We start from the raw sequence: 138,880 nt of genomic DNA, 5'->3' as shown, positions 1-138,880 counted from the left end.
CTGTCCTGATAGTGCCTGTTGCCTCCAGAGAAAGGGAAGTGCCTAGAAGATGTAAAAGGAAACTTAGTTTGATAGCATCCTGTCTGGCAAGAACTCACTTATCAATAGCTGGGATGTGAAATCCTCATTTCTGTGTTTGTTCTATCACTGTAGTCCCCATTTCCCTGTTGTTTGTCTGTATAATCTCTGTCTGGTTCTGTGATTGATTCTGTCTGCTGTATAATTAATTTTGCTGGGTGTGAACTAATTAAGGTGGTGGGATATAATTGGTTAAATAATCATGTTACAATATGTTAGGATTGGTTAGTTAAATTTCAGGAAAATGATTGGTTAAGGTATAGCTAAGCAGAACTCAAGTTTTACTGTATAGTCTGCAGTCAATCAGAAAGTGGGTGGGTGGATGGGGGAAATGGGAACAGGGAATGGGGAAATTGGAGTCATGTTTGGCTAAGGGCAGGAATGGGAACAGGGATACAAGTGTAAGGCTCTGTGGTGTCAGAGCTGGGAAGGGGGACGCTAAGGAAGGAAACTGGAATCATGCTTGCTGGAAGTTCACCCCAATACACATCGAATTGTTTGCACCTTTGGACTTCGGATATTGTTGCTCTCTGTTCATGCGAGAAGGACCAGGGAAGTAAGTAGGTGAAGGAATAAGCCCCCAACAGGGCTTTCCCCTGTCTAAGGGCCAGGCGCAGGCTCTACACCCTAGAGAACCCTTTCTCTTGCTCCTAGACAGGACGGTCCAAGGATTAGGGCAGTAGCCTGGGACTCAGGAGACCTGGGTTCTGTTCCTGGCGCAGCCACTGACCTGGGGCACTTGCTTGCCCTCCTGGCTTTGGCCAGTTAGCTTGTAAGCTCTTGAGGGCAGGGACTGTCTCATGGTACATGCATGTTCCTGTTCTCAGCCAGCTCCTTTAGGCACTGCAGTGAGACACACAAATAACGCTATGTACTAGCCTGAGCCATGTCAATGGACATCCATTAATTGTGTTACCATAGCACCTAGGAGCCCCAGTCCTGGGCCAAGCACCCATTGTGCTAGGTGCTGTACATTTGCATTGCTAGAAGGTGTATTAGTAGCACGTAGGGGCCTGGCCCATGACTGGCGCCCTTATCACTCTAGGCCCTGTACAAACCCAGAACAAAGAGCTGACAATCTAAGAGCTGAAAATACTAGAACCCAGAACTGGACACAGGATCCCAGCCGCGGTCGCACCAGTGCCCAGAACAGCAGTGACATAACCTCTCTGCTCCTCCAGGTTCCCGTTGTGCATCCCACGATCCCATCGGCGCTTTTGGCCAGTGTTGCACTGGGAGCTCACGTTCAGCTGATCTCCCCCAAAAAAATCTTTTATAAAGTCACTGCTCCCCAAAACAGCCCCCCAGCCTGGCATCATGGCCTGCCTTCTCTGTTCCCAGATGTGTAGTTACATGTAGTTGTATTCAAACACCCATTGTTTGCTTGCACCCAGGTTACCAAGCGATACCAGCTGGCTGTGTATCAGTGACCTGGCCTCTGCATTATTTCCCACTCCCCCAGTTTTTGAATCATCAGTAAACTTTATCAGTGATGAGTTTCTGTCTTCTCCCGGGTCAATGGCAAAAATGTTAAATAGCGAAGGGCCAAGAACCGATCCCTGCGGGACCCCACTGGTAACACGCCCACTCCATGGTGATTCCCCGCTTACTGGTACATGTTCAGACTTACGGTTGTCCAGTTTTTAATCCATTTTGTGTGTTTTGGGTTAATTTTGTATCAGGAGAACCCAGCCCTGTCTGCCGAGGGGCACTCCCAGGGCTGTGGGAGGAATAGGCTGGGCCTGAGGCCATGGCATGGCATTTGTTGAAGGCTCGACAGCTGCCGCAGTGAATGAGGATGCTCAAGCGAGAGCAGAGGGCCCCTCCGAAAGGCACCGGTGAGCAGTGGCGCTCTCTCCCAGCGGCTGCCAAGGGACTGATCACCCACGAGGGGTTTCACAGAACAGGAGGCGAGCACCCGGCTCAGCAGCAGTTCCACGGAAAAGGAGCCAGGTACAAGGAGAACCCTGCCAGGACGTGTAGTGGCTGCCATTAACTGCATCAACCTGGTGTAATAAATAAAATGGGGGGTAGCTTCCTTTTATGGACACCCAGCCAGCCAGTTAGTTATAAAGGCCCTCTTGGTAGCTGTTCTCTACTTGCTTTACCTGTAAAGGGTTAAGAAGTCCCTCAGGTAAAGGGGAAAAAAGGTGGGCACCTGACCAAAAGAGCCAATGGGAAGCCTAGAACTTTTTAAAATGGGGAATGAAACTTTCCCTTTGTCTGGTTTCAGAGTAGCAGCCAGGTTAGTCTGCATCTGCAAAAAGAAAAGGAGGACTTGTGGCACCTTAGAGACTAATGCTCAAAGAAATTTGTTAGTCTCTAAGGTGCCACAAGTCCTCCTTTTCTTTTTCCCTTTGTCTGTTGCTCTCCTGGAAAGAGGGGAACAGAGGGCAGCAGGAATGCAGTGTAAAGCTTAAGCCAGGTATGATCATAAATCATCAGATCATACCTAGAACTACTTATCTGAACTTCAAATGTGTATGTAGATCAGAATGTTTAGCTAGACGTGATCAGGTTTATTTCTGTTTATTTTTTCAGGCTTGTGGATCTTCTCTGTGCAAACCCCTGATACTTTTGTTTGCTTGTAACCTTTAAGCTGAACCCCCAAGAAAGCTGTTTTGGGCGCTTCATTTTTATAATTGTTTCTTTTAAGATCTACCAAAAAGCCTGAGTTCCAGATAGATTTTTTCCCTTTTTGTTTTTAATAAAATGTACCTTTTTTAAGAACAGGATTGGATTTCTGGTGTCCTAAGAGGTTTGTGCATATTGTTTGATTAGCTGATAGCCACAGCTAATTTCCTTTGTTTTCTTTCTCAGCTCTTCCCTGGAGGGGGGTGTGAAAGGGCTTGAGGGTACCTCACAGGGAGGAATTTGCAAGTGCTCCTTCCTGGGTTCAAAGGGTTTTTTTTTGCATTTGGGTGGTGGCAGCGTTTACCAAGCCAAGGTCAGAGAGAAGCTGTAACCTTGGGAGTTTAATGCCAGCCTGGAGGGGCAAGTATTAATTTTTAAAATCCTTGCGGGCCCCCACCTTCTGCACTCAGAGTGACAGAGTGGGGATTCAGCCTTGACACGTGGTAAAGGTCAAACACTACTTTGTGGGCTCCCTGCCCTGCCGGGGCCTCGGTGGGAATGGAGCGACTCGTCTCCCCCAGTCCTGAGAGAAATGAAATGCATCAATATCATGGCTACTGCTGCTGTGTGGGCATGTTGGGGGTGGGGAATGGGATGAGGGGGTGGGGGGAAGGATTGGGGGAGGGGGGAGAGTGGGGAAAGGTTAAGGGAGTGAGTGGAGGGGTAGGGTAGGGAGAGAGGGAAGATGGAGGCGGGGGTGGGGAGGGGAAGGGAGAGAAGGCAAGATTGGGGGAGGGGGGACTGGGAAGGGGTGGGGTGAGAAATGGGACTAGGGAGAGAGGGGAGGGGTGGAGAGGAGGTGACTGGTGGAAACTTTACCAAAGCTTCGAAGTCCTGCAGGCTAATGAGGTGAGCGGGGAAGACAATCGAATCCAATGTCCTGAGAATAGCAGGTGGCTAGTGACCTCCTCATTCACACGTGTACATGTTACTCCGTGGGTGACTCTCAGCCCTTGAGACTGGTCCCATTGACAACCACAGGGCTGCCTGCAGGAATAAATTCGACACCCCGGGACTCTGCACCGGAGCTAGGCCTGGGTGTAAATGGGAGGTGAGCGTCAGGACTGGCTCGGCGTGTTACAGATCTCAGGGACGCCGATGGAGACAAGAGGTAATGACGGCCAAGTCTGGAGGGGTTAGGGGTTTTCGTCAAAAAACTGAAAATTGTGGCTCTGAAGCCAAAGCACAGGGTGGGGAGTGGGTTTCGTTGACAAACATGGACATTTTTTCACTGACATTTCCATTTAGGTGAACTCCTGGGCTCTTGGCAGTCTGGCCGCTGCTGTCGCTGCCAGGGGTGGAGCACTTGAACCATCTGGGCAAAGTGACTTGGCTGGGGTGACCGAGTGAGTCTGTGGCGAAGCTGGGAGTTGAACTTGGCTTTCCTGAGACACAGCACAGGTTGTAAGCACTAGGCCGAGCTTCCTCTTGCAATTGGTGCTCAGTCCCTCCCTCCCCGGAGTCACTGGGAGTTCTGCTTGAGCAAAGACCAGGCCAAAATAGCATCAACACCTTGGATTTGACCCTCGGAAATTCCTGACGCTGCTGCCCAAGTGCTGCATGGCCCTCCCTCATGCAGGCAGTCCCAGGGGCTCCGGGTCAGTCCTGCTGATGTCACGGCAGTGGACACCCGCTGGCCATGGCCGTTCTCCGTCTCCCTCTGAGCCCTGGTGCCAGAGGACGTTCAGGAGCCAAAGGTGACTCTGCAGAGATGTGGAATTCTTCTTCTCTTCTCTTCTCTTCTCTTAGTATTAACCATTTGCCTGACAGGAAGATTTAAAGAAAAGGAAGAAAAAAATCAATAACCCCACTCTGCTGAAAAGTCCTCCGGGCTTTCTCAGCAGGGCTTTGCGAGCCTGCGCTAAGTCATTTCACCAGACGGGGCTCGGGTCAGAGCTGGGCTTATTCTGGTAGCGAATCCCCAGAGCAGAGTTGGCTTCAGGAAAATTCTCCCAGCACCTTTTCCTCGCCACAGCCTGGCAGCAGTGTGCAGGCGGGAGAGCAGGGTCGGTGGCGATGGCTGTCCGAGGTGCCGAGCCGTGTGCAATAAGCCGATGGGTAATGTGATTAGAGCGGCTGCAGAGAGCCCGACATTGTGTTCTGGCCTCCCGTTGCTCTCTTGATTCCAGGCTCTTTCTGTTCCCAACTCTCTGGGCTTGACAGGGTCCCCGCGGTGCCAGCATTCCCTGCCTGGCCTCTCTTTTGTCTCGGGATAAAGGGCCTGTCCTCTCGGAGAATTCAGCAGCCAGATGTCACATGTGGAGCCCCAGAGGGGTCTGTCTAATAAATTCTGCTCTCCCCTTTTATAGGGAAATATTGATTCTCTTCTGCCAATAAGGCTGTGCTAGCCCAGCAAATGCCCGTGGTGCCAGGTCCTTGTGGGTGGGGGAGGTGGGCATGGGGGTGCTGTGCCAAGGGGCCAACATCTGGTTAACATGCTCAGAATTAGCAGCCTTGGTTAGGAGAAACAGTCCATGGGAGCCAGGTGGCATCTCATTGCATCAGCTGGGCATGTGGTGGGCTCCAGCCGGGGCGCTGGTTCCGGTCACAGGGATGGCGCAGATGTGCCAGGAGAGGAGTGCGGTGCGCTCCGTGTGTAAGAATCCCCTCCCCTCCCACCTGCTTCTTCCGTTGCCCTTGGGAGCGATTCTCCTGCCACAGCCTGGCCTCCGACCCTTGCCAGGCCCTGCCCCGCTCCAGGTAAGAGGCACAGAGACCTGTGTATGAAAGACCAATCTCCTGCAGCTTCCCACCCCTGCTCCGTTCCCACGCTCGGGGGCAAGGGCTGTGGCCGGCTGTGCGGGTTTGCAGCCTGCCCAGAGGGCTGGCCCTGGCCTCTGTCTGCAGGGATCCATCCCAGTGTGCCCACCAGGGAGCATTGCTGTGGCTTTCGGGGATACACCCCCCCCACAGCCCCAGGGAGCAGTTTTAGTCTTACTGTTTGTTTTTTAATCTTTTCAAAGATTTTGTTGGGGTAACTTAGAACCGGCAGTCCTGACCTGCAGTCCCCCTAGATCCTAGCCCTGGGCTCACCCCACTCTGCTGATGCCCCTCAATCCTGACTTATAGCCCCCTGCTATCCCAGCCCGGGCTCACCCCTGTCTGTCGCTGCTCCTCAATCCCGACCCACGGGGCCCTTGGACAGGGCTGAGTTGCTCAGTGGTTTTGTTCAGATGCCAGCTAGGCTGGTCTCTCAGGACCGGGCTGGAGAGCAGGGGCCCTGCTGGCTTCCTGAGGGGAAAGACAGGGGCCCTGCGCCGGGTCCCATTTACACTCTTTTACAGCTACTGGGCGCACACAGTCTCCTCCCTCACCCTATGCAGGTTCGTGTTCCCAGCCGCCTGCTTCTGGCCATGGTCACGCCTGGGATCTTGCTGCCCAGAGAATGGGGGCTGCAGGGGTAGGTCAGAGTTCAGGCTGTCGTAATGCAGCCATGCGGACTCGGCAGCCTGCATCGCTCTGCCCACGCCAGGTGCTCTGCGTCCTCCCCCCCGGCCCCCTGAGCTGTAGCAGTGTAGGCCTTGGACACAGCGGCGAGCTGCTCCCGTTCCATCCCGCAGAGAACGGTGGTCATCCAGGTGACACACACGTGCACCCACTTCACCCCAAGCTGCTCTGTGGATGAATCTGAGTCGTTTGACTCAGCAGGGGCATGAAATCCTCCCTGGGGGGCAAGTGGAAGAGGGAAGGGGGCGTCGCGGGTAGTTGGGGCCGTGCTCCCCAGAAGCAGAACGGCTGAGCGTTGGGGAAGGGCCTGTCTCATACAGAACAGACACCTGCCCCTTCCCCACCTCAGACGCTGGTGCCCTCCCCCCAGCCCAAACTGCCTACCCCTGGGTCTCGCCCGCTGAGCAGGGCAATCCCACCCTGGGTCCCCAGAGCCGGTACCGCCACGTGGTGCCAGGGGCCCTGTGGGTATTACAGAGCCCTAGGAAAGAGGGGGCCTGTCCTCAGGGGGCTGAAATCTCTCAGCCTTTGGAACCTGCAGGAACTCCCCCTGGACGGGGTGACCCTGGGGTGCTGCAGCCTTGGGCCTGGCTTGGCCTGCTGCTCTCACACACCTGAAGGGCACGCCGGCTCCTTGACCCCCTGCTGCTCTAGCTTTACCCCGCAGCGGCCCGGGCCCGGGCCAGCCCAGAGTGACGAGGGACGGCCCCCCGCGTGCTGCCCAGCAGCCCAGGAAGGGCTCCTAGCATGCCCCCCAGTGCCTGTCGGAGAGCCGCTCTCTCGCGGGGACCCAGGAGTTGGAGGCAGGTATGTAGCACACCCGCCCGCCGCACCTCTCTGCAGTGCCAGCTCCCCACAGATCCCCCCGTCACTCGGGGGGGCTGAGTGCCGGCAGGCCTCCCCAGGTGGTGCGATTACCCTGAGTTTGCCGGCTGTGCAGGAGAATGGTTAGTGCTGGGGAGACCAGCTGGGCTGGGGCGTGGAGGGGGAGCGGGGCAAGTTGCCCAGTCTCTCTGGTTAGAGTCCGTGCCCGAGGCAGAGCTACTCCCTGGGAGATGGGACAGCCCCATCCCCTGCCCCTGGCTGTGGGACCCGGGAAGGGGATGGAGGTGAGCTGCAGCCTCTGCCCCAGGGCTCACCGCCTCAAGCAAACACAGGCCAGAGCCAACGGGCAAATGCTGCCCTGGCTCATGCACTGAGTACTCTGGCCAGCTCCTGAGACCTGACATGGGCTCCTCTCCTGCGTGGTTACGGGAGGGTCACTCAGAGCACGGGGCTGGATGGTGCATCGCCCTGCACTCATGTGGTGACATTTCCCCGGCTGGAGCATGCCGCCGTTTGGACACAGGTGCATTTCACACCCGCTTCAGCCCAGCGGCAACGAAGAGCCAGGTAACGAGGACTCGGGCCCTGCAATTTGCTGCCATCATGGCCCACAGCACCGACTCCAGCCTCCAGGTTCTGGGTGTCTCCCCAGGCCGCTGTCCCCCGGGTACCTGGGGCATCGCGGTGGGTCACTAGCTGCACCGCTCGGACGCTCAGCCTGCTGCACCCTGTGTTCCCAGAATCCCGGGGCTTGGCACTGCTGGATCCCAGCTCGGGCCGGGCGGTGCTTTCCCCTGGCGCCAGAAGGGTGGCAGCATCCAAACAAGACTCCACGGGGTATCGGGTAATGCAGTGGCGGCCCTGCTAATAGCTGCCTGGCACAGTCATTAATGTTAACCCGCCCGGGAACTGCAGGCTCATCAATGCAATGTCTGACCCCCCCCCCCACTCAATTCCCTGGGGGCTGCTGGTCACAGGGAGCCAGCAGTCACTGGGTCCCATCTGGGCCAATGTCTGTCTGTCTGGCCAGTCATTTATTTGCTAGGAACAGAAAAATCCCAGCAACTCAAATGCTGCCCTTGGTTGGATCAGCTCCTGAGAGCTCCAGCCGGGGAGGGCCAGGAGGAATTTCCCACATCAGACTCCCGTCAGCCAGGTAAGGCCACCATATTGCTGGTTTGTTCTTTATCTTCACCAGTGCAGTGCAGAGGAACCCCAGCATGGCCCAGGACCCCGCGGCGCTAGGCACTGTACAAACAGCACAGAGATGGTCCCTGCCCCAAAGAAACACTGGCTGGAGACAGACAGACTAACGGGGGAGCACAAGTTCACACAGACAGTTAGTGTCACTTTCTGGTTCTGGTCGATTTCACAGCTCATCCCCTGGGCCCATCCTACCAGTGATTCCTGCACTGAGCCCAGTAGCTGGTGGTGAACCAGAGCCCAGCTCTGAGCTAGAGATGGCCACTTTCCATGTGAGACCTCGCGTACTGGAGACTCCCTGGTGTCCCTTGCTAAGTTCTTCCCGGAGTCACCATCAAGGGCACGCCTTGTGGCCAGTTTGCATCTCCTCGCTTCAGCTGCCCCCCCGCTGGGCTTTGGGGCGCCCTGAGGTGCGTGTTATATTCAAGAGCCCTCCTGCACCAGCACGAAGTGGCTCCGTTTGACTCCTCCCCACCCCTCAGCATTTCCGGTGAAAGTTTAAACTTTTTTTTTAAAACTGATTTAAACAGAAATTAACAAAGTCATTCATGAAACTATTTCCATTCTGGCTGAGGGGAGGGGTTGATTATTTTTAAGGCCCACGTCTATTACAATCAAATTGAAATTGGGGCCTGACACTAGTGAAAAATAGCTCCCTGGCTCCCTGTTTTGTTGAAGTAACTTGGAGTAGAACATAGCCCTGGTATTTTTTTGTTCAGATTTTTTAACAAACTATGGGGACTTTTCCTGCTCTCTTCCCCCAGAGCTCCTCCAGGCAAGCGTATTTCATTGAGAGTAAAGGAGCTGTTAGATTTCTCCCCAAATGTCCCTGATCTAGCCATCTGTCTGTCTGTCTGTCCCATCCCATCCCCATCTGCCTGCTGGTCTGTGGAGGCTGCTGAGACAGAAGCAATCTCTGTCCCTGGCTGATGTGTCTAGCCTCACTTCTACAGCTGTGCGTGTCAGTTTTCCCCAGGCGAGTGTAACCATAGTGGCTGGGTTCGCTTGGGTAAATATCCTTGGAGGCTGGGCCAGTAAAAGCTATTACCTCACCCTCCTGGTCTCGCTAATATCCTGGGGCCAACACAGCTCCAACAGGCCTGCAAACAGCTTGGTGGGTTTGTATGTTTGGCTCCTGCGCTGTTTGCAGCCAAGTGTAGAACATGGGCCGGAGGCAGGTGGCGGGGCAGCGTTTCCTGCCAGAGAAGGCCTGGGAGTGTTTTGATCACCATCCCCTTCCCATGCCACGAGCAATTTGAACCCAACGCTGATGAGTTTCCGCTCCAAACCCAGTCTGTCATCCCCAGGGTGCACACTAGAGGGCAGTGCAGCACTGCTCCAGCCCGCCAGGCGTTTCGGGGTGCCATGCGGGAGATGGCTCTCTGGGTTCTCCTCTGACTTTAGCCACTGGAGCAATGACGGGGGGGGGGTGCACAGACACGTGCCTAGGGCTTCGGCTTCTCCCAGCTGGCAGGCCTCGCCAGGCCGGTCGTTATTGTTCTGGTAGCGCCCTCAGGCCCCAGCGTGCCGGGTGCTGCACAGAGTGGGAGATGGTTTCTGGCCGGAAGCGCTCGCTGCCAGCAGCTGCGCTCATGCAGTTGGCAAGGACGGCGGCTGCCTCCCTGCTGAGCCATGCGGAGCCTGGTGCCCGGCAGGCGCTGGCCCTGGCCCAAGCCAGGCTCTCTGCTCTGAGAGCCTGGCAGAAACGGCTCCCTCTCTCCTGGTCCTGGCTGACAGCCCCAGCTTGGGGGTAGGGGGTGGAAATCCCCTCCCTGCCCTAGGGCTGGTCCCTCCGGGGCAGCCTGGAGTGGGGGTGGGGGCAGAGGGCCTTGAACATAACTGCAGGGAAAGGCAGCCAGCATCTCTGGCTCCTAGTGCTGGGCCAGCATTAACCCATTGGGCCCCACAACCCACTTTGTTTTAGATCAGTCTCCTTGGGGGAAACTGAGTCACACAGCAATCTAGGCCCAAATGTCCAGCGAGTTTGCATGCCCAGGCTGTGGGCTGGTTTTCAGGGGGTGCTGAGCCCCCAACCTGCTGCCAAAGAGCACTGAACACCACCTGCCTCCCTCAGGAATCAGCCCTGCACGCTAGGGGATGAGCACCCAGCCAGCCCTGGCTCCAGCCGCAGCCTACGTCACCTGTCTGCTATAGGGCAGGGTTGAGGGGCACTGACGGACCTCGGTGGATGCAGAGGAGGGAGCCCAGGGCTGGGCTGGCTGGGGGGTCTGCCGGCAGGATTATGGGGGATCAGCAGAGATGGGGTGGGCGAAGCCAGCCAGCCCCATCAGTCCCCCGCCCTTATGAGCCACAAATGTTCACCAAGAAAAACCAAGCAAAGTTCCTTAGTGTAAAAGCGAATGGCTGGCTGGGGGACCGGTGGGGGGGCTACTGCCCCATAAGGGATGTGACAGCTTTGGCACTGAGGTTCCTGGAGGCTACGTGCCCCTGGCACAGCAGCTGGGGTGGGGAGAGCAGGCCGGCAGGTTTAGTGCTAACAGGTGAGCGGAGTGGTGGGATTAACACTCCTCAGACCCAGTGTGCAGATGCCCATCTGAGCCACTGCCCCGAGAGGGAAGCTGCCTGGGGTGCTCCTGTTGGGGTGCTGGGTTCCAGTCAGTGTGCAGGGGCCCCACTGGGTTGCTGGGAAGACCCTGCCAGGGTTTTTGGGTCCTGTCAGGGCACTGGGGATTTGGGGGTCCCACCAGGGTGCTGGGAAGACTCTGTCAGGGTTTTAGGGTGCTGTGATGGTGCTAGGAACACCCCCTTGGGGCACTGGGATCCAGTGGGGTTAGGGGGACTCGCTGGGGTGCTAGGACATTGATTGGAGCCTTTTCATGGAAGAAGGGAAAGTCTGTAGCTCAGACGTGTCTCCGTGGGGTGTCCCGAGCCCGCAGCGGGACTCAGTCGGTGACCGGGACTCCCTGCCCCCCCTGCAGAGCGGGTGCTAAGGGCTGTCCCAGGGCTCCATTGGGGCACCCTGCCCTGGCAATTGCAGTGGGTACACCAGCTCTCTCTGCCTGTTGCTGTGACATGGGGGGTGGAGTTACTTGGGTGAGGGCAGGGAGTGGGGTGAAGAGATGACCCCCTCCCACACCTCCTGCAATCCCCCCTTGGCCGTGAGCCTACGTGAGCCTGGCTGCTTCATCATCCATGCAGGGTTTGGACTCTCCGCCCGTGGGGATCCCAGCAAGGAGTTCAGGGAAGTAGGGGAGTCAGCCAGGCCCTCGCTGTTCTAGGACAGACGCTGTCACGTCCTGCTTCCTCCCTGTCCCCCAGAAACCCCTCTCCCTCAGGTTCTCCTGCTCCAGGCAGCGCTCGCGTCGCATTCTGCCCAGTGGCCAGTCTCGGCCCCAGCTGCCTCGGCCCCAGCGTGTGACTAGATCCATCTGTGCGCTCAACTGCCTGCACATCCAATCTGGCCGCAGTCTGGCCCCCGGGCCTTGGGCTAGGCCTGTTTCACTTTTTACTGCTCTAGCCTGGTAGAATTTATAGCTGCTTCTTGGCAAAGTCCTGAGCTGCACCATCCCCAATGTGGTTTGAATTATTAATATTGCCCATTGTCTGATACCGCAGCATGAGTGTTATTGATAATGTGCCAGGCACTCGCTATCCCGCAGGCAGGACAGGCTACTGCAGCCGTGCCCCCTGCCACCCGTGGTGTGGGAATGCCAAACGTTGGCATGGACATTTACAAGGAAATAGCCGATGTCCAGGAGCAAATTTCATTTATCAAAGACATCACCTGTGCCAACAATGCAGAGCCCCAGTCCGGGTCGAGCTCACCCCCCCCATCAGCCTGTTCTCCCAAGAAAGAAGCAGCAAAATGCATTTGCTTTATGAACAACAATCCTACATGGTAAAAAAACAACCACCATGATTGGCTTGAAAATAATTTTATTTATTTTTGTAATGAAGTTTGGGTCCTGGTTTGTTTCCTTCTGGTTCTGGAGCCTGTTGGTTGCACCCAAAGTCACAATTTCAGGTTTTTCTCCAGTCACAAGGGCTAGAAACGTCTTGATTTTTTTCAATGAAAGCCAAGATCCTCAGTGACTCAGGACTCCAGGAGCTGGGGTTTTATGAAGACCATCATCAAATTACAAGCACTGGCTGCACTGTGTTTGTGTCCAAATTGCTCCTGCCTTGTGCTCGTCTCAAACAGTTTCAAACCAAAAGGAGGGGGCCTCACATTGGTGCAACCATGCGCCCCACTTTCAGTGGGCCTGCTTCACTGCTAGGCTACGCCTTGGATCAGCACTTACTCCAGTGCAAAGCAAGGGTCTGATTTCCCCCCATGCTGGGCATGCATGTAAATGCATGTATGCGGCAGAGAGACCCCACCAAACCTTACTGCGGCAGAGAGGGCCCAGATACCTCGATGATGGGCACAGGATTGTTGGCTGGAGACACAGATATTTCAATACAGGAGGCCTCTGTGCAAGTTTTGCACCATTAATTCATGGAACCAGAATCAGCAGAAGTTATGGTGAGCTCAGCAAACTGCCCAAGGGGCTACCAGCTGTGAAGGGGGAGCAGAGCCCCCCCAGCTCATCCCAGCTGGCACTGTGGTGGGGATCATCCTGCCCTTCCCCTTCCCCCATTTCAGAGCCAGTGTCTCTCGACACTGCCACCATCCTGCGTCAGTTATGGGGAGATGCTGATGCTGGTGTGTCTGGGAGTGACAGACGTGCCGATGGGGCTCCGCGCTCCCCATCAGGTTCCACAGAGTAAGGGAGGCCGGGGGCTGGTCACAGGCTGGCCATGGAGGGATGTTTGCCCAGATCTGAGGGGACCTGCTTGCTCGCTGACTGCTGCTGAGCAGGGGTCGGTCTCTCTGGCCCGCCTGCGAGGATCTGAGTCCCAAGGCCCAGCTCTCCCCTGGCATGAGTGGGCACAGGGCAGCCACCTGCCCGTCTGCCACCTCTCCCTTTGCTCCTCGGGAGCCGCTGGAGGAGCCTAGGACAAACCACAGAAGCTGTGATCCAGGCAGACTCCGAGAGGTGTCGGCTCCGGGCCCTGGGGGTTCTGCGGCAGCCAATGCCATTGCTGGCACCGTGAGGGGGTTGTGCCTTCCATGCAGGCCAGGGCATGAGGGATGCCTCCACTCTTGCAGGGTAGATGCCAAGGTCGGGGCTTGGTGAGCAGGAGAGGGGGTGAGCGGCAGTTGCTCTTTGCCGGCACTCTGGGCCCCCTCCAGCTCCCAGAGGAGCCTGGCCTGCAGGGCTCAGGCCCTGGGCCTGACCCTGGCGTGGGGAGAGACCCCTGGCTCCTGCCCCTCAGGCCGGGTGCACGGAGAGCAGGGGACGGTGCATGGCAACGTCAGTTTCCACGCGGCGAGTGGGGCCCCTGCCACTCCGTCACCATGGCCAGGGCTTGCCCCCTCCCCAAACAGGGGCTGTCCCTCGCACCCTGAGAGAGACGGGTTGCAGGGAGAGGGGCTCCTGGGAGCAGGACAGGCTGGGAGACCCCCCTAGATCCAGCGGGGGCAGCCTCAGGAGGGGGGTTGTGGCTGTGTGGCGTTGGGAACCAGACTGGGTGGTGCCCGCCCCCCAGTTTTTCGAGATTCTCTCTTGTTCTTGGCAGATGGCGGTATTTCCAGCTCCCTCGGGCGTGAGGCAGGTTGGTCAGCAGGGTGCATGGAACTAGCTGAGTGGGAATGGGTGATCCACAGGGACAGCTTTCCCCGCAACACCTCTCCCTATATAAGGAGGAGGGGGAGCTCTACCAATCCTTTAGCTCCCAGGGTAGGGAGCTGCTGTGTTGATCCCAGGGAAGGTAAGGGGCTGATTTCAGGGTGGGGGCTTGGTGTCTGGAACCTGATGTCTGGCTCCTAACAGGTGTGTCCATGCACTTTGTAGGGAGCCTGGCTGGACGGAGAAGATCAGGGACCCAGGGCCATCACCAGCTCCAGGTAGGTGCATCTGATGGGGGAACAGGGCTGAAGAGGTGGCGGTCCCTAGAGAGGGGGACAGTGTCCTTTTCTGTGACGCCCCCTGCTGGCTGCACCCCCTGTCTGAGAGCTGGGCTGCTGGCAGGGGGCGTTTACCGCATCACGGTGCATGCGGTAATGGCCTTTCTGGATGGGGCGCTGCGCCTTGCAGCCCATCCAGAAGGGCCCCACAGAAAAGGGCAGCCCTGGCGCAGTACAGGAGGTACGCGTTGGGGAAGGGGGGGGAGCCGGGGAGGGATGCCGGCTGCATCTGTCAAGGCCCCCCTGGCCCCGCTCTGCACGCTGTGCCTTGCGCCCGGCTGGCTGGGCAGTAGCGATCCCACCACAGCCCTTGCTTGTCTCTCAATTGGCATTCGTCACGGCTTCACTGTAGCCAACTTGGCTGCGGTTGATTGTTCACTTGTTAACTTGCTTAGTCGGTGACTTTTTATACCGTGGTGTTGGAAGGAATTCCCGGCCTGCCTCCCTGCGCCGGGCGGGGGTGGGGGTCCCTGTGGCTGCTGAGTGATGGGTGGCGGGCTTAACCCTTCGTTGGCCTGTAGCCAAACCCAGGGGCTGGTGCTGCAGTGACTGTCGCGCTCAGGGCCATCTGCTCCCTGCCTCGGGGAGGGAGCATCTCTCCCCAGCCCAAGGAGCGGCTGCCGTGTGTGGGGTTCCCATTCCTTCCTCCCAAAGAGGTAATGCGCTGTGGGTCAGGGCACCCAGCCCTTCTCCTGGGCCCTGCCTCCCCTGTGCAGCAAAGCAACCTAGACCCTCCATGCCCACGGTGTCCCCAACATGGAGCCAACCGGCAGCTGCCCTCCCTGCTGGGCATCCTCAGGCTCCCGTGGCTGCCTGTCTCCTCCCCTGGCCCCGGTTCAGAAGCCCTGGGTCTCCAGGACTCTCAGCCACCCCACACCCAGCTGCCCCCTGCCCTTGGCGATGGCCTGCTGGGTGCCACCTAGTGGCGGAAACTGGGATAGATTTGTGTGGCTCAGCCTGGGGGTGCAGGAGAGAGGCCCTGGTGGGTGGGTGGACGGAGGGCTTCCCCAGGCAGCCTTGCAGCCTTATAGCCTGGGGCCATGCGCACCCATGATGCTGAGTGGGTGCCATCTAGGCTCAGGCTTCCTGTGCAGAACCTAAGTGGCCCGATGCATGCCCAGTGCAGCGCCTGGTAGCCCCCAAAGATGAAGCTGCTGGCTGTGCCAATGCCCAGATCCGTCCCTCTCACAGTCCTGCCTAGCTTCTCTGTCCGGCATAGAGCCAGGCAAACGGGGCAGCTGGAGCTCTGCTGTCGGGGCAGTGGGGAGAGCCATTAACAGCCCCAGTGACCTCCTGCCAGCATCCCAGCAGGGCCTAAGGGATGTTGGGCTCACCTGCCCCCATGTGTGGTACTGTCCTGGGTGCAGAAGATCTGGCTCTGCTCTAGCAGCGGGTTCAATTCCTTTGGGCTGGGGGGGCTGGTCACCGGCCTCCCATGGCCCATCTGTGGCAGTGGGGACGGTGGGGGTCATCGTGGCTCTGCCCCAGTGTGCTGGGGTCACACACTAGTAAGGTGTGTGACCCCCCATAAAGCTCCCGTAATGGTTTCCCCCACCCATCTGACTGATCTGGGAGCTTCCTGGGCTGCATTTTTGCCCTGGTGGGGAGGAAGTGGGGGCATTATGGGGGTCCTACTGAGTACTCCCCATTGCATCCCTGCCCTGTGCACCACTGAGCCACCTGCAGAGCATGCACCCCTGCCAGCAAGGGGGATTGTGGGGGAAGAGCTTCTGCAGAGAGTCCTCCCCCTAGCTAGGTTTCAGAGTAGCAGCCGTGTTAGTCTGTATTCGCAAAAAGAAAAGGAGGACTTGTGGCACCTTGGCTAGGCAGCCAAGGGCATTGTGCCCCGCTGGCAGGTCTCCCCTTTTCCCAGCTTGTTGCCTTTGGGAGTGATGCTGGCTCTGTCCGGCTAGGAGCACCCTGGCTTGCGCTGGCTTTCTGGGGGGCTCCGTCGGGGCGAAGGACATGCTGCCGCCCATAGGCCCAGGCGCGGGCTGAGCCCTGGATCACTGCTTGCCACCGTGAGTCTCCCTGGTCTGTGGCGCTGAGGGGTGGGTAAAGGGCCCCGCGCAGGCTCCTGGGGGGGGGTCTCTGCACCAGCTGCCTGTGGGACCTGGCCCTTGTCCACCCGCCTCCATTACTCTCCCTGGAGCACGCTGCTGATTCCCCAGCTCCGGGGGCGGCTGGAGCCCTGGCAATGCCCTGCCCTGCAGGGGGCTGGTGCAGGGCTGCCCTCACCCCAGGGGCACGTGCGAGTCCCGGGGCGCCTGGCTCAGCCAGCGCCCCCTGGAGGACAGCGGCTGCCCCGGCCCAGCCTGCGGGGAGGGAAGTGTTAACTGCACCAGGGTGGCGAGAACAAAAGGGAGCCGCGCTGGCCAATGGTCGCGCAGAGCTGCGTTTTGACACTCTCTGGTTGGCTGCCGCGGGGCCAATGGCAGGTGGACGCTGGCCGCCCGTCCTGCCCCACGTGGGGGAAGGAGCCGCGAGTCGGGTCTCCATTGGCTGGCTGGGGGCCCGTCCATCGCTCAGACCTGTACACGTCACCCCGCGTCAATGAGCCGCGTGCGCGCGCGGCCGGCGTGGGGGATGGAGGGACCCTGTGGGCGGGGCCTCGCGCTCCTCCCTCTCGGAGGCGGGGGCCGGCCCACGGCCCGATGCCCCGGGGATGGGCGCCGCGGGGCAGGGATCGGGGGGTCGGTCCCGCTCTGGGCGGGCTCCCCGCAGCGCTGCGGGCGCGGGCTCCCCCTCCTCCCCCTCTGCACAGGTGGGGAAACTGAGGCAGAGAAGGGCCGCGGTTTGGCCCAGGACAGGGAGCTGCCCCCTCTCGTGGCCCTGTGCTGGGGGTGGGTGCGAGGTCGGGATGAGGCGGGCTCATCCCTTGGGCGTGTCCAGCTTCCCCAGCCTGGCAGGGGCGTTCCGGGCTCAGCGCCTCCTGCTGGTGGGAACGAGGAGATACGGGCAGGCCGGGGCGGCTGCTCTCGGGTCTAGTTTAACCCCTTGGCTGCTGGAGGAGGGCATGTCTCCAGGGCCAGGCTGCACTCACCCTTCCTCCTCCCAGTGCAGCAGCTGGAGGGAGCAACTCCCTGGGTCTCGGAGGGAGCCCCCCATGCATCCGCCCAGGCTTGGTGCTGTATGGGGGCGGGGGTGGCTGCAGCCTCGCTTGTGGGGTTCTGGGGGATACGCCTGGTTCTCTGCCCAGGCCCGACCGTGCCCTGGCTCCATCTCCCAGCTGCTCAGAGGCCTGCAGCTGGAAGTGCTTTAGAAACTCTTCCCTGTGCTGGTGTTTGGGTCCTCGGGCCACCGCACCTGGGGGTCTGCAGGCCCCAGCTTGCCCCTCCCCCAGCCCCTCTGTGCAGCATGGCAAAGCTGTCACTGCCAGGCTCTGTGGGGATGGCGTGCTGATTGCGGGTCTGACCCTGTGGCATCCCGGGTGCCTCTCCCTGAAGGCATGAGCCTTCTCCTGGAGCTGTGCCCGTGCTCTGCCCCAGCTGCCCGCGAGGCCGGCTTTCCTCTCCCCCTCGGTGCCAAGCCCTGTGCTGCCACGCGTCCTTGAGACAGGCTGGCTCCAAATCAGCAGGTTTGCCCGAGCCTGGTCCTCAAGCTGTACCCCCACTGCTGGGGGGCCATGCTTTCCCTGCCCCTGGTCCTTGCCCGCTGGGGCCCCCTCCCCTAGCTCAACCCATGGTGCCCCTGCCCTGGCGGCTGCACTAAAAGCAGCGGTGGGGTAGCCTGTGAGCAGGGGCTCCGAACTAGGGGGGAAGGGGTGTCATGGAGCATGGGGGAGTCCAGGCCCTTCACCCCCCTTCCTGGGATTCACCGTGACTCTCAGCCAGCCTGTAAAACAGAAGGTTTATTGGACAATAGGAACAGTCTAAAACAGAGCTTGTGGGTACAACCAGGACCCCTCAGTCAAGGCCTTCTGGGGGGCAGGGAGCTTAGACCCCAGCCCTGGGGTTCCCTGCGTTCCAGCACCAAACTGAAACCAAAACCCCTCCAGCAGGCTCCCTCCTGCAGCCTTTGTCCAGTTTCCCGGGCAGAGGTGTTACCTCCCCCCTTCGCCTCCTGGCTCAGGTTACAGGCTCTCAGGTATCCCATCCCCAGTGAAACTCCCCTGCCACATTCCCAGGTTAACACTCCCCCTCCCTGCTGCATCACAAGGGGGATCCATGGGTTCCTGGTTCCAGAGTTCCGGGGGAGCTCAGCCTGGTGAATTTCTCGCCCCTCTGAGGCCTGGTGAGCTCTTCATCTGAGCGCAGACTCGAGGCTCTGGGAGGCTCTTTAATCTAAAATCCCCTGTAGCTCTCACTGCCTTCACTTTTGATCCTATAAGCAAAACCAGCCTGGATCTGCTCTCCAGGCCCCACCAAGCTGCTGGCAGCTTCCCCCGCCCCTCCCCCCTGCTTGGGGCGGGGGGGGGCTTTGGAGGGGTCACTTCCCGCTCCTGCTGGCCCCTGACCCACTTCTCTGATGGCCCCGTGATCAGCCCCCAAAGGCAGCACTGCTCCCGTCCCCACTCTGCGAGGTGGCCTTCCTCAGCACAGGCTGCAGCGAACTCCCTGCCTTGTGCCATTGGGTCATTATGGCTTTGACTTGAGGAAGGTGATGCTGTGGGGCTGCTGGTCGGGAGTGAGGGGCACCGGCAGAGCTGTGGGGATGGGGAAGCCCAGCGCTGGCCATGCCAGGGTGCCCAGCCGGGCCCATGAGGGAGGGGTGGGGGAGCCCTGCCATCCCCGTGACACAGGGCTATTTTGTTGGCAGGTTCCGGGGCGATTCGGCATCCTTGCTCTGTGCTGGGGCATCTCCCCCACTGGGCGGCTCTGCTGAGCTGCAGGGTGGGACGTGCCATGCCAAGGGCTCATCTCTTCCCGCAGTCCTCGGGCAGTGAGCTGCTGCCTGAAATACAAAGGAGGAATCCCATGCCACGGGTGCCTGCTGGCCACCTGCCGCTGGCCCATCGGAGCCGTGGGGAAGGGCAGCAACAGGGACTGCCCAGGGATCAGGCTGGGAGGGGAAGGGCGTGGCACTCTGGTTCTCCCTGCATGGCTGGGGCAGCATCTGGCATCAAAGGGCAGAGCCTGACACTGGGCCCCAGTCTCTGCTCAGGCAGCTCACAGTCCAGCCCGATGGGGAGTCTCAGAGGGGGGGTTAGTTGAGAAGCCGCAGACTAACCTGGGTGCAGGGAACCTCGCCTGGCCCAGCCAGGGGTCCCTCCTGTCCCTCTGTTAGCCACTGGGGCCGGCTCCCTGACGTGGGATCCCTGTGGGGCCAGTGCATTGGGCTGTGCTCCGCTCGGCTGGCCGAATGGGTGGGGAGTCCTTGGGCCAGGCAGTGCAGGGGAACAATGGCTGTGTATGGGGATGAACTGACACCCCTCAGAGTAGGCCCCCCATGTGCGTGAACAAGGAGAGGTTCAGGACCTACTTGTTCCTTTCCAGGCCCTGGCTGCCCATGATGGGGAGCAAGACTCTAGGCCTTTCTCTCTCAGGTTGCAGCAGCAGCCTTCTCCAGCCCTCCCCAGAACAGAGGGGACCTGGCCCGTCTCTGCCTGAGGGGCTCTGGGGATAGGTGGGAGGTGGACCAGGGTGTCACAAGGAAAGGGGGTTTGGGCCTCAGACCTCATCCCAGCTCCAACTTTTGGCTGGGGCTTTGTTTGCAGCACCCCCTGCGCCTGTGTGGGCACCCCAGGTATCGTGCACCAGAGCTTGCCCAGCGTGGAGCCCCATTAGCGGGTGAGTGAATAGCAAAGGCTCCCTTTGTCCAGCCTGGCGCAGCCTAGCTCCCGCAACAGCCCTGGCCTGCCAGCAGCTGCCTGGCCACCAGCCAGCTCTGCTGTGGCTGATTCAGTGTTACAGGGCACCACTGAGAAATCCGCTGGGGCTGGGGAGCTGCAGTGGGACCTCATCAAGCCAGGCTCCCTGGGGTCGTGTGGGGAGAGCTCCCCGTGGTGCAGCCCCTTGATCTTACCTGCCCTCGGGAGCCTCCAAGCAGCCCCTGTGTGCAGATACCAGAGCCAGCGGCTGGCCTGTGCCCCATTTGGGTGAGCTGTGCAGGGAAAGGGGTAAGCTAGGCTGGGACCCAGAGATATCTGCCCTCTGCTGATAACAGGCAGGGTTATCTGTGTCTGTCTCAGCTGTAGCCTGTACCCCTACTGGGGGGCAGAGAGAGAGACCCCCCAGGTCCCCATCCACTTCACTGGGCAGTGCAGAGAACAGGAGCTGGGCCATAGCGCTGGGTCACCCCAGCCCAGCCTGTGGGCTTGGGATAGGGTGGGGAGCAACAGCTCTTATGGGCCCTAGGAGAAAGTGGGAATTTTCTTTAATATTTTCAATTTCCCCTGTGCTGTATTGGTACCCAGTGAGCCATTTGCTCCGGGGGCAGACATGGCTTCAGACCCGAGATCAATGGAGCATCTGTGAAGACAGTGGCAAAGCCAGTCATCAGGATGCGATCACCTACCAGCTGATGCCGCGAGGGAGCTGGATTACCCTGCCTCTGCTTAAGGGAGCTGAGCGAGGATCCCCGCTTGAGCGCAAAGGCCGGGAGGGGACGAGAGCTGGCTGTTGGAAGGAGTCGGGGTCTCACCTGGAGTCTGGCTGGGCAGAGATGGAGCCAGAATATGGGTTCACTGCAGCTTAGCCGGGCTCTGGGTTGACCAGGAGGCTCTGCTTTCACTGTTCTCTGTGCCACCCTGGGGGTTTCCTGGGCGGTGCTGGGTGACTAATAAACCAACTGTTTTGCCAACAGTATGTGTCACTGTCGTTATGGGTGAGGGGTGTTAATCCTGCACAGGGGACAGGCCCTGAGGTGCAGTCTAAGGAGGTGGGAAACCACAGGGCTTCCCCTGAGAAGGAGTGAGACCCAGAGGGGCTTGGGCCCACTGACAGGCTTCTCCTAGGGGCTGTTCCAAAGCTGGGTCCATGATGGTCCCTAAACAGACCCATCCTGCCTGGCCCTAGCGTCAATGGGGGAGCGAAAGCGCAGGCTGGAGTGATGCAAGCTTCCCCGATGTCCCTCAGTCCTGACCCGCAGGCCCCTGCTAGCCCAGCCCTGCCCCCGGGCCCTTTGATAGGCGGGTTGGCTAGTCCCTGTTGAGCTGCTGTTCTGTAGCTCCTGCCATCCAGCACTGCGGCTCCTTGACACCCCCCCCCCCCCCCGGCTCCAGCCTTGGGGTGCTGCTGGCCCCAGCGTGGGAGGAGCAGCCCCTCAAACTGCTCGCTGGGTCCTTCCTGTAGACCATCTCTACTGCCTGGCACTGGGCCCGGGAGGTGCCTGCAGGGACTGTCCAGCCAGAAAGTCACCCCTTGCCCTGACTTCCCTGGCCATGGCCAGTAGCCCTTCCCCTTCAGCGCCTCGTGCCCTGGGGTGGCAGTTCAGGGCCCTCTGCTCGCTGGCTTGGCTCATGGGGCCTCTGGCAGGGTCTCCTGAGCAACTGGCTCAGGTTTGGTGCCAGGGAGCTGCTACCCCGGCTGCTTGGGATCACACACAGTGCTGCCCCTGGCTTCAAGACCCTTCTCCCAGGAATGTCTCATAGCCTGAGCTGGCTGCATGGGGCCTGCTCCCAGGTGCACAGGAAGTCTGGACTGGTGTCCAGCCAAAAGTGCCTGCTAGGCTCCCCTCTGAGCTGGCAGCAGGGGTGGGAGCCTGGGGCTACCCGTGGGTCTGACTGGATGGTGCCCCCTTCCTGGGAGCTTCCCCAGCCTGGCCTAGAGAAATGGCTGGGGAATATGGAGGCACTACCCAGGCCAGGAGGGGCCCCATGAGCACGCAGGGCTCTGCAGAGCATTGCTCCCCTTGGTTCTAGATGGGGCATCACCTCTCGTGTGCCGGGGGCAGCTGAGGGTGGAAGACAGGAATCCCAGCTCCCTGCCCTAAGCCCCAAAGCTGTAACAGGTGCTGCAAGGCTCCAGTGCCCCAGGGAAAGACGGTGGCCAGTCCCGCCCCGTGGAGTGAACCCCTGGGTGCTGCCTGCTGGGGCCTCTGGTGCAGCTTGGCACTTTCAGGAATGGCTGCTCGGCGTGGTCTCTGCTGAACTTGCTGGGGTTTAACCCCTGTTCCTTGCAACCCCCTCCCCTCTGCCCTGGAGCCAGCTGGGCTGCAGCAAGGCCTTTTCTGGAGTGACAGGGCTGCCCCCACTCTGGCCTCGGAGCTCCTTGGGACAGGGACCCTCCCCTCTGCCTCCAGCACCCTGCACTGGGTCACTGTCCAGGTGGAACATGATGCCCTCTGGGGGCCAGGCTGCCCAAGGGAGTTAGGGGCCTAAAGGTGCAAGCAGGCACCCTGGGTGATTTTCAAATGTGCCTGGTATTCTCTGTATCTTGGGGCCCTAATTCCCTTGGACAATCTGGACCCCGGTGCCTGCTGGCTCTGTAGGCACCAGGGTGCGTGCTGGGACTTTCAGGCTTTCTGTCTTCCAGATAAAACAGTGCTCTGCCCTCTCCCCCCATGCTCATGCCTCTTCATGTCCCATTGCCCCTGTTCCCCCACTAGGCTTGGCATCTCCCCTCCCGCCATGATCCCTGCCTGACCAGGTGGAAGCTGCAGGTGGCCGTTGTGGCCCATCGGGGCCAGCCTGGAGCTGGGCTGGGCAGGGCAGGAGGTTGGGCCCCTCGCCTTTGCCCCCTGTGGGATTAGCCCGTGATGGATCCTCCTGCCCTGGGGCTGCAGGGGCCGTGATGGAGGTTGTGGGGGGCCTGGGCGACAGCTGGCACTTGACAAGGGGGTCTGGGTGCATGGGGCTGCCAGCCCCAGAATGGGATTAACTCTAGCCCCACCATCCAGAGGGCACTGGGGGCAGAGAGGAGATGTGGGCGGCTTGACCAGTCTGTGCTCGTCATGGGCTGGTGGTGGGAGTCAGCTCATGCCTGACAGGTGAGAGGTGGCAGCTGCCTGGGGGGCGGGAGGCTGCCCATGTGGCGCTTGGAAGCTTGGGGGGGGCACGTGTCTGGGAAAGCCCCTCCTGCAGCATCTCTCCCCTCCCCACTCACCCTTCTCCGCTTCACCCTTGACTGACCCAAGAGCCCGTTTCCGCAGGCAAGGCTGGGCGGCACCTGGCTGGGTGACGCGGCACGCTGTGGTGCCCATTAGGCCCCCTGGGAGAATCTCTGTCCATCGGCATCCCTGCGGACCCCCCCCTCTGGCTGTGGGGCACCAGCCGGGGGTGCCTGCTGCTCTCTGCGCAGCTCGGTCGGAGGCGAGGCCAGTGCTTGGTGGATGAATAATTAACGTGCCCTCGTCCCCAATTGGTTTGTGGTATTAAAAACTAATTGCGATTGGCCCCGCTTGTCATCTCTACCTGCGCCAATGTCCCGTTTATTGATCAAAGTCACCCGGTGCCACCATTTATCTTGCTGCGGCAGCTCCCGTAATGCCTCGTTTGTCTTGGTCACAGGCCAGCGCTTCGTTTTTAACCCTGTGTGTTCTGGGTGCTGCCCCCCACGCAGTGCGGGCCCTGCTCCGGGGGGGAGGGCACAGGGGAGACAGGAGTGGGGCAGAAAGGGGGAGGGGAGTTGCACCTGGCCATGGCCTTGGCGGGTGGGGAGAGGAATTTGCTCCTGTATTAGCTGGGATGGGCGAAGTAGGGATGGAGACCTCAAGCCCTGACCCCAGGGGCCTGTGGGCCCTGGCTGGGATGGAGGTGCATGGGACACGGAGAGGTGACATGGTCCCTGGCACTTGCTGGCACCTGTGCCTGCTCCAGGCTGGTGAGAGTCAGTGGTTGGCTGGCCTTGGAGGACTCTGCCCAGGAGGCATGGCTGCATGGCCCCTTGGGCCCGCCTGAGATGGGGGCGGCTCGCCCCGTGGGGCCCGTCCCCTGGTATCAATCCAACCATCAGCGTTTCCTGGTGCCCACCCCCAGCTTGGGACGGGGTAGAGCCAGGCCTGTGGCCGTGCAGCTCCCCGCTCCACGCCAGGCTCGCTGCGGGCTGGGCCGGCTCCTGTTTAATTTCATCTCTCTTCGGCTGGGCAGAATTAAGCTGAGCCGGCTGTCAGGACAAAGGGGCTGGTGTGGCCTGGGGGGCCCGGGCAGCAGTGCTGGGCTGAATGCCGAATCCCCGGCCTACATGCTGGCCTCCCCTGGGGCGGGATCACTTTCCACACAGCGCGGAAACACGAGCAGCTGGGCCGGTGGGGAAGGGGGGCAGGCATCTGGGGTGCTGTGGCTGGCAGTGAGAGGAGGAGACAGAACATTGGACCCCTGCCCTCCAGCAACATGCCCCCACTTCTGGGGGCATTCACACCCCTGCCCGTCGATGCTCATGGGGAGCCACAGTTGCCCCCATCCTGGTGTCTCACTGCTGGGGTTAGATCTGCCCTGTCTGGGTCCCAGTGCTGTGCTCTGGCCACACCAGCCCCAAAGCCCCATGCAGCGTCCCTGCAGAGGCCTGGCAATGGGGTAGCATCCCTGGCATGGGAGGGGGCCGGGAGAGGACAGCCAGAGAGGAGCTGGGTGCTGCTTGCTGCCCTGGCGAATGGTATTCTATGGTCGTGCTGGGGCCTGGGGGGTTGAGCGTGGCACTGGCAGTCGGGCTCCTGGGGGCTGTAACTGGTCTGCCACTGACCCACAGTGTGACCGTGGGAAGTCAGGTCCCAGCTACGTGCCTCAGTTTCCCTGTCTGGAGAATGCGGGTTGGAACTGAGAACACCCTAACATTTCACCAGTCCCCCCCCCGTTGCCTGTCATCAGTGCACCCATTAATTTCACTGCACCAGCCCGTGTATCAATTTATCCCACCCCCGTGTCTGTCTGTCGAGCTGGGGGAGCAGATGTGTTTGCCATGGCTGCAGGAGGACTAGGGCCAGCAAGACCCCGCTTGCCCTGGGCATCCGGACCGCCCTGTGCCAGCAGCAGGTCCAGCCCCCTTCCTGAGCATGGTGCTGGAGCCGGGCCCGGCGGGCAGGGGGCTGGCGGTAATTGCATTGGCTGCTAATTACACCTCTCGGTCTCTGCGCTCGGGAAGAGGGCAATAAAATTTTGAATTAAGATATAAAACTAAGTCATTAGCCAGCAGCTGCGGGGGGCCGTGCTGGGATTTACAGCCCCCATGCTGCAAGTGGCTCGGCTGGGAGGGGGCCTGGCCCGCAATCAGGCCATGGGGTGACCCTGACCCCACACAGCTGGAGAAGGGGGTGGGCTGCACCAGGCCAGCCAAGGCCTGAACCCAGACAGTGCTCAGCCTTCCTGCTCTGCCAAGGATCTCAAAGCACGCCCCTGTGTGAGTCCCAGTCTCTCCTCTGGGGAGGCCACTGAGACGCCTCAGGCAGAAGGGGAAACTGAGGCACGGAGCCACCCTCCCCATCTCCCAAGGGACTTGTCTGCAGCTGCAGAGGGCGTCAGTGGCAGAACTGGGAACTAGAAGCTAGGTGTCCTGTCGGCCTGCTCTGTGTAGTGCTAAGGCAAAGCGAGGTCACATGGAGATGGGTCCTGGCATCCAGCTTTCCCCAGTGCAACACTTGGCCCTTGGCTGTCACCGTAACCCCGCCCATGTTACTGATGCCCCTTGGCATGCCCCCCCCAGTGCATGGCACCCCCAAATCCTCCCCCCCTCAGTGCACGGCACCCCCAAATCCTCCCCCCCCAGTGCACGGCACCCCCAAATCCTCCCCTCTGATCCTCACCCCAACATCCCCCAAATGCAGGGCACCTCTGATCCTCCCTCTAATGCCCCCCCCCACCCGCGCAGGGCACTCCCGATCCGTTCCCCTCACAGCCCACCCCCAGGGCTGGCACCCCCCGTACATAAGGTTAGAGCCCTGCCCCGGTGCCCCGTGCTTGTCTGCCCCTGTGGGGCTGGTTCCTCACCCCATCCCACAAGGCATGAACACCTGGCGCCCAGCAAGGTTTCATATATTTATTCATAAGCCAAGTTATCGATAGAAAAGTTCCATACTAAAAGGCCTTTACATCGTCTGCTGTTCAGAAAACTGGGGTGTTTCCCCCTTTTTTTGTTGTAGTTTTTTAGTGTTTACATTGAAAAAACCCCTCCCCTCGGCGCAGAACGGCCCTTTACACATTTACAGCATAGCGTGGCCACGGGGAGGGGGGCACGGCCACTCGAAGGGGAGGGTCCGGGGGGAGTCTTGCACGCTCAGCAGGAATTTGGGTTACTCTGAGACCACCGGGGGGAGGGGAGGCTCCTTTCTCTTCTATCTGGAGCTTTAGGGGGGGCTGGGACGAGCCAGCGTCCCCCTGCCCCAGTGAGGGCGCGGGTCCCCGACTGGAGTGGGCAGAAACCACAGACAGCAAAGTATTGGGAGAGTGGGGGCTGCGGGGGCACCTCAGAACACATTACATCAGCCCCTGCTGCGGCCCTGGGAGTTGGGACGACTGCCAGGCCCTGGGGCAGCACGGGGCCTTGGGGATGTCTGGTCCTTGGTTGGGGGTGCCCAACCCGCTCAGTGGGGCCATGCTACCCCGAGCTGGCATGGGCCACACGGAGCCCAGTAGTGTGCCCAGTGGGTGCCACCTCCCTGCAGGGCAGGGCTGTCATGGGGGGAGTCGGAGACATGCTGGCAGCCCCTGGGTGGGAGAGCTGGGATGTCTGCACATCACCCCCACAGAGCAGGTGCAGGGGCCGGCCACGGCAGGGGCCTGCTCCTGAGTTTCCCAGCCGGTTCCCCGCGTAGCCCCCGTGGGGGTGGGTGAGCAGGGGGGTGGTGCTTTGGTTTGACTGCAGGAAGCCACCCACTGCCCCTCTGGCTAACTCGGCATGCCAGGGCAATGGGATCTAAGCAGGGTGCCATACCCGCTCCCGGCTGACTCAGCCTCACCTGCCTGGGCACCTTCTCACTGGGGTCTGCTTTCGGAAAAGCCCCAATTGCCCTGCGTGAGCAGCCCGGCTGGGGGGTGGCTGTGGGGTTGCTGAGCCCCACGGCCAGAGCTGCAAGCCCGAGGGCACTCAAAGGGGAAAGAGACATCTCGGCCCCAGCTGGGCCCCAGACCAGGGCATCGGGGCAGCCAAGGCCCATGGGCCGCGCTGGCTCCAGCCAGGCCCCTATGTCTTATCCTGAGAGGGTCTGGGTTAGTTTGGTTTAATGGATTAATGGGATTCAGAAAAGAGGTTTGGGGCTGCCCGGCCTCAACTGAGAGGGGGTGCGGTGCTGTCGGGCACCCCTGCGCTTTGTCCTTTCAGCACCCGCGCACCCCGCCGCGTGCCCACCCCTCCGTGTGCCCACCCCTCCGCGTGCCCACGTCCACATGCGAATGCCCCCCCCTCCCACCGTCTGCACACATCCACCCACCCTTTAACCGGGGTCCCGGCGCGGCTGGGAGCCACAGGGAGACGCCTAGCCCGGCTCTGTCTCCTGCTTGGGTGGGGCGCGGGTGCATGCAGGAGCGGCAGGTCTGTGCGTGTGGCGGCTGCATGCGTGTGCGTGGCGGGCGCGTTTGGTTCCCGAGGGAAGCTAGCTCGGGCTGTGCGCTCCCTGCCGAGCATGGCCTGGCCTCACTGCCCAAGTTTATAATAATATATATACTCTCTCTGTTCCCCCATCACAGGGCACGTGCCCCCCGACAGAGCGCCGGGGCACTAGCATCAGAATAAGAATAAGAATAATACACCGAAGGACCGAGGGAGCGTGCCCCAGGGGGTCTATATTACATAGTCCGGCCAGGCGGGCACCGTCCCATCCGCGCGCGCCGGGGCCCTCCCTGCTCCCTCCCTATGTACAGAAAACCCCAGCTGTCCTCGGCCTCAGCCAGGCTGGGGGCAAACAGTGCATTGCAACCCCCCCCTGCCCCCCGTTTGTCTGTCGGTTTCTCTGTTTCCATAAAACTTCCCGGAAGAAATACAATATTTACACGAGAAATAAATAGAATAATACACCTGATTTCTGCTTTACCTGCTGGCAAACAGTCCGAGGTACTAGGGACAGTATGGCTTGAATTCAAATCTCTCCGTGCCTGCCAACGGGAAGGAGAGCTCTGTGTGCAGGTCTCTGGTGAGCCAGGCTGGCTCTGCCCTGCGGCCGGGATCCGGGTCGCTGCTCCGCGGGAGCTGCCGGGGTCGTGCCGCTGGGGGGCGGGGGTTTGCATAATTACCGGGCCTGGCTCCAACGGGCAGAGGTGGTGCTGCTGGGAGAGCTTCCGCGATGTCAGCGCAGCCCTTCCGTTGGCCAGCCCACCCAGAGAGGGAGGCAAAAGGCCCCAGGATGCCCGGCCACTCCTGGCCCCAGTTCCCGGCTCCTTTCCCCTGCGTGTTTGCCGGTGAGTGGCCGGGGGGTGGTTGGTTCGCCCCTGACGGGGTCAGCACAGAATGGGGACGCCGTCGGCAGTCACCAGCCGGCCCGTGGTGGGATCGTAAGTCCCCGCTAGATAATAGAGGTCCTGGCGGTCCTGGTACTTCTTGCTCCTGGTCAGCTGCTCATAGTGCTCCCGCCCCACCACCTGGCACTTGTGCGAGATGGTCTGCACGTCGTTCTCGTCCTCGTGGCACGACTGGTACAGTGCGTTCTGCGGGCAAAGGGCAGGATGAGGGTCCCCTGCAGGCCCCAGGGGCTTCAGCCACTGGACGGGCTGCTGGCCCGGCCCAATGCAGACACTGGGCCCTGTCCGCCATGCTGGGAGCTCCGTGGCATCCTGTTCTGAGTACAGCCCTCGGGTTCTCGGGAAAGGGGCCGCTCTGCGCCCATCCGCCCAGTGCCCCATCCTGTGCCGGTCCGCCCAGCAACCCCCATTTTGTGTCCGTCTGCCCAGTGCCCCCTCCCATGCCTGGCAGCCCAGCACACCATCCTGTGCCCATCTGCCTTGCAACCCCCATCCCATGTCTGTCCACCCAGCTACCCCAATCCCATGCCCAGCCACCCCGTCCTGTGGCCTGTCTGCCCCATGTCCCATCCCCTGCCCATCTGCCCAGTATCCAAATCCTGTGCCCGTCTAGCTAGTAATCTCTGTCTCGTCTCTGTCTGCCCAACAACTCCCATCCCATGCCTGTCCATCCAGCGCCCCATCCCATGCCTGTCTGCCTAGCGCCCCAATCCTGTGCCCATCTGCCTAGCAACCCCTGTCCCATGCCCAGCTGCCCCATCCCATGCCTGGCTGCCCAGCGCCCCCATCCACCCAGCTGCCCCTGTCCCGCACCCATCTGCTCAGCACCGCTGCCCATGTCCAGGATCCATGCCCGGCCACCCGCCCCATCCAGGGTCCATGCCCAGCCGCCCACCCCCTCACCTTGCCGTCGCTCTGCCGCTTGCCCAGCTTGGTCTCCTCAGGGTGGTAGAACCACTTCACCTTCACCACCATGTTGCTGCCCCACGACTCCCACATGCTCTCGATGCGCCCGATGTAGGGCAGGTTGGGCCGGCCGGCCGAGAGGAACACGGCACAGTCGCCGATGCGCAGCGTCTCCTTGCCCCGCACGATGGCCTTGTAGAACAGCTTCCGGGCCTTGCCTTTCATGCCCCTTCTCTGCGGTGGGTGGAGATGCAGTCAGGCCCCAGCTCGCGACCCTCCCGCCCCACACTGGCATCCCGGGCACGGCTGCCCTGGTGAGATGGCGGGGGGGCTGGTAGCGATGCAGTGGCTCCAGGCCCCCTCAGCGAGTCCATGGGCTCCCAGCAGGACAGGGCAGGCCCAGGGCTAGAGGTGGGGATGGGGTGCCCCTGGCAGGGGTGGGGCAGTTCTGCCAAGCCCGTGCCCCCTCAGGCAGTGACTGTGCCTCCCTGGTAGGGGTCTGCTTGTGGAGGTGCTGGCCTGTTCCAGCAGCTCCCCGACCCAAGGCATCCCCGTTAAGGGCGCGCCCTGCCCCTCGTCCCACCTACAGGCAGTGCCCACGCTAACAAGCCAGGGACAATCGCATGGGAGGCCTCTACCTGCCCTGTCCTTGAGGCTTCCCTGGGGGTGGGGTCAGACATACCAGGGGCGGGGCCAGATGTTTCCAGGGGCGGGACCAGATGTACTGGGAGGCGGAGGCAGATACAGCCAGGGGCGTGGCCAGATGTACCCAGGGGTGGGGCCAGATGTACCTGGAGGTGGGGCTGGACCTACCTGCGTGGGGTTCCCCGACCACTTCCAGAGCTGCCGTGCCGGCAGGAAAGCGGAGATCTTTGGCCGATTTTCCACCGACGGCAGCCGCTGCCTCCGGGAGAACTCTTTGGCTTTGGAGAAGCTCAGGGCCTCCTTGCGCTTCAGCTTGGCCTTGGCGCTGGCGGCGGCGGCCTTGGCGATGAAGCACCTCTGCGGGGTGCTGCTCTTGGAGTGCAGGGCCTGGGGCTGTGCCAGCAGGGTGGGCACGGGGTGGGTGAGGCAGGTCTGCAGCAGCAGGGTGGAGTCCTCGTCGTCGGAGCTGTAGGAGGAGTCCTCGTTGTCGGAGGAGCACAGGCTGGAGGTGGAAATGGAGCCGGAGGAGGAGGAGGTGGAAGAGCCGGAGGAGGAGGAAGAGACCGAGAGGCGCGTGATGAAGCGCGAGGGCACGTTGGCGCCCAGCCCGCCGGCCTCCTCGTCCTCGTCGGAGTAGGAGCTGTGGCAGTCGCTGTCACAGTTCAGGGCGTAGTCGGCCTGGCCCGAGTACTTGCGCAGAGCCAGCCCCATGGGCAGCTGCTGTATGGGGGCCCGCCCCTTTTTGTCCTTGCCCACCAAAGCTGGGTGGGCGTAGCCATGGCTGGGCAGGGGCCGCTCCAGCTTGGGCCCAAAGTCCTTCTCGCTCATCAGCAGGGCCTTGCAGTTCTTGTTCTTGGGGGACGTCACACCCTCATGGTCCAGCTTGACCAGGTACTCGCTGCCCGACTTCCTCCTGCCCCCCTTGCCCACCTCCGCCTCCAGCCTCTCCACCTTCTTGGCCCGCAAGAGCTTCTGGGCACCGGGCAGAACCAGGCCGGCGCCAGCACCAAAGGAGGCATACGAGCTGGCGATTCTGCTGAAGGAGTCGGCACCGAAGCCGTTGCCGAAGATGGGGGTGGCCACGCTGTGCACGGGGAAAAGCGCCTCTTTGGCCCGCAGTTTCTTGCTGCTGCCATTGAGCTGGAAGAGGTTCTGCAGCACGGCTGGGTTCTTGCTGGCCGCCTTCCGCTTGGTCTGGGCCACCGCCGACCAGCTCAGCAGGGGGCTGCCACGCCGGCCCAGGAAGTGATCAGCCGGCGGCAGCGCCTTGGCACCCATGGCCAGCACATCGGCTTTACCTGCCGGGGAGGGAAACAGCCAGGTCAGGGCGATGGCTGGCCCTGGGTGCCAAGGCGCTGCTGTGGCTGGGAACAGCTCCGGGCTCTGCCAGGCTCCTGATCCACAGCCAGAGCCTCCCAACTGTGCCACCCCCGGCACCGAGCCCCGCACACGCGGGTCCCCAGGCATGGCTGTGCCAATTCAGCTCTCAAGTCGGGGACGAATGCGCTGGCTAGAGAGGAGCAGGATGCCAGCAGGGTGCATGTGGCCCCCAAGGTGCAGCTCTGCCAGCCCAGTCTGACTTGCAGCCCCCGGCTACCCAGCCCTGGGCTCCACCACCCCAGCTCTGCTGGTGCCCCTCACTCCCGACCCGCAGCTCCCTGCTAGGCCAGTCCCAAGCCCCTATGGAGTTTCCCTCCAGGGAAGAGCGTAGCTCTGCTGGCTGGCTTTAGCAGAGCAGGCGAGGGACCCTTGGCCCATTGGGAGGCTAATTCCCAGCCCCCAGCTCTACCTACCGGCTTTCTCTTTGCCAGCGGCCTTCTTGCTGGAGTTCTTGGCTGGCTCGGCGCTCTCACGCCCGTCCGCACACAGGCTGGGGACCGCCTCGCTGGGCGGGGGGGCATCGCTGGAAGACCGCTTCGTCCGCCGGCATGTGCTGGATACCAGCAGGGCGGGGGAGGGCTCTGTGCCTGTAACCACAACGAGCGTCAGGGCTGGGGAGGAGACTCGTGCCCACAGCCAGATGGGCCAGCCCAGGCCCCAGGGGCAGGGAGACCTGGCTGAGTCCCTGCCCGGCCCCCTGGCAGTGTGAGGCCAGTACTCTGGCCCCTGGCCCTGCATACCCAACTTGTGCCTCTCTGCGGGGCTTCCCCCCAGCCCCAGGCAGGGCACGGCCCCCCGCCCCCCTTCGGGGCCCAGCTGGGCGGCTCACACTGGATCTGGTAGTCCGGTGGCAGCAGGCGGATGTTGGACACCGAGATGTGGCCCGTGTCCCCGTCGTCAAACTCCACCACCACCGAGTCCAGGTCCTCCTCCTCCTCATCGCTGGAGGGACCTGGGGGGACATGCTGTCAGTGCGGGCAGAGGGGAGGGAGAGCCCCAGCACTGGGCGAGTGGGGGGGGCACCCCACTGCCAGAGCAGCCTGGTGCCCCGCTGAGGACAAGGCCCTGAGCAGATGAGGCTGCACCAGAGGCAGCAGACGGGGGAGGGACGCGCTGATGGCATGGGCATCTCTGGGCCACAGTCGCATCTGCATGCCGCACGAGCGTCCTCCTCCAGCCAGGCCCATCCCCAGCTCCCCCCGCCCGGCACTCGCTCTGCGCTCCCTCTGTCTAGCCCCGGCATGTCCGCAGGGCCGTGTCCCTGGCAGAGCTGAGCTCCCAGCTGTGTGCCAGGGAGATGCTAGCCGTGCTGACCTCCCCTCTCGCTGCCCCTGTCCGGAGACCCCTGCCTGGCACCTGAGCACCCACCAGCCGTAGCTCTGCATTTCTTAGCCCCAGCCCAGGAGTGCTCACCCTGCCCCACGGCCCAAATGGCTCCTACCCCAGGCCTGGGCCCTGGCCTGCACCCTGCGGGCGCCTCACCTCGCACAACGTTCCCCGGGTAGAGGCAGCGGGATTTCTGGCTCCAGTACGCGCACACCCTGGCGCCTGGTGGGAGGTGGTGGCTGGACTGGGGTCTGACGTCCAGCACCTGGAAGGAGACAAGAGCGCGAGTCACTGGGGGCTCCTCGGCAGGGCTGGGGCCTCCTTCCCCTGCAAAGGGTGTTGGGGGGGGGGGTGTCTGTCGCACCACCTGGGGAGAGCTCTGCCTGGGAAGTGCACACGGGGCAAAGAACCAGTGGGGTTCTGGGGCAGCTAGTCCTGGTGTGCTCCAGCCGCTGCCCGGGGTGCTCTGCTGCTGTCCCGGCCTGGCTCCCGTCCCCCGCTGGCCCCAGCGCATGGTGTGCGCCTGCCCTTGTTTGCCCCCCCGCTGTACCGGCCGCTCGTCAGCCCTCCCTTCCTGCCCGCGCTTTGAAGGCTGCCCTGCACAGATGGCCGGGACCTTCCGATTGTCTGAGGCAGGTTGTTTCCCTCCCCGGGACTCCGGGCCAAGCTCTGTGTTTACCCAGGGTGAGCAGAGCACTCACGGCTTCCTGCAGGAGCTGCTCCAGGGAGTAGATCCGCTGGCGGTTTCCTCTCTCCCCCTCGATGACAACGCTGTAGCTGCAGGGGGGATTGAGCGAACAAAGGGGTCAGGCCAGCGCGGCGGGAGGAAGGGGCTCGCCTCTGCTTTCGGAGCTCACCCAGAATGGGGAAGGTGGGACATCCGGCCCGAGAGGCCTGGAGCCCAGTGAGTGGCTATGCTGGACAAGAGTCTGGGGTCACAGGGCCAGCCTGGTAATCCAAGGGCCTGCCACAGCAGCCGCGCAAGAGACAGGACCAGGGTGTGGGGGGCTGGGCCGGGACAGGACTCATTTCGTATCCCAAGAGCGTTCCCAGAGAACCATCGCTTTCAGTGGCCTCTCCGAGGGAGAACGGCAGGGAAAATCCAAAAGGGACTAGAGGGCAACCCACCCTGGCGGGCCAGGGGCATCACAGCAGCCCCACCCGTGCAGGGGTTGTCTGTCCATCTGTCCATCTCCTTCCTTGCAGGTCTCCCCCCCGCGTCTTTCCCCCATGCCAGCGTGGCCCTTACATGTCCGGAGGCTGCAGGGTCTTGACACTGCCGGCATACAGCAGACTGTCCTCCTTGGGGATGAGCACGTGCAGGCCATCCCGCAGGTCCTCCTTGCGGATAGTACAGGAGTGTGCTGGGGGAGAAGATGGGGCATGAGTCCCCCAGGCAGCCAGTGCCTGCCCCCCTGCCCACACCGTGCCCGCAAGGCAAGCCACACCACCGTCACTCTCACGCTTCACGGCCCCTCCCGTGGCTTAGGGATCCGGAGCATGCTCATTAGCTTCTGGGGGCTGCCCACGGGATGCTGGCTCTTGTTACAGAGTGCTGAAACAAGCCGTGGGGTGCACTGTGCCCCCCGGGATCCTGGCCCGCCACTCTGTGGCCCCACCTCGCTCCAGGGATCCCAGAGTGCTGCAAGATGTAACTGGATTGAGCCCCACTGCCTCACTCTTGAGAGCCCCATGGTTGAAACTGAGGCACAGAGCAGGGCAATCACACACAAACCCAGGTGAGGACCCAGGAGCACTGAGTCGGGTGCCTTAGCATTGACTCCTCTGCCCTGGACCCCCCTGAGCTGTGTCCATTCATCCCACACCCCAGGCTGCATTTGCTGGAGAATGGCGCCATCTTCCCCCATCCCCCAGTGGCCTGGCAGCCCTGGGCTCTGCCCGGGTGGCTGAGCTCACCGTGGGCTGCGCCTTGCTCAGCCCCCAGCCGAGGGCTCTCCTCCTCTTCTGAGAAGCTGCTGTTGTCGTCGAACTCGAAGTCGTCTTCCACGGTGAAGCTCTCCAGCAGCTTGCTGACCGCCCGCCCCTTGCACTGTGAGAACAGAGTGCCGGGGGCCATGAGCAACCCCCCCCTTGTGGTCTGGGGGCCGCCAGGGAGCCCCTCACCCAGCCCCCAGCCAGGCCACTGAGTGCATCGGTGGGTCAGCCAGGCCTTGAACCTGGGTCTCTCCCGACAGCACCAGCAGGGAGCTCAGCTCTGCCTGCAGCCAGGCCAGCCTGAAGAAGCAAACGTCTCGGAGGCCTGGGGGAAGCCTGGGAGCGTCTGGAGGGAGGGATGGCCCCAAGGGGCTTCTCCCTACTGCTCCTCCCAAACCCCAGTCCCCCCTTAAGGTCCAAAGACAGCCTTGGACAGGACTCCAGCCCCCGCTGCCCTGAAGCCAGCTCGGTCTCTCCAGATGGCTCTATGCCCACAGGCCCCTGACCAGCCCCTTATCTCTGGACGGCTGGGTGGCTGGTGACTAGTCAGGGGGCTGCAGGTAGCTGGCCTCAGCGTCTCTTCCTAACCGTGGCAGGTTGGGCAGGATGTGGTTCAGGGCTTGGCTCCTATGCCACAGACTAGGGGCCATGGGGGCTGCTGCCAGGGGTGGGGGAGGGGTTGCTGCAGTGGGGGCAGGGCTGGCAGAGGTGGTGGAGGGATGGCTGTAGCAGGGGTGGGGGCAGGGCTCATGGAGGTGGGGGAGGGGTTGCTGCAGCGGGGGTGTGGGCAGGACTGTTGGAGGTGGGGAAGGGGTTGCTGCAGCGGGGGTGGGGGCAGGGCTGGCAGAGGTGGTGGAGGGATGGCTGTAGCAGGGGTGGGGGCAGGGCTCATGCAGGTGGGGGAGGGGTTGCTGCAGCGGGGGTGGGGGCAGGGCTCATGGAGGTGGGGGAGGGGTTGCTGCAGCGGGGGTGGGGACAGGGCTGGCGGAAGTGGGGGAGGGGTTGCTGCAGCGGGGGTGGGGAGCAGGGCTGGCAGAGGTGGAGGAGGGGTTGCTGCAGTGGGGGGCACCTTGCCTTGCTTCCTTACCTGTTTGGTGGCCACCTTGCTCTTCACCTTGCCCAGCTTCTTGCCTTTGCTGAGGATGGTCTTGGCATTCCTGGGAGAGAGGGCCAGGGCCAGCGCCCCGTTCTTCCGCTGCCGGGGAGGGGCGGAGGGGGGTGGGGGTTAGCGCACAGCCAGCTCCTGCCCGCGTCCGGCCCTGGCAGCGCATGGCTGTGGCCCAGAGACCCCCAACCACAGCCCACTGCCCTGCACCAAGCAACACGCCCCCCACCTGTGAGCCCCCAGCACTCATCCACAAGAGCCCTCCTGCCCCCTGCATTCACCCACAGGAGCCCCCAGCCCCCCAGCACTCACCCGCAGGGCCGACTGCAGCACCTTGGTCTTGCGGGTGGCTTTCTTCAAGCGCTCGCTGGAAATCTTGGCCCCATCCTCCCTGGGTGTGAACTGTCTGGAGTTGGTGCCCGGGAAGGGGCTGTTGCTGGCTGCCAGGCTGCCTGCGCCGGATTTCACCAGCTGCCGCAGGCTCTCCTTGGGCTTCCCCTTCAGTTTCTTCTTAGCAGCCCCCTCGCAGCCCCCTGTCTTCCTCCTGGCGGGCACTTTCTCCAGCTTCCCCACGCCAGGCTTCCCCGGGCGCCGCTTGATCTTGACTTCGCCCTCTGGGCTGGAGATTCGACAAGGCCCTGCAGGGAGAGAGGGGAGGGACAGGCTGCTTAGGCCAGGGGTCCTGATGACTGCCAGCCTGTGCCTGTCCCGAGCCCACCATGGAGCAGGGGCCCAGTGCTGGCATGTGGGCCAGCATCCTTGGGCACCCGCAGGGGAAGCAGCGACTCCTTTTGCACGGTACCCCCCGACCTGGTGCTCTCCCTGCACTGACTCTGAACCATGGCCAGCCGGCCACACGTTTCCATCAGGGCAGCTGCCGAGCAAAGCATCTGGCTTCGCTCGCTGCCTCCTGAGGTAGGCAGACGGGGCAGGTGCTGGGTACAGCACGGACGGTGCCAGCATGAGCCCCTCCAACGTGCTGCCCCTGCTCTGGGCAAAGGCAGCTCAGCCTCCATGGCCTGCCCCCCGCTCAGGAGGGTCTGTGCCAGGGGCCCCCTGCCCTGTGCTCCCTGCACCTGGCACCTGCCAATCCCCGGTACCCCCGGCCTGCCTTTCCCGTTACCTAGCAACCCCTGCCTTTCCTTTTTCTTCTTCGCTTTCTGATTGGCCTCCATCTTCACCACCGAGGATGGGGAGGGCCCGACCACGGCGGGGGGCACCGAGGGAGGCAGGGTCTCGTCGGGCGACAGGGCGGCACCGTCCTCGCTCTCGTAGTCTGCGTCTGCAGGGGGAGGCCAGGCCAGGAGGGGTGAAGAAGAGACTGCAATGGCGAGCATGAGGCTGAGCACCAGCCGGAGGGGGCATGGGGGGCCGTCCCCACCCAGCCCCGTCTCCCCACACTGCCCTGCCCGGCCCTGGGATCAGGGAGGGACCCACTGGGCAGCTGCAGGGGACTCAGCAAGTCCCACATGGCAGGACATGGGGTGCGACCTGGTGCCCGGGGAATTTCAGCTGAATTCGCTCAGCTCCTGCCGGCAGCACCTGGCCTGCAGCCACAGGCCAGCCCGAGAGTGGCTGGGGGAGTCTCTGGAAGCCATCCTGAGGCTTGCCTGGGGATACCCCCAGAAGGGTTGGGTGGCCCCAACGCAGTGGCCAGTCGGGAAGTAGGATCCCTCTTGTCAGGAGCAGAGCAGAGCCATGCTGGGCAGGGCTGGGCACCCGGGAGAGGTTTGCTGCAGCCAGACACAACCAGGGCCAGCACAAAGAGCCTTGGATTTCCTCATCTTATCTGCCCTTCCCACTTCTCTGCCCCTTCACCTGGGGAGGACGCTCCCCGGGGATGGCACCTCCTGCTCCTTCGCAGCGAGTGCTTCCTGCTCCAGCTTCCTCCTTCCTGCATCCTGCCCAGGCGGGCCCCTCTCTTTGTTCTGCCGGACCAAATGGCTTTTGGGGAGAGGAAGCCGATGGTTTTTCCCAGTCTTGTGTGTCAGGGCCTGGCTGCCCAATAACCCTGCCTGGCAGCTGCGGGCTCGCCCTCAGGAACCAGCCCCGGGCCAGGCAGACAGAGCTATTTTTAAATTCCTCATCCCACAGAGATTCCTCCATCCGTTGGCCTCCCCTCCCCTCCCCTCCCTTCCCCCAATAGCTGCAGATATAGCGCTCACCTCTGTGCATGGCCCCCAGCACTGGGGAGCCCCTTGCCCCTCTCTCAGAGCCAGCACCCCAGGGAGCCCACGGTGAGCATGGCAGAGCAGCAGCAGCCAGGAACATCTCGTTGCCACAGCAGCCCTGCCCGGCCAGCTGCCCTGTGCCCAGGGAGGGATGCCCCTTCCCTCACCCATGGAGCTGAGACTTGTGCCCAGGACCTGCCCGAAGCAGCGAGGGCCTCCCTGCAGCAGTATGAAGGGGGGGCAGCCCTAGGGCTGGGTGCCAAGGGGACCCAACTGTGCCGTGGCCCCGCACCCTTGGCCTGTGCCCTGCCCCACTCCCGTACCTGCGCCGGCTGCCCCCGCGCTGGGCGTGGCTTTGAAGTGAGCAGTCTCCCGGCTGCCCAGGTCCTGCTGCGGGTACTTGGTGGAGGCCGCGGCTTTGGCGCTCTTGGCCCTGGAGAGTTTCTTCTGGATCCTGCTGCCGGGGCTGGGCTCTTTCCTGCGGAAGGGGCTGATGCCCGCTGGGAGCCCTTTGCTCTTCACTTTCTGCTTCAGCTGGGAGACCTTGTGAGCCGCCTTGGCAGCGAGTTTGCTCTGGGAGCTGCTTTTCTTGCACCGCACCTTGTCCTGCGTGGGCCGGAGACAGCACAGCCCTGAGCAGCCACCAGCCACCCCTGCGGGCCCACCCGACACACTCTGCCCTGCCGTCCGGCCCCTCACCAATGACTTCCCCCGTCCCCCGAGCCAGAAGAGGAGCTGGTCTTCCCAGCGGTGCTCATCCCTGCTCCTCCCGGCTGGGGCTGGCTGGAAATGGGGCCCCCCAGGCAGGGCCCCATGTGTGGAGCAACCAAGGCCCCCCAGAGACCCTGAGCACCGTGCCCAGCGCCCTCCCCCAGCATCCAGCTGGAGGCTCCTCTCTGGGGCAGGTGGTGTGGCTGGGCCAGGCTCTGGGCTGGCACCAGTTTGGCCCCCCATGTCCCTCAGCCAGCCCAGTGGGGCTGTTCCCGGCAAGAGCCTGCCAGCAGCAGACACTCACCTGGGCGCCCTTGAGGCCGCTGTAGGTCGCCTCAGCGATCCTGCTCCGCTTCCTCTTGGGCTCACTGTCACTCCGCAGCTCCGAGCACAGGAGGGACAGGCTGGTCTTCACGGCCCTGTGAGTGGGGGAGAGCAGCCCTCAGTGCACCGGGCATGCAGAGCCGCTGAGACACGGGCCTTGTCCCGGGGTGCCGGCAATCCAGTCCCGCCACCAGCCTGCCCACCCCGCCGTCTGCCCTAGCCTGCCAGGAACCCACCCCGCCGTCAGTCCCACCCTGCCAGGAGCCCCGCCCCACAGCCAGCCCCACCTCAGGAACCCTGTCCTGCCGCCCACCCGGCTGCCCCAGGAATCCCAGCCAGCCTCCACCCCAATGTCAGCCCCACTGCCAGGCCCTGTGGCCCTGTGCAGAGCCTGACCTCCCAAGCTCCCTCAGCCAAGCACTCTCCCAGGAATGCTCCTAGCCCAGCAACACCAGCTCCCCACAGCCACTGAGCCTGGGGCCCTGAGCAGCACCATGAACTGCACCCAGCACCAGGCAGCCTAGGGGGGTGGGGGAGGGATCTGCCTTGCCTCCACCCGGCCCCTTTTCCCAGAGCCATGTTCTCTGGAGCCAAGGCCCGTGACAAACAGCTGGTGATGAGCCAGGTCCATGCTGGAGCGCAGAACCAGAGCGGCTCCAAACTCCCACCCCGGCCTGGCACTGGGTTCTTGTCCCAGCGATGCGACTGGGGGCAAGATGCCAGGTCTTTCAGTGCCTCAGTTTCTCACTGTATAAAATGGGGCTATTGTGACGTCTCTGCACCCCTAGAGGGGAACTGGGAGGCAAAATCCATTGTGGTACTTTGAGATCCTTTGAGAGGCTGCACAGACAATGCGAAGTGTTATTACCCTTCAGCCTCCCTGGCACTGGCCCTGTGCCCTTTCCTTCCCTGGCAGATGTATTGGGGACTGGGGGCGGGGGATGGGCTGCTTTGGGATCCCCCCACCCAACAATGAACACAATGCAGGCCGCAGCTGGGGCAGGCCAGATCTACCCCCCGCACCCCCACCCCGCAACTGCTCCCCTTTTGGGGGCGGGGAGTCCTCTCCCTGGGACATTCCTGGGCTTTTGTGCCTTCCTGCCACATTCCTCCAGAGCCCGTGAGGCGGCTGCTGCTGGAGCTAATTAATACGGGGGGGGAACCAGCTCCACGGACAATCGCCTCTTTCACCAAAAATGAAAGGCCATCCCCAGCTGTCAGGGCGCTTTATGGGCACGGGGCTGGCAGGGGAAAGGCAGCTCCCACGTGGGGCTGGCCCGTCCCGTCCCGTCTGAGGATGTCAGTACTGCCACTGGTGAGCGGGGGGTGGGGAGACCCCCCCGAAGACTGTGGGAGATGCACAGGTGCTGCCCTCCCGGGGCTGGGGGCATTTATTACTGACTAATTACTTTAGTCATTAGACAGCAGTAAAAACCAGGCAGGGCCAGGGAGCGGCAGCTGGGCCCAAGGGGGTGGGGGATGGGTTGGGATGGGAAGCAGGTCACAAGTGGAGCAAGTTCAGTGGGTATCAGCCCCCCCTTCCTCCCGAGCACTCAGATCACAGCACCTCCCGGGGAGCAGCGCACAGAGACGCTGTGGGTCAGGGTGCCAGAACCAGCCACGCCCCCCCATCCCCACTGTGCAATCAGCTGGACAGACCCTGGGTCCCACAAAACACCAGTGCCCACCCTGGCGGTTCCACAACCCTGCCTGCGGCTCTGCGGGCACTGCCCGTGCATCTGGGCACGAGCTGGAGCGGCCACCCCACCGGGATTTCAAGCCCAGGGGTGGGTGTTGGAGAATGCCCCCACCCGGGGCTCCCTAAATGGGGCTAATTTACCTTCCCTGTTCATTTCTTCCCAGCGCTGCTGCCCACCCCAAACCAGGGCATCTCGCTGCTCCAAGGTCTGGCACCTGGAGCCCCTCCATGCCAGGAGCGGTGCTGAGCCCCAAACTCCAGGCAAGCTGACTTTGCTCCCCTGCCCTGGCGTTCCTGGCTAGGGTCTGAGGCTGTCCCCTGGCCCCGCAACCACAAGGCAGCTCCTGTTCACACTCCTCTGGCACGGCCTGACGCTTCCACTCAACCTTTTGACCCAGCGCCCTTGGGTGACCCTAGCACCCAGTGTCAGCTCCAGGCAGCAGGGAGGGAATCCCCAGCTAACCAGAGAGCCAGGAGGGGAGGCAGCAATGCTCCCAGCTCCCCAAGTCACTGGCCGGTGCCCTTGGGCCAGCCAGGGAGGAACAGGGCCCTGTGAGGAGATTCCACGGCCCAAGGCCACAGCTTTGCTCCAGGGGAGTGTCTGGCTTTGGGAGGCATCTCTGCTCAGACAGCTCTGCGCCCTTGGGGAGCTTGAGGAGGCAGGAATGTTAGTGATAGGACAGCAGCCAAAGGGCCAGAGCTGCAGCTGCGGGAGGAGCCTTTGTCGCATGGCTGTGGCCAAGATCCCACATGTGGCACACAGGAAGGGGCAGGGCCTGTGTGTGGGGCTGCAGACTCCCAGCCTGCAGAGGCAGATTTCCTGGGGTGCAGGGCCAGTGCATGTGGCAGGGGCATCTGTGCAAAGATGTGCGTGCACACAGGGTCACAAGCAGTGTGTGAGCTGGGGGGTGTCAGCACGATGGGTGCAGAGCATGCAGGTGTGCAGAGTGCAGGGGTGAGCACAGGGAGTCCGCCGCAAGGCCGTGTGTGGGTGCATGAACATGGGGCGTGGCTGTGTGCAGTGGGCGGGTCTGGCCAAGTGGAGGGTTGTGTGATTGTGCCCTTGTGTGTGTGCACTGGAGCACAGACGCGTCTGTGTGAGGATGAGCATGTCCATGGGTATGCACTGGAGCACACGTACGTGAGTGTGCCGGTCTGTGTGGCTGCATCCGTGCAGGACAGTGTGTGTATGAGCACACGCGTGTGCAATGAGCAGCAGGAACACGCCTTCGTCTGGCCACCGCCCGGGTAAATGGCACAGACCCATCTGAGGTTCCTGTTGGGTTCTTTATCAGCAACTCCAGGAAAGCAAAAGCTCCAGTGACTCTGGCCCATGCACCAGGAGAGGGAAGTGGCCAGATCTGGAGCTGGGAAGGAATTTCCAGGTATGCCAGTCCCCTGGCCTGGGCCTCACCATGGCATTTTCTGCCCCTCCTTCCCCACCAGAGAGCTGGCAGCTCGGGCAGTCCTGGCCCGGCTTCTCACACGAGGGCAGTCGTGCTCAGCCCAGGTATCTGTGGAGGAGCCTGGAAGCCCTTTTCTCCAGTCACCAGAGGACACAGACCTGCTACAGGCAGTGCGGGGCTGATAGGCGGGGCACTCCAGCGGTGCCAGTCGGGCAGCGCATGGTGTCTCTGGGTGGGACTCTCCTCCCAGGGAGCTGGCCCTGTGTTCAGCGTACTGTTTTTCTGAGGGCTGCAGAGCTTTGAGGATGGGGGTGGGGGAGATTTCTCCTCTTTCCCCTGGACTAGGCGGAGGGATCAAAACCAGTTGTCCAAACAGCCCAGGAGAATTCCCACCAGCCATATGGTCGAGCCATGTTGCAACCCTAAGCCAACACGAACTGCTTTTTTTTTTTTTTTTAACTCTAACCTTCACTCCATTTGCTAATGTTTTGTGACATAAAACCTCGAGATTAATTTTTTTTCTCTGTCTTAATTGAAGGAACCATTTAGTACAGATTTAACTATTATTACCAAATCATCAGGATTGATGCACTGCATGCACACACTCCAATCATGTTTGGACTAGCTCGGAGGATTTATGCAAATGGGCCTGCCGGGAGAGGCAATTTGTAGCAGAGAAGGACAATTATACAGGGCCCGTGAGTGCGAGAATGACTGCGCCGGGCGGCTAATGGATAATAATAAAGCGCCAGCAGCAATGAACAGCACTGCAGCGTGACCAATGACTTTATACAGCACAGATAAAGAGGCTTTTATGCAACGCTGCCTTCCCCTTCGAAGCAGGGGGGCTCCCTGGAACAGTGCAGGCAAGTCGGAACCGCTCGGCTCGGCGATGGGCTGGGGAGGGAGCACGCCGTATAGGGAGGAAGGAGGAAGCCAACCTTGCAGCCAGCCAGCCCTTTCTTCAGCCCCATTTGGATCCCAGCGCGCTCTGCCGATTGCACACACGGTGACCGCATCTCCTGCCCCCAAAACACTGCCGTTTCTGGGGATGAGGAGCCATGAGGCGGGCAGTGCGACGCAGAAGCAGGAAGGAGAGCAAGGACACCAGGACATGCTCCTGCCGAGTGCAGGGGGCCGCAGGTTTATAGTCCCAGTTGAGGCCCACACACACACAAGGCAGTGCCCAGCACTCGGCGTGCCCCCACCAGGCCCTGAAGGGCTCTCTGCCCTGGGGGCTTTCAGCCTGGGGCTCGCTAAGACAGCCAAGCAGGGGCGCCCAGAGACACATCTACCATGCCGGGGATGGGGAATGAGCCCCCACCCTCGCATGCCACAAGGCAATGTATGCAGCACACCCCCTGGAGCCACAGCACAGGGCTTCCTGGGGCCGAGCGACCCCCAGAGCCAGGGGCCCCAGCTGCTGGCATAGCCCCATAATCCCTCCCCGAACAGCACCACACGCAGCGTCACTCACTTGACTTTCCTGCCGTCAGCCCTGCTGAGCGTGTTGTTCTGCCGCAAGGTGCCGAGGGTGCTGGAGTGCTTCCGTTTCCTCGGCCGCCCCGGGCCACGCCGCGCCGGACTCCGCGAGCTCTCGTCGTGCCTGTGGGCACCAGCCACAACAAAAGCAGAGTGATGCCAGGAGATTCCCTGAGAACTCGCCCCCTACCTGCCCTCTGCTCTGGGCTCCTGAGTCTTCTCCACTGACTGGCTCATTGCATGAAGTAGGCTGAGAACGGCCCCAAACTCATCACACCAGTGACTTTTCTCCTGCCTTGTTTTTCTGCTGCTATTTCAGGTTCTCCTTGGGGCTCTGACACCTCCTGGAACACCGGGCAGTGTTTCCTTTGTGCCGGCTTTCCCCCGCTCCGCCCCACCTACCCCACACCCCATCCCCTGCCCCTTTCACAGACTGGCCTCCTGGCCCATGCCCTGCTGTCACTGTGGGAGGGGGTGGGGCTTTAAAAGGCCAATGGGCAGGGTGCGCAGAGGGGGACGTACTCATGGTCATGCCGTCGCTGCAGTTTCACCAGCTCCCGCTGTTTCTCCTTGTAGCGGCGCTGCAGCTCTGCCAGCCGCAGCCGCATCTCCACCTCCTGCGTGTCCAGCTGCTCTATGGCGGCCTTCAGGGGGCAGACCTGGCGGGGCAGGCCCAGCGTCAGCGTGAGGCAGGAGAGCCAAGGGCCTGCAGGTTGGGCGGCCAGGCATCATGTCCCCAGCTGCTCCCTTCGTTGGCATCACCAGCCTGGCCCCCCTTCTCTGCCTGAACCGGCCTTTGGAGCTCAGCAAAGGGCCAAGGGCAGCAGCAGCTTTGGCTGCCCGGTGGGGAGAAGCCCGGGTGCATTCCCCTTGCAGCTGGGACAGCCCCTCTCTCCAGGATCCCAGGTGCAAGGGGGGATCCATCTGTCAGGGACGGGCCACGCCACCCAGCCAGCAGGTCCCCATGGCTCCAGTTCTCATCGTCCCAACAGGGCGAGGCACCTGGGCCCCTCAGGGAGGAGCCCGATGGGTGACCCTGGCGAGACAGGGAGCGCCCTGGAGTCCCCATGTGCCAGGGAACGCACTTAGCTCTGGAGTGTGGCAGGAGCCGGACAGGGCCCTGGGCAACCCCAGACTAAACGCTGGGTGGGCCCTTCGACTGTCGGTGGGCCCAGGGCCCCAGAGGCCAAAGGGAGGCTGGGGGAGAGAACACGGGGCTCCCAGGAGCAGAGAGAGATGCCGCCATGGGGCCCTGGGGCTCAGAGAGGGGAAAGGGCTTGGGGGCCTTTCCCTAGGGGTTGCTGGTTGGAATCCAGGCTGGCGCGTGGCTCGGGGGGGCCCTGGCATGTACTGCAGAGGCTGGGGGGGCAGCACTGGCTGGGCAGCAAGGTTGGCACTCACGGGTTTGGGTTTGGGAGTCCAGGTGTATTTCCGTCGCAGGCCCCGTGTGCGGGGGGCCAGGGGGGTCGCCAGGGGGCTGAGGCAGGGAGGACTGCTCTCTTCACCGGCCGCCTCCACCAGGGCAGCAATGGTCGCCAGGTTCCGAAGGTTAACGGCCACCAAGTCTTCGTCCTCTGCTGTGGGGAGCGGAGAGGTCAGGGGAAGCAGAGCTGCCCCCCAGCAGGGATCAGCCCTCCCCGCTGTCTCAGAGGCACTCAGTTCATTAGCTAACAACCCCACTAGCCCACCCCGCAGCACCGAGCAGGGAAGGAGCACAAAGTGGGGTCCAGCCCCCGAGGGCCCTTTTGCAGCCCCGAATGTCAGCGCCTGCTGGCAGACCCAGCCAGTTGGTATAGATTGCACCAGGCTCCAGAACCTCTGCCATGGGCATCGGCTACCTCCCCTCCCTGCGCTGCCCACTGCCTGGCTCCCTGCCCCGGGCCAAGCCTGGCACTCTGCGGCTGTTTATTTCTGGCATACCGAGCAGCAATCCAGCCGAGGGGAGTTTACAGGGACACCAAATACCTTGGCCTGAGGGTCCTGGCAGCCACCTGGCGGGGGGCTTTTCCAGGCCAAAGGTTGTGTGATGGCAGGCAGGAGTCAGGGTTGGCTATGGGAGGGAGAGGGGGAGGCAGAATGGGGGGAGAGCTTGGATGTGGGGGGCAGCCAGCCAGGCCTCATCCCAGGACAGGCTCCAGGGGGCAGGGTCCTGCAGGTGCGGCTGGGGGGGGCGTGCGGGATCGGGGTCCCGTGGGTGTGGCTGGTGGGGAGGGGGCAGGGTCCCGTGGGTGCAGCGGGGGGGGGGAGAGGACAGGTTCCCCAGGGCCCAAGGCAACATAGCTTCTCCCCAGGCTGGTCCGTGCTGGATCACTGGAACGACAAGGCCCAGGGACAGCATGATGCCGGAGGCAGGGGGGGTTCAGCACCAGGGTCTGGCCCATCGACTGGGCTCAGGAGCCAGGCTCAGTGAGGACGGCTGCGCCCATGCGTGTACGTGTGATTGGCATGGGCTGTGTACGAGAAGCGAGTGCACACATGGCGGGCAGCATGGGGAAAGCTGTGTGCTCCGTGCGCGGCTGGGCGAGTGACGCTGGCTTTGGCCACACCTGTGTGAAAGGCGTACTGCGGGTATGCTCCTGCCGAGGACCCGTGCACATGCGTGCAGGGGTTTGCTGGCCTGGCACGCTGAGCACGCCTGTGCGTGTGACAGTGCGGCCTTGATGGGGAGGGCGCAGACACGTGCAGGCGGGTGGGCGCGTGTGCATGGCGTGACAGTGGGAGCAGGCGGGAATGCCTGCGTGCGGTTTCCGTTCCGTTGCGGGCACAGGGCGGGCGGGTTCTGGGAACAGTAACCGTCTGAGCAGAGATGAAAGGAACAGACTTTCCTTGGCCGAACGACTGTGGGAGGCAGGAGAACCGTCAGTGCACAGCAGAAGATTATTTATAGCCCTGCAGTGACGGCGGGCTAGGAGGGCCCGTGGCGTGGCGTGGGGCCATGTGAGCGGGATGACTGGGCTAGGCTGGCTGGGGGGCCATGTCTGTGGGTGTGGAGCCCCCAGTAACCTCAGCTGCTAGCAGCAGCCAAAGCCCTGGAGTGGGGATCTGGTGACCCAGGCCTGGCCCACCTGTGCTCTCCAGGAAACCTGTATCTACCAGGGCCAGGCCAGACACAGCTGGGCAGGGGAAGTGGGGGGTGATGCTGGGTTGTTTTGGTTCCGCATGGTGCAGGAGTTGGGGGATTTTCTACCCCTAGAATTTAAGGAAATAAACAACTCGATCCCAGAGACAAAGTCCCGGCAAGCTCCCTGCACCCTAAGCGCTGCGCCCTGTGGCCAAACCCCCGTGTGCTGGGTGCCAATTCCCTGCCCTCCAACGCCTCATTCCCTGCCCTCCGACGACCCTTCCCTGCCTTCTGATGCCCCATTCCCTGCCCTCCGATGCCCATTCCCACTCCAGTGCCCATTCCCTGCCCTGGCTCTTGCTGCAGTGGGGTTTTGGGTTTCCTTGTTCCTGCCAGGACACCCAGGTCCCCAAAAGGATCCCCAGCCCTAGAGTGGGGAAAATCCCATCCTCAGGACAGGATGCTCCCCCAAGTCTGTTCCCTGGGGCTCAGAGATGGGAACGGCTTTGGGGGGCCATCTACTCCCTTCCCTTTTTTTCATATAACTGGGGCCATGCCCAGGGGGTTCCTCCTTCTGCTCAGAGCTTGGTGCCCCTTCTCGGATCCTCCTCCTCCCAGAGCCCTGGCTCAGGAACCCCCCTGGCCTGGCAGCGAGGGGCCAGGCTGAGCAGGGAGCCCAGGAATCCCAGGTGTCAGGGGAGAAGGGACACTGGACCTGAAGACTGGCACCCCACCACCTTCCCAACTCCTGCCCCCAGGGGACATCCCCGGTGCGCTGCACCTGTGCCCACTGCGAGCAGGATGGGGGTGCCTGGCCGCGGTGAACTCTCCTTTCTGGGTGACTGGAGAGCGACCTGCGCGTTTGCCGCTCTCCAAACACAGCCTGCAGCTCACCCGGGCCAGGCAGACCCCTCTCTGCGGGGGGTTTTCCTACACGCAGAGCACCCTGGCATCTGGCAGGGCAGCCACCCACCTGCTCCGCTGCACGCCCCGAGGGGCATGCCAGGGACCCAGCCACATCCTGCCTGTATGGGACACGGAGCCGCTCGGCCAAGGTCCGCTAGGGAGCAGCCTATGTCTGGGGGAAACGGGCCCGGAGACGGGCAGAGGGCAACCAGTTGGACAAGGGCTTGAGGGCCAGGCCAGGTAGGGGGCACTACCAAGACAGAGCAGGGCCACGCTGGGACCTGGCTCCTCACCTCTCTCCAGGGGCTGCCCCCTGGGCTCTGGGTGTGATCCTTCCCCCGTGTGTACCCCCTCCAGCAGGGATGCCCACGTGCTGCTCTAACACCCCGCCCCCGGTGTGGCTGGGTCTGGCCCGGGCAGGGGGAGGTGTGCTTTCCCTGCTCCCTACCTGAGCGCCCCAAGAACCCCTGGGTATCCCCAGCAGGGGGAGGAGACCAAGGCAAAGGACTGGGGGGGAGTTATGTGGACTGGGGAGGAATCTGGGGGACACTAAGCTCTGGGGCCTCCCCCTGGCAGCAGAAAGCAGAGCTGGCTCAGTCCCCTCCCTCTCCAGCCCCCTCTCTGCCTTGAGGAGCAGGCGTGCGAGCACAGGGTGGGGGGCCAGGCAGGCTGGGGGAAGAGGGTCTCCCCAGCTGAAGGCAGTGATTCCGGTATCCCAGCCCCATGCCCCCCAGGTTCTCTGCACCCCATAACCCAGGCCTGTGGGGAAATGAACATCCCAAGAGAACTGAGGGTGCTGGCGCTTTGTGCTGGGCAACAGAGCTGGCAGTGCTGGTAGCCGGGGGTCTCCATTGCCTCTAGCGAGCCAGGGAGCTGGGTCGACCCAGCCAGCCCCCAGGGACTAGCCCCTGCCGCCTTTTCAGAGCCAGGATGGTGCCTGTCTGCACTGGGCCACTGCCCCGCGGTGGCCGCCCTGACACCCTATGCAGCCACCCCACCCAATGCCAACCCCACTCTGCACCCGTCCTGATGCCAACCCTGCTCTGCAGCTGCCTGGCCCAGTGCCAACCCCACACTGCACCCACCCCACCCCATACCAACCCTACACTGCACCTGGCCCGATGCCATCCCCACCCTGTGGAGTGGAGGGGTCAGAGCGCACAGGGGCTGCAATGGGGGGGCTCCCAGCCCAGGGAGGGGCCCTATGTAAGGCTCGGGAGGAGGGTGGCAGCTCCTTACCTCCCACCGCCGCATCACACCTCTGCCGCTGCAGCTCCAGGTCGGCCAGCTCGCTGAGCAGGGTGATCCCTGAGCTGCATGGACAGGGCGAGGGGGGAGCCGCTGGGGGGGCCATGCTGGGTGGGCTCGGGGCCGGGAGGTCTCCCAGGTCAATGCCCGCGATGATCAGTGCGTCCAGCCCGCTCAGAGAGCCCTGGAGGCCGCTGCCCGCCCGCAGGAGGCTCAGGGAGTCGCCTTCCTGCTCCTCTTCGCAGCCGGCCTCCCGCCCCGCCGCGTGCTCCTCCCCAGCTGCATCCTCCGAGGCCTTCGGGGTGGGGCCTGCCTGTGCCCCCGTGAGCTGCGCTGCCCCCGGCTGCTCCTCCAGGCCCCCGCTCTCCTCTGGAGCTCCCTGAGCCGAGGCCAAGCTGGGCCCCCCCAGCGTTGGGCCGTAGGGCATCTCTCCCAGCTCCGCCACCGGGCCCCGCCCTGACGCTGCCCCCACCAGCTCCCCGGAGGCCTGCCCCGGGGGGAGGAGGAGGAGGTGGTGATGGAGATGCTGGCCCATGGCAGCCTGGGCCTTGGGCTCGGCCGTGGCACCCTGCGCCGCCCGCCCGGCCTCCTCTAGCGGGCCGCTGGCCCGGCACGGCTCCTCCGTGGGAGGGAACGTCCGGGACTGCTCGGGCTCGGCCGCCGGGGAGACGCTTTGCATCGTGTCGGGGTCGGCCGGCTCGGCGGCGTGCACGGCCAGAGGCGAGGAGTAGCCCATGCTGACGGCGGGGTAGCTGTATCCAGGCGGCAGGTCTGTGGGGCAAGGCAGAGCAGTCAGTGAGGGCAGGGGAGGGGACCACGCACCCCACAGCGCCAGGGGCCAGCCACAACCCATCCCCAACGCTTTCCAGGAGAGGGCTCTGACCCCCGCCACCCTACTCAGTATCTGGAGGTCTCCCACCCTTGAGGCCCTTGCCTGGATGTTCCCCCTGCCCTCTCCCATCAGCCCCATGGGCCTGCCAGCTGGTCAGAGGCGCCTGGTGTCTGCCTGCCTGGGATCCCCAGCCCCGAGCCACCAGGGGCCCAGGGGACGTGTCTAACTGGCCCACCCGTTTGCCAGGTCTGTGCCTCCCAAGCTGGGACAAGGGGGGTGTGTGGGATGACTCGATAGGCCCCTCTGATCCCAGGTAGCCCCTCAGGGGGGCCAGGCCACCCCCTGCCCGGCCTGCTCCCCGCCGGAGCTCCCCACCCCAATCCTCTGGCCCGGCAGGCAGGCCTCAGCCGATGCTGGGGAAGGGGAGATGGCTGCAGTCCAGGCACCGAGCCCCATTAACCCTGCTGGCGGGTGTCCCCATGGTAACCCTGGGACCAGATGCTACGTCCAACACACGGTTCCAATGTAAATGCTGGCGGTGATGCCAGCTAAGTTAAATGCCCTTGTCTGAGGGCTGGCAGGGCCAGCGGCTGGCACAGGGAGGGAGCTCGGGCAGTGGGAGGCACATACGGCCCACAAGCGCCTGGTGGATTCCTGGGGCCAGATCCCTAGCGGGCACCAATCAACTCCAGCCCCTCTGCCTGCCCGGGCACTGGGCCACTCCATGGCGGGCTGCACCGGACAGGGAGGCTCTGGCCTCGCTGACGCCCCATAGGTCCCCTTAGGCTTCTCTCCCACAAACAGGGCTGACTGCCAAACGCCCCCCATCCCACCCATCCCAGCATGGAGAACCAGGGCCACCAGGGCACCTCATCCTGCCCCCGGTGGCCCTGAGCTCCCCCGACCCCACTGGCCTCATCACCACGATGCCCAGCTGCTGTCCTGACAAGGCTGGATCCTTCTGGCCAGCGCTGGGACAGGCCCTCAGCATGGCCTCCCCCCGCCCCACGGCCAGAGGCCCCAGCTCCCCACCCCACAGGACTGCCCTCAGGCACACGAATGGGTTTGGCCCCATTGTCTGCCTCAGGACTCAGGCCCCGGCACTCCAATGGCTCCCATCCAACCCCAGCCCCAGCATGCTTCCCACCTGGTTCCAGCGACTTGGGGTAGCCCCTGGGCGGCTGCCCCTCCACCCGCTTGTCTTCTGCTTCGTTGCCCTTGTTGCTGGGCGAGGGGCTGGGGCTGGCGGGCGGGGAGCGCGGGGCAATGGCTGAGCTGGGGGCCGGGCAGACGGGTAAAGTGCAGGGGGCGGCAGGATGCGCCGAGGGGCATTTTGATGGGTGCCGCAGGGCGGGCGAGTGGCAGCAGGGTGAGAGCTTGGCAGGGCAGGGGGCCGCCGAGGAGAGGCCCTTGGTGGGGGGCGTTAAGGCAACTGGTTTGTGGGACGGCTTGAGGGGCTTCTCGTGGCCTGGCTCCTCCAGCTCGCCAGGCTGCTCCTCCGCCTTCCGCTGTGGGGCAAGGACACAGACAGGTCAGCCCCACGGCCCAGCTCTGGACAGGTCACCCCACAGCCCAGCCCCATACCCCGGACAGGTCAGCCCCAGGGCCTAGTCCCAGCCCCACACCCCAGACAGGTCAGCCCCAGGACCTAGTCCCAGCCCCACACCCCAGACAGGTCAGCCCCAGGACCCAGCCCTATGCTCCAGACAAACTGGCCTCACGCCCTAGCCCGACACTCACCCCAGAGAGACCAGATGGCCCCAGCCTGGCTTGCCCAGTGCTGGCTCCCCAGGCGTGAGGCTGCCAGGGGCTGGGAGGAGCCGTGTACCTGCACCTCCCTCCTCCGAACACCCCCCCACCCTTCCCCGCCGGCCCCCTGCCCCCGACCTGGATCTGCGACTGCCTCTGCAGCTCCAGGGCTTGGGCCGCCCGCTGCTGCTGCTGCAGGGCGTAGAGCTCCTGCTGCCGGAGGAACTGCGAGCGCGAGTAGACGGGGAGCTGGCCCGCGTGCTGCAGGTGGGAGCTGGGGCCCCGGCCCGGGTACATGGGCGGCCACAGCGAGGCCTGGTCCATAACATCAGCTGCCGAGAGAGAGCAGGGGGTTAGACAGCGCCTCAGCCCAGCCATGCCCCCCTCTCCGATGAGCCCTTGGCCGAGGGAATCCGGGCGAGAGGGAGCCAGGCGCTGGGCCCAAGCTTCGCAGGGGGCAGCGTCTCCCCTGGCGGCTGCCCTTACCCAGCGTGTGGGGGGCGCCGTGGGCTGACGGCTCTGTGGGCAGGATGACCAGCTGCGCTGGGGGGTCCTGGGGAAGGGGGAACACGGACTGCATGGTGCTGGGCATGGAGGCAGGGAAGCCGGGCGGCAGGTTCTGATGCAAGGCCGGGTGGCTGATGCCTGTGGAGGGAACAAACACAGAAGGGTCATAGGGGCTGGTGTAGCCAGAGGCACCTTCCCAGCAACCCACTCTAGAGGGCTGGCACCATGGCCAGACTCAGGGACTTGTCAATGACAGACCCGGGCCGGGCAGCGAGCCCCCGGGCCACGCGCCAGGCTCCGTGTGGCAGCTGGGACACCCAGACCACGGCTGCTGGGAGCTGAGTTAGAGCAGGAGCCGGAGGAGTCTGGAGGACTCTAACCCCAGCGAGCCCTGGCTCCGATTCACAGTGCCTGCAAACAGGAGGCCAGGGCGGGTGCAGCAGGGGATTGAGGGGCGCCAACAGAGGTGTGTGGCTGGCAGCATGCCCAGCCCCCGTGATGCCAGGGCCCAGATGGGCCCAAAGACCTGGAGTGAAGCCAGGGGCCCCATCTCCCCAGCAGCGGCCAGCTGGCCACGCCCTGCACTGACCATATGAGTGTCCCCCCATCCAGATGGAGGGGCTGCGCGTCCGGGGCAGCCAGTGCGTGTGGGCCGGGTGTGCGTGGGCTGTGGGGTCCCCACCCAACTGGCCGGCCTGGAGGGAGGAGCCGCCGGCAATCATGAGGTGGGGGGTGAGATCGCCCGGGCAGCCGCTGGATGGGTGGATCCTGGCAAAGTCCACGAGGTCTTTGTTCTCCCTGCAAAACAAAGGGGAGACACAGAACAGGGTGAGAGGGGCCACAGGTCAGCCTGGAGCCATCTGTACTAACCGTGCCCATTGCTCCCCACCTCTGCCCACAGCTGCCCCCATCGCTGGAAACAGAGACAAGATGCCTGGTGACAACGCGGGCACCTGGCTGCCCCCAGGCATGGTTCCAGGCATGCACCATGCCGGTCACTTGTCCAGCCGGCTCTGGGCTCCCTCTGCCTCGTTAGCCAGGATGGGACCAGCCCGAGGCGCCTGCACTGGGCCAGCTGCCATGTGAGTCCCACGCTGGGCCCTGAGCCAGAGACATGCGCTCGGCTCCATGCACATAGCAGGGGCAAAGCAGTTCCCAGGGAGGGTCCGCCCCACCCCTGCTCTACAGGTGGGAAATGGGGGGGCCGATAGATCCCCACCCAAGGCCACACCCATGGCAGAGAAGGGAGCAGAACCCAGGTGTCCTGGTGCCCTGCACCCCTGGCCTGTGCTGCCCAGCCCCGGAGCTGCAGGGTCTGGGAGTGACAGGGTTTGCGTCCAGCTCCGAGATTGCTGCCTCCTTCCCTTGTTCCTTGCAGCTGCGAACGGGCCCAATCCTGGGGGGCTGAGCACCGTTGGGCCCCAGCAAGAGCTGCCAGCATGCTGCACCATTCCAGATTGGGCCCATGGTTTGTAGAATGAAGCTAGAGACTTTGGCGCAGCCTAGCCCCCCTCCGGCACCCACCCACTGCCCAAGCCCATTACTGGCCCTGCTCCAGCCAGGACCCAGAGGCCTTGGGGGCCACCCATGGCCCATTTAAGACCCAGGGCAGAGAAATACCGGGGACGTGGGATCCGGGCAGCCCCGGAGGGGGTGGGGGAGGCCAGCCAGCCTGAGTTTCCTGCCGGCGTGTGCCAGGGCGCGCTGGCTTCTTACTGGAGAAGAAGCTCTCGGCCTGTGATCCCCAGTCGCTCCTCGCACAGGCGGCTCCGCTCCTCCTCCGCCTCCAGGTCGATGACGTGCATGGGTCGCGCTGAGCCGGCTACAGGCCACCCCGCAAGAGGGAGATGAGAGAGAGAGAGAGACGTGAGGGACAGAATCCCTCACCCCGTCTCCGCCCCCCCACAGGGTGCAGGCCAGGCACGCGCCTCTAGCCCTGGGTTCCCATGTTCATCAGGACACACGTGACGGGGTCTGAGCCTGCCCCTGCCTGTGCCCATCTCACCCCCCGGCTGGGGCTGCCAGGCGCTCTCGACAGGACACTGCACAGGGCTGGGAACCTGAAGGATGGGACTAAGGAGCACCGACAGGGCTGTGCGGGGCAGGGCTCGGCTAGCAGGGCTGTGGGTTGGGACTGAGGGGCACTGGAAGAGGTGTGGGGGGTAGGGCTGGGGTGGGCAGGGGCTGTGGGTCGGGACTGAGGGGCACCGGCAAGGCTGTGTGGGGCAGGGCTGAGCTAGCAGGGGCTGTGGGTTGGGACTGAAGGGCAGTGGAAGGAGTGTGGGGGGCAGGGCTTGGATAGGGGGGCTGCGGGTTGGGACTGAGGGGCCACCGGTAGGGCTGGGCTAACAGGGGCTGTGGGTCGGGGCTGAGGGGCATACACTGACTGGCAGAGCACTGGTGGGGAGGGCTCAGGATGGAATAGCGGGGGGCTTTCAGCCGAGGGTGACACTGGGCTTTGGGGGAGGAAAACAGAGAGAGGGGCTGATGGGTGGGGCCCAGGGGACTGTGCAGCCCGCAGGGGGCAGCAGGCTTGAGTGCAGGGTTCCCTGGCCTGTCAGTGCTTTCCCCTGGGGACGGCCATGCCCCTCCCAGTGAGGCTCCGGGCAGAGGCACGGGGGCCGTGAACTCGGGGCAATGCCAGCCGGCAATAAGAACCGGATGCTCACGGTTTCTGGGAAGCGCCCTCCCCCCACCACCGGCCCTGCGGACAACCCCCACCGTTGCTGCTCCTCCCAGGCATGGGGCTGCCCATCCCCGGGGCGGCGTGTGGCTGGCCTGGCCCCGTTACCTTTCAGGCCCACGGTCGCCCGGCCCTGCCGGCTGGAGTTGGCGCCGTATGAGGGCTCCGGCCGGCTCAGCGTGTCCTTCTGTCGCGCCACCGCCACAGCGATGCCCACGGGCGGCTGCCGCACCTCGCCCTCCCCGTGGGCCAGCTCGTGGTCTCTGCTGCGGGCACAGTCCGGCCGCTCCAGCTCCTGCTGCCCTTTGCCCCCCGGGAATTTCCCGTCCTGCTGGGCGCAGCTGCCCTTGAGGGTGCCCAGCCCCACGAAGGGAGCCTTCTGCCCCACGATAAGTGCTTGGTTGCTGTATTTCAGCAGGTTCTTCATGGCCGACACCTCGTCAGGGGGGCTCTGCATGTCCTGGCTCAGCACCGAGCCCTGAGTCATCAATGCAGCCTGCTGCAAACTGGTGCTGAAGGGGTCGAGATAGGAGCTCTTCCTCTCCTCGCCCATGGGCATGGGCGCGCCCTGCCCCTGCATGCCCCAGGGGGGCAGGGGGGCTCCGTTGTAGCCCATCGACTTCCTCCTGGCCTCGGAGCCGCTCCCCGCCAGCTCCAGCTCCGGGGGCACGTGCTGCTGGTGCCGTATCCGCGCCACCTTCTGCACGCTCTGGCCCTGGCAGTCCTTGGAGCCCTTGTCTAAAGTGCAGCAGGACTGGCTGAGTTTGACGCACAGGGCGTCCTGGTGGCTGGCGCGGGAGCAGTCCTGAGACGGCGCCACCTCGAAGTAGCTGCCTTTCTCCAGGCCCCCCTTGGGTGCCTGGGGCAGGCTGGGGAAGGGGGCCTCGGAGCCGCCACTGTTCAGGTACTCCAGGCCTTTCAGCCGGGCGTTGGAGCTCTGCACCCACTCCAGCCTCCGCTCCGCCTTGCCCTCCACCTTGAGATGGTGGAAGGAGTTGCTGTAGGTGCCCGTGTGCTCCGAGCCCATCTCGTGCCTTTCCTTGGCCTCGCCGCGCTCCAGGCTGCAGGCCTCGGACGCCACCTGGAAAGACCGGCTCTTGTCGGTTAAGTGTCCCACCGACGGCACGAACGTGGCCCCGCTGAGCTTCAACTCGCGCCCGGCTTTGTCCTGCAAGGGGCACAGCCCGTCGGGGCCGGAGTGGAGCTGCAGGCAGGGGAAGGTGGCGGCCGAGGTGCTGAGTGGGGGCGGGATGGCGGGCAGGCTGGACGGGACGGTGTAGGAGACCGAGTGGTGCAGCATCTGGCGCTGCTCCAGGCACTCGCTGTAGGGCTGGGGCGACTCGTGGGGAGCCAGCTCCCACTCCGACCTCAGCATGTCCTTGGGGCAGCGGCTCTGGGCCATGGCGGTGCCGGCGTGCCGGGGCAGGGCACCGCCCGTGCAGCTGGGCAGCACAGCCTTGTGGGCGTCACCATTGAGCATTTTGGAGCTCAGGAGGCAGGAGTTGAGGTGCTTGGCCCGGTTCTCGCACGAGCTCCTCTGGTGGACCCCCTCCTTGCAGTGCCCCTCGGGCGTCATGGGCAGCACCAACTTGTGCCGCTCCTTCACGTCCTCCTCCGCCGGCCTCTCCTTGGCCTCCCCCTTGCCCGCCTTCTCCTTGGCCAGGAGGTAGCGGTCGTATTCCTTGTGGCTCTTCAGCCCATGGCTGGCCTCACGGTCACGGCTGCAGGACCCAATGGGGTGGCCGGGGGCTGCCCGGGCAATGCTGGGGAAGTTGTGGTTGGCTGACAGCAGGGTGGGCTGGGCTGGCAGGTTCCGCAGGTAGAAGTTATCTGGGGGGCAAATGCAGCCGGTGAGCGTGGGGCCTTCTGCACCGAGGGGCGCCCGCCTCCACACGGGGCCCAGGACCCGGCCCTGGCTTGGCTGGACGCTGGTTGTCTCCCCAGCGCTCACCCACCATCAGGCCCCGCTGACCCTGCGCTACGCTGCAGCCCCCTTCGCCCACAGGAGGCATTCGACGTCTCAGCGCCATGGCAGTCGCCTCAGCGATGCTGGAGCCCACCCCGGCAGCACCCCCATTCCGCAGCCTCCTGGCCCCAGCCCTCCCCACCCCAGCACCCTTCATCCCAGCTCCCTAATCCTCCCCCCAGCACCCCCTTATCCCAGCCCCACAGCCCTTCCTGCCGCAGCACCCTTCATCCCAGCCCCCTTAGTCCCCCAATCCTCCCCACCCCAGCACCCCCAACCTTCCCAATCCAGAACTGCCACTTCCATTAACCCACCCTCCCCCCCGCTCAGCACCTCCACAAATCGCCCCACCCCCCACCAGAAGTTCCCCACTTTTTGGTGCGAGCACCTGAAAAAAACCAGCCTGTTGCCCAAATCCCTCGATCCTCCGTCCCAGCACAGGGCTAAGGGCTGGGCCGGGGCATCGCAAACCAACCCACAGCCTGCACTGCCCAGGCCGTCTCCCTGTGTGGGCTTGCGTGCTGCCCCCTCCTGCCACGGCCAGGGGGCGAGGGGGACTTGGCCCTTCCTTTGCCACATGCAAAGACCGGGGGTATCTCTCCATCAGCTGGGGTAACCAGCCCTGCTCCACCAGCATCAGTGGGCCAAATCCCCAGCAGGAAGCTCTCGCGGGGCACAGGCTTGTGCCAAGAACTCCAGATGGCTTCCTGCCTCTTCCCCCCGGGCTCGGCTGGTCCCCTCCCAGGGCACCCCGGCAGCCCCTCCCCGCCCATTGCCTTGGGGCCCAGGAGCCCGGCCACTGGGGCACAGATTCCAGGCTGGGGGACCCTGCCCCTGCCCCTCCTGGTACCTGCCTTTCTGGCTTTCGTAGAACCGATGCTGGCTGTAGAGGACGTTGCTGTTTCCATGGTGATCCAAATGGCTCATGGGAAGGAAGGTGGAGGCCAGACTCCCCGAGAACCTGGGGTACCCCGGAGCTGGGGAGACAGAGCGAGCGAGTGAGCCGGCCCCACGGTGGGGCACAGACGGGCAGGCAGGTCATGAGCACAGCACAGGTGCCCGCGCGCAGGCCAGTGGGACGCCCTCGGTAAATGGTACCACCACCACCACCAGTGCATTCTTCTGTCATAAGGCTTAGCCCTGCTGCCCATCCCCATAGCATCTGGGCACCCCCTCCAGATGGGCCACAGGAACACCAAAGCCTGCATGGACAATCCAGGCTCCTGGCCCTTCTCCCTGGGCGGGTTGCTGCTGTCAGGGCTCTGAACGGGGCCCCCAGAGCCAGGTCCCTGCTCTCCACAGAGCCAGCAGTCAGACAGCCCCACCCCACCCAGCTCCGGCCGGCGGGAGATCGCCCTGGGGCCTTTAGCTGCGCACGCTGGTGACATGACACCCTTCCCCGCCCTTCGCACCTGGGCCCCCTGCGCGCAACCCCCCCCCCCGTGCGCAGGTGCTGGGGTGACGCGGGGGGCAAGGCAGGAGAGAGCCAGCGGAGAGGACACAGTCCCATGGTGCTTCAATCAATCCCCCGGATGCCAGTCTTGTGGCGGGGGCAGATCTGGTCAGTGCACCTGCAATTGCACAATGCACCCCCCCCCGCGCTAGCCCATCCCGATCTCCTCTTGGCGTGTCTGCCCAGCGCCCTGGCAGCCCTCACAAGAGGGGGAGCGAGCTGGCACGCACATGAGTGCTCAGCTCGCTGGCTTCTGTGCACTTGCCCCTGCAAGCTGGACAGTGCCTCAGTACCGGGGGATTGTGCTGTACCCTCCCCGTGCTCTCCAAGGCCAAGGGACCAGCACGGGGCACCTGGTATTTCTCCATGCACCAGAACCTGTGCCCGCACAGACCCTTGGCACCACTCAAGCCCTGCCGTAGCCCTCAGCACTCGGCACCACCCAGCCCTGTGGCTGGCCCTGGCATGGGGCAACTCCACCCTAGCTAGGCTGTGTGATCCGCCAAAGCAGCTGGGCAGTTCTCGTTAGACTCTGGGCACACTGCAGCGCTCACTGCTAGGCCAAGAGCACCCCCTCTTCCCCACGTGGTGACAGCCCCATGGATCTTGCCCGTTACACCCCCACGAGCAGCAGCTGGCTAGCCCAGGCCGCACCCAAACCCGGGCAGCATAGAGCCCAGAAAGCAGCGAAGTCAGGAAACAGCAAAGGCAGGATCACGCAGCCTCCACATGGAGCTAACGGGGGCTCTGCTCCAGCCTGAGGCCTGTTAGCCCCCGTCTGACTCCGGCAGCTCTTCCCTTTGGCCCCAGTCAGAAGGACCCTCGATAACATCCACTACTGCCTCGTCGAGGGCACCTTTCTGCCCGCTCCAATGCCACCTTCATCCCGCGCTGCACCTGCCATCTCCTGCGGCTGTCCCTCTTTCATTAGCTGCTGTTAGAAGTTTCACTAGCCCTCATTTCAGTCAAAGTCTGTCAATTCCTCAGGCCCAGATGCTGTCACCCCCTGTCTCTCCCCACCCCACCCCCAGTCCGGCCAGGCTTCTGTGCTGTGTCCTCACACAGGGGCCAGTGCAGGCCCCAGCCCCCTCGAGTACCCTGCCCGAGAACTGGGAACCCCGTGTCCTGGGACAGCTGTGAACGGCTGGGTCAGACAGACGTGCACATACACAGACAGACACTGACGCGCACTTATCGACACAGAAACATGCACATACGAACGCAGACGCTCACGCTGACAGACATGCACGAACACGGACGCAGCCAGCCGGACGCAGCCGGCGAGACACCTACCTGCTTTGGGAGTCGTGGGGGCCCAAACTCAATGCATGGCAAGGGGTCTAAGCCCCGCTCAAATAGCCCCGAGCGCTGGGTACCAGGGCTGCAGCTCGGTGCCCGGTGGCTGGATCACCCCTGCTGGGTGAGGGGCCGTACCGAGCTGTAACTGAGGGGGCAGGCGCCTTCCTCCCCCAGCACCCAGGAGGCCCCGGAAGGTCATGTTCCCCTCCACACCCATGTCTGTGCTCAGCCAGCAGAGCTGGGGGAGAGATGGCCAGCAGGCAGGGAGTCCTTCCCCCTTGGGAGCGGGTTCCCTTTGCCCTCTGGGACCCAGGTACCCACAGGGCACCTCCCCCTGGCTGAGGTGTCAGGTGCAGTGGTGAGGGAGGGGCATTTTCAGGGAGCCAGGGGTCTGAGCTCTGGCTCACCCAGCTTCAGGGGCAGAGCAGAGTGGACCCAGCCCGGCACTCTCCGGTTACCCAGAATCCCTTGCCACTGGCAGCAGTGCCTGTCTCGGGACACCTGAGCACCCATCTCTGCCCGGAGGGGAAGGGGGCACAGGAGCAGGCGAGGAACCAGGAGATCCAGAGCTTCTGCCCGCCGGGGCCAGCCCACCCTCAACCGGCTGACTCCTGCACTGGGCACTGAGGGGTCAAATCCAGCCCTCCCCCACGGCAGGGCCCCCCCAGTCACACTGTCCAGCCCCCAGGCCCAGCGAGTGGCCCAGGGCAGCCCCCCAGGCTGGGCTGTGGCTCTGAGAGGGGCTGTGGTTGCGAGTGGCACCTGCCCAGCCTCAGGGGTCTTGGCTCAGTCTGGGGGGGGGAGGGGGGAGCACTCATGTAACCGCGGGGGCGGGAAGGGGTTTCCCTGCGGCTCAGAACTCCCGACCTCACCGAAACCTGAGCGCACCCAGCCCTGCCAGGGAGCTCACCCAGAGCTGGATGCGCACAGCAGACACATGGGACCGGGGGGGAGAACAGGGGAGCGCGCAGCAAGTGTGGCTACAACATGCCTAAATGCGCATGCGTGAGCATATACCCCCCCCACGCACAGATACATACATGCGTGAGCACATAGGCATATGCACGGCCTGTCTCCGTGTGTGTCTGTGTCCCTCCCCGTGTGCACGGCCTGCCACCCACACCCAACCATGGCCGTGCACACGGGGAGGGACACAGACACACACGGAGACACGTGTACAGATACGCAGTGATGTGAGCACAGCCATAATCCACACACATCAGCCTTGCACGGCCCAGCAGCCTCGGCACAGGAACACACCCGCTCCTGCTTGCCTTGCCCAGGAGCTGAGCACGCCAGGCTGCTGGTGAGATATGCTGCAGCAGGCCTGGAGGGGCCCAACCTGTCCCTGCTGGGTGCTTTGGTCACAGGCTGCCAGGCGAGCGGGGCTGAGATGAGCCAGTGCCTGGCAAAGGGCACAGAGACATAGACGCAAGCCCTGGGCACAGATGGCGACTGGGAGGCACAATGCACACCGACCCCAAGCCCTCGGCGGGGACGCTGAGCTGGGCAGGGTCGTCCCTCCCAGGGGCAGCAAACCCAGGAAGCCTGCAGTCATTCAACCTCCACCGGCGTCAGCGTCCACATCCTGGCCAGATCCCAAAGGGGCAATTCCGTTCTGCTGCTCCAAACTCACGTGCAGCTTCAGCGGGGCATGTTGGCTCCCTCACTCCTTGTCCTGGCTGCGTTGCTGGGAGCGATTAAACAGCTGCTGCGTGGCAGCCCAGAGGTGGCTGCATTTCAGTGGTGGGTGAGGCAATTTCCCTGTACAGTCACAAATGTCCGACAGTGGCAGTAGGGCCCCGAGTGATTCCCCTTCCTCTGGTGGGATGGGACCAGGAGCTGCTGATGGGGCTGGGCCCAGTGAATTTGCTGCACTCCCTCCTGGGGCAGCTTCACCCCAGACTCTGACCCTCTTCCAAGCCTGGACCCCACCTGTGTCTGTCCAGCCCTGGCCTGGACCCCTCCCCCCACATTTTTAGATGTTTCCTATGGGGCGTCCTGTAGACTCACTCTTAGTCTTGGGGTCACCAGTCCCACCTGCCTCCACCAGGGGCAGGCTTCCGGCACACACCCCGGCCAGCCCCATGGCCCCGCCCCCAGCAAGCCCATCCTCTCCCCATTACTGCTTCTGGTGGCTCCCCTGCTCCCAGCCATGGGACACAGCCACACCCCACCCCTCTGGCCCAGGGCTCAGGGCCTCCCAGGGAAGCCAGCGCAGTGGGGCCCAGCAGTGGGGTCTGGGCCCAGGGCGCAGCAGGTCTGTGTGGAGCAGGAAATTCCCACTAGCCAGGGCTGGGATGCAGCGCTCTGCCGAGATCCAGAGGCCCCATCCTGCCCCTCTGCGCAGCGAAGTCAAACCTGGGGCTGCAGAGAGAGACCCACCAAGCATCTGGGCCAGGGATGTGCCAGCCCCATCGCACACCTCCACCCCGCCCCACCCCAACGGGCCCCATGCTGAGACCCTCCAGACTTGTGTCACTGGTGAAAAGAGCTGAGATGACAGCTCACAGGCCCTGCAGTGAGATGCCAGGGCTTTATTCCAGGTGCCTGCAGCCCCATCTTCTCCCGCCCCCCTTCACGCAGACCCATGCCCCTTCCCACGCTGCTGCCCCCTTCCCACCCAGCCCCCAGGGCTCTGTGAGGCCCCCTCTCTGCTTCCCTCTAGCGCAACAGCGAGCCTGGCGCAAGTGCCCTCCTGGAAGGCTGAGTTATGAGCCCCATGCCGCGCACCGGCCCCTTTCAGCTTCATTAGCTGCCGGTGCTCAGCCAGGCTGCCCGTCAATAAGGCCTCTCGTGATCTTGCTCATGCAGCCGTGCGCTGCGCCCCCCCGCCCCCGGCCGACGTGCTGAGCAAGCCCCGGCATGCCGGAAGCCAGCTGGCACCAGTTCAAACTAGCAGCCGGGCTCGGTGCCAGGGCATCCTGCCAATACCACCTTGCTCCTCGCTCCTTAACTCTGCATCTCCCTCACTTCCCGGCGCTGACCCAGCTCACTGGACAGGGATCAGGTGGGGACACTGCAGACTCAGCACCAAACCCAGGCCGGGGGGAAGGGCAGCAACGGGCTGCGGGTTGGGAGTGAGAGGCACCGTCAGCGCTGGGGTGGGGCAACGCTGAGATAGCAGGGGGCTGCGGGCCAGGATTGAGAGGCACCAGCAGAGTTTAGAGGGCAGGGCTGGGATAGCAGGGGGCTGCGGGTCGGGAGTTGGGGGCACCAGCAGAGCTGGCGGGGCATGGGGAGGGGCTGGAGAATGGAGCCAGCCGTCCAGTGGGGTACCAGTAGTTCTCCTTTGGGGGAGCGGGTAGCAGGCTGGGGTTAGGGAGTGAGCCAGGATCGGACGTACAGTCAGTTCCGTGAATTCTGGGGGTTTGCCCAGCCCAGAGTGGGCACTGGGGGTGCTGCTCCCCACCAGTGAGTGAACCAGTTCCCTGGGGCCAGTGTGGGGGGCAGGCAGGCTGCATCTCCCCAGCACAACCCCCATGATGCAGAGCAGCGTGGCTGGGGGGCTGAGCCAGGAGCCCCCTTCCCCCCCCCAGTCTGCGGCAGCAGGATCCCCCTCCCCCCGGCCGTTAGTGGCACAGGAAGCCGGGGTGTCGCCGGTTTAACCACAGAGGCTCTGTGCTGATGAGCAGGCGGTGGGGGGCAGGGACAGGCGCCAGCCCCCGAGTGGGCGATAGCACCCCAGCCCAGCTCCGGGAGCCTGGGATAGTGACTCCGGCTGGGCTGGGTGTGGGGTGAAAGGCCGTGGTCACCCCTGCATCCCGGGCTGCTTCTGGAAAGGGGGAGGGGCCCTTCACTCCTCCGCCTACCCAAGGCTCCTCTCCCTTCCCCTGGAGCCCCTGCTGCTTATCGCGGAGATCGGGCCCCGTGGGCAGCCAGTGCGGCAGGCACCTGCAGCTCAGGGCCTGGTGTCGGTTATGCCGGCTGCTCCCTGCGCTGTTTCCTGGCACCTGCCCCGCTCCGCACAGCCTGCTACAGACCCACCCCCACGTTGGCCAGCGACCCAGTGAGCTGCTGGCCAAGGGGCCGGTTTGCCCAGGCCCAGCTCACACTGCAGCGCGGCCTCCATGCTGGACTCCTGTCTGGGAAGCGACAGGCTACGTGCACTGCACTGACAGGGACGGCCCCCGGGGTGCTGCCAGGAGGGTGCCTGGCACAGCGAGCTGGCAAAGCAGATTCCACATCCCAATGGTCACAAGTGGCATGAGTCAGACTGGCCTCAGCCCAGTCCCTGTTTGTGCACATCACACAAGCCATGGTGGGAGCTGGCAGTGTCAGGCACTGTCTGGGGCAGGGGAAGCTGGGGAAGGCGCGCAAGGCGTGGCATGGCACAGCTGTACTGGGCTCCCCTGCCCACCCCCCCTCAGTTCTCTCTAACACTTTTCAGTCCTGAGCAGTCAGGTCCCTGAGCATCATGCCCCTCCAAGCCCCGTCACGCCAAGCCCCCAGCCAGAGACACACAGGCCCCAGGAGGGCGAGAGGGCTGCAGAGAGCCCCGCCCTCCCACACACACACCTCATCGCCTCTCTAAACACTCGATTTGCAGGAACCGTCGCGTTACAGTGCAGTCAGGTGCCAGTAGCACAGAGCCCACCGCTCACTCACGCTGCCAACTGCAATGACCTCTCTGCATGCCAACCGTGCGGAGAGCCAGCGTCTCCAAAGCTTTAACCCCTTCGGTGCCACCCTGCCCCGCCTGACGTGCTCATCCCCTGGGATGGTAACCAGAGATGGGGTTACCAAAAGCACCCGGCTGGGGCCAGTAAAGTCACCCTCGCCCTTCTCCTAAGGCACAGCTAACCCAACCGAGGGGCAGGGCCACACAGCCAGCCGGGCAGAAAGACATACCTGGCACATCTGGGGACACATGACCCTGGGGGCAGCCGGCACATCTGGGGACGCGGAGCCATGTGGGTGGCTGGCACTTTTGGGGATGCACAGCCGGGGGGGCCACCAGGACACAGATTTATAGATTCCAAGGCCAGACGGGACCGTTGCAATCACCTCGTCTGACTTCCTGGATAACGCAGGCCAGACTCAGAGACCTGCCCCACAACAATCCCTAGGGCAGAGCTTTTAGCAAACATCCAGCCTTCATTGCAAAATTGCCCGTGATGGTGAATCTACCAGGCCCCCTTGGGGAAATTACTCCAGTAGTTAGTTATTCTCATCATTAAAAATGTCTGCCTTATTCCCAGGCTGACTGTGTCTAGCTTCAGCGTCCAGCCACTGGATGGGGTGAGACCTTCCTCTGCTAGACTGAAGAGCCAATTATCAAAGTTCCCAAGGTCGGTACTTCCAGACTGGGATTCAGTCCCCGCTGGACATCCCATTGTTAAGTTAAATAGACTGATCTCCTTGGGTCTGTCACGACAAGGCAGCTTTTCTAACCCTTTGATCATTCTCGTGGCTCTTCTCTGACCCGTCTCCGATTTATCCACATCCCTCCTGAATTGTGGCACCAGAACTGGACACAGGATCCCAGCAGCGGTCAGACCAGGACCCGGAACAGCAGTGACATAACCTCTCTGCTCCTCCTCCAGATTCCCGTTGTGCATCCCACGATCCCATCGGTGCTTTTGGCCAGTGTTGCACCGGGAGCTCACGTTCAGCTGAATTCCACCTCCCCACCCCACCCAAATCTTCTACAGAGTTGCTGCTCCCCAGGTCAGAGCCCCCCAGCCTGGTAGCATGGCCAGCGTTCTGTTCCCAGATGTGTAGTTACATGTAGCTGTATTAAAATACCCACTGTTTGCTTGCGTCCAGGTTACCAGGTGATGCTGATCGCTCTGTACCAGTGACCTGGCCTCTGCATTATTTCCCACTTCCCCATGTTTCTGTCATCGGTAAATTCATCAGGGATGATTTTATGTTTTCTTCCAGGTCATTGATAAAGATGTTAACTAATGCAGAGCCAAGAACTGATCCCTGCGGGACCCACTGTAACACACCCGCTCAATGGTGATTCCCCACTTGCAGGTACATTTTGAGATCTACCAGTTAGCCAGTTTTTAGTCCATTTCATGTGTGCCAGGTATATCTCATTATCTCAATATCTCATTCTAGTGTTTTAATCAAAATGTTGTGTGGTACCAAGTCAAAGGTCTTAGAGACGTCTGAGTGTGTACATGTGGGCATGGGCAGCAGGATGCGCCTGACACATCTGGGGACACATGGCCCTGGGCAGCAGGATGCGCCTGACACATCTGGGGACACGTGGCCCTGGGCAGCAGGACGCACCTGGCACATCTGGGGACACGTGGGCCCTGGGCAGCAGGACGCACCCGGCACATCTGGCACACGTGGCCCGAGGGCGGGCAGGCACCTCGCTGCCATTGGTTCACTGGCCAAATCCCTGTGGTATGCCAGGAGGAGCAATGAGTCGAGGCTGGATGGCGGCTGCTGCTCCCTATGTCCCCACTGTCTCCCGTGCCCTGCTCCCTCCCCAGTTCACCCGTGGCGCTCTGGGCCGCCGAGCCCTTACCTTCGTGGGAGTGTGAGAACCAGATCTGGGAGGTGCCAGAGTGTGGGCCCCGGTAGGCCGGCTCCGAGGGGGACGAGGCGGGGCCCGTGGGATGCGTGGGGGCGGCCGAGCCCAGGCTGCTGGTGAGGAAGCTGCCCATGAAGGACGAGGCGGGCGTGTTCCCCATCAATCCACTCCCTGCTGTAAACACAACAAAGGACCATCAGCTCCGCCGGGGCCAGGGTCTTCTGCGTGGGCACCCACACAGCAGCACCCGGGCACCCACGTGCTCTGACCCGTTCACGCTCCCCCAGAACATCAGTGCCCACGTGCCCGGGCATGCACACACCCACTCACACCCACGTCTGTTGGGAGGTTCACCCTCGGCTCCATGAAGTCCCTGAGGGCCACCCCCACCAAGGAGGCCATGTGGAGCCGCAGGGCCATCGGGGAAACGCAAGGAAATCTGCCCCTTCCGATTTGCACTCTGAGCCCGGGGCGAGGGCTCATCTCTCACGCGGAGGCGTTTGGATGTGTGCACCAGCTGGCAGAGGCGTGCAGGGCGCATGAGCGTTTCCACGTACATGTCTGCGGGCACTTGTGGGGCTGCATTCACCTGCCTGTTCTGGCATGTGCACATGGCTAGGGCTGTCCATCTCGGTGGTTCTAAGGAGCCGACAGTGCCTCTCTGTGTGCCCGCCCATGGCAGTGGGCACCCCGCTGCTCATGCTGATCGGGGGGGAGCAGGCAGCTCCGTCTCCCCTCAGCAGGACCACGGAGCTGTTGGGCAGGGAGCCCCTGCTGGTCTCCACCCGTCTCCCCCAGGCAACCCCAACGGGACTCCCTCCACGGTGCCCCGCCCAGCCCAGCTCCCCTCCCCCAGCCCAGGAGCCACACACGCGTGTCGTCACGGAGGCCGGCAGGGCTGTCCAGGGAGCGATGCGCCCTTCACTCAGTACAACCCCCCCACCTCGCTCCCCAGGCAGCTGCCAAAGGGTGTGGGGGCCCAGCCGCCTGGCCACGCACAGGGAACGTCCCTGAGGCTCCCAGCTCCGGGCCCTGCTCACGCTGCCACGGGCTCCGAAGGGCAGGTGCCACTGGGGCAGCAGGACAGCTCGGCACCCCCCTTCATGCCTGCGCATGTCGGGCAACAGGTGCTGCAGTCAGTGGCCTCGAGGAGCAGCCCAGCGCCGAAGGTGGAGAGGCTGCGTAGGCGGGCGTCAGCCGGGGCGCGAGCGTGCGTGGGCCGTGGGGCAGCCTGTGTGCACAGGAGTGCAGCCCCACCCAGGCCCTCCTGCGTCCGGCTCTGGATTAGGAGCTGGCAGCACCCCAGGGCAGAGCAGGTGTCCAGCCCCACCGGCCCCCAGCCTGTGAGACACCAGGTATGGTTGGGGTGGGGCAGGGAGCAGGCTCAGCGCCCCTCCAAGCCCTGCCACACCCACCCAACAGCAGGCAGTTGTCTTCTGTACCACACACAGCCCCCACACCTCAGGGCCTGGCCGGGGGCTGGCAGCCCCAACCCCCCAGCAGGGACAACACACCCCATGCCAGGTGCTCACCCGGACCAGCAACAGGGGCAGGGGGCTAGGTCCAACACTCCCCAGCCTGCAGGCCCCCGGATGGGCGGGAGAGCAGCGGTGCTGGGGAGCGGCTGGGGCTGGGGAGGTGCGGGCTGGAGGAGGAGGCGAGCGTGGAAGACCGGCCTGTGAGATCATGTTGGAAACATCGCAGCCGGTAACCAAGGGCCGGGCAGGCTGGCCCCGGTCCTCTCCCCGCCCCAGCACATGTGTTTGCAGCCGGGGGTGCGGCTGAGGAGCGGGTCATTCCCTGATGGGAAGCCCGGCGGGGCCTGGCCAGACGCCCACACGGGGAGGAAGTGAGCTCTGCTCTCTAAGCCAGCCCACGCTCCGGAGCTAATCCCCAGGATGCCTCGGGGATGAGTGTCGGGATGTGGTTACGCTCGCCCCAGCCTTCCCGCTCGCAGAGCCAGGGGCTGGGGCTGGGCACCGCAGAGCAGGCGGGGCGAGGCCGCGCCCAGCAGCTGTGCTGGGGGCGGGCGCCCGGGCCACTGCTCAGTGTGCGTCTCCGGGGCAGCCGAGCAGCCAGCGGGGCCGGGATGCCAGGGCCCAGCTCCAAGGAGGAGAAGGATTTTCCAGGCTGCGGCTCTGAGAACAGGGAGCCTGGGTCCTCCCACAGGCAGCGATGGGGGATTCCCAGAGGAGCAGGGGGGCCTGGGAACAAGTGGAGGCCAGACCCCAAGCGAAGGAGCTGGGAGCCCAGGACCCCAGAGCCTGCACTGGCAACCATGGGGCAGGTGATGGCCTCAAGGCAGGACTCACGCCCCCACCTGCTCCCCAGAGCAGCATTTAGCCCCCACAGGCAATGGGGGGCTCGACCCGCTTTGCCAAGGAGCGCCCACCCACAGCTGCAATGAGGCAGGGATGGAATGGCAAAGACAGGCTCCCCTGCGCCTACAGCCAGCCCAGCTCTGTCCCAGCCCCCAGGGCGGGGGCCAAACCTGCCGCGAACCCTGGAAGCCACCCCCCAGCCTGGCAGGGGCCATATATGTGGGCGCAGAAGGGGCTGGCGCTGCCGAGTCCTCGGCACTCACCAGCCCCAGCGACCTCACCAGGCAGCTGCCCCCTATGGCTCAACAGCACGGCCGCTCCCAGCTCAGCCCTCTGTCCCCAGCTGGCAGGGCCCGGCTCAGCTCCCAGTTCTCCAGCCCCCCCAGCCCACGGTGCCAGCTTGGAGCATTTGGGCACCCCCTCAGGATTTCCCCCCTCCCGGGAATCTCCCTCCTCCCCTGCCCCCCACATCCAGGCCCCCCCAGCTAGGCCTATAGCCCTCAGACCCGACCTGCATCTCCCAGTGCTGGGCCTGCTCACTTCTCTGTTAGCCAGGGCTCCGGCCCGTAGGCCATGGCTTCACACAGGGGTTGGCTGGGCCGGGGAAGCAGCCAGCAGGGGTGGGGTGTTTCCAGACTCCCAGCCTTTTACAATTAAATGTCATTGGCTCCTGATTTTCACCCGAACCGTCCCGGAGTGGCTGGCGGCCCCCTGGCTCTGGCTGGGACCCCGCCACACCCGCCAAACCATTTCCTAGTCTCCTGCCATCACAGAGCCAGACAATGACTTTCCCTGCTCCATTTGGGGTCGGAGATTCTGGCGTTCGCTCCCCCTTCCCAGCCCCACGCTCTGTGCCAGCAAAGGAAGAGAAGCGTTGCGGGCCAAGAGCACCCCATGCCAGCTCACCGTGGGAGGGGGAGGCCAAGGAGCTAGGATGGGTGGGCTGGAAGCCAAGAAGTGGAAGTGGAGGAGACAGACCATGGGAGAGGAGATCTCAGCTAATGAAAAGATGGAGCTCGGCTGATGCTCCCAGCCCTGGGTCTCTGCCTCACCCTCCGTTTCACTCCCCACCCCTTCCCAGCTCCAACATGCTCTTGTTCCGCAAACATCTTCCCATGTCACCCCATCTGCCCCTCGGCCTATCTCCAGCAAAGCCCCACCACGGCTCTTCATGGCTCAAGACAGAGGACAGTTCTAATGGCCACACTGGCAGAACATGGGGTCAATCTCTCCCATCCTCGGCCCCCCAGCTCTCCCCGCAAACAGCTGCACCCCCAGCACTCATTGAGCCCTGGCAAACCACCCCCGAACACACGCTGCCCGCAGGCGCTCCCCGCCCTCCCCCCCCCCGAGTGCTAGGCAAGCCCCCATGAGCCCACCATACCCTGGCAAGCCCAGCCTGGTTAGAAGCACTCTGAACTTGATTTAAATCAGATGCGATGAGGCAAAGTGTTTCCATGCATCCGTGGCTCCAGCCAGGAGCCAGGCCGCATTATAGGGCCCGGGCAAGCAGACAGCTCAGGAGAAGCAGCAAGGGGCTGGATTCCAAACCCAGGAATCACTGAGTCACCGAGAGGGGAGGGGGAGTGCTCTGCGCTCGGGGTAGAGGTGCCAGCCTGGCCCCCCAGAACCGGATGTGCCCCCTCTCTAGAGCAGGTGCCAGGCAGGCAGGGCCACCCCCACCCTGTCGTGTACCACTTCAGCCTGGGGTGCCCTGCCCCATGGAGCTCACACTGGAGGGGGGAGGGGCACCATGACCTGGGGTGATAGGAGAGGGGGGTGCAGCATCCCAGGGTGGGAGCAGAGGGGGGAGCAGGGTCCTGGGGGGGGGATGAGAGAGGGGTGCAGCATCCTGGGGTGGGTGGAGTGGGGGTGCAGTGTCCTAGATTGGGGAATGAAGGGGGGCATGATATCCCAGGCAGGAGGAGAGGAGGGGCATGGTGTCCTGGGGTGGGAGCAGAGGGGGGTGAGAGGAGAGAGGGTCATGACATCCTGGGAGGGATGAGAGAAGGGCACAGCATCCTGGGGGGCAGGGTGAGAGGGGGGCGCGGCATCCCGTGGTGGGGATGAGAGGGGTGTGTGGCATCCTGGGGGTGTGAGGGGGGGCACGGCATCCCGGGGTGGAGTGAGGGGAAGTGGCATCCCGGGGTGGAGTGAGGGGAAGTGGCATCCCGGGGTGGGGGAGAGGGGGCTGTGGCGTCCCAGGGCAGGAGCAGAGAGGGGCCGACGCATCAAGCTGATGCCCTGAGCCGCGGCCCGGGGCGAACAAGGGTTCTCTAACGGAGTAATCTGATCGGCTGAGCCAGGTTCAGAGTCTAACTTTCCCCCCAGTCTAGCTCCTCAGTGTGTGGGTGGGGGGGGGATTTACCCCGGCTCCCCCCAGGGAGCATCGGGGCCGGGCAGCGGGAGGAGCCGGGCAGGGGGCCAGAGCTGCCATGTGCTGGGCAGGGCCGGCCGAGGTTCCAGGCCCAGCTTGCTCTGGAAGCTGGGAAGCAGGCGGCAAAGCGACCCAGGCTCTGCGCTGGCTGGCTCGGGGCTCCCTGAGAACAGGGCCCCCCCGGCCGCTCTCACACTCCCCCCCACGTTTCCGACCAGCTGACTCACAGGCCGCTGGCACCAGCTCTGCTCCCCAGGCTCCGGGTCTGGCTGCCGAGCCGCGCGGCCAGGCCTGCGCCAGGTTCCCACCCCCCTCCTTTCACACACTCCCGAGCAACCCCCCGCTCCCGCCCGCCCCGCCAGAGCTCTGCTCCCACAGCCCTGCCAAGGGCTGAGGAGACGCACCCACCTTTCCCTCATTCCCAGCCCCGGGCCCCGCTCTGCAGAGCAACACTATCAACCCATCAAAGAAACCAGAACCGTCAGAGAGAGCCCCCGGGCGGGGAGAGGGAGCCCCAGGCCGGAGAGAGCCCCGGGCGAGGAGAGGGAGCCCCGGGCGGGGAGAGGGAGCCCCAGGCGAGGAGAGGGAGGCCCAGGCGAGGAGAGGGAGCCCCCGGTGCAGCCCCGGGCAAGGAGAGGGAGCCCTGGGCGGGGAGAGGGAGCCCCAGGCCGGAGAGAGCCCCAGGCACAGCCTCGGGCGAGGAGAGGGAGCCCCGGGCGGGGAGAGGGAGCCCCAGGCGTGGCCCCGGGCGAGGAGAGGGAGCCCCAGGCGGGGAGAGGGAGCCCCAGGCGTGGCCCCGGGCGAGGAGAGGGAGCCCCAGGCGAGGAGAGGGAGCCCCAGGCGGGAGAGGGAGCCCCGGGCGAGGAGAGGGAGCTCCCGGTGCAGCCCCGGGCAAGGAGAGGGAGCCCTGGGCGGGGAGAGGGAGCCCCAGGCCGGAGAGAGCCCCAGGCACGGCCCCGGGAGGGGAGAGGGAGCTCCAGGCACGGCCCCAGGCGGGAGAGGGAGCCCCGGGCGGGGAGAGGGAGCCCCCGGCGCGGCCCTGGGCCAGGAGAGGGAGCCCCGGGCGGGGAGAGGGAGCCCCAGGCGTGGCCCCGGGCGAGGAGAGGGAGCCCCAGGCGAGGAGAGGGAGCCCCCGGTGCAGCCCCGGGCAAGGAGAGGGAGCCCCGGGCGGGGAGAGGGAGCCCCAGGCCGGAGAGAGCCCCAGGCACGGCCCCGGGCTAGGAGAGGGAGCCCCTGGCACGGCCCCGGGCCAGGAGAGGGAGCCCCAGGCGCTGCCCCGGGCCAGGAGAGGGAGCCCCCGGCGCGGCCCCGGGCCAGGAGAGGGAGCCCCTGGCGGGGAGAGGGAGCCCCGGTTGCGGAGAGGGAGCTCCTGGCAGGGAGAGAGCCCCAGGTGAGAGGGAGCCCCGGCGCGGCCCCGGGCGGGAAGAGGGAGCCCCCGGCGCGGTCCAGAGAGACGAGTTCTGCTGAGCTGCCAAAGCGGCACTTTCCTGGTGCCTGCTGTATTCGGGGCGTGCTGCGTGCTTACAGATGGGCCAGGCCAGCTGCAGGAGTGGGCAGAGCACAGGACAGACAGACAGAGAGCGTGGGAATGGACGGACCGACCTCAATGTACAACCAAATCCTGGGAAGGTCAAACCCCACAGAGCAGCAGGTAACAAACATTTCTACCTTAAATACTTTCCCCAGCTCAAAGGTGATGGTAAAAAAAAATCCACCTTAAATCTCCTGTCCACACTCAGAGCCCCAGGAGAACCGAGGGGGGGGAGCGGGGGGGCCGTGCTGCTCCCATCTCGCCAGGCCAGCGGGGCACAGGGCAGCAGCCGGGCAGGGGGCGAGGCTGTCACAGCCCCCTACCCCTTCACACTGCTGGCTGATGAGTTCCCATCCCAGCACCGGATTGCAGCTGGCCGGGGTATCCTCTCCAGGACTCCTGGATCCTTAGGGGAAAGCCCCAGAACAGTGGGGAGGATGTGTCCTTCCCACGCCGGGGCCTGGCTCCAGCTCTCCCACCCAGCCTGCAGCCGGTTCTCACTGGCTGCTGGATCCACACCACAGCTACGCTGGCCCTTGGGGGCTTCTGCAGGGCAGAGGCAGGGACAGGCGGGGGCACCTGCAGCCTGGAGCAGGGGGAGGGCCACACCCCCGCATGGCTACTGACTGCACAGGGCTGGCCAGTGAGTCCTCCCACCACCAGCATGTCCGGGGGCCGCTGGGCAAGTACTGGGCCTGCTCCGGGGGGAACGGGGGGCTGACAGGCTGGGGGACCCATGCGCTCATGGAAACAGCACTCACCAGAGCCAAAGCATCTTCCCTGCTACCTCCCCAGCTCTGCCGGTGCCCCTCAATCCCGACCCGCAGCCCCCTGCTAGCCCAGCCCTGGGCTCCCCCCCACTCCAGCTCTGCCGGAGCCCCTCAATCCTGACCCGCAGCCCCCTGCTAGCCCAGCCCTGGGCTCCCCCCCACTCCAGCTCTGCCGGAGCCCCTCAATCCCAACCCACAGCCCCCATTCTCTGTTGCACCAAAGTCACCAGGGATGAGTTGGTTTTTTGATGTGGAGAACGGGGGCTAAAACGAGTCATTTTCCCTTGAGAGAAGAGGCTGGATTTGAATTCAGGGTGGCTGATGGGAGCAGCTCCCAACCCTGCACGCACCGGCTCCCATGAGTTGGCCTTAATCCAGCACAGCTCAAGAGAGGCTTCCCCGTGACGAGATCCCCCAGCTCCCTGCCTGCCCCCAAAGCAGAGATCCAAACCCACTCCCTGCCCCTGGAATGGAGAAGGTCTCCCCCAGGGGCTGGAGGGAGTCCACAAGGCGGGCTGAGCAGCACCCAGTGCCCACATAACAGCCCCTTTTATCCACCCCTGTGACACCAGCAATATGGAGGAGCCTCCCCCCCCCCTCCCCAGCCAGCTGATCGCCAGCCCTCCTGCTCAGTCCGTGTCCCTCTGTTCCAAGCCTGCCTGCTGCAGAGACACATGGACAGAGATGGAGAGCCACAGGGGCGGGGCTGCTCCCCAAGCCCCATTCCCCCACTCCCAGGCTGTTGCTCTCACTGCCAGGCTCCGGGTATCAGCTACTGGGGGGTCCTGGTACCTGCGAGGGGCGCTGAGACCAGCCAGAGCATGGCCCAGAGGACGAGAGAGACTCGAGGGAGGGGCACTCACTCTGCCCAGCTCAGGCCCTTCTCCCTGAGGGAGAAAGCCCAGGGAGCCCAGCAGACCAAAGCCCCTAGCCAGGGCCGGATCACACGAAGTTCGGCCAACAGGCCTCCAGACCCCTGCTGGGGGCCCCATCCGCCCGGCGGCCTCACCCTAGGCAGGGCGGTGACTGAGGAACCTAGTGGTTGGGACTGAGACCCCAGCACAGGCTTGGATGTCTCCCCAGATGGGCCTCAGGCTCCCCCCAGCTCCTCCCCGCCCATCAGGCCCTGATGGCGCCATTCCCACCCCGTCAGGTGCCTGAGCCAGCCAATGTGCCCAGACGAGGGCAAGCCGGGGCAGATCCAGGCCATTCGCAGGTGCGTTATCCAGGAGCCGCTCAGGGCTGGCTGCTCCCAGCGCTGGGCGGGGTGGGGGACCCGCTGCCTGTCTCAGCAGCAACCCACCAGGTCTGTCCTCCCCTTGGAGAGTGCCTGGCACCAGCCTGGCTGCAAGGCAGCACCCCACAGTCTGGGGGCCACTCTATACCCCCCGGGAGCTGCTGCCCGCATGCTCTGACCCTGGGTGAGACCCGCCAGGAGCCCTCTCCTCCCACATCACTGCCATCCCATACGCAGTCACAGCCGGTCCATGGCACCTCCACCATGGCTGGGCCCAGCCCCCGGCAGCGAGGGTGAGTAGCGGGAAGGCTGTGCCCTGCAGACGGGCATGCCCGGGCTGGTGATGGCTGCAGAGGGGCAAGCTGTTCCGTGTCCGCTGCGTGACTATTCCAGCCCGTCTCAGCTGGAAGCAGGGAGCCAGGCAGTGCAGGGCACCCCCCATGGGCACTGACCCTCCCTTCCTGCACACCACCCAGCGAGCCAGGCCCAGGCCGAGCCGACCCCACCCGTAGCTCCTCTCCCTGGCAGGGAAAGTGCTTGGGAATGAGGCAGCTGGCCGAGAGCCCTGGGAGAGCCCTGCAACCCCATGTGCTTCCCATTAGCGTACTATGGGGCCAACTGGGGCGGGGCTCTCTCCTCCTTGGAGCAGGGCTTGCTCTGGTGGGGTCCCAAAGCATCGGGGGAGGGCTAGGCTGCCCCAGCCTCTCGCCTGCCAGTCCCTCCCCAGCTGAGATCCACAAGAAGCACTTGGCCTTGCCCCCAAACTGGCAGGTGCCACCCGCTGAACCGGCCCAGCCCCTCACCCTAGTCACCCACCCCCAAACCCACCATTCCACAGAAGGTGGGTCAGGTGCTCAGAGGGGTGGAGAGCAGGAGGGAACCACCAGCAACCCAGAGGGGTGTCACGGGGTCCCCGGGCGATGCTCTGGAACTGCTCCCCATGAAGCCAGGCAGGACTCTGGGGAAGTCTTCTTTCTGGGAGCAGCCTGTCTGCAGGACACACAGCTCACACGGCTTCCACCTTCCTGGGTCTGACCTCGGAGCATTTAGCATCCTCTGCCCCTCCGTGCGCTTCCCACAGTGAGTCCGCTCAGGCGGGGCTCCTGGGGAAGCCAGAGGGTCCTGTCCCCCAACTCTGCAGTCAGACGTGACTCTCAGCCAGCCACTAAAACAGAGGTTTATTAGACGACAGGAACATGGTCTAAAACAGAGCTTGTAGATGCAGAGAACCGGACCCCTCAGCTGGGTCCATTTAAGGGGGCACTTCACTCCATGTCCAAGCCAGCCCCAAACTGAAACTCCCTCCAGCCCCTCCTCCTCTGGGCTTTGTCCCTTTCCCCGGCCAGGAGGTCACCGGATTTCTTTGTTCTCCAACCCTTTAGCTCTCACCTTGCAGGGGGGAAGGGCCAGGCCATCAGTTGCCAGGAAACAGGGTGTCGGCCATTCTCTGTGTCCAGACCCCTGCACACCCCTGCCCTCCAGGGCTCTGCAATGATCATATACGCTTACCCCACCACCTAGATACTTAAGAACTGCACAGAGGAAACTGAGGCACCCCCACACTATTCAGAGGAAACATTAAGAACAGTCCCACTTCATCACAAGGGGAGACCCAGGAGGGTGGGACCCACCAGGGTTAGGCACCAGGGGCAGGGGTTTGCGCCTTCCAAGGCAGAGAGTTCCTGGCGTGGGCATGGGAGAGAGTGTCCAGAGCTAGGGCTGAGCCTGGTTTCAGGGTAAAGCAGGGTTTGGGGTGGAGGCTGACAGCTCACAACTCCCCACGTAATAACCTCGCAACTCCCAGTTTGAGAACCCCTGGCCTAGAGCATCCTGCAGCACCAGGGACGCTAGCAAACCCTACAAGGTCTTACAAGAGGCTGGGGGCCCCAGTCAGACCCGGGGCACAGGTGCCCACCCCAACCACCCCCTGATGGGCAGTAACCAGCCACCCCTTTGGGTCAGGCTGGGCCCCTTGGTGGACGGGCAAAGCTGGCTCAAGAGAGGACCTCGGTCCATGGCCTGTGCAACACTTGGCCTGTCTGTTCAGACTGCCAGCAGGCCCCAATTCAGGCCCTCTCCTCACACAGGGCTGGGCTGGCCTTGGGGCTGTGCATCCCATCCCCCCATCTCAGTCACAGCCTCCACTCTCTGCATTGTCTGTTGCACCCCTCCATGCACAGGCCCCCCCCCCCCATCGCTCGCCGGGCTTGGGGCTCCTCCCCGACTGGGGCCTGGCCAGGCTGGGCCATGGGACTGGATGCCGAGGTCCCTGGAACAGCTGCTGCTCCCTGACCGGACGTATAAAACAGGACAGCCAGCCCCAAGTGCTCTCCTCCCAGGAGAACCGGGCCCGGGCTTGGGGTCACTGGGTGAGTCACACCAGGGTCCCCAGGCTGCAGCCTAGCTGTGAGCTTCCCTGTGCGGCACTCTGGGCTCCTGTCTGTGCAGGGTTTTCTCTTGATCCCAGCCCAGGCTGCAGCTAATGCCCCCCCCTTCCCACTGCACAGCCCAGTCTCCCCCAGCCCTGCTGGGGTCCTGGCTACGAGGGCCCAATCCCGGGGCAAAAGGGAGACGCAGCAGCAGGCAGAACCTGCTCCCACCCCCAAGCCTGGCCAACCGCTCTGAGCCACTTGGCTTGGGCACTCGCCATGGCAGAGCCACAGCAGAACTGGAGCAGAACCACCTGGAGCCCAAGCCAAGCCAGCATGAGGCAAACCCAAATCCCCTGGGACTGACAGAGCAGCCCACGCACCCTCCCTGTCGCCACACACAGCACAAGCAGAGCAGGCCACAGCCATGCTCCCTGCTCACGGGGCATTCCTGGGGCACGAGGCAGCACGGACGGCCTCCTGTGTCTCCGGAGATTCACGCTCAGGCCTGCAAACCTACCTGAGTCCTCCCCGTGAGACTCCTCCCGGGATGCTGGGGCACTGGGTCATTTACCAAAGGGGCCAGAGGTGGCCGGTGCCGCCCCTTCTGGGCCCAGAACTCTGACTGGGGGCACGCACTAGCCAAGAGCACCCTGCCCAGCCACTTGCACTGTCGCTTGTCCAGGAGCCACAGGCTTCGTTTCCAGGAGACAGATCAGCGGGAGGACGCGTATCTGGGCAAGGGGGCCTGGTGCTGCATGCCACTCTGCAGCCCTGGGGGTAGCTCTGTCATGGGGGGGGACCAAGCTTGGGGGCATTTCTGACTCACATGCCTGGGGGCTCGGATCACCAGCCTAATTTATCCACAAGTCACTGACCAGGGTCACACCCCCTCCCCCTCCAGAACTAGCCCCAGATCCCAGACGCTCACACGCAGAGCTGCATTATAATGATTTATTGCAGTGCCATCTCCAGACCCCCACTGCACCAGGCACTGCAGAAGCAGAGAGCCCCCGGTGAGTTCACCATCAAACCAGGCAGACAAAGGGTGGGAGAGGAAACCAAGGGACTGAGCAGGGGAGTGACTTGTCCATGGTCACCCAGCAGCTCAGTGGCAGGGCTGGGAATGGAACCAGGAGCCGCTCCTCTATGGCGGCCCCCTGCCAGCAGAGAAAACCGCCATGCAGCTGGACTCAGGAGACTGGGCTGCAATGATGGCTTTAGTCTAAGTTTGCACTTGTCCTGGGCTGGCTGTGCACACGTTCTCACAAGCAGATGTGTACACACGCACATACACACACGTTCTCACACGCATGCAAACTGACTTCGGAACTTTTTAGAGGAAACACATGAAACTCTGGGCTAAGGGAAGGGTTAAAACAAAACCTTGGAAAACAAGTTTAGCCTCATTCTCCTCACCTGCAAAGAACGAGGGGGAAGGGCAGGGAGGCTGGGAAGCCCTGGGGGAGGCTTGGGGGCTTTTCACATACCCTTGTGAAGAGCCCGGCGGGTCTCAGCACAGTCCCCTGAGGGGGGGACTGGTGAACCCTAAACACAACTGACCAGTGCAGCTGAGCCTGGCACTGAGAAATGGAACAGCATGAAGGGACACCGGCAGCGCTGGGGCTATGGGTCGGAAGGGAGGGGCACCGGCAGAGCTGGGTGTGTGGGGAGCCCGGGGCTACGGGTCGGGAGTGAGGGGCACCGGCAGAGCTGGGTGTGTGGGGAGCCCGGGGCTACGGGTCCGGAGTGAGGGGCACCGGCAGAGCTGGGTGTGTGGGGAGCCCGGGGCTACGGGTCGGAAGGGAGGGGCACCGGCAGAGCTGGGTGTGTGGGGAGCCCGGGGCTACGGGTCGGGAGTGAAGGGCACCGGCAGAGCTGGGTGTGTGGGGAGCCCGGGGCTACGGGTCGGGAGGGAGGGGCACCGGCAGAGCTGGGTGTGTGGGGAGCCCGGGGCTACGGGTCGGGAGGGAGGGGCACCGGCAGAGCTGGGTGTGTGGGGAGCCCGGGGCTACGGGTCGGGAGGGAGGGGCACCGGCAGAGCTGGGTGTGTGGGGAGCCCGGGGCTACGGGTCCAGAGTGAGGGACACCGGCAGAGCTGGGTGTGTGGGGAGCCCGGGGCTACGGGTCCGGAGTGAGGGGCACAGGCAGGGCTGGGTGTGTGGGGAGCCCGGGGCTACGGGTCGGGAGGGAGGGGCACCGGCAGAGCTGGGTGTGTGGGGAGCCCGGGGCTACGGGTCGGGAGGGAGGGGCACCGGCAGAGCTGGGTGTGTGGGGAGCCCAGGGCTACGGGTCGGGAGGGAGGGGCACCGGCAGAGCTGGGTGTGTGGGGAGCCCGGGGCTACGGGTCCGGAGTGAGGGACACCGGCAGAGCTGGGTGTGTGGGGAGCCCGGGGCTACGGGTCCGGAGTGAGGGACACCGGCAGAGCTGGGTGTGTGGGGAGCCCGGGGCTACGGGTCCGGAGTGAGGGGCACAGGCAGGGCTGGGTGTGTGGGGAGCCCGGTGCTACGGGTCCGGAGTGAGGGACACCGGCAGAGCTGGGTGTGTGGGGAGCCTGGGGCTACGGGTCGGGAGTGAGGGGCACAGGCAAGGCTGTGGCCTGGGGAAGCTTGCACCATGCCTTCCTGCATCGTATCTCCTCCCTTTTGAGAGCACCGAATTCTCACACTCACACCAATGCGCTGGGCGGATGGAAAGTTTCGCTCGTCCATTCAGCTGGGCTGGGGCTGCGGGTCAGGGCTCGGCATCTCCTCAAAACCCCCTCGCTGGGGAGGCCTCGCCCTGGCCGCAGACCCCAGGGGCCACATGGGAAATATGGAGGCAACATCTGTTTTGCGACTAAGCAGGTTTCTGGCCAGTGGCTGAGAGCCGCCAAGTTCCAGCGGAGCAATAGGAGCCAAACCAGCGCTGCCAGGAAAGGGAGGGGACACCTCCGAAATAACCTTCCTCTCCGGGCAGAGCCCGCCCCTGGGCTCGTAAATAACAACACCGGCTCCCCACTTCATCCCACACGACCCGCCTCTCTCCCGTCCCCCCTCCCAGTGCAGGTCAGACAAGGGGCAGCTCCAGCCTCACTGACCCCCCCTCGGCAGCTTTTGCCCCTCCCTCCCTGAGAGCAGCGTCCTGAGTGGACCCAGGGAGCAGACACCGGATGAGGCCAGCAAGCCTGTGGGGAGGCATTCACAGTGCAGAGCGGCCAGGGGAGCAGCCTCCTGCCCCCTTGCTCGGGTGGCTGGTGGGGGAAGAGTCATGGGAGCAGGCCAGCCCCCCAGGCGGGAGACAAGCAGCGCCAGGCTCTCCCCAGTGCCCACCACCCCGGGGGCCCCTCCCAGTTAGGGCCTCCCCAGAAATCTCTGTTGGTGGGAGCCGTGTTTCACTCCCTTCTACAGGCAGGGCAGGCTGGGAGCTGGCTGGGCACCAGGTGCCCAGACCCACAGGCCTCACTAGCCTCCTGGACAGCTGGCAAAGCCCCAGCCCCTCCTCCACGCAGGCTCCTTCGCTGCCCCGGGGTCTCAGCTCGCACCAGGGCAGAGGCTGGTAGCACCAGCTGACTCCCATGAGAAACGCAGGCATTTGGGAGGCCGTGTCCCCCATCCTGCATTGGGGTGGAAGAGTGGATGAGTTTCTTACTGATACAGCTTAGCACAGCCTTTCGCAAACAGCTCATTCACCTGCAGGCTCCTGAGAGGAGCTGCCATCCCTAACTCCCTGCGACAGGAAAGGGAAACTGAGGCAAAGGGTAGGGAAGGGACTTGCCTAAGGAGGCCCCACCACACAGTGGCAGAGCCAGGATTAGGCCTCGGGAATTTCTGGCTCCCAGTCCTGCGTGCGGCCTGCTGGCTGACGCCTCCCTGCCGGGGACTATCTGGCTGGGTCTCTGCCCTAGAGAAATGCCAGACCGTGACTCAAACCCCAGCAGAGAAGCCGGGGGAGCAGCCAGTCTGGGGGTGAGTTACTCATTCGTCTGTTGCAGGTTTAGAACATTCTGAGCAGGGATGGGGTCCCCAGAGCCAACAGGGAGCAACCTGTGTCTCTCCTGCGCTGCCCGCTGGAAGGCTTTGGGTAACGCCAGCCTGTCCGATGCTAGCCAGTGCTCTCAGGCACTGGACAAATCTGCCTCCCCAACGCGCCCCCCCCCAGGAGTCTAATGCCCCAATCCTGCCCTTCAGTGCTGCGTGCACCCGCTTCCCACTGGGATCGCTGTATACTGGGCATACCAACGTGCTTGGGTGGGATACTGACAGGTCTGTGTGCACACACGTAGATACAAACATACTGACATGACACTTACGTGCCCGTGTGCGCACACGCGCGGATACACACAAGACACGATGTGCGTGAGAACATAAGAACATGCACTGCCATAACACCGACGTGTGTGTGAACGCCCATTCACATGAACATGCACTGTCCTGGTGCTAATGTGTGGGAAGATGCACGTGTGAACACATGCTAACGTTAGACCAACAGGCATGTGCATATGAACACATGTTGACACGAGACTGATTATTCCCGCATTCCTTCTCCCCACCAGGCCCTGTCTCCTTGGCTGATGCCTCCAGGCTCTGGATTCCCCTATAGGAGACGTTTCCTCGCTAGCACCCACAGCTGACCCACAACCCCAGCCAGAAGGCAGCGGGAGGGACTTTTTTAAAAAGGAGAGAGCAAGGCGCAAACACAAAAGAAAAGAGCCTTAATCTGGCCTGAATGACAGGTAATTATCTGTAATGGACTAGAAACACTCCTTGGGTCTGTGTACACTGGCCAAATGCCTGCGCTAGATTTCGCCGGGTACATTTCAGAATTCCTCCCAGCCACATCAAGAGCCTTGAAGACAAGGCCCAGCAAGCTGCCCAGCGGGTTCCCCTCCTCCCGCAGCAAATCCCTCCCCGCGGGGAACGCACTCCCGTTCGCCCCCAAAGCCGCTCACCCTGGGGAACTGGGCTGGCCCCTGCCAGCCCCTGTCCTCCTGGAGAGCATCTGCCCACGACCCTTTCGTCCTGCCCCTTCCCCACGGGGACAGGGCGGGACCCAGCTGGAGCCCGGAGGCAGGAGGTAGCTTGGCCATGAGACCATCCCCTCCCCAGCACAGCAGGGGATTCGGAGCCGCGTGCTGCCTGGTACCAGCCATGGCGTAAGCCCTGAGCCTCGACCCTGCTCTCCCCACCCTCCTCCCATCCTGTCCCTCCTTGCCACCCACCCCCTGCCCCAGCAACACCTCCCCCCGTGCCCACAGGCACGATCCCCTGGGGCCCAACGGTCCCCCACTGATTCTAGCGCCCTGTCTGCCCCCAGCCAGAGCAACTGCCCAGCCCCACTGGGCCAAGCAGCCTCCCCCCCCCCGAAGGCTGGGGAGGGAACGTTGCACAACCTCTTCCGCCGGGGCAGGCTGCTGGCCGGGTTCTTCCCAGATTGACTCAGCTCCCTGCTGCGGGAGCAGGGCGGCACCAGCTCTGAGCTGAAGCGTTGGCCAGCTGGAGAAAGGTTCCATAGGCGGAGGGGGCTGACTCCTCTTGGCCGGGCAGGAGGGGGCCGGGCCGGGGCAGGCAGCCCCCAGGAGCTCCCCACAGCCTCGCCATCCTCCTTCAGGCCCCCCCGGAGAACTGCCGTGTGCCATCACACCCACAGACCCCACTGCCACAGGGTGGCTGCTGGCAAGCGAGAGCCACCGCCCGTAACACTGCCAGCTCTCTCCTACTGTCCGCGTGGGCTCCCTCGTCTGGCCCCAGCTTGCCTCCTGTCCTATATGTAGCGCGTCAGCTCGCTGGGGCAGGGACCAACTCTGCTCTGGGTTTGTCCAGCGCCTGGCACAGCGGGGTCCTGCTCTGTGCCTGGGGCTCCTGGCACTACGCGAACACAGATGCTAGCTCTGGGGGGTGAAGAAGGGACCTACAGAACAGGCAGCCCAGCCCGCGTGGGCCCCACTGTCCACTGTGCAGGGGCCCGGCTACGGGGCAAAGATGGAGTCCAGTTGTTCTGCACCCGTCCCCTGCTCTCCAACACACCCCTGGTTTTCATACCCCCCAGCTGGACCAGGCAAAGCGGGACAGCTGGGCAGGCGGGTCAGGAAGCAAGGAAGGAGTTAAATGAGAGACAAGGAATCTCTCTTATTGGCCCAATTTCTGCTGGTGAGAGAGACAAGCTCTCCAAGCCCTGGCAAAGCTGGAAAGCGAGTCTCTCTCTCACCAACAGCAGTGGGTCCAACAAAAGTATGATCTCCCCACACTTTGTCTCTCTCCTACCCTGGGACCAGCCCGCCTGCACCAACGCTGCATACAGCACCAGAGAGTTAAATGCTCACGCTCCGGTTCCAGCCAATCAGTGCCTGGGGCCATTCACACCTCCCCGAGCCCTGGCGTCAGGCTCTCTGCAGACACAGGCAGCCATGTTGCTTGCGTTCACACTTTGTGGCTTTTCAGGGCTCTCTTCGCCCTGGGAAGGCTGCAAATATTTTTTAGACTGAAATTCGGCAGCATCTGGAAGCTCTCAGGGCCCCGGCCCTCCTGGCTCCATGTCGAGAAGCAGTGTGTCAGAGACACCTGGCCTGGGGGGTCCCGGCTTTACACACTTCCTCAGGCTTTTAAAGGGGAAATAACTGACAGACCTGGGCTGGCGTGGCTCTGCACAGGGATGCAGTAGGACCTGCATGGAGGGGGCCCTTTAGAACCAGGTCAAGGCCCTGGAGTGCACCGTCCTGCCCTGCCCAGCCCAGGATGATGGGTGGGACGATCCCCGCTCTCTCCTTGCCCAGGCCCAGAGCTGGGGGACAAGCCGAGGGGCACAGACGTTATTCCTGCAGGAGACTCCAGCTGCAGCGGGGTCCTTCCTCCGGCTGCAGCCCCAGCAGAGCCACTCCACACTGCTCAAACGCAGGATTTCGCACTGATCCGAGCCAGGAGCTGCCCCACATGTAAGAAGCACAGGGAATCTGGAGACAGTGGAGGGAAGAGGGAGGATGAAACAGGACTTTTCCATGTGACTCCAACTATTCTCTTGAAATCTGCCAGTGCGACCCCTCACCTGCCCCTGCAACCTGATATACGTTATTTCTAGGGTGCCAATCACCAGAGTCTTTACAGCGCCACCCTCACACGCATGCTACTGATCGTGACGTCCCAGCGGCAGGAGACAGAGGGAGACTGTGACAGGCTAGCTGCGAGCCAGGAGCACTTGGGGGCCACCTCTCCCCTTGTCAGATACACGTTTATTTCATTCTTTCACTGCAGGATATCCAGGTCACTGAGTTCTAATCTCGGCTCTAACACTCACTCCCTCAGTGGACCTCAGTGAGTCACTTCCCTGCTCCGTGCCTCAGTTTCCCCATCTTTCAGGGATAATACAGCTCATTTCCCACACAAGCAGCTGGCGCACCCAGTGTTACTCTAAAGAGAAGACGTTCTCACAGGCTGCGCAGCGAACAGAACAAATATTTGAGGTTCAGTTTGCTGTTAAAATGCTATAATCTGGAGATATGTTGTCACCAATAAAACACTGGTAGATTACATTGGAAATAGGGAAAAACAAACAAAGAAAATGCAATTAATTCCCCTTCCACTGCAAAAGAAAACCCCTGAGAAAGGCAGAGCTGGGAGAGACGCCTGTCACCAAAGGCACGAGCTGGTGTTCCGAGTCGACAATGTTACATTTTATGGAGACCATTTCTTTGAAGTTTTGGCCCTGAAAACGTGTGAAAATTGCTCCGGCAAACCCAGAAATCTGTCTGTTCATTTGCAAGCCATTTAGCAGGTTCCATAACCAGAACGGAAAGCCGAGGGATGCAAATTAGCACCCAAGTAGCATTGCAACCCCCACCACGGATGTGCAGCCCACCCTCTTCCCCCCCCAGCTGGTCCTCACAAGTATCAGCAACCTGCCCTCTCCAATCTAATCTTTCCCCATCTTCCTCATCAATCAATTTGTCCCATAAAGCTCCCTGACATGCTGAAATATCGGCTAAACATCCACTCCATCCGTTTATGCAAATAGAATAAATCCATCCCGGCTTCTCTAAATATTGATTATGCTTCTTAATTTATCGCAAAATAATAATAATAATAATAAAATGAAAAGTTGGGAGCCGTGCTGGGGAGAGACGGGGGGCAGGGGGAACAGCTTGTGTCTGGAAAATAAATGGCAGCAAACATGGAAAAGGTGGAGCAGGCTGTGTGGCAGGGACGGGGCGAGAGAAACTCCTGGACAAGGCTGTTCATTTCTGTCCCCAGCATGGGGCAGGGGCTCCAGTATTTTCCACTGGGGCAATGATGCGAGGGACGACCGAGGCTTGGCCTAGCTCCGAGCATTCAGTGGGAACTGCCTTCCAGACCCTGGATCTCTCCAAACCCCCAGCCCTTTAGACCATCACAGGCTTGGTGTCAGGACTCGTGGGTTCTACTCCCAGCTCTTGTGTGGCCTCGGGCAGTCACTTCCCCACCCTGTGCCTCAGTTTCCCCACCCAAAGTGGAAGCTCATGGCACCAACTTCCCCCCCCCTTATAAAGTACTTTGAGAGCCACAGCTAAAAGCCCGATAGAAACAAAGCCTTCTGTAAACAACAACAGTGAAAGTTTGTCGGGCCCAAGCACAGACCATTGGGTGCTGATCCTCAGCGCCCCATCCCGACTCAGCACCAGCGCGCGCCCCCAGCCTGACAGCCAGCTGGGGGCTGCGGACGGCCACGGCCACGAGAGCAGGTTCCTCTCAGGTTCTAGGGGCCCAGGAGGGAACAGCTGCCCAGAGGCGCTGGACTGTGCTGGAAGCAGAGGAGCGTCACTACAGCTCGTGAATTGGCGTTGAGGCCAAGTCGTGGGCTCCAGGCGGATGGCGCTGCTCTCCCCACCTTGCCTCCGACAGCCCCGACCCCACCGTGCACCGCAACCCGCTGCAGCCAGAGTGGGCCGGGCACGCCCAGGAGGCAGGGAGGGCAGAACATGCCACCCGTCAGCCACGGCACAGGGCGACGGACCTCGTGGTGCTCTCCAGTGACCCCGTGTAGCTGGGCCAGAGCACGGGGGCTGGTGCCAGAGCGAGCCACCTGCTCAGTTACCACCAGCAGACGGGGGCCGACGCTGCCCACAGAACCCTCTGTGGCTCTGGGAAAGTCACGGCCAGAGCTCTGCCTGCAGGATGCCCCAGTGCCGGGGCCAGGAGCACCTCGCACGCTGGTTCCAGCGATACACGTGGCACCTGGAGGGGGAACTCGGGAAGGGACCCCCTTTCCCTGCCCATCGGAGCCATCCAGGCTCTAGCATCCTGGCTACTTCTCCCCTGGTCCTGTCCACACTGGAGAGATTCCCGGGGGGCAGCCCTGGGGAATCCGGTGCTTTATTTATCCACAGGCAGAGGCAAAGCAAGTCTCTGTTCCCCCCATGCACGGCGCCACCACGACCTGCACGGCACAGCCCTGGCCTACAGAAACCCCTCCTCCCCCTGCAGCCCCTGGCCTCGGCAGCACAGGGACCAATTAGCACCTCTGCTCCTGGTGTTTCTGTGAGCTGGGCACCTGCCCCTGGGGAAAGGGCTGAAGCCAGCAGCTCATTTGACACAGAGGCCATCCAACAGCTGTGGGGTGGGGCCAGCCGGGTGGCTGCAGAACACATCCACAGGCTGGGGGGCCTGAGCTCGCTCCCCGGGCTCCCCTGTGCCTTGCACTCAGAGCGCTGGATCTTTGTAAAGCCCCGAGGGCAGACAACGCTGTGCTCCTCTCAAAACCCAGTAACCTAGGACCTGGAAATGCAGCATTCTCCCTACTTTACAGGAGTTTTGCAGAGGACGGGAAGGATTTTCAGTCCTGTTCCGTGGGGTCAGCTGGTGGGAGGTTTGTTCACATGGGACAGGGTGTCTCCGCAAATGCTAAACCTGGCTTTCTAAAAGAAACTCCAGGAAAGGAAAGATACATAGAAAAGGAGATAAGGAATGCAGTTCTGCGTGCGCGCACACATGTGAACACACACATGCAGACACACACGCAGACACACCCCCTTCTCTCCTCTCTGCTGTTCATGTGTCCATTGCTCCATGAAAGTCAGGGGAGAAATAAAGCAAGGCTGTTCTTGGCCCCCCCCCCCAAGGGCATATCTCTCCTTGGGCACTTGCCCTAGGGCGTAGCCATGTTCACACTGATGTGAGCGTGAACCATGAGCACCGAGGAGGGGGAAGAGGACTCCCTCCATCCCCTGCCTGCTCTAAGAACCGAATCTTCGGACGGAGAAATACCAGACTTGTCACTCAAAGCTGCTCCCAGGACAGCTCAAGCTGCACTCGGCCCCAGCCCCAGCCGTTTTCATCAGACACCCAGGGTTCATCTGAAAAGATTCGGCCAAACAAACACACAAAAACAAATAAAGAAAGAAAAAACCTGGCGCCAAGAGAAATCAGCGACCACCTGATTATTTTTCTTCGTAACAATGAAACCCAGTTTGCATCTCAAGTTAAACCCCAAGCCCTTCGCAGTAACTGCTACCTGCCCCTTTCACCAGCGCCCAGGCACGAGACCGAAAACTGACCCTAGTTAGGAAGCAAGAGCCGGATAACTCCCCACCAAAGGCTGGAAATGCAAAGAGAACCAACAAACAGGGTAAATAATGACAGTCTTTTCACGTCCTTCCCTTGTACCAATCTAAAGTGTTATCCCAGACCCCACACATGAATTTCCTTTGTTTTTCCCTTCAGATAACGAGATTTTTAACCTGATGCTGCCCCTTTAAATATTTGGCAAATAGAAAATAAGTGTAATACAATTTCCTCAGTGTTATAATTTAAGATTAATCCATATTGTTATGGCACTAAATAAATGCTGTAATATTGAAATGCAGCTTGACAGAGTGCCAGGCGTACAATTAAAATGTTATCCAATGGGTAATCACAAGCTAGTTTCTACGTTATAAGTGCCACTTGCAATCTGTCGCCTTTTGACTGAGAGAGAGAGAATGGAGGAGCGGTTCTGATCAGCACCACTTCACGTCCCAGTGCTTAAAAAGCCAGACAAACACAGCCTCCAGAGCAAACACCTCCAGAACTCCCCCTGCCAAGCTCAGCTCCCCCATCATCAGACTGGTACCACTCTGAATGCACTCCAGAGCCAGCAGAAAGGTGCCCGTGGGACGCAACAAGACACAAGCTGCTGGGGATGTGGGTCTAGACTGAGAAATGACCCACTGGTCACACCCCTCTCCCCTCCTATGGTCGTAATCGCAGCACTGGTGATCCCATTAGCCTGCGACTTGGCAGACTCTGGTTCAAATCCCTGCTCTGCCAGAGTGCCAATGGGACCTTAATCTCTAAATTCTCTGGCCTTGCTGCATGGGGAGGAGGAATCTATCAAGACAGTAAGGTGCTCGGATATCCCCATAACAGGGTCAGGAAGCAGCTGTTCTGGACGGACAGTGGCTGCCCCCCAGGGGCAGGTGCACTCAGGAAGTGGGGGGGATGCACAGCTCTTCCCTGGCTGCAAGGGAGTGCAAGACGACTGGGCACTTGCTCCCTGTGGGGACAGACAGCGCCCCGGGCCAGCTGGAATCAGGGCAGCTTTGTGAACCAGGTCAGCTACGGGATCTCTTGGATGGTGCCTCTACCAGCCCCCGGGCTACTCACACAGCAAGGTGCTACTTGAACCCAGTCACTGCAGCCAATAAACCCTGGGAACTGAATCCAGCCCCAGCCCACCTGGAGCTCCCTGCGCACCTGCCCCTGGGTGCGATTCTCCCACCACTGCTTAGGCTCCGGGCCCTGCTTCTCCCGCCTGACCCCTCATGTCACCATTCGCCCCGCACGCAAGGGGTGTCAAACGCTGCGGCTCTGAGCTGAGCGGTGTCATGCCCACTTTGGCCAGGTGCGAAGGTCAGCGGGCACAGAGGGGCCGGGTGGGGACAATCACACCTGGAGCTTCTTGCATCCAAACCGGGGCCGGGAAATCCTTCCTGACAGCCTGCTTTGCTCCCTGCGTTTCTGGAACACAAGCAGGAGGCTCTGACCAAGGCTGAGCACTGCCACCCCGGGTAAATCCAAAGGGCCTTTGCCGACGAGCTGCAGTCTGTAGGGCTGAGAATCAGCCCTGGAATTGCTACATTAAGTTCTCAGAAAGTGTTTCAAATACATAAAATGCCCACAAAGGGCGAGAAGGCCGAGCAGCCCCTTTCTCTCAGGCCCCGAGCAAAGCAACAACAAAAAAATTACCAAAACAGAGTGTAAGCAATAAAGCAAAATTGATAGGTAGGCCAGCTCTAAGCCCCGCTAACATAAATATTGGTTTTATTCAGTGAATCCCACTCCAGCTTCAAGAGGAGAGCTTCTTCACCCTGCTATTTGATGACATATTCCTGAATTTCTGAGTTACCCTACAAATAAATAAAACAGAGCTGGGCTTTGATCCGTGCTACACATACATGCTGAGATTTCGCTAAGTCTGGTGGCTTCCAAAAGGGGGCTCTGGTAATGGTGCAGCTCAGCTCACATGGGGCGTGGTCTGATGCCTGCTGACATCTGTCTGTCCATCTCAGAGGATGCTGGAAGAGGTGCGCATGGTACCTTATATCTGTAGCCCTGGCACAGCTGGGAATAAGAACACGGGACTCCTGGCTGCACTGCACCTCCCGCTAACTGGGCCTGCCCCTGGAGCTGCCGGCTCTCCACAGCAGAGGCCTCAGCTCTTTGCAGGTGGGGCGTTGGCCTGGTCTGTGGAAAGAGTCTTTGTTTATCGAGCCAGCTCCCCAAGGTGTTTCCCTCATGGCTGCCCCCGGAGATTTGTTCTTTTACACAGCTGTGGTCCTGCCTCAGCCAGAGTGCTGAGCCCCGACTCCCTGCCAGGGGGGCGAGCTCACCAGTGTGGGTACGCCCAGACCAGCCCCAGCCCAAGGGCTGCAACTCACCCGCATGCAGAGAGCATGCAGCAAGCCCACCACACTGCAGCATGGGGACAGTGGTTTCTCTGAGGCCCGTGAGCAACGGGTCCTGCCTGGACTCCAACAGCTGCTTCTCCCTCGCAACTACTGATAGCTCGCAAGCGGTCGCTGCACCTCAGGTGGGCTCCTCGGCCTCCCCCAGGGTCACCCCCACCCCCCTGCATTTCTCCAGCCCCGCAGCCCCTGAACTGGGCAGGGACACGGCCTGGGAGAAACGGTTCAACACACGCGTCCCACAACCAGCAGCTGGATTAACACAAGGCCCAGCCCCCCCACCTCTGGGCACTGAGGCAGGTTAAGAAATCCGGGGGTGAGGAGAGACCAGCCAGGAGCTCAGATGCGTCCCCAAAACTTGGGCCAAGCTGCTTTGGTCTGACCCATGGGCCGGATGTCTCCCCAGGGCTGTTTGTGTGGCCATCCTGCCTCCAGTCCCAGCCTGGGGGACGAAAAGGGCCTGGGAGGGCTAGAAGTGGGTCAAGCCCCCAGGCAGTGGAGAGCGGGGGTGGGGAGAGACATGAGGATACCACCTTCGGTTCGATAAGCTGTGGCGGGGAGAATCAGTCTGAGGCCCCAGAAGGGAAGGAAGGGGAAATGGGGGTTTGATCCCCTGGGATCGGCTCTTCTCCAGTCCAGAGGGATTCCCACATCCTGACCTGGGTGTACAGTACAGCCAGGGCAGAAGGAAGCTGAGAGTTTGCAACTCTGGGCCCATCTGTTTTACTGTATTTTACCGAGTGGATGAAAAAGAAACCAGCCCAATAGTCCCATTCTTGGAGAATGGAGTATTCACACATTCTGCCCTGTGCGCTCCACGGGTCTTTCCAAAACAACCTATCAGCATTTACAGGAAGTGCATTTAACACAAGTTCCTTTGCCCAGCCCGGCCCTGCCTCCTCCCTATGTTCCATTCTGAAGCTGCCTGTTTAAACTCCGGTGCTAACAGCTACAGATTCCCCTTCCCCTACATGCACCCCTGGGATACTGGGTTGGTCAGGTGAAGAGGACATTTGTTCAGATCTTGGGGGCTCAGCACCATGGGGTCCCTGGGAACAGAGATCAGTGACTTGCACAGTACATTTTTCTTCCCCTAATATACACGTCCCCCTTCCCCACAGGATCTCTCTCTCTCTTTCTCTCATGCCTAGACACACACAATCACTCACAGGATCTCCCTCTGACATCACCGGCAGCTGGAATATTTATATCTCTTTCACCATGATGAATAACAAATTTATACCGAAAAAAAAAAAATCCCTCAGTACATCAAAGAGATTCACGTCCCTGAAACAGGAATCCAATTTCATGTTATAGCGTGGCCGCTCTGGCACCCCGGGGTCAAGCATTCATTTCCATATTTTGGGGGCAATCGTAACAGTATTTATTAGAAACACTTAGTGTCCGCAGGTGAGATCATAAAAGGTGCCGTTCATCTTGCCCCGGCCTCTCTGGCTCCCCACAGACGTGCACCCACCAGTGTCCCTGCCCAGATCCAAATAATAACTAATGAACAGATGAAACCACTCCAGCGTAATTCCACAAGATTTTGGTTTCTTCGTATTCTGCTTTTTTTCTCCCTGACACATGTGAATTTACCTCCCGCCTCCCCTCCTCAGTAATCTTCTGCAGGAGGGTCCCTAATAAGGAGCAGACAAGTTAATCTCAAAATCTGTTTTAACTCTGACACCTACTTCTTAAAATGCAATGCAGAGGCTGGGCCGGCAAGCCACAGTAACACACAGGCGGAGAGGAAGGAAAAGCTCCTTTTGGAATGATGGATAGCTAACTGGTCCCTGCAGCCCTGGATCTTCATGCTAGCTCAGGCTGTGCCTGTAAAAGATGGAAGGCTGTCGTCTTCCACCGCGCCCAGCCGGTGTGACTGGGGCTGGATGTACACACAGTCCCCCACCCACCTATCCACTTTAAACGAGTCAGATTTAATCTTAAAGTAACTAAAAGACAGTTGTGAGGCGGTTTGCCTCAAGTTCCATTCTTCATTCTCGCTCCCACCCAGCACTGGCTTTGTTGCTTCTCTCCTGCTTGGTGAATTGCTGCTGAAGAGACACACAGCTGCACATGTATGTGTGTGTGCGTGCGATCAAGGGCTCCTGTACCCAATTCACCAGCCTCCGATGACGGGGATTAGGCTGCTTCCAAGGTCTTAGGAAATTAGAGAAACAATCTCCAGCCCGTTTAAAAAAGAAAACACGGCCCCACCTGTTTCTGACCCATCCCTTTCTCGGGAATGCCGGAATATAAAAATTAAGTGTTCGGACCGATCCCAGTCTGGAATTTAATCCACCGAGACAGCTGCAGTGAGAACTGGAGCAGGAGATGCTGGCAACTTGGGCCCTGAGGGCTCGTAACTGACACACGATGGGGCCTGATTGAAAACCAGAAATCACCAGGATCACGTCACAGCAGTGCTCCGGGGCTCCCTCAGCTACTCAGCAATGTTTGGCCTCAGCAAAACTCCTGCTCCTGCCTTATGTAAAATCCCTTCCAGGCTGCTGCTCTCAGGGTACAGTATTATTATATATTACAACAAATAGAAAGCTTTTCTGCAGTGACAAATAGCACTACATGAGCTAACCTATATATTAGCCTATAAAAATGTCACAAGGGCAAAAATTTAGACTCCGTGTAAAGTATCGAGTTCACAGAACCTCTTTGTCGAAGTTTTCCACTTCTTCTTTCCCTTATTTCATTTATTTATGGGCATTTCCACCATGGTGTCTGAGCACCACGTGAGATTCAAGGTCCCAGGCCAACCTCCACCCTCTGCCAGACCAGTGTGAAGTTGGAGTAAGTTTGCAGATTTACACCAGGAAAACTTTGATGAGGCTGATTTGCTACTAGCAGGACTCTCTCCGGTCTCTTTCCCAGACAGTGATGGGGTCTGGCAGGCTTTTCATATTGATCCAGCGATAATCTTTCAGTTCCTTCACAGAATTTTAATTGTGGAACAAACTGACTTTTATAGAAAATCTGTTCTATATTACAGGGTATATTCCATGCGGGATTGTCAGTGACTTTAATGGGAGTTAGGCAGGAAAATTAAAATATGCCCCTATAGGTTCCAAAGGACAAAATCTATTCTGTTCTGTTTGTTTCTCTCTGTAATTGCATCAGAAATAAGAAATGTCAAGCATCCAAACTCTGACGTATCAGAAGTCACACGGGCAACTTCCCAGAACACAGTGCTGCGCCCATCATGCATAAATCACACTTTGCTCTTGTTTAGTAACTTGCATTAGAGAATTTCAGCGCCCTTTACAAAGGTGGGTAAGTGGTCTCCATATTGTACAGATGAAGAAACTGAGGCACAGAAAAAGACTCAGAGAGCAAGGAAGTGAGGAAGCTGGAAATGGAGCCATGGGGTCACGATTCCCAGTCCTGTACGCCAGAGCTGCAGAACATTCTCTGACATATTCATTTGCATGATCTTTGCGCCAAAACCAGATGCAAACCGAAGCATTTGGCTGTTCTAACTCCCAGCTTTGAATGATGGGTTTAATAAAATAAAATGAAACCTTTTTATCTTATATTCTGCGCATCCTCCAAGTTACCCACAACCTTGGAGCCATCTGCAAAGTATTCTGGGACGTGTAGTCCCACGCTTGAAGGGGCAGCAGGGGAGGGAGCCATGTTACAGACAGACAACCCTAGGGCCTCATTTCAGGGCCACACATGCCCTGTTAATTGCACTGTGGATAACCCTGACCAAGAGGCAGCCGGTACCAAAGCAAAGCAAAAGACAGATGTGGGCGAGACATTGGGTCCTCTCCTCAACGTGTGTAAGTCCGGGCAGCTTCCTGACTTCAGGGGAGTTACGCTGATTTGCACGAGTTGGGGATCCGGCCCTATCCTGCAATTAACGTTCTGCACCTGTCTTTCCACCTTTTCAGTTTACCGCAGCCAACCCACTATTTTGTCTGGTTATTTATCAGGGAGAGTAATTATTAATCATCATTCATTACCGTTAGCCATGTTTCCAAAGCACTCGGCGCCAGGCCATGGAGCAGCAGCGAGAAAAGAATGAAACTGGGTTAACAGCTAAATAAGTAAACGTACGGAGTTCTAATGTCTCTTCCTTGCAACCAACTGGGCTACTTCTCCCCCCTCCAATTTAGAGACCCAACCATGGCTAGCTGGAGGGGTTACACCCAGCTTTCCCGAGCACACATTTGGGGGCTCCATTACCCTTAATACGTTTCTATCGTGAAGGCTCGCTGCTGGCAGCAGCTACAAGAGGAGTGTGTCCTGAAGCGGGGGGTGGGGGGGCAGGATTCTAACTTTGCTCTCAGACGTCTCCCATTTGAAGGGAGGCGAGAGGGCTCTTTTGTGGGTACCGAGCAGAGGAGTGCAGGGTATTCAGAGGCGCTCTGTCGTCCCATTATTAATGCTCGCAGGCTGCACTAATGACACAGGTAAGTTGACAGCATACATCCTAGCCGCCTGCTGGACTGCATCTCGTTTGTTCAAACATACTCTCAAAGGTGTCCAATCATTTATCAAATTGAAATGACCGTGTCGCGTTCCAAAGGCCCGGAGCATCCAAATCGCCTCCTCATTTCCTAGCACCCCCTTCCCAAAACTCCACCACCGCACGGGCTGGCAAAAGGGAACTGTTTGCAGGGCAAGTCTCCTTGTCCTGCCTGTGCCCAGAAATATGGCATTTCATGATTCTGCCTTTTTTCATTCTCTGCCGTGTCACAGACTCCAATACAAATCTACTAATCCAGCAGGAAATGATGGACTCCAGAAGCCCAACCAATTAAATTTAGACTCATGAAAAGCTCGGTGGCTAGTAAATTATAATTTTTATTAGCTTGAACAATGTTCCCGTAAGAGAAAGTGGAGACTCTCCCATGAATGGCTCTTGTATAATTTATTTAACTTCATGGGCCTTGCCAAAGCCCGGAATATTTTTAGATCTTTCTGTTGTTGGGTTTGGCTTTTTTTTTTAAGTGAGTTTCTGGAGGGGTATTTTTAGACTCATACATGTTATTTTAACAGACTTCTTTGCATTTGGACTTCCATATGTCACACAGCCTCTCCTACAAGGCTGGGCAGGTTTCTAAGAATTGCTGGAGTCAATTTCTTAGGATGCGCTATTTGCACCAAGGCTCTGCCTGCCACTAAATTAGCATCACCCAGCGTGGATAGTCCTATAGAAAAATTCCACTTCTTATAGGAATAATTAGACATGATGGTGTAGCAATTCCCAGTGGAAAAATGCACATTCCAAAATTGAGCTTTAATTTCCCAGTGTGTGTGTTAACCGCAGCTGCCTTGCATAACAATGTATATCTTACAGTTCTTGTGCAAAAGATCAGCCCTGGCAGTTCCTAGCTGTTAGCTGTGCATTGCCTTTGATGTCTCATGCTACTTGTCATTTATAAGTAAAGATGGTTAGAGTCTTTAGAACATGTCTTTGAACAGTAACTCTTTTAGCACCTATTTAATGCTGGTAACTGTGTTGCAAAAACACTCACTGGTGTCATGCAGTTAATGAGGTATTTACTAAAATGTATTTTCTTTTTTAAAAAAGAAGAACACTAAAGGCAGTGGGGGGAAACCCCTTTACAGGGTTTTTCTCACCAGGAAATTACTGGATTTAATGATAGCTAAATCTATATGAAGATCTATTATTCCTTGCAAGTTTCAGGGCTTGGACGGTGGTGGAGTAAAAGATGGAAGTACTCCACCAGAAATTCTCGGCTTGCAGTCCTTTATGGTCCCTGCTAGAGATGGCTGCCATTCCTGATTACTATTAATCTTTATTAATTAGTATGATGATTATATTTGTGTTCCTAGCTGCAGCAGTTCACAGATTATTTCTTATTGTCAGCCCCATTCAAGCCGAAATGCTGAAACATGCAGCTACCTTGGAGGGGTGGCAGGGGAGAGAGAGACAATGTTTATATTTGGAGGTTTCCCTAAAAGATAAGAATGTCTCTCTTACTAAATAAGAGTCTACAGCAATGTTGAAATTTCAGCAGCTCGAGGCAGCAGGACTGCTAAATAACCCTGCTCCTCTCTCTCTCTCTCTCTCTCTCTCAACTTTCACAGCTTTGACTTTGGACCATCTGCATTAGAGACAAAAAAAATCTACCACTGCACTAAAAATAACGCTACAAAACATTTTAATTGCACCTTTTGTGACAAGGTTACTATAACAGCACTTTACCATAAAATTTCTACAGCAGGATTATAAAACTCTCAGCACTCCGTTTTAAGAAAAACAATTTGTGAAACATTAAAAGCTAACTCCAAAATCAAGGTCTTTGCAGCTGACTTAAAAAAAAAAAAAAAAAAGGACAGTTTGAGGGGAGAGAGGAAAGCTTTCCGCGGGGAGAGAATTCCACAGCAACAGGAGTGTTACAATAAATGCTCCATCAACTGTGTATGCCTTCTGGAATTTTGCCTGACTAGAAGAATGACTGGACATAAAAACAAAGTTCATTCTGAGCAGCACTTTCCTTATTAGAACCAATATACCCCCAATGGATCTGTCTCATTTGGGGGCCTTCCAAGCCGTACATTTCAATTTTTATCCAAATCTCAACCTGAAAATTGAAGGAGTTAAAACAATTCCGTCAGGACAGGTTTTGCTCGTCGTCGTTCCTAAGACATCCCATGTGTGTATGTTTAAAAGCTGAGAGCAGGGGGTTAAGAGACATTAATAACCTTTTTCAGATTAAAAAAAAAACTGGCAAAGCTCCATCCAGTCTAGTCGGTATATTCCTACTCAACGGCCTCTGGTCCTTGTGAGGTCGTTCCCTGTATTATAATTAAATACTCAGTGTCAAGATACCATCAATAATTTATTCTACAGGAATCACCAATTTGCTTACCTGCAAATTTTCTCATCTCCCCCGAATTCCCCAATGAGACTTAAACACAACGCTGAGGGCTTTAGAAAGAGGGTTTCTCTGAGCTACATGAGGGACTATGTGCTTGAACCAGTGAAGACTACATGGGGCTTTGGATCAAACCTTCTCTGAAGCGGGATGGGGCACTGTCTGAACTAGGGGCACTAACCAAGGAGCACAGAAGAAACAAGGTTTAAACACAAATCTGACAATTTGCCCTGTTTGTCCAGCTTTATATTTTAAAATAAACCCTGGTGTCATTTGGGAGCATCTGTTTCTGAAAGGCTGAGCTGCAATCAGCATATTGCAATTTTGAAAAAAACAAAGGGGAAGGGAAGAAACAGTAAGAGGAAATACACATTTCATCCAGGGAAAATTCTGCAAACATATGATGTAATTATTTAAAATACAGCACATTTAAGAATAAGTATGTCTAGATCATTGCGTTTGTTATTGGCACTTTTTTTCATCTCATCATGCTAAAAGCCCATTAGTAATTATGCAATTTTTGTGTGTCATTTTTTTCTTTTTAGGAAATTTACAGTCTTCTTTTGACTGCGCTCCCAGATGACAATTCTCCATTCTAGTCCATCTCATGCCGTCCTTTTTAATCCACGCACTAATTGTAATCCCATTAAAGCAGATATAATTTTATTAGTATTCACAGTTCATCAAGCTAGCAATAATAACTCTTGCTGCTGAGTTTAAAAAAACTGCAAAACATTTACTCTGATGTTTAAAGCAAACTGTAAACAAACCGAGCTAGCTATATGCTTGTGCAAGAGTAGCACTGCATCCATCCATCCTTAAATGTATCTCATACATATACACCGTGCACACACAGCTTCCCACAGCCCTTCTTTCTTGACATTATAAACCAGCTAACAGATTTCAAATCCAGCAGTCTGTGCAGAAAAACTTTGAGGACAAAAATATATTCACTTGCGGGTTAATAGGGAGGCAGCTGAGAGTAGCACACAAGAATTCCACCATTCCCACTTGCAAATACATTTGCAGAGGGAATATGGAGGAAATAAGATTTCTAACTCCAATCTTTCATTTCGCACACAGCAGAAGCTCCCTTTAAAATCCAGTCCACGGCGGATCAACCCTTTGGAAACCTGAGGAGCCCACAATACTCAGAGCAAAGGCAAAATGTGAGGGCCAAATCCTGAAGCCTCAGTTCCATTTTCCCTTACTCCTCTCTCAGGCCAGTTTCCCACTGAGTGAGGCCTGAGAACAGCACTATAGTGGGGATTGACCCCGGCCCTTTGGATATACATCAGTACTGAAGACAATGAATACACACCTTACCTCCCCAGAAACCCCGAGCTGCTCATGCATATAATTGACCCGCTGATAGTTTTTTATTGTGTTTTGTTTAATATTAAGCATGTAGCTAGTAGGTACCTGGTAGATTTCCCCTCACCCCTCTCTGGTTGCAGGCTGCTCTGAAGCATTAGTTGATTAAACGGCCACTGCGGATGATCTCCAAAGACCCTATTGCATCTCACTGGGTCTATTTTTCTTGCCACACTTTGTATGCCTTTAGCAGGATACCGGAGGCACTTGTTAAAGCTATTGCATGGCCCTGCAAACCCATTCGCACCCTGACACTTCAGGGCTTTATATAGAAACAGGATTTTCTAGTCCTACACCACCAGCCCTATTAACACAGCCCGGCACACGCCACTGCCCCAATCGGCAAGGCCCCAGCCAGCCCCTCGCTGCTCCCCGCGTCCTGGCACGGAGCAGCCCTTTTGCTCAGCCCCCCGAACGCCTCCTTGTCGTCCCCCCGAGGTTCTCCGGGCTCTTAGGGCAGCGAGGGCTTTTCGGCGGGGTTGTTTTCCTTTCGCCGCCTCTCGCCTCCAGCCCAGCGGCTGCACAGAACAGCTCCCGCCCGGGGACACAGACCGCTAGCGCCCCGCACGGAAGCGGCCCGGGGGACCGAGCGGGGCAGCCCCCCGCGGAGCTGCGCGCTCCCTCCCGCCGGCCTGGCCGCCGCGCAGCCCGGGGACCCGCGGCTGGCTGCGGGGGACGGGCGGGGACCCCACTGACCTGTGTGCGCCGCCATGGAGATGGGCGCGGGGAAGAACTTGCCCGGCTGGAAGTGGCCCGGGTGCTGCACGGGGCTGTGGCCGGACGCGGCCAGGCGGCCGGCGCTGCTGCGGTGGCCCACGCTGCCGCGCTCGGCGAGGAGGTGAGGCGGGGGCGCGAACTCGCGGCCCTCCATGCCGGGGCCCGCTGCACGCACCCCGGCGGGCGAGCGGCGGCGGCGTCTCAGCGGGGCAGCGCTCGTCCTTCAGGGCTCCGGCGGGCTCGGGCCCCGCTTCTGCTCCTGGCGTCCCGGCTCATCCTCTGCGGAGGGGAGAGAGACAGAGCGTGAAACCGGCTGCAGCCCAGCTGGGGGACGGGAGAAATCCCCGGCCCCGGCTCCGGGCTGATCACCGAGCCGCGGCGTTGACGGGGGCACGAGAGGGTTTTAAAAATACAGAACCCGCGCAGCGCCCCCCCCCCCCCTTTTAACTGGCACCTTGAGGAGACCAGCCCCCCACCCCAAGGCAGAGGAACATTTTACCCAAAACGTGAATTGCATCTGCGAGGGGGAGACAAAAACCTGCCCCCGGACCTGAAAATCCCCCCGGATCTATGGGCCCCGGGCCGCCTGGGTCAGGCCTTTTGACGGGGCTGGGCTGAAAAATAAAATAAAATAAATAAAATCTCTCCCCCTTCCTCGAAGAATGTATTTCTCCGAGCCGCCGACCGCCCGGGCCAGCCCTGCGCGGAGCCGCCCCGCGGGCGCAGGGGACACTTCCCCCCAACTCTGCCTTCGGGCAGGTCGCGCTGGGCCGCGGCGGGGTCAGTTCTCTGCCGCAGGAGCCGGGCCTGCTTCCCCCACCCTCCGCCCTCGGGGGGAGAGAGAAGTCGCACGATGGGCTCCGATGGCTCCCCGGGACAGCCCGTGCAAGGAGCAGACCCCAGCGCCCGGCCTGGGAGAGAGAGGACGGGGCAGAATTCGTGCCGCTGGCCCCGAAATAAATCTCACCCTCCGGCCACCGCGGTGGCAAACCCTGCCTTCGGTGGGCAAGGCCGGGGCTTTAAATTCTTCTATACACTGTTCCCAGACCAAACAGTTATGTAAGGTGCTTCCTGGGCATTCACTCCGTTTGCACACAAGGCTGTTTGGCTCGGGCCCAGCGCCTGTAACATTAGGCCAAAAGGAGGAGGAGGAGGGCGGGGGGTCTTGCTTCATAAATGTGGGAAAAAAGCGAACGGTCAGGTAGCATCTACGAATTTCACGAGCTCCCTACTCCCAGCATTTTGCCTGCGTGTATAAATAAATACAAACAAAGCGCCGGCACACCCGGGACCCGAGAGAAGCCAGCAGTGGGTTCTGCTCCTGCCACACCATTCCTCGCCGTTCAAATCCCAGCCCCCCGCCCCAGTCCAGGGCTCCCAGACACTCGTTTTTGCCCAGTCTTCTCCTTCAATCTGTATTGTTTTAACGTTTCATCTCACCTCCAACCAAAGGAGAATAATAGATTCACTACCCTTAATTGTTAACATTCCAGGGGGGAGAAAGGATATTATTTTAACCCGGATCATAACAACAAAGCAATTAAGATGTTTTTCATTTAGCGAATACCCTTTTCAATTGCTATATTTAATGCTTCCAGCCCTACAGTGTCTTATTTGCAGACTACTTTTGTGTTTGATTTAATCTATAACCGAAAACACAATGTATTAAGTGAATACATATTTGCACAGCTGATAAGTATTTTATGTATATATTTAGATGGGGAGCTTTTGCATTGTAAATAAATTCGAACTAACACAATGAGCTCTCTTTGGCTTACAACTTAATACAAAGGGGGGGTGGGTTTTTTTCTCCCCCTATTGAGATCATAATCTCTCTCTTTTAGCCTAGCGAATATTTCCTACTTTGCAATTACAGGGAATTATTGGAAGGATCCTTCGCTTTGCAAGAATCTTACGGAAAGGGTTTTTTTCTCAGCAGTCAGGCGAAATCACCTAAAAAGCAGCGGAAATGGGTCTGGGTGAGAATACAGGAAAACACCCACTTCAAAGCAATATATAGATATGAAATTCACAGGGGGAAAAATTGCAGCCTGCAAGACAAAGCTCAGTTCGCAGTTTCAGCAGCCTGGCGGGGTGAATGGTTTCACATAGCAACGCGGACGGGAAAGCTTGTTTTGCGGAGGGAAAGATTCCCACTCTCTGATTCATCTCGGGTTCAGATATTTTTAAAATGAATAAAAGGACAGCAATCTGGCCAGGGCCTGGGTGAGCAGGAAAATGTCCCGGGATCAGTTACAGGAAGGGGGGCTGGACACCCCGCCCCGCAGTCCGCTTACGGCTTTGTTTGCACGATGGAATTATTACTCTTATTTGTCAGGATCGTGTCCTGTTTGCAGGCCCGGGTGGAGCAGGCAGCGGAGAAGGGCTGGGGGCCGAGGTGTTACACACCTATGTTCCCAGCCGCTGTTCTTCTGCCTGAGACCGGCGGGGGTTCGGTAACCCCCCCCCGCCCCGCTTCCAAACATGCCCCAATCTCCAAACCCCATTCATCAAATCCCCTCCCCCACCCCCCAAAATCTCTCCTTCCGACCATCTCCCGGCAGCCAAGGGCAGGCGGGCCGGGGCTGCTCCGAGTCAGCCGCGGCTGGAACAATGCGAGGAAGGAAAAACACGGAGCGGGAAGCGGTTAAAAATACATCGCGGGGAGAAGGTGGGAACCAATATTCCACCGCAAACGGCCCCGAGTCCGACCCCCCGGCCCAGTCGGGCTTCCACGGACCCCCGCTTCTGCTGGGCCTTGGCGGGGAGGTTTGGTCCGGCCCAGCCCTGCTCGCCTCGGCGCCGGAGCCGTGCGGCGCCGGGGCTGCCGCCCTCCCGCCCCGCGCCAAGGCAGCGGGCTCGGCTCCCCGGCCTCCTCCCCTCCGCTCGCCGCTTTGCGTCCGGAGAGGCTAGGGGCGGCTCGCGGGGCAAGCGCCTGCCCCAGCCCGGCCGCGAGAGCTCTCCGCCGGCAGCCGCGGGGAGAGCGGGCCGCTGGGGAGCTGCCGGGATCGGCCTCGCAGCAAGCCCGGCGAGAGCCCGGGTTGGGGCCGGCTGGGTTCCTCCCCACCCCGAGGCTTTCTCCTGCTTTCTAGCTGGGTTTTACAAACCCCCTTTTTGCACCGAGAGGGAAAAAGCGCCACCAGTCGCAGCTCCTCGGAGAAGAGGCGCAGCCTCGAGCCCTGCACCCCGAGATTGTGCATTTGTCTAACAAAAACCTCCCCCGCTCGCGTTTCCAAATGAAAATTAAACAAACAAAAAGCAGCTTCCCGATTAGAGGGAACACCCTCGGACCCGGGCAGAGAGGAGACACACAACGACCGCCACGGCCAGCAAACGCAGACAGATTTGCAACGAGCTGGCCTCCCTGCGACCAACAACAAAACCTACCGAGCCCGAAGGTTTAAAAAAAGCCGGATTTTCTCCCCAGTATCTCCAACTCAATCTTCCTTTAAAATCTATTAACAAGCAAAGTCCGTGTGACCATAAAAAAAACCAACAGCCTCAACTTGCACCTTCCCCCAAACCGAATTTTGTTTTGGGTTGGTTTTTTTCCTTTGGATTTTTTTTTTAAATTCAGATTTGTCCTCTACTCAAATTTAGCAAATGCGCTGAGGGAGAAAGAAAGCACTCCTCGGCGCTCGATGCAAAGCTAAATCTCTCCTGCAACCACGTATTTATTTTTTAAAAAAACAGAAAGGCTGCAAATTTGCGTCCATTGCCTTTTTTAAAGTGCTACAATGGCTCTGTTTGTTTTTCCTTGCAAAGCACCATTCATAGCTGCATTTAAAAAACCTTAGGATTGCATTAGAAAATTTGCAAACAATTGTATTTTTGTTGGTGCTACCCGGCACTAGGTACAAATTTCCAGGGGTAGAGAAAGCAATTTACTGTAACCATTAAAAATGCCCTGTAGCATTTCTTTTCATTGGAGGTGCTAAGTGTAGCGTATTCCAACATGTCCTTTTTAGTCTTATTATTATTTTCAATTGATATGTGTTATAAACAGTTCCAAGCAAAACACTGCTACTAAAATTTTTTTTTTTACAGATGTAACATTAAACAGAACTACAGAATGTTCTCAAAAGAAAAAGAATAGCAACATGGTATTTTCAACCATCAAAAGTTCTCACTATGCAAAAAATAATAATAAAATTTACAATCCTGGATTTTATTTTAATTCTAAAAAAAAAAAAGCATTTTTTTAAAAAGCAAACAAAAATAGAATTGCAGTTACTTACTGGAGATATGTTCCTTGCACACAGTGAATGCAATACAATTAAATCAGTAAATGGGACTTTGCATTGTATTCCTATTGGTATTTGCACTGTGCTGACTGTTGCACTGTAAATGCACTGGCTGCTCTTGCAGAAGGGAAAGGACCCTACAGTGGGTTCCTTCCAGCCTCAGCAGCTCCCCAGCCCGCAGCTCAGTCCTGCAAGCAACTCTCCCTGCATACTAATAAGCTCGTGCCACTCACCCAGGGTGAGCACGGTCGCTGATTGGACGTCTGGCCCGCCACGGTAATAAACTCGTGCCACTCTCCCTGCGTAAACAGGCCTCCCAATAGGCTGGCGCGGGGCCAGCGAGCTGCCAATCAGAGAGCAGCAGGGCTACTACTCAGCCCAATGGCGCCTAATTCAAGCCTTGCAGCTGCGCAGCTCCTCTTGCGCAGCTGCCGTCCCCGCTTGCTTGTGAATGGGGATGTACAGCGAAGGCAGCGGCGGGGGGGGGGGGGGGGTCGGTGTTTGGGGGGTGGTGGGAAGGGGGGGCTGCAATGAGTTCTTCCAGGGAGTCGCTCCAGCCCACGCACGCTCCGAGCAGCTGGGCAGAGAGCGTTTTATTTTTTGCTTTGCTGGACTGGGCCTAGCTGGAAGCTCTGGTAGCAACCACTGCATGGAGCTATTGCGCAGTCTGATACGTGGGGTTGTGGACTGGGCTGGGTACGTGGGCGTTGCACCAAACCGAGCATCCCTTTTCACACAGACGTGCTGCAGTCTTCTAATGGGCCCCTGGCACGCTAGGGCTCCTGTCCTGGTTTGGAGGCCGGCTGGAGAATACGGGAACGGCTTTAGAAAGAGCAGGGGCTGCAGAACGGGGACAGCGACCTGCAAACTCTCTTCCCGGTCACCTGCATCATGCCCGGTCTCAGGACAGGCTCTGTGGGTGCTTTTTTTCTCGAGAAGCCGGAGACTTGTATTCGCTCCCATGCATTCTCTTTCGCCCTCTTCCCCGAGAGAGGTAACCAGCAAAATTAAACCCTGCCCGTCCTGGGCAAGAGGGAGGATCACACTCCCGTCAGCTAGACCCATCCCCCCCACCCCCCCACCGGCGTTCACAGGGAGCATGTCGCGCCCTTGGACGGTTCCTGGGAAAGCCACGCGTTGTTTGTAAAGTCCTTGGGTCGGTTCGCAGAGAACGAACCGGAGCGAAGGCAGACACCAGAACAGACACTGCGGTTGCGACCATTCTGGGGATTTGCGCTACACCCAGCGCACTGCGATTTATTTACAGCGGGGGGGGTCACAGCCCCCACCTGTAGCTCCCATTCCCTCCCCCCAGCCCCGTGAGAAACAGATTTGAAGAGCTAGCAAGACACACGGAAATGCAGATTCTCCCTTGCTCGATTGCCCTTTGGCAATGCAGGGGTTAACCCCACCGATTTCAAGTTTCTCCCCCTCCCTCCACGGGATGGCGGCGATTGGTTGGCAGCCTGCCAGCCCGCTGTCAATCACCCAGTGTAAACAAGGCGCTGATTGGCTGTTAGCCAGTCCGCACTGGGCTGCCTGAAAAAAGCAATTACTGGCCCCGCGGTTTCAAGGCGGCCCGGGGCCGCTTGATGAAAGGAGATAAGATGGGGGCTGTTTCCAGGAGGCCCCGAGGCAGACCCCACTGGCCCAGGAGCCAAGAAGAGCAAAGAGTGAGAGGATCAAAGGGAGAGAGAAAGGGGCCACGGACTGAGCCACTGTTAGTGGTTCCCAAAACAATGCAGGTTTGGTGCACGGGGGGGGCAGCCCCCTCCCCTTGCGGGGGGGGCGGCAAGCAGGAGGATAAGGGGGGAGGGGGGGAGAAAATCCGCCGGTGCACCCGGAAAGTTTGCAGCGTGCGGGGCCGGGCTGGGTGCGGGGAGCGGCCGCGAGCCCCGGGAAGCGGAGCGCGGCGGGGTGCGTGGCCCCGGCAGCTCCGCGCTGTAACTTGGTAAGAGGTGGGGGGGGGAGGTCCGAGGGGACCGGTCCTGCTGCGGCTGAGCAGGGGGAGGGCGGGGCGGAACTATCGATGCCAATCGCGATGTTCAGAGCGAGTTGGCTTTCTGCGAGCCTGGGCAGCTGGGGGGGGGGGGTATCCGTGTAGGGGACCCCCCCCATTTCCAATGCAGGCACCCAGCTCTCCCAGACCTTTCAGCCCAATTATCAGTCGCGGGGTCTAACGAGATCAGGCGCGTCCATTTGTTTCCCTGCCAGAGCGCTGGGTTGGGATCTTCCCAGCCGTAGGATCCGGCGGGGGGGGGGGGGGAGCGTGCTGGGGATAAACCGGGCAGAAACCAGCCAATGTCACCGCTAGCAGTCCGGGGGTGGGGTGGTGAATGGCCGCAGCGATTCCCTAGAAGGGCGATTAAAATTATTTTTTAAAAACACAAGGCTGTAATTGATTGCAAACGCCGAATAAATCAGAATAACTCGTACGAGAGATTCGATTACCAGGGAGCTATTCATTAGGCGAAGGAGCAAATTGAATTAGGAGCAAGACCGAGCGCGCAGACCGGCTGCGGGAGAGAGCAGACCGGAGCGCCCAGAAACCCCGCAGAAAGGCCGATCCTTCCCAGCGCAAAGCCGGGGCCAGAGCCCGGCGGGATCCGGCGGACTTTCCCGGGCTACACAACGCGCCGGAGCTCCACACAGGGGCTCGGGCGGGTGCGTAGCGGTTCAGCGGTAACAGGGGGCCGATAACACAGGGCCCGAGCCCGGGCGGAGACACCGACCCGCGCGGCGCAGGCCCGAAGGGGCGGCTTTCCCCAGGGACCGCGGGGATACAAGCGAGATTTGGGGGGCCGGCCTGCTGCTGTGGCTGACACCGCTGTAAGAAACCGGACTGAAAAGCCCAGCAGGAAAAGAGAAAACCCGCGTCCGAGCGGCGGAGAGCGCGGGGCTGGCGGGTGGCTGAGCTCGGAAGCGAGCTCACACTGTCGGGCCTCTTCGCAAAGCAGCAGCCGCTACCCAGGGGCAGGGTGTGAAAGGGGGAAAGGCAGCTGCCAAGCAGGCAGATAGATGTCCCGCTCTGGGCTGTGTGGGTCCCGAGCATGGCCCCTACACGCCGCGTTTCAGGGGTGCGAAACTCCAACCCCTGCGAAATAAAAGATCGGAACTAAGGAAATGTCAAGGAGACAGGCTCCTTCCTCTCTGGTGCTGTTCCCGCGGGCTGGCTCTCGCCAGCCCTGTGCCTCGGCCCCAGTCCCCTTGCGTCGCTTACATTGCAGCTCCGCAAAAGTTCTGTTTCTTTCACCCCCTTCCCTGCCCCTCCCGCAGCCCGCTCTCCGGGGCGGCTGCATTGTGGCTCGGGCGAGATTGCGTTCGTCTTTGCTTTCGCTGGAGATCGCCTGAATGAAATCCAGCCGCACGGGAAAGCGGGCTTTGTGTCTTTCCAAGTTGCACTATTTTTTTTTTTAAAGGAGCTCCTCGTTTTGAAAGCGAGACCTCAAATCCGCGTCCCTAGTCTCTGTGGAGAACACTGGTTCCAACGCCTCGGCTTTCTCTCTGGGTGTGTGTCTGGATTTGGCTCTCAGGGTACTGGAGCACCGGCTAAATTAGCAGCACCGGCCTGTGTCTTCCAGGCGGTTCCTAGCAGAGCGAGTTAGAAGCAAGGCACTGAAAGGGCTGTTTAAACCAACACAAACAACCGGGTGGAACATTATCAAATATAAATTCTGTCTGGCTGCTGTCGCTTGTACATTGATGTGATATGGGGCGGAGGGAGGGGGAGACATTAGCAGGGCTGAAAAGCTCTCGGGGCTGCCTACAGGAGGGAGGGATTCGAAGGTCCAGACTTCTGAAGTCCTTTTCCTTTCTGGACTCTTTGTTTTTGGGGAAGGAGGGAGGGGGGAAGGGATGGATTGCTCCATTCTTTCAGGTGGTGCCATGTAATGAATGTGCCAGGTCTCTGAGAAGCAGCAGTTGCCCTGCAGTGGGGAATGGATGGAAGGGTAATTAATGCAGAGTGACTGATTGCTCTTGAGGAAGGCCAGTCCTGCAAAGAGGATTGTCCCTGATCGCTGAAGCGTTTCTGACTGACACTTCCCTTCTATCTTCTACCCAAAGGCAACTAGCAGAGCGGTGCATTTGTCACCGGCTTAGGCCGAGGGTTGCAAAATCTCCAAACTCTTAGCATTAAAAAGATTGGTCTATTTATTGGACCAATGAGGGAGGGGATTTTTTTTTAAAGGGGGTCACTTTTGTTTGGCCAGGAGCACGATCCAGACGAACAATGCGCAAAACCGACTGGAAATACAGCCGCGCTTTGCCCGGGGAAAATAAGGGTGAAATGTACCAGGGGGGAACTTCCCGAGCCCTTCTTCAGTGTTTATTCCTGATTCCCAACATCGCTGGGTTGATTTTTGCTTTAAACCCGTCTAGATTTTGCCCCACCTCTAAAACAAGCACTTTGATTTATATCATTTTTTAAAAATTTCCTTCCAAGCAGTTGTGACAGCAAAGAGCTGCAGCCAGGACGGGTGGACCAAGCAGGGGTCTGCTGGCAAATGACCCGCCGGTTCTGAGTGCTCACTTCTTGGCGGTAGTAAGGGGGGGAACTAGATCACGGTAGTTTCCACACCAAGGGAAGGAGGCGGGGCGGAGGGTATCTGCACCCGGGCAACCCGCTATCAGCAGAAGTGAAGGCTTCCCTGAAGGACGATTTTTCAACTGTCCAGACCTAGCAAATGTTTTCCATCGAACAGGAACCAACCACTGGTATCTTAGCTTCCTTGAGACAAGAGCGAGCGCAGATAATGCGCCCAGAAATAAATATTTACGCTGCTGGGAGAGTGGCCTTAGATTGAGCAACCCTCTCACCAGTGATTTGCAAATGAATCCTGGCGCCCCAAAGCCCCCCCTCCCCCCATCTCTGCTCGTCACCGCGCTGGGGAAAGACCGAAGAGGAAGGGGCTGCAAAAATCCGGCTTTGTCGACATCCCCCCTGCCCGCCCCGTGATTGGAAATCTTTGGCACGGTCCTAGCCTCCGAGCGGCGCCCGGGTCCCTGCTGCGGGTTTGGCAGGACGTTTATTTGAGCAGCACTAAGGAGATTGAAAGTCAGACATGTCCCTTTGCTCTGCAGCGATTCTCTCTGTTCAGGGTCTGGTCCGCAGCCCGGTTCTTTTTAATGGCTGAGGGAGGTTTGGAGCTGTGCGTTCTGCGGTGAGCCCTCTCCATGCTCCCGGGTCGCCCGCTGGACTAGCTCCTAAGCCAACCGGAGTGGCTGGCGAGCGGCATTTTGCTCCGGGCGGCCACCCCAAAGCAGCTTCCTTTCCTGTCCAAATGAATATGCAATCATTGGAAATTCTCAGCCCTCCGCCAACCTCCCCACTCTGGGGAAATGGGTTAAAATATTGCAATTGAATATCGCTCCATCTGGAAAGGAAAAGGGCCCCGGTATGTTAAATAATATTGTAGATTAAGCCAGCACACTAAATAATTGCCTAATAGGGCTGCAAGATGCAAATCTCTGCATTTGGGTAATTGCACGTTGGGCGCCTCTGAGTAATGCAATTGTTTGGGGCCGGCTCATTGTTCCAAGTGCCATTAGTCAAAGAGCAAATTAGAAACAATTTCTTGACTACAAAAAATGACTCTTAATTCTTCAAACCCAAGCGCTCCTGGCACCCGAGGGGGGGCAGTGGCCTTTGCAACAGTCCCTCCCCCAGCGTCCAGATCCAGCGCTTTGGAAAAAGCGAAATTCCCCGCCCCCCTCCCCGCTCCCCGAAAAAAACCCTCGTGCTCCGATCAAAATGCAAACAATCCAATAAATCAGATCCTCCATTAAAGCCGTGTTTATTTGCTCGAACCCAGAGATCTCGGTAAACACAGGAGCCGGCTCGCGAGTTTTACATTTTTTTCTGAGGGGGGGGAGTCAGCACGTGCTGTAACTTGCTGCCAATCTCCTGAAAATGAGCGCTGTTTTGCATTACTTGTTACAAAAACAGGCTACTGGGGGGGAGGGGGCACAAACCCACAGAGGGAACGAGTCAGGCCGTATTGCTGGGGGTCTCTGTCTTCCACACAAGCACCGACCCACCCCTTTCCTGACATCGTGCCTTGCCCCCAGAGTTTTACATGTCCCTCGCCCCTCCACCCCCACAACATGCACTGCCCGCGCTAGCCAGCCGAGAGATCGGGAGTTGACCCCCACCCGGGCTGGCCTAAGGACCTGGAGAACATGTCCCCCTGTGCGGGTCTCACCTAGCCGGGTCCAGAAGTCAGAGCAAACTCTGCGCAATGGAGATGCCACAGGGCAAGCTGCCCTCTGACTGCGGCAGAGGGTCTCTGGACCCTAGAAGCACCAGATACCCCACGGGGGTGGGAGGGATTGTCCAGAGAGCTACTAACCTGCCCCCCCCCAGAGCCTCGAGGTGTGTGCCTCCCTCCCTGCCCCCCCATCCTTGGGAGCTGGGAGGACAGGCGATGGGCCACACTCCAGTCTCCCGGAGAACAGACAGGGGGAGACACAAGGCCCTGCAGACTACACCCCGGGAAAAGACCTTCCCACAAATTAGGGCTATACCTTGTTGCCACCTGTCCCTCAAGCCAATATCTCTACCCCTCCTCTCTGGGGGGTGGCATCTGCCTTAGCCTGCCCCCTTCCAAAAGCGCCTCAGCCAGGACCAGGTAAATCAACCAACTGGGGGGCTCAAATCATCCGTCTAGTCATTCCCGTCATTCCCCTCCCCTGGCCAGGCCCACAGGAGGAAGATTGAGCTAGCCTCAGGAGTGCTGCGTGGGGTTATTCCCCAGTCCAAGCCCATGCCCTGGGGACCCCAGACAAGGAGCAGGGGCTTCCCCCACCCCCTTTGCTAAACACCAACAGATGCAAGCCCGAAGACCTTGTGCAGGGGCATTATTTATGGTGTCTGGGTTCCCATTGAGACCCAAGAGTCAAGAGGGGGCCGGGGGTGGGTGGGGGGGTGGGCTTGGAATGGGTGATAAAAACGCAAAATATCCAGGGTAGAAACAGGTCATTTTGGGGGGTGGAAGCCTGCCCTGGCTGCACTGGTCACAGCAGACTTAGCCTGGAGAGGACAGCAGCCAGGAAAAGGCAAAGAGCATCCTGACAAGGCGACCTTCCCCTCCCAGTGAAACCAGTTCGGGCTAGTTATTGCCATTCACCTACAAATATCACTAGCCAAGGCAATAATACAGCCCTGCCCCTTCTGGCCTCCCCAGAGCTAGCCACATCTTGCAGGAGCCCTGGCCTCCCTCTTTGTACAGGAGACTGACAAATTTGTTAATGGAATAAATCTACCTCACTGAAGTGTCTGGGGATGGACAGACGAACAGGCAGACGTTGCACTGAAGCCCCAAATACATTTTTAATCTCAAAAGAAGCCTGGCCGCTTCCTCACAAGCTGGTTGCATTGTAGGAAAGGACTGAAACACAACTAAGGGGCAATGAGCCTTTATAACCCAAACAGGATTTCAGCGCACACACCCACACGTACAGTCGCACACAGTGTTACATATACAGACACCCGCACACATCATAAATGGTGCCCTTATTTACTATAGCTGGGGGGGGGCAGAGTGGAGAGAATCCCCCCCGCTTGAGAGGAAGGCCTGGAGTCCAATCAGCCCGGAGCAGAGGTTTTTAGGTTAGGAGCTCAAAGAGCTTTTCCACTTCCAAATGCTTAGTTAATGCCCTGTATAATGCAGAGTCCTAATGTGCAGCTAAATATATCCTAGCGTGTTCACACCCCCAACACACCCCTCCATAGGTTTGTTGTGTGAGGGTCTTAATGAAGCGACCCATCTGGGGTAAATTCAAGGGAGTTTAATACTCTGCCCCCACTCCAGAGTTTGGGAATTATTATGAAAAGGCAGGAGACCCAGGCACTGGGTGGGGGGGGAGGAGAGACACATTAAAGGGAAGGAAGGGGCTGAAGTGACAGAGAGTGGCAAAAGCAGCAAAGCCAGCAGACCCAGTTCAATAAGAAGCAGACTCTTCCAAGGGGAGAAAGCCCCCAGCACATGGCAAGGAGAAGGGGAAGCTGGATTTTAGATAAAGAGTGATAATAAATAATCCCAGTGACAGGCTCCCAGATGCACCTTGTCCCTACAGCACCCCAAAGACCCCTTTGCAGGGCATCCCAGGGACCCCCAAGTCCTGGCTACCTGCACACCCAGGCATATTACACCAGCCCTGCCTGTCACCCAGCGCCCCTCCCGCGGAACGGGGGGGGGGGGGGGGCGCACCGCGTTCTGCACAAATATGTTTTGACATGTCAAAAGGGGGCATGTTTTGATAAACACGCAATTAGTGCCAGAATCCTGCAGCTGGCAGCCAGGCCCGTGAACAGCGGCTCTGCGCCACCAATAGGAATGGGATTTGCAAAGGCAACCTTAAGTGATCATTAGGGCCGCTGTTTGACTTGTGTGTCTGTCTGTGTGTGCATGCTGGGCCTGCAGGATGGAATAACTCAGGGCCTTGGGAAAGGGAGGCTGGCTTCAGGGGTTGGCTGAGGAGGCCCGGGGTTCAGGGCTGAAGCGCCGGGGCTTTTCCTTTGGCTTCCCATGGGAAACCGGCTGGCTGAGGTTTGACTTTTTCATTGTTGTGTAAAGGGCAGGCCAGGGTGTGGGTGTCACAGCTCTGGGCAGTGAGTGTGTGTGTGTGTTCGTTCCTGGCAGCACAGAGCAAATCCAGCTCCCAGCTCCTGCATTTTGGGGTTCACATTCTTTGGGCCAGACAGACCATGTTCTTTCCCTTAGGAGGGGATTCACAGCTGCCCCCACCGCCCCAAGTCCAGCACAAAGTCACCAAGAAAAAGGGCCCAGAGCCCTCCGTTTTCCTGGTGTTTGAGTTAAAAGCTACCTCCTGCTCCATCTCCCAGTGCAACTGTGAGCAAAGAGAGCGAGCAAGTCAGCAGCTTGCATCCACAATCCCCATTGAAAAGAAACTGGGGAAAAGCCCGAGAGGGGTGGGTGCTAATGAGCAGCCTGTCCCTTCAATGCAAACCAGACCCAGGCATCCGATGGTGGACTTACAGCCCGGAGAAGGGGCCAGAGCTCCTTGCTTTCTCTTTCAACTCTTTTGTTTTGGACTTTTAGCTGCCCCCCAAATTGGGGGGGCCGGGGGGGAAGCCAGGACTGGAAAACCCCTCCTGCCTTATCTGCTCACACAGCATCAGAAAGAGTGTGTGTGTGTGGCTAAAAGACACAAGGCCTGCACCCAGCAGCCACGCAGGGGGACTAGGCTGCACATCAATTATGAATGGCTTTTTAAAACCACAACCAAGAGAAAGAAATGCTTTTAGGGAAGCTGAGCGTGGCTGGTGTCGGGGCTGCTCTCTCCGCTTTGCTGGCTTTGCTCTTGCACGCCAGCCTGCCTCTCCCGCCAGCCCTGCCTGCTCCCCGGCCCTGTTGGTGGGGTGCTGGCTCCGTGGGTCCCGGCTGTTAGCACTGACCGGCCTTTCCCGGGGAGCCGACTGGAGAAAAGCGGGGAGCTTTGGTTTTGCTTTTTTCTGTCACAGCCCCCGAAAACGGGGGGAGGGAGGCGAGAGAATTAGCCCCACAAGCCCCCCGAAACCAGCCCACCGAGCGAGCTCTGCCTTTGCACTGGGGAAGGGGAAGCCGGCTTGGGAAGGCCCCATCCCCAAGCTCGCATGGGGGAAGGCGGGTTCCTTCCCTCCGGAAGCCCGGGGCGGTGGGGCAGGCAGGGCGCTGCGGGCCTGCAGCTCCTAGCGGAGCCTGGCGGCTTGATTTCCTCGCCCCGCTGCAGCCCCCGGTTTTGTTGTGAAACTTGCAGCGACCCGCGGTGGCTCTGCGGTCCCGGCGGGGAAAGGCCGGAGCCCTGTGGGCTGCAGGCCCCGGAGAGCCCCCTGCCCCCGGCTGGGCGGAACCCGGCCCGCTGCCGCGCAGAACGCGGGCCCCGGCGAGCCGGCCAGGGACCCCCGAGAGCTCCCCGCGCCCCCCGGGAGCCGGCGCACGCTTCCCCGGCTCGCCGCCCTCGCCGCGCCGGCCATCTTCCCTGCCCGTTCCCGCTCTGCCCCCGGCCGCCTTCGTCCTCCGCATCCCCCGCCTGCCTGGGGAGGGGAACCCGCCTCCAGCTACGTTTCCAGGCCTTTTCATCCACAGCGCAACGGGGCTGCAAGCCAGGGGGTCGGGCTCCCCAGACTAGCCTGGGACCCACTGGCAACAGAAACCCTGGGTTAGGGTTGTTAGGTCAGAGGCTGCCCCCTGCTCCGGCCTGAACCAGCCCCTAGGCCCCTTTAAATGCACCCCCCCCCCCAAAAAATGTCATTTCTTGTTTCTTGGCTTTAAAACAACAACAAGAACCAAGCAGAACCGAGCCTGCCCGCGGGTTTTCTTAACGAGCCTGGGGGGAGGGGGGAGTCTCCTTCCCTCTCCCTTTGCAACAGACTTTCACCGAGCCCAAGATGAGAGCGGAGAAGAAACAAACGCCACAAAACACCGAGTCTGACCGAACTCCCCTCGAAAGGGACCAACAGCCGCTTGAGGATGAGACGGCGGGTGTGTGAATCAAAGCGGGGTCGCTTCCCGTGAGCGGAACCCAGAGCTTTAATCCTGGCAGCTCCGGCTTTCACTACCTCTTTTGTTAACAGAAAAGTCGATCACTTTAATTAAAAATCGTTACATAAATCTATGTTTTACTAGCACAAATATACTTTCTACTCTGAATTTGCAGGACGTCGATATAAACTTTTAGCGGCGGCTTCCTGCGATCAGCCTCCTTAAAGAAAACAGAAACAAAAGACTGGAGAGTTGGGGCCGCATTTTTAGGGCGCCCAGGAAAGCACAATAACCCTGTTTTACTTCTTCCCTTTTATAAGTATTTTAGCCCCATCTGGACTGCAATTTTATATTGTTTTAAAAACGTGGACAATTGTATTTATTTGTAATTCGCTTCCCAGTTTGGGACGGAAACACAGCTGTGGGTTTCCTTGGGTATACAGCAGCTGGTTAGCCAGCCCACATTTGGAGCGTAAAAATAGCCGTGCAAAGATTGCTGCATTACGGGGCTTTTAACCTGCAGATTTTACAGGTCCCGGATCAGATTTTTGTTTGTACGAAGCCGGGGTTTGCTGCCCGCTTTACCCTGTCCTGTTTTCGGGCGCAATCATTAAATGCAATCTGCAGCACGAGCCGTGCCTCCCTCGCGTTTTCCTTGTTAGCTGTAAATCTATTTGCAAAGGAAACCTGGAGACATGATATATTTTGTTCTATCGATTTATTTTCGCACAATCTTGCTGGGATTTTAAATGTACAAAGACGAAAATAATTATTAAAAAATAACCCAGTCAAGAATTAAAACTCCCAGCCAGGAATTTTATTTGAAGAAGAAGAAGAAGAAGAAGAAATCTCTCGTCTCTCAACAACAACAAAAATGTCCGCAGTGAGTCTTGCTTTAAACACAGCCTGCAAATTGCAAAAGAGACTCTCCGGGCCAGGCTCCGGGGCTCAAAACCCCCCGAAGCCAGCTGCGCTCTGAAGACAAAGGTTAAGTTGGGACCAGGCTCATTCGGCGGCTGAGCCGTTGCGGTTTTATGAAAGCAGAAGCGATTTATTTTTAAAAAGTTGGAAATGAGAGCCATGTGTCGGCTGGGCCTGGCTCGGCGCTGGAAGAGAGCGAAGGCCGGCGGCAATTATCCCGCTGGTCCCTACACAAAGTTAGTAAACAACACGCCGCTCCCTAACGACACCGCGAGCGGGCAGCGGAGAAAGCGGGGCTGGTTTTAAACCCCCTTTGTTGTGGTTTTTTTTTGGGGGGGGGATTAGGGTCGCCATGAAAGCTCCTTGAACTGCACCGGGGGAGGAGGAGTGGATGTAGAAGTGGACCAGGGCAAGGGGGCCAGTTTCCCCCTGGAATTCAGTCTCCATTCATTTAGCAATTAATGGGGGGATGGGGCAGAAGGAAATGCGGCAAAAAGACTGGAACAAAAAAAAAAAAAAGAAGAATGAAAAAGGCAAACAAGCCCAAAGCACCTACCGCCAGGTCGCCGCCTCCCGGGCCGGATCTGCGGGATAAGCCCAAATCCAGGGCAGGGCAGAGCCCGGGGCGCTGGAGACCCCGAAGCCGGCGTGCAGCGCGGGCCGGTGGAACACGCCTCGGAGCAGGGCAATTTCTGGGGGATGCTGCTTTGATGCGTCCGCTCGCTCTCCCGAAAGCGGAAACTGCTGCTCTTGGGGGGTTTTGGTGCCGGATCCCGGATTTTTCCACGGCGGAGCTGGAAGCTGCGTCCTGGGGCCGGCTCGGCTGGGATTATTTTATGATTTTGCTCCGGTGCCAGGGTCCCCTACCTGCCTGCGTGGAGTAAATCCGGTCAGTCAGCGCGCCCGGGGGGCTGGAGCCTCCCCAGTTACGGCCGGGGGACGCGCCTCGCTCCCCCACAGTGGGGCCGGGGGACACGCCACAGAACACGGATGGGAGAGAAGCGACAACATCGAATCTGTCCCCCCCGCTGCCGCTGCCTTTGCCGGGGGGGGGGGGGGGGGGGCACGCGTGCAGCCCAGGCCCCCCTGCAAAGCTGAGCGGGGCTTTTCATTCATTGCCAACTCCCCCCCCATCCCCCCCAGCATCGCGAGGTGCGGGGCGCTGCCCCAGCCCGGCTCTGGCTGCCCGGGGTGCGGGGCGCTGCGCCGGGCACGGGACTTACCTGGCGGGGTTTGGGTTTTTTAGGGCCGAGTCGCATGTTCCCCCTTCCCCGGGAGAGGAGCGGAGCCGCCGCCGGCCGGGCCCTGCCTCGCGCGCGGCGCGGGCCGGGGTAACTCCCGTTTCTTCCTGCTCGTCCGCCTCGGCAAATGCAAACGGTGCGGCTGCGGCGCGCATCGCCCCGGCTACATGCCCCCCGGCTCCCCCGGCCCGGAGCTCGCGCCCTCGCCCTGGCAGCCGGCCGGGTCTGCGGGGATCAAGACAAAGTAACGTCCCCGCTGCAGCTGCAGAAGCCACCCGGGCTGGGGGGAGGGGAGAGGAAATCCCTACATCGCACCGCGCAAAACAAGAGGAGGAAACAGAGATTTGCTGCTCGGACTTCTGCACACACGAAAAGAAGAAGCGAAGGCAGGAGCCGGGACCCCCCACCCCCCTCCAGCGCCCGGCTCAGCACATTCCTCCCAGCCCCCGTTCCCCTCGGGGCAGGCGGGAGCTGGCGGTGCACCGGCCCCTCTTTCCCTGCTCTCGGGGCCCGCTGGATTTTCACCTTCCTTCCCTCACAGCGAGCTCCAGCGGTGCCCTGAGCGCGGCGGGGTTGGAGGCTCCGCTTTCTTAAAGGCGCCGGGCTCGCCTCAGCCTCCCGGGGCTCCTCTTGCCTGCTCCTCCTGGCAGGTCACTGGGGAGGCCACGGACCTCCCTGGGGTGGGTGGCCCCCAGCCGCTGGAGCCAGCCCTGCCAGGGTCTCCCGCTCCCCTCCCTTGGACTGTGGGCAGCTGTGTAGCACCTAGGGGCCCCGGCCAGATCTGGTGGTACAGGGCGCTGCACATACATGGAGCCAGATACAGCACCCCCACACACACACACTTAGCTATGCCCCCTTGTAGACCCAGCCAGGCCCCTGGAATAGTGCTTTGGTCACATCTGCACCAGCAGGAAAACCGCCTTCGGTGGGTGCAGGACGTGACTGCACTAGGGAGCTCTGCGGCAGACAGAGGCCTAAAGCCCCATCCTGCCATAGACCCTTGCAGGGTCAGTGACCCAGGGCCCTCCAGTAAACCCCCTGGAGGCCCGTGAGTCATTTGCAGGATCAGGGCCTAGACAAGGCAGGTACATGGTGGGAGGTGGGCAGCATTATCGCTTGTGTGGGTGGGCAGTCCAGGTGCAGAGAGACTAAGGGACTTGCCCAAGTGCACACAGGGAGTCTGTGGCAGGGCCAAGAATCCAACTGAGTCCCAGACCGGTGCCTTTACCACAGGCACCACAGTCTTTGTCTCCCTCCTCTTTGTACAGAAACCAAGTAGCTCTGCATTGGACCCCTCTGTGCAACTTTAACAGTGCAAACTTTTTCCCTGTGGGGCCAGTTTCTATGGCACTCCCTGCTTGATGCCGGGGGCCGGACACTGGGTGTGGTCTGAGACACAAGTAAACACGTTGCTGGGTCCAAAGCACTTACCACTGAAAAGACAGACAAGGTCATACAGAGAATCTTTAGGTGCCAGTCCTGCAAACAGACCCATGAGGGCAGCCCCCTGTGCCTACATGTATGCGTCTGGCAGTTTATTAATTTACTATAATTTATTCTATTATAATTATATTTTATTATTATATTATATATTAATTATCTGGCAGCTTAAATATATTTTCCTTTTGTGACATCATAGAAAAAGTGAGATCTGGATTCTGATTTCACTTACACTGCTGTAAACAAGGAGTAACTTGAAGACAATGAAGTGAAGCTGGTGTGAAAGCAGCTTGAGATAAGAATCAGGCCCTGAGTCTTTAAGGGGGTTGTTTATTGCCACTGCAGGGACACAGAGAGCAGGGAGCATTTAGTTAGAGTGCAATCGCTTTGGGGCAGAGACCTCCTCTTTGTACTCACTTGTAAAGCATCCAGCGCACAGGCAGAGCTAGAGAAATAACAATAAGCACAACAAAACCTTTCTAATTCTCACTTGGCTAATCCACAAGCCCCAATTAATTCTGACAAAACATCCCATCTAGTCGCCCTGCTTCTCAGCAAGGATTTCACAGAGCTAGTCCAAGTCACCAGGGAAGGATCCAGAGCAGAATCCAAATGTCCCCGTCTCATAACTCCAAGCATTTTATCTGAATCACTAAGCCCTTTCCTCTTAATAGTAGTGAGGCCTGGTATTACTCAGAGTGCACGACTTTTATTCTGCGGTTGGGATGCAGCATCCTGGGTGATTTTATTGTAGGCTTTTAAAATTATTCTCATTGTGCTTACTTGCTAATTTGCAAATCTGGTGGTCTGCGACACTGAATGAGTTTCTGCTCTGGATGCTTCATCAGTTTTCCACTGCCAGGGTTTAGTCTCTTTCCGAGGTGATAGGAAACATCTCCTTCCCACTGGGACTCACCGGAGCCCTGGCCATTCTTATAAAAAGGGGTGGTTAGAATAAAAGCTGCATGCGTTTGGTAAAGGTGTCATGTAAAGGGAGGAAATTTAAACTCGGGGCAGAGGGGTGAGTAGAAGAGAGCGAGAATGCCAAGGTACAAGCTTCATGTGAGTCCTCTAAGCCAAAATAGTGCAAGGCCCAACCCAGCCAGGTGTCTGATAAGCAATCAGCCTCTCCTTTGCACAGTGCCTGGAAGGGAAGGGCAGGTCTCCTGGCATTCAGGCTTCCCACTAATTTCAGATTCACAGAATGAATGAGTTTTATCTCTGCGCCCAGGGCTATGTGTGATCAAGGCTTGTATTGACCCTCAGTGGGACTGGAGGCCATGGTGAGTCTTAAGCACAATGCTGCTCCGGAGGGCTGTTGAGCAGGTGATTAGAGTGACAGTAACTAGTTACAAGTAATCAGATTAGTATTCAAAATATGTAACCCTGTGACACACTCCGATCCCTTCACCCACCAAAGGGGAGTGTGGATTCCTCTGTCCTGCCCCACACTAACGGGGTTTGTGGGCATCAGGGAACTTAGTATGGAAGACTGTAGTCTCACTGTGCATCATGGGTGCGTCACGCCTTCAAAGCCCTGCACATCTTCCCCTAGCCAACATTTCAGACCTCACCTTCCATCGCATCTCCTTCCACCCTGCCATGCCCATCTCTGTGTTTTCTTCAAGGCAGCTCCCTGTGCTTGGACTGGCCTCTATTCTGGGCCACTTTCTAGTGTAGCAAAGTTATCTATCTATCTATCCACCCCCACTACACGTACATACGTACACTGTGTAGATCTATACATGTACTCATCCATGCCACGTATATTCTGCCATCTTTCAGGTGCAGGGTGGGAGTGAAGTGGACAAAACAGCCCCACATTAGAAGGAGGGATATTAGGAAAAACTTTTTCCCTAGGAGGGTGGTGAAGCACTGGAATGCGTTACCTAGGAAGGTGGTGGAATCTCCTTCCTTTGAGGTTTTTAAGGTCAGGCTTGACAAAGCCCTGGCTGGGATGATTTAGTTGGGGATTGGTCCTGCTTTGAGCAGAGGGTTGGACTAGATGACCTCCTGAGGTCCCTTCCAACCCTGATATTCTATGATTCTATGAGGGGAGTTTGAGTCAAGGACACCAGGACCTGCTGCAGAATCTTAACATCCATGCCCAAGAGACAGGGCCCTGGTTGTAAGGCCTCACCCCAACGCCCTCACTGAGTAAGCTGTGTGCTCCTTGATAAACTCCCTGAAGAAAGAAGGAGGGGTGAGCAGACCCTAGGTTTGGACCTGTGGTTCTAGAGAATCTGATATGCTGGTGCTCATCTGACGAAGCCATCCTCTCTAGGATTCATTTTCCATCCAGACTTAAAAAGGCTGACAAAGATCAGGAGGGAGCACATGAGGAGCAATAGAGGATGCACGTTCTGGTCTTGAAAGCACATGGCTGGGAGTCAGGAGGGCTGGTTTCTAATCCTGGATATACAGCTTTCTCAGCTATGGGGGTACCCCTGGTGGGGACACACGAGAGACATGGAGAGGATTATTTCTTTTCTTTGCAGGGAGGTGATGTCTCTCATTACACAGCTCAGAGTTGCATTGCAAACTCACATCACATTGCAAAGACGTGTCTAATTTGCTGTCCACTTTCACCCCAAGGTCTCTCTCTTTCTGTTTCCCCCTCTCAGGTACACGCACATCTATGGCATCAGGTGCAATCCGATGCAGTCCAAAGGCCGATGAAAGACTCAGCCAGGTAGCTGTGATTGAGTAGATCCAGGAAAGCTGCATGAAACTCATGAAAGGCACGAGAAGCCCCCCCATTACCGTCTACAGTTCAAACACTGTGTGAGAAAGTGAGATATGTATATAGGATTATGAATGCTTTGCCACATTGCATTTAGTTTTCTGGTTAGCCCTGGGAGGGGCTGCAGGAAAGCAACCCGCAACTGTTGCATGTGGTATCTGCACTGACAATCCAGTGTGTTGTACAGAATGCAGGTGAACTGTCACTTAGCCGTCTCTGTAACAGCAAAAGGTGCCTGCTCCTGCGAATACTTACACAACAGGACCTGAGCCAAAGCCCACCGAAGTGAAGGGGAATTTTTCTCTTGACCAACTTTGGATCAGGCCCCCAGTCTCCTAATTGTCCATAAACATTTCCAGTTGGATGTCTGCTTCCCATGGCTTGTAGCGTCCATTCTGGCAGGGTCTGTGGTTTGGTTTGTGAGCGTTTTTCTTTTTGGGAGAGGTGAAGGGGAGAGACAGAGCTCATCAGCTCAGGCTGTAGTCCTGAGAAAAAAGGAACCAACTTAACTCCTATGAGCCCTTTCCATTGTCTCAGATGTGTTAATAATCGGTTTTGCTAATGCAATTGCTACGATGATGCGAAAATCCTACTGGAAAATGTATTAGAGCAATTATCCTTCTTACTGCCGCAGCCTGGTGTAGCATTAATATTCAATTTCGATGTGGAAGTCCTATTATGTTAATGACTTTTGTGACAAAAGTCGTTAACGTGAGACTTTTTCTATGGTGCAGTATTAGCCGGGGTTGAATCCGCACGTGATGCCAAGTACATCTAACAAGATCAAACAGAAACTTTTGACAATGCCACATAGTCCCGTTGCATATCCCGAGTGCGTTCGTGAGAGCTGCCATTGCTGGGCTCCGACGGGAAAGGCGATGCACTGCAAAGTCTATAAAATGACAAGACAGAGCCTTCTAGCAACAGGCCTTGTGCTTCAGAACCACAGCCTGTCATAAGAATCTAAAATAAAGCTGGTTTGTCGTAGCACGGTGATTACAGAAATCGCCCGGCCAGACGTACCGGAGGGCAGCTAGTGCAGAGCTCTCTGGAGCAGACTGCACAACCCCCTCCCTCATGACAAGGTACGTCACTCATTTTACACCCAAATTTGCCTGTGTCCCGTGTAAAGCTGCGGCTGTCTCACTGGACATGACTGTAAATTACACATGGCAGAAACGCTGAATCGGGAAAGTGGGTTAAAGAAAACGTTATAGCCATTCAAGCAGCGAAGCTGGCGTCATTGCCCGCTCTCTCCTCTGCTCTCCTGCCAGGCGATTTTTTTGTTGTGTCCCTTGCCGTGAGTCTCCATCAGACAGGTGAAAGGTCAGAGCTGCCCCAGGAGGTCTCGGAAGGTTGAGCGAGGCAATGTCCCTGATCCATTATTCCTGCTCGGGCCCTTTTCATTTAGAAACTGAGCCACATCCCCTTTCTGAAGGAGCAGAGCAGACCCATAAGGTTGGTAAAATAAAGTGCTATCTGCTAATGTCTCCGGAGGTGTGAACTGCACTGACTCAGCCCAAAGGACTAAGCGGAAACACAGAGCTGAAGATGCTCAAAAGCCAAGACTACAAATGAGTTCAAGAGACACCTCCATTTGTTTCTGGGTGTGAGGACCTGGCGAGAAAGCAGGAGGGCTGGATTACAGGGCATTTTAAAGGGTCGGAACATTCAGCCCATGGCATTTCCCTCTTCCTGAAATGCAGGTTCTTCCTTCGCTCTTAAAGGATCCAAAGGAGCAACAATGCTCTGACCCCTCTGAGCAGACGGCTCTGTCTGTCTGTCACATTTCCAAAGTGCCGAACGCCCACCACATCTCCTCTCTGCACACAGATCCCCATGCTCAGTGCGATCTGGGCAGATGGGACAGTCAGTTCCCCGCCTCACTGCCTGGCGTAGCTGTTGGGACTTCCTTCTGCTCCGAGGATTTTGGGGATGGCTGGCAAATAGGTGGGAGGGAGGAATGGATGTGTGTCATCGCCAGGCAGCCCCTGCTCTGACAAAGGAAAGAAAACACAAAGCCTGTTGTCAAATCCTGTTTCCACAGGCACTGAGCTGCACTCATTTCTGCCGGGTGACCTTGGCCTAGACACCCTGTGCTGTGCTGGGAGAAGGAAAACCCGGAGCTGATCTGCAGCCCAGTCTCTGCAGCCCTCTTGGCTCCGGAGCAGGGCCATGGCGGGGAACAAAAGGAAAATAATGTAACTAACATGAAAGATAGACCACAAAACAACACAAGTGGATCTCTGCAATAAACAGCAGGGTTCCCCCAAGTGACATCCCCCTCCTGTTGCTTACTGCCTTCTCTCCCCATCTCGGCTTCTCTCATTCTTTGTATCCCCTGTATGATAGAGGCTTCCTTCTGAGAGGCTAAAGTTAAGGGGGTTGAAGATGCTCTCAGAATCACCCTCTTCCTGATCTGATTCCCTTCACCAGGGCCTCACCCCACACATCCTTATTTACATCTGTGAAAATCAGTGCACCCACTTTGCATTCCATTTCCACAGGTGTGAGAGACGAGAGAAGGCGCCAGGGGCAAGACTGAGCCCCTGGACTGTGTGTGTCTGAAGCCAAATGCACGCACATGGGACTGTCAACATAATGACAAATAATGTTTTCTGGAAGGAAAATGCCTTTTTGGGGAGGGAAGGGAAAACGTACCTAGTTATGCATGAAGTTCCCAAGCCTGAGTGGGGAATAAAGGCCAGTCAGTAAAATGAAACGTGTGGTGTGCAGACCTTCATTTGCAAAGGAAGAATTTGGCAGTGCAAACAATCAGGACTTTTTGTTTGTGGGGTGGAGGGATGGAAGGTAGAAAGACACATGAGCGCTTTCTCAAGGAGGGGTTTTGCAAAGGCTCCTGGCGAAGGGTAGCATTAAAGCCATGGTAAAGGGAAGGTCTATTCCATAACTAGGGCCCTACCAAATTCATGGCCATGAAAAACGCGTCATGGACTATGAAATCTGGTGTCCCCCCATGAAATCTGGTATTTTGTGTTCTTTTACTCTATACTATACAGATTTCACGGGGGGAGACCAGCGTATAGCAAATTGGGGGTCCTGACCCAAAAAGGAGTTTCAGGGGGGTCACAAGGTTATTTTAGGGGGCTCCCAGTATTGCCACCCTTACTGAGCTGGGCAGCTGGAGAGCAGTGGCTGTTGGCTGGATGCCCAGCTCTGCAGGCAGCCCCTCGCCAGCAGCAGTGCAGAAGTAAGGGTGGCAACACAATACCATGCCACTCTGAATTCTGCGCTGCTGCCTTCAGAGCCGGGCGGACGGAGCATGGCAGCTGCTGACTGAGGGCCCAGCTCTGCAGACAGCACCATACCAGGCCACCCTTACTTCTGTGATGCTGCTGCTGGCGGGGGCTCTGCCTTCAGAGCTGGGCTCCCCGCCAGCAGCCGCTGCGTTCCAGTTGCCCAGCTCTGAAGGCAGCACCTGACCAGCAGCAGCGCAGAAGTAAGAGTGGCTGTACCGCAACCCCCCCTACAATAACCTTCTGACCCCCCCCATAACTCCTTTTTGAGTCAGGATCCCGACAATTACAACACTGTGAAATTTCAGATTTAAATAGCTGAAATCATGAAATTTACAATTTTTAAAATCCTATGACTGTGAAATTGACCAAAATGGACAGTGAATTTGGTAGGGTCATATCCATAACTTTGTTTTTCATTTGCTAGCAGGGGTCAGGTTCTACCTTCTTGCACTGATTGGGGGATTCAGAAAAAGTTAACCTGGGGGCTCTGATCAAAATGAAAAGAAAAGCAGCCAATGCCGCAGGGAAGAATCAAACATTCTGCAGCACCATTCCGGCCAGGTGCTCACAGCTCCTCCGGTAACAGTCTGCTGAGTTAGATATGATCAGAATCCCCAAGGGCAGAGGGGGAAGCCGAGACACAGACAGGTGAAGAGACAGACCCAAGACTGCTGAGCGCCCAGTTTCACCCATCCGTACTCAGGCTGAGTGGCATGTTACTCCTCCCCAAGGGATGGTGCAAAGCAGTATGAATAAGGAGGGCAGAATTGGTCCGAGAGCTAGGACTATCACCCAGGCATCCTGACTGCCAGTCGCCTGGTCTAACATTCTCTCCCATTGCACGGGGGTAACAGTTTGGCATTCTGGCTGTAGCATTTCTTCTATTCTAGTTTCCTGTCATCCAGCAATTTTGTAGTTCCATCAGGGTTAATTGTGCTAGACTCAGGAAATTTTGTTAGATATCAGCACCAAGATTTCTGTCTTTCTGCCCATGAGTTTGTGTTGCTGAGCCTAACAATTGTGCTAGACCCAGGCCAGTTGGGTACAGCAGAGTAGTCTTATTGGGATCCAGGAAGTGGGCGGGCAAAGCCCACCCACTGCTAAAAGATTCCCCCCAGCCATATTGGGACCCAGCCGACGGCAGATATACTGGCCACTGAATAAACAGTTTTCTGTTCCCTGAGTGACGAGAGCAGGGGCTACGCTAGAGCAATCAGGAACCTGCTAGAACCAGTTAAGACAGGCAAGCTAATTAAGACACCTGGAGCCAATTAAGAACATACTAGAATCAATCATGGCAGGTAGACTAATCAGGACACCTGGTTTAAAAAGGACCTCCTGTCAGTTAGTGGAGGGCCTGCAAGGAGTGAGAAGGTATGCTGCTGGAGGACTGAGGAGTACAAGTGTGATCAGGCTTCAGGAGGAAGATCCTGCTGTGAGGATAAAGAAGGTGCTGGGGGAGGCCTTGGGGAAGTAGCCCAGGGAGTTGTAGCTGTCACACAGCTGTTCCAGGAGACACTGTAGACAGCTGCAATCCACAGGACCCTGGTCTGGAACCCAGAGTGGAGGGTGGGCCCGGGTTCCCCCCCTCCTCTCTATCTGATATAAGAGGAGTTGACCTGGACTGTGGGTCCCGCCAGAGGGGAAGATCTCTGGCCTGTCCCCTGACCCATTAGGTGGGCCAGCAGAGACTGTGGGGATTGTTCTCCTCCTTTTCCCCATGCTGGCCAGTGATGAGGTTAGCTGAGTGAATGGCAGGTGTGAGCCACTGGCAAAAGTGGCCAAACTGAGGGCTGCCATGAATCTCTGAGGTGAGCAAATCTGCCAATAAGTGCAGGACCCACCAAGGAAGAGGAGGAACTTTGTCACACAATGCATTTTGCATGTGCTGTGATATTCCAGCAATGTGAGGATGGATCCCTTGAATCCAGTGAGAGTTTTTATTTTGGCAAGTTATTTGCTATTTGTACTGGGTTTTGTTTTTTTTTTCTTTTTTTTCGTAACCCATTTGACTGTGCACAGTAAGGAGGGCTCATCCACACATTCCTGAACCGAAATATCAAAGCGAATGACCACAATGAGCCACTCATTAATTGTGATCCATTATCAGTTAAGAAATCATCTGGAATTCCCTGGCCAGCAAAATACGATTGACAGTGTCTTACCCGGCTACTTGATGTGTTGTGCAACAGCTCAGACAAAAACCCCAGTGAGGCAGTAACCTATTAACAAGAGTTAATCTTTCCACCAGCTCATCAGCATTGATTATTACTTTTGTTCCCCTAGCACCTGCAGCTCCCAACCAAGGTCCGGGCCCCAATGTGCTCGGGGCCGTGGAGCACTGTTCCTATCTGGTGGACTCGTTCAGATCTCTTGGCTCTATTCAAATCCTTACACTATTGCTTCCATTCCAGCAACCATCCCGCTAAGCCAGTTGCCTGGTACCTGAATTCACTGAAAAGCATCTGCCATTTGGTCAGGTTCAGCTGTTATTGATGGAGGAGAACTCTGGGCTATTGTGGTAGGCAAATGAACCTGAATTTGGGGCAGTCTCTCCAGAAACAGGAATGCTGAGCTCTGGGGCTGCCAGGGATGACCAAACACTGACCTGGCATAACTGGACACAACAACGCTGATGTCGGCAGGGTAGCCGCCTCTTGTGGGTTTAGCCCAGAGCCTCCTCGCCCATTTCTGACATTTAAGGCAGAGGCAGGTCTGAACATAGGGGTTTGATATCAGAAGGCATGTGGGCTCTGGGGGCTAATGATCAACTCTCTGCACTGCCCTGGGGAAGAGAGGCCAGGCTGCTCGGCCTGATCTCCTGCTCCCTGGATCTGCAGGGGGAAGAAAGCACTGAGGAGGCACCTCCCCTCCCTCCCTGAAGGAGGGGGAGAAGAAACTCTGTGCATGTCCAACAGCCTCCATGAGTGTCTCGCTCCCACGGCAGCCCAAGAAGACACTCAGCACTTCGCCGGATTGGAGTGCATGCTGTGGAGAAGGTCTCAGGGATTCAGGAACCCTTTCCCATAGGGGCAGTGAGATGCAGGTATGAGAATCCCAAAGTGAAACCCAGGGGCAGAGCCGTGTAACCTGGGGAGATGCATGATTTGGAACCAGAGCAGCAGAAGGTGAAACAATGCAGCAGAGCACTGCAGGGATCTGGGCTAGGGTTCTCCTGCAGCTCTGCAGGCACAGACGGGTCCTTGGGCGGGTGAGGGGATCCCTGCAAGGAAAGTTGGGCAGCAGAAGAATGCAGGTGGAGAAGGCGCTGTCGAGCAGTAACTCTGGCGGGCCAGGGGAGCCTGACTCTTCCATGCTGGACCTTGAAATCTCTATGTCTACGTCCTGATTTATTACCAGCTCAGTCAGTATGACATTAATTATATTCTGCAACATCAAAAGGTTTTCACTTGTAGATCCACTAAACAGAGGGCTTTTCTTCCCAATGCCATGGGGCAATTTTTCCCATCAATGTCGATTTCAGTTTTGCCCCCGAGTTAAATGCAAACTGCTGACTCTGGGATTTTTTGCTACCTCTCTGTGTTGTCTCCTGTCCCTCTCGCTCCCTCTTCCACTGCAGCTTGTATTCCTCCAAGCAGGCACTCCCACCTGCAGGCTTCAGTGGCAGCTCACACAGACAAAGACCAGGGGCAAAATCCTAACCCCATTCAAATGAATGGCAAACGTCCAATTAAAAAAGGAGACTTGTGGCACCTTAGAGACTCACCAATTTATTTGAACATAAGCTTTCGTGAGCTAGCTTATGCTCAAATAAATTGGTTAGTCTCTAAGGTGCCACAAGTCCTCCTTTTCTTTTTGCGAGTACAGACTAACACGGCTGTTACTGAAACGTCCAATTGACTCCCAGGGGGCCAGGATTCCACTTCACTCTGCTCAAGGCCTGAGCCTGTGGTCATGAGCCAGGCAGGGTGTAAAATCTTTCCTACCACTTCTCCTTCTGCCTGCTCCAAGTCACCAGGGGCTGGGGGGTTTCACACTTGCCTTTGCTAAGGTTCCATGCCCTCACCCCCCACCCAGATGTCTCCCAAGCCCGGTGCTGTGCTTTAGGGGAGAGGGGAGTTTTCTTGGGGGATAATTCACGACCCAGTGGGCACCTGACCCTCTCCTGGTTGGGGATCTTATCAGGAAAGAATTTACATATGCTTTCCTCCTTCTGATGCCACCTTGATTAGCTACCGCGGCAAAGCAACAGCACCCAGTCTTGTCACCACAACCCTGCCATGTGCACCAAGACTCCTTGACAAATTCCCCAGTCGACTTATTTTATAATAAGCTCTCTTCTTCTCTCTCTAGGTGAATTCATGTATTGATCTGATTGAAGCCCTTCCCGCCCTGTATCCCCACACCTGCACTCTGGGCGGTGGCGTCAGGCGAACGACACCGATGACCTCAGAAGCATGCACTAGAAATACCCGGTACCCTGGTGCGCGGCACTTCACACCCAGAACGGCTCGTAGTGCGTTTCCGGGCTACACTTCCATCCCGGGGCCCTGACCACCTCGCAGTAACTACCAGCAGAGGACGCCACGTGTCGCCTTCGGCCTGGTCGCTCTGTGGTGATTTTGCAGAGTGTGGGTGAATTCCATGAGCTTTAAAGCGACGTGCTGGGCAAGCTCCCGACAGGCCTTCCTGGCCTCGTCTTCGTGGCAGCAGGGCAGGTACCCACGGTCGCTAGCGCTTTTACCTCTGTGCTGTCTAGCTCTGATCAGAGCAGGGGTGGGCAGCATGATGGGAACCAATCCCAAGTCCTGCTACGCTCATTCGCATAGTAGGGGGATATGCAAAATAACCCCCCCATACACAGACACAGCCATTCTGCAGAAAGGCAGGCAGGGAGATCTCTCATCATTCCGGGTGGAGCTGTCATGACACTTCTCCAGGCTTGGATTAGGAGACAACAAGGCCCCCGCAGATCAGCAAACAATATCTCACCGGTTGCAGATTTACATACATGAATGGAAATGCCTTGCCGGCCCTCATCGCGGACTGAGGGGTAGGCCTGGATTTGACACTGACCGTTCTGGAGCACTGAAAGGGACTTCAAAAGTCAAACACAGGAGTCAGGCTTTGTCTGTAGTGGTAAAGATTACATTGACCTTCACCTTTTTAGCAACGGGCTCATTTCAAACAGCAGTAATTTACAGACACGATCCTAGGGAGCATTAGCTTTGCCTGGGCCGTACAAGTGCAATAGGCAGCCATGCATGGCATGCGCTCACTCGATGTGTCTTGATAATGTTCTAGCCGTTTGGGAAGCAGTGCGTTTCAGCCTGCTCCAGGGAGACGTACTACCCCTAGCCAAGAAGCCATTGCAACCAAGGGTGGCTCATAATTTGGGGTGCCTCACTTTCAAAGAGCTGGCTTGGGATGCCTGGAAAGAGCCTGGTTTCCTGAGGGGACACGCTCAGCACTTTCTGAAAAGCAGGTCCCTTTGAAATGTCTCAGGATGAGGCCCCACAAATGGAGGCCTCAGCAGTTGCCAGTCACTCCTGAGAATCTTGCCCCAGGAAAATATTCAAATCCTTAACTTTGCAAGGATTGGTCCTGCTGTGAGCAGGGGGTGGGACGAGATGACCTCCTGAGGTCCCTTCCGACCCTGAGAGTCTGTGATTCTATGAATGCGAAGCGAAATCCCGCCTGTTCGCTAGCAGGGCCTGGAGTCCCTATGCTGGGCGCAGCTGTCCTTTAGCAGCAATTTGCAGCACAAAAGCTGTGAAACAAGGTGATGTTCAAAAGTATCCGCAAGAGCAAAACACCCTGGACATTTATTTGAACCACCGAGGGCCTGATCCTGGCCCACTCACCTCAATAACGTCTCAGTCCAATTACCCCACTCCCAGAGCAGACCCCTAGGGGTTTGAGTAGGACTTAAATGATGTCTAGGCCTCTGCCGAGGGGAGTTTTGCCCACAGTGTATGAACGGAACTGTGACGAAGCGGGACTGTTCTTAATGTTTCCTCTGAATAGTGTGGGGGTGCCTCAGTTTCCCCTATGCAGTTCTTAAGTTTCTAGGTGGTGGGGTAAGGGTGTATGATCATTGCAGAGCCCTAGAGGGCAGGTGTGTGCAGGCGTCTGGACATAGAGAATGGCCGACACCCTGTTTCCTGGCAACTGATGGCCTGGCCCTTCCCCCTTGCAAGGTGAGAGCTAAAGGGTTGAAAACAAAGAGATCAGGTGCCCTCCTGGCCCCGGACAGGGACAAAGCCCAGAGGAGGAGGGGCTGGAGAGAGTTTGTCAGTTTGAGGCTGGCTGGGGACATGGAGTGAAGGGCAGACGGTGTTGTCTGGCTCACTGCCCCCCAGAGTGGACCCAGCTGAGGGGTCCTGTTCTCCGCACCTACAAGCTCTGTTTTAGACCATATTCCTGTCGTCTAAGAAACCTCTGTTTTACTGGCTGGCTGAGAGTCACATCTGACTGAGGAGTTGGGGGGCAGGACCCTCTGGCTTCCCCAGGACCCCACCTGGGCGGACTCGCTGTGGGAAGCGCACGGAGGGGCAGAGGATGCTGAATGCTCCGAGGTCAGACCCAGGAAGGTGGAAGCCGTGTGAGCTGTTTGCCCTGGGGACAGTCTGCTCCCAGAGAGCAGACTTCCCCAGAGTCCTGCCTGCCTTCATAGGGAGCAGTTCCAGAGCATTGGCTGGGGACTCCGTGACAGGAACACAAGCTCATTTTCAGTTGCATGCTCAGGTCTCTTTGCACGTGGAATTGCCCACTGCAAGCCAGGTTCTGAGCGCTGAACATTTAGCCCTAAAGGACTTTTCCCAACAGAGATGCTACTCAAAACCAGTAGCGAGACGTGGGCTGCCTTACCTTGCAAAGTCATTCCACCGAGACCCTCACAGCGTTCCAGCCGCTCCAGAAAGGGCCATCCTGTCTAGGCATCCACCCTGCAGATCTCCCACCCTACAATGCGCCTGCCCAAAGAACAGCTGTCCAAACTAAGGTCATTTTAAAACTTGGACCAGTCTTTGAGCCAGAGCCCAGGGCCCTTACCCAGTGCACAGACCAAGTCCCTCCTTTGGCAAACTCCTAGTGAAGTCAGGGGTTGAAGGGTCCTGCAATGAACTCTGCAGTCACAGACCCCACAGCCCTCCCTGACCCCAATGAGGCCTATACAGTTGAGCTCCCTGCAGGATTAGTCCTTAGCAAGAAGTTGGCCTCCACAATGTAACTCTTATTCCTGTCATATAGAGAGCAGCTCACGTTTGGGTGAGGGACCCGTTGCGACTTTAGATTGACACGGCTGATCAGACTGTGGTTGACTTTAATTCACTGGCACGCTGTGTTTATATTGGGGTTTCACCGTGACAAAGCACGATCTCCTGAAGATGCCACAGCCCTGAACTTTACTTCCCTACCCCTGCCTCTATCTGACATAAAATATGATCTTGCTAAAACTGAGCTTTCTGGGCCTCTAAGGCCGATGGCGGGATGGGGGCCCGACCCAAGTGGGGGAATCTCACAAAACAGGCAAAACAGACAAGAGTCACCCAACCCAACGAGATCTCTTCGTCTGGATGGATTCCCTTTCACATCCGCTCGCCCTAGGGAAGGCTGCTGTACAAGTTTGCTCACCCTCTGCGGCCTACAGTTCATCATTATGCCTTGGCTGGATGGGATACATATCACATTTATGCCATAGTCTATACTGACTGCCAGGTAATTGCTCCAGGAGGCCATTGCTCGAAGACTGCAATTTTTTTTTAATTACAGCAAGTAAAGGCCATCGATATAGAACTGGACAGATCTGTTTTTAATGAGATGCAACCTCCTGCTGGTTCAGAGGTTGCCTCCTTCGGGGCTGACCCGGGAAGGCTGGGTTTCATTGTCAGACATGTCAGAGAAGTGTCACGGGTTTAACCTTCTGAGACAGAGGGTCACATTTCCAGCCTTGTGATTGGGTCACCGAACCGGCACCGTTGTCACCTTGTCTGGCTGCCAGAGGCAGAAACTTTCCTTTGCGGCACTGAGCTTTTCCTCTTCCGTGGAGCCTCATTTACGTTCTTTATGGAGTGGTGAGTGGAGGCGAGCCCCCCGCCCCCGCACTCGGCTCTCTAGCTCGGCCCTGTGATTAATGCTGACGTACATTCCACTTTTTATTAGGGAGTTGTCTGTTGCAGGCAAACATCTTGAGTGTTGCTGCTCAGAGGGTGTAATAGAGAGAGTGTCTGACACAGGCAGGGCTGGGGGCTGAGCCGCTGCGGTTCTGCCTTATAAGACATCCCCTCCTCGCCTAGTTTTCCTTGACTCTGCTCGGCTGGGCACCAAGCTGCCTTGTTAAACGCTTTCTGCTCCTAGACCTCAGCCGGAAGACCCAACCAACCTCCTGGGGCAGATGCGCCAGGCTCAGACCTCAGTTGTGCCAGCCATGCCCATTCGGCTGAGCACCGGGCAGCCTGGACTCCTCCAGACTTCAGCCTCACAACCGACAGAGCAGCCTGGGCTATGCACGAGCCTAGAGCCGGCACATAGTGGAATGGGAGGTGAGTGGGAGCGTGGCACTTAAGGCCCAGAGCACAGAGCTGATTCCACTCAACTTTAATTCAGTGTGAATCTGGAGTGACTCCTCTGAAGCCGCCCAGGGTTACCCTGTGACTGACAAGTTATCGCCCACTGATGGAAAGTGCTGGATCAGAGCTAAGTGTTTATTCTCATGATAATTACTACCCTGGAGTGGAGCAGGGGGACGTGTATCAGCCACACATGCCCAGAGGGCCAGGCCTGGGACACTGAGCCCTGACTGCGAAGCCCTGACTTTAGCCATGGCCCTGCAAGCTATTCCGTAGGGCAGAACCTGTCTGTCTGCCCACACCCTCCCTGAAATCCAGGGAGCTCCAGCCAGGAGTTAACAGCTTGCAGGATCGGGGCCCGTGGTCACAATACTGTGAACTGAATTTCCTCCTCTCCCTGCCCCCACTCCCACCTCCTCACACAGAAGAGAAATAAACCGGCCCGGTCACCCCCCAGCTGGCACGGAGGGCATTCACTACCAAGAGATCCTGCAGACGGGATTCAGGAGAAGCAAGAAGCCATTTTTGTGCAGTTGTCGAACGCTCCCGTTCCCAGGTGACTCCCTGTCATGTGGCATGTGCCACGGGGGATCCCAGCTGGGTTGTGGGGAGGGGCTGCGGTGGGCCCCAATGGCTGCGACTGTTGCGGTGTCCTGGGGCGGAGGGGCCTGGGGTGTTGAAGCGGGGTGTACGGCTGGGAGGCTGCAGCAGGCAGTGGACTGAGGGGGTCTGGGCCTTGCGGTGGTCGGTGGGGGTCTGGGCCTTGTGGGGGTCTGGGCCTTGTGGGGGTCTGGGCCTTGTGGTGGTCGGTGGGGGTCTGGGCCTTGTGGGGGTCTGGGCCTTGTGGGGGTCTGGGCCTTGCGGTGGTCGGTGGGGGTCTGGGCCTTGCGGTGGTCGGTGGGGGTCTGGGCCTTGTGGGGGTCTGGGCCTTGCGGTGGTCGGTGGGGGTCTGGGCCTTGTGGGGGTCTGGGCCTTGTGGTGGTCGGTGGGGGTCTGGGCCTTGCGAGGGTCGGTGGGGGTCTGGGCCTTGTGGGGGTCTGGGCGTTGTGGTGGTCGGTGGGGGTCTGGGCCTTGCGGTGGTTGTGATGTGGTGGTGGTTGCACAGCGGGCGGGGTTGAGGCGGCTGTGATGTGGTGGTGGGTTGTGGGGCTGCCGGCTGTTGTCTCTGTCTCTCTCCAGTGGAACGCTGAAGGATCCGTCGGCAGTGCCGGTGGAAACAAGCGATTCATTCTTTTGCGAGCTGTCAGCTTTCCGAGAGATCGATGAAAACGCTGCTGTACAAGTGGAGTGGAAGGGTCGGCGTGTCGCGCCAGCCACTGTAAATCTCCGCTCCGCTTGTTCCATGGGCGGTGTGGTGCTTAGAGCTGGAGCGGGAGGCACAGAGAATCGATGCAGACACACAGACCATCCAGACGCTTCGGCACTTGCTTCCCGGGCCCCCTCGGAACCTGGTCTTGTCCTTTGCAGGCCTCAGAAATTCCCCAGCCTGCAGCCAGCAGAGAGGGGCTTTCCGCACATGCATCCGCCTGACCCCATCAGCCCTGTCCTGGTTCATCTGCTGCTCCTGTCTGTAACAGGGCTGTTAATTCCTAGAGGTGACCCCAAGCTGCAAAGGTCAGACCCAGGTCCGGGGGGGTTTAGATCCAGAGCCTACTCTGAGCCCCTCCGTCTGGGAGCCAGCCCTGCTCGTGTTAATGCAAACGCTACATCCCTCCTACCGCGTCTCCTCCTGTCTGACTCTGCCAAGAAGCCACCAAGCTGCCTCTGTAGCATGACAATCATGTCACTGAGGATCACGGCTTCCTGGCAGGGTCGCAGAGCTGGAGCGACTGAGGCTGGGGAGGAGCCCTCTGGATCAAACATGTCTTTGTTGGCAGTTGGCAAGTTCCTCTTTAGTCCAAGTGACACAGAGACCCCCACAAATCCCCCCAGCCCTGGAATAAAGAGGAATTTCGATGGTGACCTCGCTTCTCCTTCCAGCCAGCCCATGACCGCATCCTTTTTAAGCAAGGAGACAGAGGTTATTAGGCATTAATAATGAACGGTCAATTACTTATCTTTGTTACTGTTGCTATTAACACCAATCCTTAGCAGCCCCATGGGGCAGCCCTGTCCCAGCCAGCTGATCTGCACAGCACCCCGGGCAGGGGCAGGGGCAGGGGCAGGGGCAGACTTCTCATTTGACAGCGCTCCAGCGGAACATTGCCAAATTTGGGTGCCCAGAGGGAGGCCCCTCGATCCAGGATCGGGGGCCTCTCGGAGGTCTCAGCACCCACGACCCCTGCTGAACTGGGCTCTCTCTGAAAATCAGGCCACGGAGTTCAGTGCCAGAAGACAGATTTAGGTGCCGAGTGCGGGAGCGTTATCCTCGGCTGGGCTTCGCCTGCCTGAAAAACCCAGGCATGGGCTGGCTGAGTTACAGCCCCCCTGGAGGAGCCAGCGAGCCAGGGCGACTTGGCAAAGACCACTCAGGACAGAGCCAGGAGATCTTGGAGACATGTCCTGTGCTTAGACCCCTCGCCCTTTCCCAGGCTGCCTCTCCCAGTGAAACAGCCGGCTGGGGAATCTCTTCGGGGGACCCTCTTTCTTCCTTTGCTAAGAGGGGCTCCAAGCAGCCAGCCTGTTGTGATCCCTACAGAGCCTGCTGGGGCCACGAAACCCAAGGCAGGGGCTAGAAGTGAAAGAATGAGCGAAGGCCAAGGAGGGGAGAGTGGAAGGAGGAGAGACTGTAGTAAGGGAAGGGGGGGAGATGCAGAGAAAGGGAGGATGAAAACCAGCGGAGAGAGAAAGTGAGAGAGAAAACCTTGGCTCTGTTTCCTCAGCACTGAACCGCTTTGCGTTGTGTCATAAGCCAGTCATGTAATTCACAGGCACGTGTGCTGGCGCTCCAGAGTCGCTGCTCAGCAAGGCATTTCCCGTGACTCCTTGGGCAGTAGGTTTGACCCCCAAATAAACAGCGGGGCAGCTGCCCCCACCCCTTGTCGCCTGCCTTGCCCCCCAGTGAGCTCCAGGGCAGAGCGCCTGCACACACCACCACAGTGTCACTGTGTCTCTCCTGCCCATGGGTGAAATTTCATTGCAAGAAGGGACGACCCAGCAACTCCTGGCTCCCTGCTGGCTGCTTCCCCAAAGCCTGCATGGTCCCCTGTCTAGCAGCTTTCCCCTCTTTTCACCTGCACTCGACCCAGCTAGGTCCTTGCTCTGTGCGGACAGAGAGGCAGCAGACGGCTGGGGGATGTCACTCCCTGACTCGCTTTCACCAGCCACTTTCGGAAGCTCCCTGAAGCCAGGAAACAGTGAGCTGTATTTGATATAGATAGATCTCCATCTCCCTGCATCAGCGTCTGAAATCCCCCCGAGCTTATTCACCTCCCAGGAATCCACAGGAGGTTGCAGGGAGACCTCACTGGGCTGCCTTACAGATGCTTGTTGCTGGACGCTCAGTGAACCTGCCTGTGGTTGTGTTGGCAATGGGGCTGGAACAGGAAGTTCTATTATAAACGAGGGGCCCTTTCAAGTTCTGACAAATTCATCAACCAAGCAAGGCTGTGCACATGCTGGCGAGGGAGAGGCTTTGCTTGCTGAGCCTGGAGGGGATCCCGGCCTGCTAAGATCCCGTCTATTCAGGCCTGGCAGACGCGCAGGTGTGAAGCTGTTCCTGCTTCTCTTCCTTCCCACGCCCTCCGCCAGAGTTGTCCGGCTGCATCAGCCCGAAGCCAGCGGACAACAAAGTGGAACAAGCTGGGCTGCCCCCGTCTTGGGGCCTGCCCTGGCCGAGCGGGGCGTGGATGCGCTCCAGCGTGCACTTCCAGCTCCGGTGATGACAGACAGATTCAGGAGCCTGGCTGCAGAGAGCGTCTCACCAGCACAGGGATACAGAATACCAGGGTCACCGCTAGTCATCCTGTGAGGGGGCCGCATCCCCCCCACCTCAACAGGGTGCCCAGCAGGAGGCCCCACTGACGCTGACCCAGCCTGGGACTTGGGGCTCCACTCCCAGCCAGGGGTCAGAGGCAGCTGGTGAGGGGCCCAGTACCTGGGAGCTGTTTGGGTGCAGCTGAGCTCATGACTTTAGAAATAGCCGGGCGACCCCCCGCCAAGGAGAGGGCACAAGGGGAAGGTGACCAGATGTCCCGGTTTTATAGGGACAGTTCCAATATTTGGGGCTTTGTCTTATATAGGTGCCATTACCCCCCACTCCCTGTCCCGATTTTTCACACTTGCGGTCTGGTCACCCTATGGTGGGGCTATGAGCAGAGGACAGGGCAGGACGTTCTGGGGGCACATAGGACCATTGATCTGTATTTTGGACTTTACCGCTTGTAAATCTGCAGGGGCAGACGGTGCAGCTGGAGACATTAGCCAAGTTGGCATCACTTTGGGTTGAGTCGGTGCCCTGCCTGTAAATCCTAGGCTGGAGAGGGGGGGATGCGTCCACAGTGGGCCCCACAGGGAATTGTTCTCTTCTAGCATTCTGTCCTCCCTGGCCCAGCCCTGCTTCATGTGCATGGCCCAGGGACAGCACCAGGGGCTGTACAGCCGTGTATCCGTTAACCGGCCCAACCCCCGGGGAGGTAAATCAGGGAGGGGAGAAGTGATGTACCCAAGGCAGCAGGGGCTCAGTGCTGGGGTAGGACTCGGGAACTCTGGGCCCAGCTCTGCTGCAATCTCCTACCGGACATGCCTCTTGTGGAGGCTCAGGAAAGAGGCAGAAGAGGAACTATCGGGATTTCCCTGGGCTCTCCCTGCCACAGATCCACGTGCAGCAGGCCTGGAGGCTACCTGCCCCCTGGCCAAGTCCAGAGAACTCTCGGTAGCTGGGAAGGGGTGAGCGACTGAGTCGGTGTCCCTGGGGATAGCACCAGAGAGACCCATGGCCCCAACTCCCTGCTCCTCCCCTTCCTGTTTCTCAGACAGCCTCTGGCTCCAACCTACCTGCAGCCTCTCCACTAATGGGAACCAGTGAGAGGGTGCTGGACGGAGGAGCCCACATCTGCTCTGCGGCTCTTATCTCCAAAGCCCTTTATGCTCCAACTGCTTCCAGCTGTTGAGCCCCCATCACTCTGCAGTTCCTGCTGCCGGCCCTGTTTACACTCGGCAGTTTGAACCTGGGTCCCATTCGTTCCCCAAATCACTGTCCCAGGCCCTGGGAGCCAGCGAAGCAGTGGGGTACGGAGTGGGAGAGCCCAGAGCCTGCGATGCCATCCCCACAGTGTCCAGACGGACAGGCAGCGTGGCCAATGCCGCATGGGACGGCAGGGGTGGATTGATCCTTTCTAGGCTCAGACCAAAACACTCCCCACAGCCAGGCCTGCGCCACTGAAAAGCAAGAAGTGAGGAACTTGTCCCATCCACACATACCCCGCCACACACACACACACAGACACACACACCTTGTAGGCTTCCAGGGGACTGGCGCCGAATTCAGCAAACAGGCAAAGCGTCAAGCAGAGGCAAAGCTGCCGAGACGAACCTGGACAGACATGGAACCGCTTCATGGCACATCCTCGGCATCCCCTTCCTTTCTGTTCACTGCTGCTGCTGCCCCTTCTCTGCCGTCGCCCCGTCTCTGACTGTGTGCCTGGATGGCCCCGTCACCGCAGCATCTGTGCTGAGGCGGGGGGAGGTTCCTCTCTGGGCTGTTGCTAGGTTTACGCCATGGTGAGGAAAGCTCTGAGATCTGGAGCGGCCAGGCCCGTGCGTTGGTGAGCTGCTGGCCTCCCCCCAGTTCCTAGCAAACCCCACCAGCATGACTGGCACGGACGGTCAGGCTGTGAAGAGAGACCGTGGGCCAAACGAGTCGTGGAGGAGGGTGCCAGAGGGGGACACTGCTGGTCCCATTCTGTGAATACGGATTTCAGGCTCCAGAGCTGTTACTCTAGTGCCCTTTGCCACACAGCAATGAGGACCCCATAAATCCTGGGACAGACCGACTGATGGACAGACAGGGGAGAGGCCCCCGATTTCACTGTCTATAAAACTAGAAGGGTGAGGCCAGGGGGGACTCCCCAGCTCTGCGGCGGGCTGGACACCACATGTGTCTGGCTCAGCCCCAGGAGGGCCGGGAGCAAAGCTGGCAGCTGGAAAGCGAGGCATGGAAAGAAGCCTGCTGGGTGCACAGCAGAGAGCACCAGGGGCACCGCAAAGGCCAGGGAGCAGCTGACAGCAATGGGAAGAGGAGGTGGAAGGTGGACAGCGCTGCGGGAATGAGACCAGAGGGGAGTCGAGAGGCTGAGACGGGCTCCCCAGAGCTGATCTGGCAAATTGGGGTGCTCCCAGGACCACCCCTGGGCCAGGATGGAGCGGCTCTGCCCAAGGGAAACCGCTGCTCTGCGTGAGCGAAGGGGGCTGGGAGGACACTGAGCATCCAGACCTGGTCTGGTGCTCCCCGGGCCAGATCCCAGCTGCTGCACGGGCGCCTGCTGCAGCAGAGCAATAGCAAGTGGGCCGCAGACGAGGAAGGCTCTGCAGCTCCAGCATTGCGAGAGGAAGAGCCCCCGGCACAAGCGGTGAGCACAGGGGCCCGTCGGGCCCGTGCTCCACCAGTATTCAGGAACATGGGCCCAGCTCCACCAAGGTTTGGGCTCATATTTTCAGAGCCGTCCTGTCTATTGGACGGACCGGGACAACTGCCCCAGGCCCCCCGCTGCCCTGGACCCCACATCCCCCCAAGCGCAGGGCCCCCCAAAGTGTGGGGCCCAGGGCGGTTGCCCCAGTCCGTTCTATGGATGGGACGGCTCTGCTTGGACCCGTTCTGGGCACCACCAAAAATTATACAAACCTGGCACCCAGGCCCTCTGGCTTATGTGGGTTTTTCCCTGGCCATGTTCTCTCGGTGGCCTAAAGAAATCAAGGCTTGTTCCCATCCAAGGGTTCAGTGCTGGCCCCAAGGAGGGTCTCATTACAGGCCAATTCAGCTCAGCCCCGCAGGCCGGCCCTCCCAGGCCTGCTGCTTGGTAGCCTAGCAATGGGGGTCATTTCTCAGGGCACAGGAGTCAAAATGGCACAGAAAGAAATGAGACTTTCCTGGAGAAGCTGAGATCAGTGTGAGATGGTTTTTTCCTCCCCTTCTGTTTGGTGGCTGAAAGCACCCGATTGTTTGCAAGGGCAACAAGAGATGGGCCCCAGCTCGTGGGGGAGGGGGAAGGAAGGGGGCAGGAAATGGGAGGACAAAGAGATGACTGTGTGACAGCTGACTTCATAAGGGAAAACCAGGATGGATCTTCCCCTCCTTCCAGAGCATGTTTTTGTCTTATTATTTGTACTACAACAGTATTTACAGACCCCGGCCTGGATCAGGACCCTGTCGTACCGGGCGATGCACAGAACCCGGCCGAGATCAGGGCCCCATTGTGCCAGGCGCTGCACAGACCCCGACCGAGATCAGGGCCCTGTTGTGCCGGGTGCTGCAGACACAGTGTGAGAGACCCTATTCCAAAGAACTTCCAGTCTAACTAGAGAAGACAAACACAGAGAGGGTGGGATCCCCATTTTACAGAGGGGTAACTAGGCCAGGGATGCTATGTGACTTGCCCATCCTCACCCCAGGAGCTGTGGCAGAGCCAGGAATTGAACCCAGGTGTCTTGAGTCCCATCCCTGCCTTCTGAATAGTGTGCACCCCCATTTACTCCCCAAGAGAAACTGCCAGTTAGCTCTTCGTGCACTCGTCATGGGCTTGCCCTGGCACAATGCTGAGTGCCCACAGCTCCTGGGCACTTCTCTGAAACCCAAGGGACTTTGGCACCTTGCTGAGTGGGGTGCTGGTCCAGTCACTCTCTTAGTCTGACGTTTGCCAACCTGCCCCCATCTCCCACCAGCACTGGGACCTGCCAGGATAGATTGCTCTCCCTGT

The 138,880-nt window shown here is 59.6% G+C and overlaps 1 protein-coding gene and 2 long non-coding RNA genes across 11 annotated transcripts; 2 read left to right on the top strand and 1 right to left on the bottom strand.

Annotated features, from left to right (window-relative positions):
• Window positions 1–13,861: 13,861 nt before the first annotated feature.
• LOC142069013 (uncharacterized) lies at window positions 13,862–20,901 on the top strand. Its single transcript, XR_012664827.1, has 4 exons — window positions 13,862–13,962; window positions 14,046–14,098; window positions 19,815–19,887; window positions 20,514–20,901. It is a non-coding gene; the product is annotated as an uncharacterized LOC142069013 (long non-coding RNA).
• Window positions 20,902–25,993: 5,092 nt separating this feature from the next.
• BAHCC1 (BAH domain and coiled-coil containing 1) lies at window positions 25,994–115,162 on the bottom strand. Of its 8 annotated transcripts, none has more exons than XM_075119168.1 (30): window positions 115,036–115,162; window positions 114,369–114,683; window positions 98,143–98,442; window positions 65,703–65,882; window positions 57,318–57,440; window positions 54,606–56,327; window positions 53,531–53,636; window positions 52,404–52,612; window positions 51,794–51,952; window positions 51,446–51,639; window positions 50,706–51,066; window positions 48,718–49,497; window positions 44,913–45,088; window positions 44,034–44,170; window positions 43,507–43,635; window positions 38,905–39,019; window positions 38,213–38,495; window positions 37,537–37,662; window positions 36,842–37,039; window positions 36,031–36,356; window positions 35,701–35,808; window positions 34,596–34,728; window positions 33,928–34,042; window positions 33,380–33,455; window positions 32,835–32,943; window positions 32,182–32,304; window positions 31,766–31,939; window positions 30,141–31,270; window positions 29,325–29,561; window positions 25,994–28,607 (listed from the first exon to the last, which is right to left on the bottom strand). In XM_075119168.1, the coding sequence occupies exons 3-30, from the start codon at window positions 98,315–98,317 to the stop codon at window positions 28,401–28,403; spliced, it is 7,911 nt and encodes a 2,636-aa protein (XP_074975269.1). In that variant the 5' UTR covers window positions 98,318–98,442; window positions 114,369–114,683; window positions 115,036–115,162; the 3' UTR covers window positions 25,994–28,400. The 8 variants fall into 8 exon arrangements, with proteins under 8 accessions (XP_074975269.1, XP_048673413.2, XP_048673412.2 ...); XM_048817456.2 differs by having other exon boundaries at window positions 36,842–37,000; XM_048817455.2 differs by having other exon boundaries at window positions 44,913–45,085.
• LOC142069012 (uncharacterized) lies at window positions 62,073–84,281 on the top strand. Of its 2 annotated transcripts, XR_012664825.1 has the most exons (5): window positions 62,073–62,225; window positions 64,417–64,506; window positions 65,102–65,197; window positions 80,849–81,028; window positions 83,368–84,281. It is a non-coding gene; the product is annotated as an uncharacterized LOC142069012 (long non-coding RNA). The 2 variants fall into 2 exon arrangements; XR_012664826.1 differs by lacking the exon at window positions 64,417–64,506.
• Window positions 115,163–138,880: the final 23,718 nt, after the last annotated feature.

Source organism: Caretta caretta, chromosome 14 (genome assembly GCF_965140235.1).
Source record: "Caretta caretta isolate rCarCar2 chromosome 14, rCarCar1.hap1, whole genome shotgun sequence".
Lineage (NCBI taxonomy): Eukaryota > Metazoa > Chordata > Testudines > Cheloniidae > Caretta > Caretta caretta.
Note: the sequence above shows the minus strand (reverse complement) of the source record. Positions and strands in the feature narration are given on the sequence as shown.

Bases quoted from the DNA above. Each gene is read 5' to 3' on its own strand.
- BAHCC1 (XM_075119168.1), bottom strand. From the start codon at position 98,317: ATGGAGGGCCGCGAGTTCGCGCCCCCGCCTCACCTCCTCGCCGAGCGC. The intron at 44,171-44,912 runs GTGAGTGCCAAC...CTGCCCCGCCAG, and splicing joins GGACTCCCAAACCCAAACCC to GTCTGCCCCCTGAAGGCCGC. The intron at 29,562-30,140 runs GTAGGTCCAGCC...CACCCACCGCAG, and splicing joins GGTCGGGGAACCCCACGCAG to AGAAGGGGCATGAAAGGCAA.